General features: G+C 54.2%; 8 protein-coding genes and 1 non-coding gene across 21 annotated transcripts in view; 5 read left to right on the top strand and 4 right to left on the bottom strand.

Annotated features, from left to right (window-relative positions):
- The first annotated feature begins 7,759 nt into the window (after positions 1–7,759).
- Positions 7,760–32,933, top strand: GALNT9 (polypeptide N-acetylgalactosaminyltransferase 9). The gene is made up of 7 exons (XM_078595193.1): positions 7,760–7,922; positions 10,266–10,383; positions 14,544–14,729; positions 16,107–16,244; positions 18,446–18,541; positions 25,224–25,391; positions 25,871–32,933. Exons 1-7 carry the CDS (start codon positions 7,864–7,866, stop codon positions 25,991–25,993), a joined length of 888 nt encoding a protein of 295 aa, XP_078451319.1. The 5' UTR covers positions 7,760–7,863; the 3' UTR covers positions 25,994–32,933.
- A 2,556-nt stretch (positions 32,934–35,489) lies between these two features.
- On the top strand, positions 35,490–35,561 carry TRNAA-CGC (transfer RNA alanine (anticodon CGC)). Its single transcript has one exon. It is a non-coding gene; the product is annotated as a tRNA-Ala (tRNA).
- A 1,371-nt stretch (positions 35,562–36,932) lies between these two features.
- On the bottom strand, positions 36,933–45,532 carry PUS1 (pseudouridine synthase 1). 2 transcript variants are annotated; one of them, XM_078595192.1, is made up of 7 exons: positions 44,528–45,532; positions 41,592–41,729; positions 41,071–41,173; positions 40,551–40,675; positions 39,608–39,824; positions 38,388–38,758; positions 36,933–37,171 (listed from the first exon to the last, which is right to left on the bottom strand). In XM_078595192.1, the coding sequence occupies exons 1-7, from the start codon at positions 45,167–45,169 to the stop codon at positions 37,130–37,132; spliced, it is 1,638 nt and encodes a 545-aa protein (XP_078451318.1). In that variant the 5' UTR covers positions 45,170–45,532; the 3' UTR covers positions 36,933–37,129. The 2 variants fall into 2 exon arrangements, with proteins under 2 accessions (XP_078451318.1, XP_078451317.1); XM_078595191.1 differs by having other exon boundaries at positions 36,933–37,174; positions 44,528–45,529.
- A 919-nt stretch (positions 45,533–46,451) lies between these two features.
- MRPL18 (mitochondrial ribosomal protein L18) lies at positions 46,452–50,151 on the bottom strand. 2 transcript variants are annotated; one of them, XM_078595189.1, is made up of 4 exons: positions 49,879–50,151; positions 47,843–48,038; positions 47,048–47,279; positions 46,452–46,617 (listed from the first exon to the last, which is right to left on the bottom strand). In XM_078595189.1, exons 1-4 carry the CDS (start codon positions 49,973–49,975, stop codon positions 46,543–46,545), a joined length of 600 nt encoding a protein of 199 aa, XP_078451315.1. In that variant the 5' UTR covers positions 49,976–50,151; the 3' UTR covers positions 46,452–46,542. The 2 variants fall into 2 exon arrangements, with proteins under 2 accessions (XP_078451315.1, XP_078451314.1); XM_078595188.1 differs by lacking the exon at positions 49,879–50,151 and adding an exon at positions 49,310–49,648.
- A 1,488-nt stretch (positions 50,152–51,639) lies between these two features.
- On the bottom strand, positions 51,640–72,608 carry LOC144719331 (V-type proton ATPase 116 kDa subunit a 2-like). 6 transcript variants are annotated; one of them, XM_078595182.1, is made up of 23 exons: positions 71,491–72,608; positions 70,489–70,605; positions 69,855–70,053; positions 68,202–68,280; positions 67,375–67,472; positions 66,456–66,590; positions 65,427–65,533; positions 63,923–64,049; positions 63,538–63,620; positions 63,136–63,229; positions 62,621–62,779; positions 61,516–61,650; positions 60,618–60,768; positions 59,839–59,978; positions 59,141–59,298; positions 58,318–58,408; positions 57,268–57,386; positions 56,624–56,849; positions 56,010–56,141; positions 55,530–55,673; positions 54,722–54,839; positions 54,089–54,260; positions 51,640–53,709 (listed from the first exon to the last, which is right to left on the bottom strand). In XM_078595182.1, the coding sequence occupies exons 3-23, from the start codon at positions 69,969–69,971 to the stop codon at positions 53,616–53,618; spliced, it is 2,679 nt and encodes an 892-aa protein (XP_078451308.1). In that variant the 5' UTR covers positions 69,972–70,053; positions 70,489–70,605; positions 71,491–72,608; the 3' UTR covers positions 51,640–53,615. The 6 variants fall into 6 exon arrangements, with proteins under 6 accessions (XP_078451308.1, XP_078451311.1, XP_078451307.1 ...); XM_078595185.1 differs by having other exon boundaries at positions 71,888–72,608; XM_078595181.1 differs by lacking the exon at positions 70,489–70,605.
- Positions 70,827–78,812, top strand: LOC144719333 (coiled-coil-helix-coiled-coil-helix domain-containing protein 2-like). Its single transcript, XM_078595187.1, has 5 exons — positions 70,827–71,579; positions 73,932–74,157; positions 75,772–75,976; positions 76,779–76,926; positions 77,647–78,812. Exons 2-5 carry the CDS (start codon positions 73,952–73,954, stop codon positions 77,655–77,657), a joined length of 570 nt encoding a protein of 189 aa, XP_078451313.1. The 5' UTR covers positions 70,827–71,579; positions 73,932–73,951; the 3' UTR covers positions 77,658–78,812.
- Positions 78,813–81,064: 2,252 nt separating this feature from the next.
- Positions 81,065–90,267, top strand: SUMF2 (sulfatase modifying factor 2). The gene is made up of 9 exons (XM_078595180.1): positions 81,065–81,325; positions 82,665–82,890; positions 83,332–83,446; positions 84,254–84,298; positions 85,117–85,273; positions 86,044–86,099; positions 87,515–87,599; positions 89,019–89,172; positions 89,470–90,267. Exons 1-9 carry the CDS (start codon positions 81,265–81,267, stop codon positions 89,582–89,584), a joined length of 1,014 nt encoding a protein of 337 aa, XP_078451306.1. The 5' UTR covers positions 81,065–81,264; the 3' UTR covers positions 89,585–90,267.
- A 626-nt stretch (positions 90,268–90,893) lies between these two features.
- MDH2 (malate dehydrogenase 2) lies at positions 90,894–102,468 on the bottom strand. Of its 4 annotated transcripts, none has more exons than XM_078595177.1 (9): positions 102,026–102,464; positions 95,964–96,132; positions 95,418–95,500; positions 94,916–95,026; positions 94,666–94,791; positions 93,760–93,837; positions 93,271–93,370; positions 92,993–93,144; positions 91,854–92,104 (listed from the first exon to the last, which is right to left on the bottom strand). In XM_078595177.1, the coding sequence occupies exons 1-9, from the start codon at positions 102,104–102,106 to the stop codon at positions 91,973–91,975; spliced, it is 1,032 nt and encodes a 343-aa protein (XP_078451303.1). In that variant the 5' UTR covers positions 102,107–102,464; the 3' UTR covers positions 91,854–91,972. The 4 variants fall into 4 exon arrangements, with proteins under 4 accessions (XP_078451301.1, XP_078451303.1, XP_078451305.1 ...); XM_078595178.1 differs by lacking the exon at positions 91,854–92,104 and adding an exon at positions 92,156–92,257 and having other exon boundaries at positions 102,026–102,466; XM_078595175.1 differs by lacking the exon at positions 93,271–93,370 and having other exon boundaries at positions 90,894–92,104.
- A 13,283-nt stretch (positions 102,469–115,751) lies between these two features.
- The window catches only part of LOC144719327 (calcium release-activated calcium channel protein 1-like), a 15,172-nt gene continuing 1,937 nt past the window's right edge, over positions 115,752–128,986 (top strand). The window contains exons 1-2 of one of the 3 annotated variants that reach the window (XM_078595171.1): positions 115,752–116,094; positions 126,630–128,986. The exon at positions 126,630–128,986 is cut by the window's right edge and continues 1,937 nt beyond it. In XM_078595171.1, the coding sequence (XP_078451297.1) occupies positions 115,981–116,094; positions 126,630–127,343 (828 nt within the window). In that variant the 5' untranslated portion in view covers positions 115,752–115,980 and the 3' untranslated portion in view covers positions 127,344–128,986. The other 2 variants (XM_078595173.1, XM_078595172.1) reach the window with 2 other exon arrangements.

Genomic DNA, 128,986 nt, shown 5'->3' with positions numbered 1-128,986 from the left:
GAGGGGGGCGGGGGGCACGGGGGAGGGGGGGTGAGTTTATATGGGGGAGGTGGTGGGTGGAGGAGGGGGCGGGGGGCACGGGGGAGGGGGGGTGAGTTTATATGGGGGAGGTGGTGAGTGGAGGAGGGGGGCGGGGGGCACGGGGGAGGGGGTGAGTTTATATGGGGGAGGTGGTGGGTGGAGGAGGGGGGCGGGGGGCACGGGGGAGGGGGGTTGAGTTTATATGGGGGAGGTGGTGGGTGGAGGAGGGGGGCGGGGGGCACGGGGGAGGGGGGGTGAGTTTATATGGGGGAGGTGGTGGGTGGAGGAGGGGGGCGGGGGGCACGGGGGAGGGGGGGGTGAGTTTATATGGGGGAGGTGGTGGGTGGAGGAGGGGGGCGGGGGGCACGGGGGAGGGGGGGTGAGTTTATATGGGGGGTGAGTTTATATGGGGGAGGTGGTGAGTGGAGGAGGGGGGCGGGGGGCACGGGGGAGGGGTGAGTTTATATGGGGGACGTGGTGGGTGGAGGAGGGGGGGCGGGGGGCACGGGGGAGGGGGGGTGAGTTTATATGGGGGAGGTGGTGGGTGGAGGAGGGGGGCGGGGGGCACGGGGGAGGTGGGTGAGTTTATATGGGGGAGGTGGTGGGTGGAGGAGGGGGGCGGGGGGCACGGGGGAGGGGGGGTGAGTTTATATGGGGGAGGTGGTGGGTGGAGGAAGGGGGCGGGTGGGTGGGGGTGAGTTTATATAGGTGGCGGGCGGGCCGTGGGGGGGGGCGAGGTCACGTGGGGGAGGGGGGCTTGCATTAAGGAACGAGAGAAGGCGGAGAGCGGTAGTGCGGTGCGCTACGAACCTGGCTACCCGAGTTCGATTCCTACTCACGGTCAACACCGGTTACAGCTGTAGCTGTAGTTACAGCTGTAGCAAAAGCTGTGGAGGTCGGGTGGAGGGTAGAGGGGGAGAGTAGGGGTGGAGGGTAGGGGTGGAGGGTGGAGGGTAGAGAGGGGAGGGGTGGAGGGTAGGGGTGGAGGGTGGAGGGTAGAGAGGGGAGGGTAGGGGTGAAGGGTGGGGGTGGAGGTAGGGGTGGAGGGTAGGTTGAGGGCGATTTGCGTCACTGCCTCCCACCACGTGGTAGTGAATAAGTCAATTGTTTAATTATTGATGCTGATGATCGCGTCTGCCCACAGCATCATCGCTAACGCCGCCACGTTTCTGATTTGCATATTGCATTATAATGAGTGTGTGTGTGTCACTGTGTGTGTGTGTGTCGCTGTGTGTGTGTGTCACTGTGTGTGTGTCACTGTGTGTGTCACTGTGTGTGTGTGTCACTGTGTGTGTGTCGTGTACGTGAGTGTGGGGAGCGGTAGTGTAGCGGTTAGCGGGAATGGAACCCGGCGACCCGAGTTCGATTCCCGCTCACGGCCAACACCGGTGACGATGATCTGAACCGGTCCTGGGCCTCCCCTAGGTCGACTCAGCCTCAAATGGGTACCTGGTGCGATGTGTAAACATCGCCACTAGGGAGACAAAGGCGACCGGGCGTGGTGCTGGCCACCCACCCCCTCGTGTGCTGTGCCAGCTTTCATAGGTGCTCGCTAACAGCACTTGCCCCTACAGTCTGTTAGGGCTACACGTGGGTTCTTTGTCTTTGTGTGGGCAGTGGTTAGCGCACTGTCCCGAGTTCGATTCCCGCTCAGAAGCAAACACCGGTGACGAATACCTGAACCGGTCGTGGGCCTCCCCTAGGTCGACCCAGCCTTAAACCATCAGTCTCTTTGGGCGTGACAAAGGCAGCCAAGCGATGTTGCTGGCTGCAACACCTCAATAGAATAGGTGCTATTCGCCAACAGCACTTGCCCCAAGAGTCTGTCAAGTCTATACGGGTGGTCTTTGTCTTTGTGCACGGACGCGTGGTCGATTGGGGCGCCGCGTGATGAATCGCGTCCCGAGCGAAGCGCTGCAGACTGCAGGAGCGCCACGCGCACCAGAGACAAAGATCCCCCGTGTAGCCTTCACGCAATTTTGGGGCAAGTGCCGTGGGCGAGCATTTATCAATGCCGGAACGGCGCACCGGATGGTTGAGCGGGGGGGGGTGCCCAGCATCACGCCCAGTGATGTTTGCACATCGCAACAGGTACTCATTTAAGGCTGAGTAGACCTAGGAGTGACATAGGACCGGTTGAGATCATCGCCACTGGCGTTGGCCGTGAGTGAGATAGGAAGTCTTGGTCGCCGGGTTCGTAGCGCAGCGCTCACCACTGAACTACCGCTCCCCACACACCACACACACACAGACAAAGATCTCCCGTGTAGCCTTAACAGACTGTTGGGGCAAGTGCTGTTAGCGAGCACCTATGAAGGCCGGAACGGCACACGAGGAGGTGGGTGGCCAATACCTCGCCCGGCCGCCTTTGTCTCCCTAGTGGCGATGTAAACGCACCGTCGCAGGTACTCATTTGAGGCTGAGTCAACCTAGGGGGGGGGGGCAAGGACCGGTTTAGATCAACGTCACCGTGAGCGGGAATCAAACTCGGGAGGCCGGGTTCGTAGCGCAGCACGCTAACCGCTACACCACCGCTCCTCACACACCACAACACACACGCCACACACACACAGACAATGTCATAGTTTCCTTGTCAGCGGATACTCGTGTCGAGATTGAATGCGACTCACGAGGGCGAGGTGGGGGCCCGGGGGAGAGGAGGGGGCCGAAGGGGAGGGGGGTGCGCGGGGGATGAGGGGAGGGGGTGTGAATGGAGGGGAAGCCCTCATAGGACGCGAAGTGACCAGGTCACCTTGCATGACCGGGTGACTTCACGTGACCAGGTCACGTTATGTAACCGGGGGTCATTTCGCACGAGCGGATAATTTCGCGTTAGCAAGTGCGACGAAATGTGTGGCCAATGTTTGGCCTCGCAGCTGTGGTTGGCTTGCCTTGGGGTGGGAACATCGTCGCGCCAGGCGTCACCAATGCTGCAATGTCACACGCGGCTCGCACACGCCGCACGCGCCCGATGATTGCTAAAACACGTGCGCCGTGAACGTGGCGAGATGTTAACTCCCTCGCCTGCTACGCAGGAGGTCGTGGGTTCGATCCCGACCCTGACGCCTGTTGTATATTTGGAGTTTGCGTGTCTCTCTCTCTCTCCGTGGTCGCGTGGATTTTTCTCCGGGTCCTCCGGTTTCCCCCTCCACAATTCGAATCAACATCAGCGCGAGTTGAGAGTCTTTGTCTGCCGCTATACATGTCCACGTGATGAGCCAACTTCGTTGAGCTGTCATTCGTGATAGGCCAGGCCGTGGCCGAAAAATAGCTTCACAGCTCAGTGGGGGCTTACCTGGTAAAGTAAAATAAACATGTCTAGTTTATTAAGAGGCTGCAAAGACAAGAATGACCCCGTGTAGCATTGGACAGATTGTTGGGACACGTGAAGTGACCGAGCGAGCGCCTATGAAGACCGCCACGGCGTTTTACGCACCGCGAACTCGTTCGAGACGGAGTCGACCGAGCGGATGCCCAGGACCGGTCCAGATCATCGTGCACTGGTGGTGTTCGTTGGCCGTGAGTGGGCATCGAACTCGGACTGCCGGGGTTTGGGGCGAAGCGTGCTGAAGCGCTGCACACAGCAAGGCCTACGACCGCGGGGTAGATGGCGTGCATATGAACGCGCTCGTTAAAGAGCCACACACACGCGCGCGATCTCTATCGATGTAAAGGACAATATAAATTAGGCGGATGATAACCGACTTGTTCGTGTGGTTTCAAACAGCTGGGCGAGTCTAAGGGGCGGCGGGGGGGGGTGACTCTGTTAACCCCCCCTCCCCCTATCCCCATCCATTAAAGGCACGCTCGCTAATTGGCTGCTCGGTGATTCTGCGTGCGCGCGCGAATCGCCCGTCTGAGCTGCGCGCCTCTCTCCCTCCACCACTACCACCATCATCATCCCTCCCATCCACCGCCCTCCCTCCACATTCTATCCATCCTTTCATCATCTCTGCCTTTCTCCACACCAACCCCACCATCACGTCTCCGTCCTTGCCTCTCCCCATCTCTCTCTCTCTCTCCCTTCCTCTATCAACAATGCCCCCCCTCCCTTTCCCATCTCCCTTACGTCAATTCGATCCTCCCACCTTCAATCCAATTCCCCTCCAACCACCATTGTCAACATCGTTGTCCCTACGACCGTAAACTCCTCCCCCCCTCGCCCTGCCTACCTCACCTCCCTCTCCCACACCTCGACATCCCCCCCTCCCTCCCCTCCCTCCCTCCCCTCCCTCCCTCCCCTCCCCTCCCTCCCTCAATTCTCCCCCCCGCTCCGCTCGCCCCACCCCCTCGGCTCCCTTCCCTCCCCGTTCCCTTAATCCCTCCCACCCCCTGCGCCCTTCCAAAGACAAAGCGCCCCCCGTAGCCTTAACAGACTGTTGGGCCAAGTGCAATAAGCGAGTGGCACCTATGAAGGCCAGCACGGCACCACCGAGGGAGTGAGGGCCCAGCACAACGCCCGACCGCCTTTGTCTCCCCAGTGGCGATGTTTCACTACACACTGCACCAGGTACTCATTTGAGGCTAAGTCCATCTAAGGGAGGCCCAGAACCGGTTCAGATAATCGTCGTCGTCACTGCTGTTGGTGGTCGTGAAGGGCAACAGAACTCGGGTCGCCGGGTCCGTTAGCGCAGCGCGCTCCCTCCCTCCCCTCCCTCCCCCTCACACGTCTCTCGCTCCCCTCCCTCCCCTCCCTCCCTCCCCCTCACATGTCTCTCGCTCTCCTCCCTCCCTCCCCTCCCTCCCCCTCACATGTCTCTCGCTCCCCTCCCTCCCCTCCCTCCCTGCCTCCCCCTCACATGTCTCTCGCTCTCCTCCCTCCCTCCCCTCCCTCCCTCCCTCCCCCTCACACGTCTCTCGCTCCCCTCCCCTCCCTCCCTCCCCCTCACACGTCTCTCGCTCCCCTCCCTCCCCTCCCTCCCCCTCACATGTCTCTCGCTCCCCTCCCTCCCCTCCCTCCCCCTCACATGTCTCTCGCTCCCCTCCCTCCCCTCCCTCCCCCCCCTCACACGTCTCTCCCTCCCCTCCCTCCCCTCCCTCCCTCCCCCTCACACGTCTCTCGCTCCCCTCCCTCCCCTCCCTCCCTCCCCCTCACACGTCTCTCGCTCCCCTCCCTCCCCTCCCTCCCCCCCCTCACACGTCTCTCCCTCCCCTTCCTCCCTGCCTCCCCCTCACATGTCTCTCGCTCCCCTCCCTCCCTCCCCTCCCTCCCTCCCTCCCCCTCACACGTCTCTCGCTCCCCTCCCTCCCCTCCCTCCCTCCCCCTCACACGTCTCTCGCTGCCCTCCCTCCCCTCCCTCCCTCCCCCTCACACGTCTCTCGCTCCCCTCCCTCCCCTCCCTCACACGTCTCTCCCTCCCCTCCCTCCCTGCCTCCCCCTCACATGTCTCTCGCTCCCCTCCCTCCCCTCCCTCCCTGCCTCCCCCTCACACGTCTCTCGCTGCCCTCCCTCCCCTCCCTTCCTCCCCCTCACGCGTCTCTCGCTGCCCCCCCCTACCCCGGGCAGGTGTAAGGAGCTGCGCTACGCGGCCGACCTGCCGCAGGTCTCCGTGGTGTTCATCTTCGTGAACGAGGCCGCGTCCGTGATCGAGCGCTCCGCGCACAGCGCCGCGCGCCGCACCCCCGCGCATCTCCTGCGGGAAATCATCCTCGTGGACGACGCCAGCGACGACCGTGAGTGGCGGGGCTGGGATGGGAGAGACGGAGGGAGGCGCGTGGGGAATGGAGGGGTGGAAGGGAAGGAGGAGCGAGGGGTTGTCGGGAGGAAGAGACGGGGAGAGGGCGCTGTAGGGATGGTCGCGGGTTGTCGCGGATGGATGATGCCGGCGAAGATCGCGAGCGATTTTGGGAATATGGTGGGGGAGGGGTGGGAGGGGGGATGTGAGAGATGGGGGAGGGGGTGTCTCGTCCCAGGAGAGGCTGCTGAGGGTGAGTGAGGTCCACGCTGTGGGGGGGGGGGGGGGGTCACATCGCGGCATCTCTCTTGGGGGCTTGCTCCTGGATCGGCCAAACATCCCGGCACAGCGGGGGCACCTCTTGAATACGTGAATTGATCATGCCCTGACCGACGGAGGTTATTGAGAATTTGATGATCGGTTGATTTTTTAAATCAACAATCAGTAATGCTTGAATTAATTGACCGTTAACGATGATTGTAGACGAATGTTACTTATTGTAAAAGAAAAATCGACTCGTGATTAATATATGGCCTCGTGGACGATGATTAATTTCCCAGTCACCTTCGTAATGAGCAGGCCACTCACTCCACGTGACCAGCTCGAGTTGCGGGACCTGGTCTCCTTGCAGGATCGGGTTGTCTTGCATGGCGATGTTGGTGCTCATCATGACGATGTTGATGCTCATCATGACGATGTTGATGGTGATCATGACGATGTTGATGCAGATCAAGACGATGTTGATGCTGATCATGACGATGTTGATGTTGATTATGACGATGTTGATGGCGATCATGACGATGTTGATGGTGATCATGACGATGTTGATGCTCATCATGACGATGTTGATGCTGATCATGACGATGTTGATAGTGATCATGACGATGTTGATGCTGATCATGACGATGTTGATGGTGATCATGACGATGTTGATGGTGATCATGACGATGTTGATGCTGATCATGACGATGTTGATGGTGATCATGACAATGTTGATGCTGATCATGACGATGTTGATAGTGATCATGACGATGTTGATGCTGATCATGACGATGTTGATACTGATCATGACGATGTTGATGGCGATCATGACGATGTTGATGGTGATCATGACGATGTTGATGCCGATCGTGACGATGTTGATGCCGATCGTGACGATGTTGATGCTGATCATGACGATGTTGATGGCGATCATGACGATGTTGATGGTGATCATGACGATGTTGGTGCTGATCGTGACGATGTTGATGCCGATCGTGACGAGGAGGCGCTGTGCCCTCCCTTCTCCGCCCCTCCAGCCGACCTGAAGGCCCCCCTGGAGGGGCGTCTGAGGGGGTCGCTGGGCCCCCTCGTTCGCTTCGTGCGCAACTCCAAGAGGGAGGGCCTCATCCGCGCGCGCATTGCCGGGTGGCGCGAGGCCACGGCGCCCGTGGTGGCGTTCTTCGATGCGCACGTGGAGTTCGAGGAGGGGTGGTGAGACACGCGGGGGGGGGGGGGCACGCGGTGGCACCGCCAGGGACACGGTCGCAGGCAGCGTCAGCAGCAGCAACCGCCAATAGCCACTGTTGATGGTCACGGTGGTTGATGTTGTTGGTGGTGGTGTTGGTGGTGACGATCATGATATCAGTAGGGATAACGAAGTCGGTAGTGACGATGATGATGGTGATGATGAATTTGGTGATGATGTTGTTGATGATGACGATGATGTTGAAAACGATGCTGATTTAGATGATGACGAGGATGTTGATGATTACGATGAAGTTGTTGATGATGAAGTTGTTGATGATGATGACAACGATGAAGTTGATGATAATGTTGAGGATGATGTTGATGATAATGTTGATGATGTTGATGATGATAATGTTGATGATAATGTTGATGAAGTTGATGATGATAATGTTGATGATGTTGATGATAATGTTGATGATGATGTTGATGATAATGTCGATGATGTTGATGATGATAATGTTGATGATGTTGATGAAGACGACAATGACGACGATGACGTCTTGGTCCCGTCGTGAGCAGGGCCGAGCCGGCGCTGGCGCGGATCCGCGAGGACCGCTCCCGCGTGGTGCTCCCCGCCATCGACAACATCCGTCACGGCTCGTTCGAGGTGCAGCGCTACCACGACTCGGCCCACGGCTACAACTGGGAGCTCTGGTGCATGTACATCGCCCCGCCGCGCGCGTGGGTCCAGCGCGGCAACAAGACGGCACCCATCAGGTGTCCCCCCACTCCTCGTCATCGTCACCACCACCATCACCACCACCATCACCACCACCACTATAACCATCTTCATCTTCACCACCACCACTATCATCATCAACAACACCATCACCACCACCATAACCATCATCATCACCACCATCATCACCACCACCATCATCACCACCACCATTATCATCATCACCACCATCATCACTACCACCATTATTACCACCAGAACCACCATCATCACCACCACCATCATCACCACCATAATCATCATAATCACCACCATCATCATAATCACTACCGCCATCATCATCATATTCACCATCATCCTCAACACCATTATCGTAATCATCAGCACCACTATAACCACCATAATTATCATTATCATCACCACCACCATGATCACCACCATAATCATCATCATCACCACCACCACCACCAATGATTGGCGCACGGCGCTAATGATGATGCCGATGACGTGGTCGGTAGCCTTAGCAATGATGCCGATTCTGCCGATGCGGCAGTTTGACGGCGATGATCACGGCGACAGCAATGAGAGCGATGACAGCGATGAGAGCGATGACAGCGATGAGAGCGATGAGAGCGATGAGAGCGATGATGCTCAATGACGATGCCGATGCTGTCTTAGTTGTAGTGCCGATGACGCCATTGACGATGCCGCCGCCGCTGCTGCCGCCGCCGCCGCTAGCGCCGAGTCAGCGTGCCCTTGCGTGTGAATCGAAGCGCGAGGAGCGCCGAGTGCGAGGGGCCCCTTGGGAGTCCGCGCGTCTCCTCGCATCGCATCCACCTCCCAACGACGGTCACGTGACGCGCGCTGCTGCCTCCCCTCCCCCCATGAGGGTCACGTACAGAATGAACCCCTTTGGGGGGGTTGGGGGGGGTCGCAGGGTGGAACTGAATGATTTAACCCCCTTTGGGGAGTGGAGGGATGAATGATTAAATCTATTGCTGGGTAAGGGTGGATGTTTGATTGAACGACTCGAGCGGGTGGTGAGAATGAATGATGGAGTCTCCTATAAAGCTCCCAGGGGGGGCGGCGGTGGTGGGATGGGGGGGGGGGTGAATGATTGTGAGCGATTGAATCACGTGAATCGTTCAGCTGAAATGCTCCCGCACTGAAACCCAGCCACACTCTTGCTGATGAGGCGGCTCAGAGAAGTCAAAATTCGGTCAAAGCTTTGCTCGATTGGCAACACTCATTCACTAGGGGAGGGGGGGGGGGTAGCGCGCCATTGCCGTTTGTGGCATCGTGACGGAACAGACCCTGGGCTGTTTCACCACACACGACCATCTCTACCCTCCGGCAAAGCACGACCCCAAGTCTCCCGTGCGACCTTTCTGACATTTAGTTTTTGTTTTGTTTCCTATAAACACAACATTCGGGGCACAGGCTCAAAACGTCCAAGCGACCAGCAGACACGCGGCCACGTGAGAAGCTGCCGCGGACAAGATCCCACCTCGTCCCTCGTGAGGTCTCTTCGCCTCTTCGCTCAGATGCCGGCGATCCAACGGGGGGACTGCTGATGGATGCCGACATCTGCAAATCTTTAGACCAAAACACCTCCAAGGCAGGAAGCCGAATCGCGGAGCCGTCGGCCGTTAGATTCAACATCTGGATTCAGCGCCGATGCGCAGCCTCCACATTGATAGGCCACGAAACGCCCCCGCGTTGCAAAAACGGCGGTCAAAATAAAATAATACGTAGGTTGTACCCTTTTTGGCCATAATAAAACCGTTGTGTTAAGATGTTAAAACACCAAACTGAAACCTTTTGCAAGGAATCACGTCACTGCATTAACCACATCTACTTGTGGTGAGCATGCCCTGGTAGTGGTTGCATTGTCTTTGCCATTGTCAAAGACAATGCAAACACGAACAGAGAATGATTTTTGCTTGTAAAAGTTTTCATTTTGGTGTTTTAACATCTTAACGCAAATATTCCATTGCCAGAAAGGGTAAAACCTATTCTTATATTTTGATGCTGGCAAAGGGAGGTCCCATGATGAAACGGCAAATCAAGTTGAACGAGTTGTGTCCCGAAATACAGAAGCATGTCGGAAGGCTCCCGGATCTAAATGTCAGATGTGTTCAAGCTTTGTCTCGCATCCTCAACGTCTGAGATCGCCCGCAGGAACATTTACGCTCGCTCAGAATCTTTTTTCTCCTTCATGCCGGAGGAATCCGATGAGCTATGAAGATCTTTTTCAAAGAATGTCCACAAGGACATCCGTGACCGTCCTCCAACATTCATGAGCACATCAAGTCAAACTGGAGTTCTCCCCGTTTGCGCCCCCGTGTCCCCACGTCCCCCCCCCTCCCCTTCCCGCCCAGGACCCCCGCGATGATCGGCTGCTCGTTCGTCGTTCACCGCGAGTACTTTGGAGAGATTGGGCTCTTCGACCCGGGCATGGACGTCTACGGCGGAGAGAACGTGGAGCTGGGATTCAGGGTGAGTGCCAGCGCCGGCCCTCGGCTTGGGCCCCTGGCCGCGTTGGGGCCTCTGGCCGCGTTGGGGCCCAGCACTACCAAAGGTCCCCTTTGCTCTCCCCGCCCCCCCCAAGTTCACTCTGTTCCTTCGCGGCGAATCACTGTCACGATGCTCCCCACCGCACACAATGGCTCTGCTGCCCTCCCCCATCCAAGACGAGCCGGAGCACGCGACCTGACCGCACGGGTACCACTTCGGTTGTGCTCGGTGGTGCGGCCATCGAGTGTGGTGGTGCAGGCGGTCGACCGGTGCGGTGTGCAGACATCGCCACTGGGGAGACAAAGGCGGCCGGGTTGTGGTGCTGACCACCCAACCCCTCGTGTGTCGTGCCGGCCTTCATGGGTTCTCGCTAACAACACTTGCCCCAACTACAAGTACTTTATTGAGCCCTTTAGATAATCCACTGCTGGATGAGGGCCTCCATTACCGCGGCGGGAGCGAGGTTTGAGTTAAATGGTAGAGTGAGTGAGTGGGTAGGTGGGTGAGTGAGTGAGTGGGTAGGTGAGTGATTGAGTAGGTGGGTGAGTGAGTGGGTAGGTGGGTGAGTGAGTGAGTGGGTAGGTGAGTGAGTAGGTGGGCGAGTGAGTGCGTGGGTAGGTGGTGAGTGAGTGGGTAGGTGGGTGAGTGAGTGGGTAGGTGGGTGAGTGAGTGGGTAGGTGGGTGAGTGAGTGGGTAGGTGAGTGGTTGGGTAGGTGGGTGAATGAGTGAGTGAGTGAGTGGGTAGGTGGTTGAGTGAGTGGGTAGGTGGGTGAGTGAGTGGGTAGGTGGGTGAGTGAGTGAGTGGGTAGGTGGGTGAGTGAGTGGGTAGGTGGTTGAGTGAGTGGGTAGGTGGGTGAGTGAGTGGGTAGGTGGGTGAGTGAGTGGGTAGGTGAGTGGTTGGGTAGGTGGGTGAGTGAGTGAGCGGGTAGGTGGGTGAGTGAGTGGGTAGGTGGTTGAGTGAGTGGGTAGGTGGGTGAGTGAGTGGGTAGGTGGGTGAGTGAGTGGGTAGGTGAGTGGTTGGGTAGGTGGGTGAGTGAGTGAGTGGGTAGGTGGGTGAGTGAGTGGGTAGGTGGGTGAGTGAGTGGGTAGGTGGGTGAGTGAGTGGGTAGGTAGGTGAGTGAGTGAGTGGGTAGGTGGGTGAGTGAGTGGGTAGGTAGGTGAGTGAGTGGGTAGGTGGGTGAGTGAGTGGGTAGGTAGGTGAGTGAGTGAGTGGGTAGCTTTGTATTTGGTGGAGGCAACGCAACTGCGCCAGAGCCCACGGGGCCGAAGAGGCGCAGGCGCCAGGCGAGGAAGTGGAGGGCCAGGGGGGTGGTGACCGAGAAGGCGACACACTTAAAGGAAGTCGACCTAAGGGAGGCCCAGGACCGATTCAGATGAATCGTCACTGGTGTTGGCCGTGAGCTGGGGAATCGACTCGGGACAAACTCTGGTCGCCGGGTTCGTAGCGCAGTGCGCTAACCGCTGCGCCACAGCTCCCCACATATGCGCAAACACAGACATGCAGGGCTACACCTTGACATGCTTCTGTACAGATCGCATGCTACCAGTGCTGCTCTGTCCACGACCTTTCAGAAGGGCCCCGCAATGTGCTGTGGGAAGAAGCCGGAGAACCGGGAGAAAACTCATCACCAATAGCGGGGAACGCTCGGGTTCCAGAGCCCACTTGCTGTACTGCCCGCCTCCTGGCCACGTCACGGTCCAGCGCCGGGAGGGACTTCCACAAATCTCTTGGCGATCCAAACCAAACCAAACCCGTTCGCGCGATCCTCACGTGAAACTCCCCGCGACCGCGCTGTTAGATCGCGCGCGCGCAACAACAGCAGAAAACAACACGGACAATCATCATAAATACTGCGCTCAGAACAATCGATTCTCAAATCGATGTTCGACTGGAGCGACGCTGGCCGGGAGCGCAGTGGTTAACGGCGGAGGTGAGCCGCGCGCCCCGGAGGAGGAGTCGCGGAGCCGTGCGGACGCGCGCTCAATTACAAGCGGGCCGACCGACTTACTGCGGATGGAGAGACAGCGCCCCCCTCCCCCCATAGCCCCCCCTTCCCCCCATAGCCCCCCCTTCCCCCCATAGCCCCCCACCCCTTAGCCCCCTTCCCTCCATTGCCCCTCCCCCCCGTCATCCCCTCCCCTAGCACTCCAACCACCCATACTCCATCCTGCTCCAATCTCCTACCCTCCGGCACCCCCCTACCTCTCTCCTCCACCACCCCCCTCCTTCCCTACCGATCGCCTCCCCCCTCTCCTCCTCCACCACCTCCCTCCTTCCCCTGTACCCCCCCTCCCTCTCCCCAACTAGCCCCGGCCCCCACCCCGTCCACACGCACGCAGATTCTCTGGCCCAAACCAGAATTAATTATCTCCAAAATATTGATCGCACATTTGTTGGATCTTTTTTGTTGAATTTCTCAAAATCCTCCTCGTGCGGCGGAGGTGGAAATGAGCTTCCAGCGAGACCCCAAGACCACAGCCGCACACGCAGATTCTGCGTGCGTAGTAATCGTCGTCGTCGTCGTCACTTTATCACAGAATACGAAAAACTCACACTCGTCAATTAGCACTGCCCACACAGTTATAACACAGGCGGCGTTTCAGGCAATCACCCTTCTTCATGGCCATGTCGCTCTTACGAAGAAGGATCAGTGCGCGCGTACGCAACTACCACGTGACTTAAGGGGCCATTGCCCGAAACGTCGCGGATTATAACAACCCACCGCCATTCGCCACTAAGTGGCGGTGACGTCACCACGGCGCTTGTGCCAGGCCAATGTGCACCTTAAGGCCACACACACACTCACAGTGTTACTACTGACGAACACGTTGAGAGTTTGTTGTTGTTGTCTGTTGTTGTCGTCTGTGCTTGTGCACCACTGCCAACGCAGCAGCAGCATCAGCAGCATCAGCAGCATCACCAACATCACAAACCCGAGCGGCGCGAGTTCACCCCGTGGACCCTCGCCGCACAAATGTTGACGTTCTCCCTGCGGGTGGCGGCACAAACCACCACCCCCGACGAGACGTGGGTGGGGGGTGATGAGGCGAAGTGGCATCTAGAGTGACAGACAACGCGGATCGGTTATATTCCTTACAGCCTCTAACACTGTTGGGGCAAGTGCTGTGAGCGAGTAGCACCGATGCAGACCGGAGCCGCACACGAGTGGGTAGACGGCCAGCACCATGCCCGGCCGCCTTTGTCTCCCTTGCGGCGACGTTTAACACCGGCGCACCCAGGACCCGTTCAGATAATCGTCGCCAATTTAAGGCCGTGAGCGGGAATTGAACTCGGGGTCGGCTCGGGGTCGCAGCATAGTGCGCTAACCGCCGCGCCACCACTCCACCCACACGCGCGCACGTGTGGGTGAAACCGACAGCACCATCATCACGACCCCACCGCGACCCCACCGCGACCCCACCACGATCCCGAGAGGGACAAAGTCATGCCGCGTGCGTCCGACAACGCCGCCGCCGCAACCACCACCAACGCGGTGGGATTTCGCTCTCGTGAAACGGGGTGGGAGAATGATTTCCCATCCCAATTACCCAATTACAGCCCTCATTGGGTCGGAAACGCGGCGACCTTGTAAAGCCCGCTTTCCTCATGACACCACTGATTTGCCCGAGTCTTTAACGAGAGTTAAACGCACTCACGAAATCGCGGGACTGCCCCGGTATTGACTCAAAGGCGAACAACATTTTACACTTGCGCAGATTACCGTAGCCGATAATGATGATGGCGTGGGGAGCGGCGGCGCAGCGGTCAAAGCAAACCGTGGCGTGGACCCTCTGCCACCCGAGTTCGATTCCTGATTGCGAAGCGCGGGACACGTGGAGGTCGAGCAGGCCGGAGGGCGGCGGCTTTACCGAGACCGGCATTGGAGAGGCGGCCTCAGGGGTGGCCGGCAAGGGGAAGGCCTCTTAAGCCAGGACAAATGCAGGGCGCTTCAAAACAATGTTTGAACACTTCTGAGAATTTGCAACAATACGCCAAACGATTACTTTGTGTTGAAGCCAGAGGCGGGGGGGTGAAGACTGAGAGCGCATCTTGGAAATCTGATTAACTCGAGACTGCAAGAAGACGATGATGACGACGATGTCGCTGCGTGGTCCTCCCCCTGGGCGTGTGCGTGGCGCAGGTGTGGCAGTGCGGCGGCAGCATGGAGGTGCTGCCGTGCTCTCGCGTGGCGCACATCGAGAGGCGCAGCAAGCCGTACGTGCGCGACCTCGAGTTCTACATGAAGCGCAACGCGCTCCGAGCCGCCGAGGTGTGGATGGACGAGTTCAAGAGCCACGTGTACATGGCCTGGAACATCCCCATGAGCGTGAGTCGCTCAAACAGAGACCCGCAGGGGAGGGGCAACGTCAAATATCTCCGTTGGCTCTTCACGGGCCGTGGCGGCGGTGGTGGTGGTGGCGATGCTGCTGCTGCTGCTGCTGCTACACGTGGTCGACTGTAACCCAGCACTGGAGAGGCAGCGGCAGCAGCAGCAGCGGCGTGGGTTGGCGGATCACCACACTGATGTCGTCAAACTCCCTTCCCCCGCTCGAGGCGTGGGGCCTTCTCTGGGCGCTCCGGTTTCACCCCGCACTCATAATTAATGTGGCAGCATCCTCCTGCACAAGAGTCATACGACTCACCTGTGGCTTTCCTGGATAAATGAGTAATGAGCAACACAAATATATCACGATAAATTATAGCTCTTCGCAAGGGTGGCCTGGGCTACATCGAGTAATCTTCAAGTCACGATCGTAAGTGCAGTACAACATTGCATGCTCCGCTTCACATCGGTTTGTGGGGGTGCATGAGAGGACCGTCGGGGGCTGTAGATCGTGGTCTCTGCGTTTGTCTCGGGGTCAGTGTCTCTCTGTGTCTACACATGGTCTCTGCGTCTGTCTCGGGGTCAGCGTCTCTCCGTGTCGTCTCACCGGCCCCCAATACCCCCTCCACCACGCCCTTCCCCTCATTTGCATAGACCCCCCCCCCCCCCCCACGGTGAGCACGTCACGTGCGCCCCCCACCCCCTGACACGTGCCTCCATCACGCTCCGCCATGTGGCCGCCGTTGAGGGATTTTGTTGTTGTTGCCGCAGTCGCGTTTGGCTGCGAGCGTCTTCCCGCAACGATGAGGATAAAATAAACAAACACCAGCGGCGGCAGCAGCGGTGTGCGAGTGGGAGGCGCGGCACCGCCGTGACGTCACTGAACTCCTCGTCCTGCACGGCCTGTCCCGCTGTGCACATGCCCCCCACATGCCCCCCACATGCCCCCCACATGCATCCCTCTCCTGCGCCTTTCGCTCTCTCCGTCTCTTAACCCTTCCTGCTCCGCTCTCTCATCTGGCTCACTCCGTGCCTCCCTCTCTGGCGCTCTTCCTACCTTCCACCGTGCCACCCGCCCATCTCTTTCCCGGATTCTTGCCCTCCCCGACCTCCCTGTGACCCTCTCTGCCTCCCTCTCCTCCACCTATCAATTAGCCCGCTCACTGCCACCCTCTTCTCCTCTCGATCTCCCCAGCCGCTCTCCCACCCCATCTCTCTCGAAACATCCTCGCCTCTCTCACCCTCTCTCACCCGTGTGTTCCCCTCTCACGCTCTCCCGGCATCTCCCCCTGGCTCTCTCCAACCCTCTGTCCCACTCTCCTCCCTTCTCACCTGCCTCCCTGTGCCTCCCCCTCCTCCGCTTCCCCCCCCCCACATCAGAACCCCGGCATTGACATCGGCGACATCACGGAGCGAGTGGCCCTGCGCGAGCGGCTCCAGTGCAAGAGTTTCGAGTGGTACCTGGACAACGTGTACCCCGAGATGCGGCGCTACAACAACACGCTCGCCTACGGCGAGGTGCGTGCCCACCACCGCCCACCCATACCTCGCCTTCGATGGGCTACATTTTATAATACAGGGGTGCGCTTCAAAAAGAAATGTTGACACTTCTGAGAAATTGCAACAATACCACGAGAAGTGTTGTGCTTCCGGGCTCTGGAGACCACCTGGAGAAGATTTCGGGCGTCCGTTGACAATGATGGCGAAAGAGTGGAGACTCTGACTTTTTGAAGCTTATTAACATTACATTTGTTGTCATGTTACAGTGTATTCGTGATTTTTCCATTAAAAACGATAGTCCCATATAAGTGTTAACATTTTTTAAAGAGTTATCCCAATTGCGCTATCGCCCTCGTCGGCGTCGCCAGTCGCGGCTCAAATACAAGTCGAGCCGTTTTACTCGCCGCACGCGCCGGATGATCGCGACACGCGTCCCACGCGACGCAAAGAGCGCCGAATCAAATTGAGATGCAAAATAACAAAGACGACGTCGCGCCTACTACCACCTGCCCACACTTGTCTCTCCACGTAAAACAAAACTCAAATTACACATCTCATCGGCCACACGGCCTTCTGGGAGTGATTTGTATTTCAACAGCATTGCTTTAATAAAAGCAAACACCGGACCCGTTGCAACTTTCAGTGTCTCATCAGCAGAGTAATGATTATTTCGTGGTACAAATGAAGATGGAGGTCTTTGTGTGTTTGTGTGTGTGTGCACGCGGGTCCCAAGTCACGTAGAGGGCCGGTTAAAATTAAATGGATTGCAGTGGGAGTGTCACACGAGCGCCACGGGTGGGAACTGCTCAAAGTCAATTTAAACTCTTTTCTGATTAACAAACCTTCTCAAACCTGTGGGGGCATGGCAGCCCGGGACACGCCTCAGCGGATGCGTGCGTGGCCCTCAAGAGGAGAGCCGCTCGATTTCTGGATTGGAAGTGGCATGAGCATCATGGCCGAACGTCAAGAACGACGAAGGGAGTGGCGGTCAAGGAATGGGACGCGTCCGAGAGGACGCCCATCGCGGAGATGGAGCGAGAATAACAATTGAGACTTGTAGCGCGCCGCACAGGATTCGCTCGCTCTCGAAGCGGGGAATGCAGCAGCCACTCAGTGTGCTGGCATCAACTCCCCTCCCCCCCCCCAGCTCTGGAGTCCTCTATATATGAAGGTGTTTTCAGCCAATTAACAAGTAATTTTACCAGTGGGAGGAAACCGGAGTGCCCGGAGACAAATCTACGTGTGTGAAGGTCCAACGCTGTATCCCATACAGATGGAAACAGATGGAGATTAGTCCGCACTTTGCCGCACAGTCTTCTCTCGGCAAGCCAGGGTATGCACAGGAAGATTGTGGGGGTCACACGATGTTTGTGTGATCCACCAACTAACATTTAACAAATAACTTAATGTGCAGTGGCTAAGGTCGATTGTTACGTTGCAGGATTAGGGGAGATGGCAGCAGCTTGGATGAGGCCTTCATACCAGCAGTGGATTCGTTTTAAAAATCTTCACTGCCGCCATCGTTCAAAACTCCCACGTCAATGACCGCGTCCATCATCGTTCACAGGACGCTTCGCTCCGACGCGCGACAACCCCCGACATGGGGCCGGCTCGATATCCCACGCAGGACCAGGCACGCTCAAAACACGGGAGATCAGACGGAGCAATTTCCTCGTCAAATACCAGCAGGGAATTCATTCCATTTCATTGCCAAAGTAAAATCACAACTTCATTGATTGACTAATCGAGCCGCGACTAAAGTATAAAAAAAAAACTTGGCAGGATCCCTCCCGAAGTAAAAGTCTTGAGACTCGTGTTTTCCTGGTTAACGCGACTCAACCGTAAACGGCTGAAAACATCTTAATATGTAGAAGACTACAGAGCTTTGGGGCTGAGGGGGGTTTGGAGCCCCTTTATCATTGCCTGGCTGCTGCTGCTGCCTTCCATGCTCGTCTGTGGTTTTTCCTGACGCCTCCGAGTCGTCCATGGATCCCTACGCGGCGGCGCCCCGCTACAAGTCGACGAAGTAATTCTCAAACGAGCAAAAATAGATTTAGTGCAGTCACGGCGTGGCTTGTTAAACGTTGTACGTATGTATGTAGAACTTCTTTCGCACCATACGTAGCGAACCGTACTTTGGTATAGTATGTCAAACAATTTCGGTCTGGAATTCAGATTTTTTTTTTGGTTTTAAAAAGGGGTTGCCGTCCCGTGTGCAGATGAGGAACAGCAAAGCGAACAACTTCTGCCTGGACCAGGGACCCCCGGAGAACAACACGGCCATCGTGTACCCGTGCCACGGGTGGACGCCGCAGGTGGGGCAACCACGGCAGGCGACGAGTCGCCACGCTCGGCCTCGCCGTGACACCGCAGCACGACACGCCTCGCCACGCCTCACAGATGCCACGCAATGGCGCACCTGGGCAAGCCACACCGTGGCGCACGCCACGCCACACCAACACGACACACCGCAACCGCGCCAGGGTACACCGCACCACGGCATCACCGCACCACGGCATCACCGCACCATGGCATCACCGCACAAAGCCTCAATCTTTGGTCACGAGGGCTCGCGCATCCCCGCCGCCCATCATCAAGCAGGACGCGGGCAAGGTGGTGGCGGTGTGAGTGGTAGGCAGCACAGCCGGCAGTTGCAAAATATATGGGGGGGAGGGGGAGTCGGGGACACGAAAATGATTTCCAATGCCACTGTTTCGAGCAGAATTTCTCAACTCCACTCCATGCGACACCCCCCATGACGGTCCAACATTTCATGACTCCCAATCTCTTCTCACTCTCCTAACTCTCCCCTCTCATCTGACTCGACTCCCCTACCTCTCCCCTCTCATCTCACTCCACTCCCTTCCACGCACTTTCCTCCCTCTCCCCTCTCATCTCACTCTACTCCCCTCCAGGCACTCTCCTGCCTCTCCCCTCTCATCTCACCCGACCCACCTCCAACAGCCAAGGCAAATCTGTCGAGGCCCCCGGTCAACCTTCTCTCAGTGGGCGTCGCTCAACCTCCTCTGCCGCCCCCACGGTCGGGAACTCCCTTCCCCCAGCCACTCGTGCTGTCGACTCCCTGTCCCATGGTCCAACCCAGGCTCCGGAGTGGCCTCTTCTCCTCTGCCGAGTGACCGACTGCCTCTCTCTCTATAATCGCAAGCGCAGTTTCTGTACGGCACCTTGAGCTGCTGCCACATGCACGTTCTATCGTTGTGTTACTCCTCTAAGGATGCATTAGGCAGCGCGTGAGACCGGCACGCTTTGCCAAATAGGGACTCGTCAGTGAGTCGCGACCACACCACCAGCCGATAACGACGGATACGCGCAGTCCGGGCGCGTATACCGTAGCACGCAATGCACTCCGTGGTACTCAATGTGTACCGAGCGTAGACGTAATGCGCCCACATTTGCGCCAATTTGCATATCTAAATTGGGCGCACATTTGAGAAATGGGTCAGGTGATATTGCCTCTTAAGGCCGCATTCAATTAATGGGAAACTGTACGCCAAAGTAAGTTTTAATTGGCAATTATCCATAACTGGCGTGCACAAATTAGCCTGGCGGCCCAAGTTGAGGCGCAAGAACCGAGGCGGGCATGCTGCCGCATTCCGCGCGAATTGCCGACCGCGTCGATGTCCCAGCCATGCGAGCAGCGACATTGGCGAGAAATTCACGCACGCGCGCACGCACACGCGCGATAATAATAAGAATATTCTACAGCCCATTGCCATTCCATTTCTGTATGTATGTACGTTGAAATTATTTTGCTACCGTACGTAGCCAACCGTGCCTCCCCGTACAAAGACAAAGATCTGCCATATAGCCTTCACAGACGCTCGGGGCATGTGGTGTTAGCGAGCTCCTATGATGGCTGGAACAGCACGCAAGAGTGTGGTTGCCAGCACCACGCCCGCCTGGCTTTGTCTCCCCAGTGCCGATGTTTTCAAATCACACCAGGTACTAATAGGGGAGGCCCAGGACCGGTTCAGATAATCGTTACCGATGTCGGCCGTGAGCGGGAATCGAACCCGGTTCGCCGGGTTTGTAGCGCATTGCGCTAACCGCTACACTACCGCTCCCCATGCACATACACACATGTATGTACACACACGTCCAATGCTTTTGTCAATGCACTGCTGGATTAGGAGCTTCTCCACACCGTGTGGGTCGTGGGGGTCAATTGATCGCAATATTGGTCAGCGCGAGCTGGAGAAGGCGGGGAAGCAGAGACGTGCGAGCAGAGTACAGTACAACGATTGGTTTTAATGGATATTTCTTCATTGCCCTCAGCTATAACCGATAACGACCAATCTTATGCACGCTCATGCAATTCCCAGGAGGTGGAATTGAGCCTAATCAACTGCAAAACCAATCTCAATATGCCAAGGCCCTTCCTTAGAGTGAGCGGCGACCGCTACACTTGAAACACCCGGTTTGAGCGCAGGTGGCTTGTAACCTGGATCCGAAGCGAGGTTCTCCAGCTGTACCAACTCAGCGCTGCCGAGCGCGAGAGTCTGGCTCCTGCCGCTGCCCAGTGACAGTCCCGTTACCGCACCTGCCACGCGTCCCGTTTGAACGCGGCCATCCATTGGCACGGCCAGCGTCACTGGGCAGGTGAGTTAGCCCGACACGTTGACGGGTGACACGGGCCAGCGACGGTGCCAGGGATACCGTCGCTGCGTTGTCTACCAGAGCGACCGAGACGTTAGCCAGTCAGGGCTGAGGAACTTCTTCACCTGACTCCGAGGTCGGATCGGACTTTCGACCACCTTCGGCGGGCAACCATTACATGGACACGAGAGGCCCTTGCAGTGACAAGAGGTGGCCGATCACGAGAGTGTCGTTGTCTCGCGAAAGATGGTCCCCTCTGAAATCCATTGAGTGCAGCTAAGATGCTTGGGAGAACAGATAAAACATCGTTTGCGGGCCGCGTCGAAGTGGTTAAGCCTCACGCCCCCGCCCCACCCCGTGCCCGCGTAGAATGAGGTCGAGGGCTGTACCTGGCCCGTGGGCCTCGCGTGCCTCGCGCCCGGCCTAGACACACCAGAGGCCCCAGGCTCGACGCCGTAGCCCACAGGCCCAGCCGCTTGGCACGGGGGAACCTGTGGCACGGAGGCCGCACATCCCAAATGGAGACCGCACAGCGAGCGGACCACGGCAATGTGCGGTGCATCCCGACAGCTGTGGCAGAGGCGCCCGAGTGGCACAGATGCGGAGCGGTAGCAATGTCGCTAACAATGTTCACGACAATGCCGGGGGGGGGGGGGGTGGGGGGGCAGAAGCAAGCAACGGCGCAGCCCTCGGCCCACGCGGACGAAGCTCCCTCCGCGTGAGCGGAGCGCAGCCTGGCCGCGTCCCGCGAGCAGAGGTCGCGGTGAGAGCGTGGTGTGCCTGCGTTCAGCGGTGAACGAGCGCGTGTGCGACCTCAAGAGCAAGGGCGATGAGAATGTCGGCTGCGTGCGGTGCGAAAGAAGTTCAACATACGTAAATACGAGAGTGCTTGCAGAGCGTGAATGAGAGCGAGTGCGAGTGTGGTGTGAGTGACAGAGTGGTGCATACAGAGTGGTGTGCGTGTGAGAGCGAACGCGAGCATGCCAGCCATTGTAGGGAGTGGTAGTGTAGTAGCGTTTAGCGCTACACTGCGCTATGAACCCAGCGTCCCCAGTTCGATTCCCGCTCGCGACCAACACCAGTGCCGAATGTCTGAACCAGTCTTGGGCCTCCCCTAGGTCGACTCGGCCTCAAATGAGTACCTGGTGCGATGTGTTCCGCTAGGGAGACAAATGCGGCCGGGCGTGATGCTGGCCACCCACCCCATCGTGTTTCATCCCAGCCTTCATAGGTGCTCGCTATAAGCGGTTGCCGCAACAGTCTATTACGCCTATACGGGGGATCTTTGTCTTTGAGCTATTGTCAGAGAGTGGGTTGCATGTGGAACGTGAGACGGCAAGTGTGAGAGTGTGAGAGTGAGCGAGCCCCATCTGGATCTGGAGCGTTGAGCGCTGCGACATTGCCACTCGCTCGTGACGTCACCGTCGTCGCCTCCGTGATTAAGGCAATTGCCACTCGTCAAGCGCAAATTGACTTTAGGCAATTAGAGCGATGATACATTCACAGAACCTGGAACGCGCGTCCCGACAATCGCGTCCCATTACCCCCGCTAATGGGGCCTGCGCAACAACGGAGCGCCGATTTTATTAGGAACCAGAGATTTCGCCTCCTCCTTCCTCCTCTTCCACCTTCCAAGTACTCCCAGCGATCCCAAGTCTCGACACATTCTCACAATTGTCAAGCCTATTGCGGAGAGAGAGAAAAAATAGCAAAGCTCGCAAATGTGCGTTCTCCTTTGCCTACTGGTGTAGCTGTCGGGCGTGCCATCATTGGACCTCCGATGAGCACGGCTGGCTACGTACGGTGTGAAAGAAGTTCAACGTACGTACGTGCAGGCATTGCAACTGCACCGGTGGCCGCGGGCCGGATTGGCCCAGCTGCTGAGGGTGGGGGTCATTTAATTCCTTAAATCACGGTCCATGCCAACGACGGACGTCACTGACAACCACCACCTCCCCCACCACGACCGCGACGAAGTGAGAGCCGCCTCCCCGCGCCCCCCTGGGGGCTGACGAGCGCCCGGGCGACGGCGCTCGTCGTCGCGAGGCCGCGGGCGCCGTGCTCCCTGGCTCGGGCTGCAGGCTGCGCGCTCCGCTGAGCCTGCAGCCCGGCCCGCTCCTTGTGATGGAGCAGAAACAGGGATGACGCGATTCGGAGTTAGGGATTTGGGGGCGGGTGTACTCCGAAATAGGATTAGGATTCCCTAAACCGCGTTTGGGGAAGGGCATTGTCAATATCACCACCACCACCAACCACCACCACCACCAACCACCGCCACCCATCAACCACCGCCACTGTCACCAACCATCACCATCACCCAGCACTACGCCAGAGTCGGATTGGAATCTTGGCAGACGTGCGACCGCGACTAACGGTGCAGACCATTCAAGCCCAGAGGCACAGGGGCCAAACAGCATCGAGGCCCCTGGTTATATACAACACACAACACCCACGATTTAAGGAATAATGATGTAAATTTCACACCATAGGCTTTCGGGACCAATATTCGTATTGAAGGGTTTTTTGGGTTAGACCGCGTAAATGTGTCGCTAACCCACCACCACCCGACACGGCCAATTAGTGAGGTTTGTCACGTGAACAAGGAAATTGCACCTGGTAGGCCCACAGTGATGACGTTACCGTACTCTGTTTAAGACCAGGAAACAGGAAGACTTCTTCACAATTATGGCAAAATCGCCTGATGAAGCTGGTTGTAAAAACGTCGCATTCTAATTGTACACGTTGTGCGTTTATTCTTCGACACACCGGTGTGCTCAAGTAGTAACTAATTTCACGTTTTGTTTACGTTATAGCCCTTACTAATTGGCCGCGTCGGGTGGGTTAACGACACATTTATATTTACTTCATCTAACACAATTTTTTTTATTTATTATAAATAATAATGTCACCAAAATATGAACCATGGACTTTGACAAAGTAAACGGAATAAAAGATCACGAGCGGGCAGCCAAGCGTGGAGGGGTGGAGGCATGGGGAGAGACCCGCGGGCCAGAGGGAGCGACGACACCGCAGGTTAGAGACGACGTCCCGTGACCGGTAAGCACATTCGGCGGGCTCGGGGCAGGACACGCCGCACGGAGGAACGATGGGCGAAGCTACGGAGAAGAGATGTCAACTGCCTCGCCTGGTATGCAGGAGGTCGTGGGTTCTATCCCGACCCTGCCGCCTGGTTCCTCAGGTTTTTCCCTCCACATTTAGAATCAATGTGCGTTTAGAGGATTTGTCTGCTATAAATGCCCACGTGATAAGCCACTTCGTTGAGCTATCATTTGGGGCCTTACCTGGCAAAATAAAACAAACATTGTACGGTTGAGTTTTAAGGACACAATGCCGAGAGGATGTCCCACCACACGGCATTACATCAGATCGCGGGCAGGCGGTTCGTTTGCAGAGAAGGCGACGGCTCGACAAGGCATTCATCCAGCAGCGGATAGAAGGTGACCGATGATACATTTGAACAACAACAGCAACAAACAACCGTTGCGGCACGCAGTGTTCGGGTCGCGTGCGTGGAGTCTCGGGGTTCTCGGAGGGGTTTGTCTCTTTGTGCCGATTAATCCGCGAATGCGCCGCCGAGTGAGAGTGGCTCAGCCGGATTTTTCTCTCCGTGGCACAAGACGGCGTCTCGACCTCAGCAGATTAAGAAGTGCGCGGTGGCGAGGAGGGGATGGGAGGGGGGTGGGCGAGAGGGGGGTGGGGGTGGAGGAGGATTGGAGTTGGGGGAAAGTGCTGGAGCCGAGTGCGGAGTTGGGCCTCAGCCAATTCAGTCACTGGCCCCGTCCAGCCAGCCACCGTCGCCACCGTTAATGTGAAAATCGCCAACAAATACAACCAACCTTCCATCACCATTACTGCAAACATCATCATGCACTATTCACCCACTACCACCACCACCACCACCACAGTAAACATCACCACCAACTCGCCCATACCAACCGCACACCGTTTAAACACTTTTACCGCATCGCGAATTTCAACGCTAAATCATGTCACTTCACCAACAGTGGCGGGAAAGCAAAATGGACGCAATTCATGCTTCGACAATGAATTCAATAACCGGCAGCGTGCCGCGGGACTTAGACGGAGACCCGAGAGAACACGTCGACTTTGATAGCTACAGACTTACACAGCGGCATCGCGATCGCGTGTGTGCAGGAGGTGCACCTGCATCAAGGCTGTTGAACTTCTTTCGCACCGTGCTAATTAGAGGTGTGACTGAAGTGGCCCAGACCCCCAGGGCTCTGAAGAAATGGGGGAGGGGGCAATTGGAAAGGGGGCCCCTTTTTATCCCCTGCACCGGGGGCCCCACGCCGACCACGCGTGCGTGCGTGCGTGCGTTGCCTTCGACCTGCGCCGCAGCTGGTGCGCTTCACGGCGGATGGGCGGCTCCAGGTGGGGGCGACGGGCTCCACCACGCAGGTGCCCGACACGCGCTGCCTGCAGGACGACGGGTCCACGCGCCGCCCGCGCCTGCTGCCCTGCCGGGGGCCCGGGCCCGACACGCGCGACAACTGGGAGTTCACGCAGGTGCGTGTGTGTGTGCGTGTGTGCGCGCGCGTCTTTGTAATGTATGTGGGGAGCGCTGGTGTCGTGGTCAGCGCGCTGCGCTTCGAACCCAACGACGCGAATTCGATTCCCGTTCATGGCCAACACCAGCGATGATTTTTTTTTAAACAATCCTGGGCATCTCCTAGGTCGACTCAGCCTCTACTGGACATCTGTGAAAAAGACTTTCATATCTCATCGGATTCCTCCAGCATAAATATTCTGATTCTGAAATTAGTACACGGTGAGGTGTGTAAACATTAGCACTGGGGAGACAAAGGCGGTCGGGCGTGGTTTTGGCCACCCACCCCCTTGCGTGCCATGCCGGCATTCACACATCCACTCCAACACCCACGTGACAAACTACAACTACCCCGAGCCTGGCTCGTTTTCAGATCACGTCCTTCCAGGTGACATCAATTCTGACATTGAAAACACTGTAACAACATCTGCCCCTACAGAACGGACCCGTGGTAAACCGCAAGACCCGGCGCTGTCTCGAGGTGGAGTCCACGCCCAGCGGCCTAGAGCTCGTCATGCACGTGTGCTCGGGCCAACAGTGGAACATTCGCAACCTTCTGTGAGTGCGGATCACGGGACTGGGGACTCCTGTGAGCGAGCGTCGTAAGATTCAATCACCCGGAAAGCGAGCGCCGGACAGTGAAACGGCCTCCTTGTGGTTGAGAGGGTTGTGGAAACGTTCAAAGCGGTGGGCAACGCATGGCAGATTATCAGCATTCTGCAAGAGAGAGAGAGAGAGCTTTAGAAAGTCAAGAGGAGAGAGCGAGGATTTCAGAGCCGCAACCACCTGAGAGAGAGGAGAGTCACGGGAAGGGTCACTGTGGTGGACAGAGCGAGGGGGAGCGCTCCGTCCCCCCTCCCTCGGGAGGGAGCGACCAAGCCGCGGTGAGCTCACGGTGAGAGTGGAATTCCGAGAATTGACCCTCTGAGAGAGTGCGAGGGGACGGCTCACGGAAGAGGAACGACGCCCGACGCTGTGCCCCCCCTCCCCCCCCCCCCCCGCAAGAATCCTCGCTCGCAAAAGTCCGCCCCAACTTTTGCGCGCACAGTATATCTTTTTTGCCAAATGTAACTTTGGAAACGCCTTAAAAGTCGACTCAGAAAAACCAAGTGCATGAACGACAATACTTGTACAGGTAGGTGTTTAAATTAATGTACGTGTACGTCCGTCTTCGGCGTTTGACTTATAGCGGCCATCTCGGTGTTTTTAATTTCTAACGGCAGCTCCTCGTGCCCGACGTCGAACCAGCTGTACGGCGCTGCCAATGTAACCCAGCCGAGGAAGAGGCTCGTGATTTTGTTTTGTAGGAGACAGCGTGTGGGGGGCGGGGGGGTTAGAGTTACGTGTCTCATCACAGCTGTTTCGTGGTCACTTTCGGGAAAGACAATCCGTCCCGTAGGAATGGGCAGCGCACTTTTGCCACAAGTACCCGAGCCCCACTGCAACTCCTGCCCCCCCTACCCCCACCACCACATTCACATCACCACCTCTGAATGATCAACATCAGAACAACAACAACAACAACAATTCCACCCACCACCACAGTTAAGATGTAATTCACATCGCACCCCTCGCGATGAAGTGTTTCACGAGCCCCCGAGTGCTGCGTAATGTGTTCAAGGAAGGAAGAAAAAAAGGTTAATGATGAACCTAAAAATTGCCTAGGCCAGTTTACGAGATCCATTTTGTAAAACATTAGCGGAAATCTCAAGAGTCGCTTGCCGAGGGAGCGAGAGTTAACGTCACCACATTTAAATAATTAATATATTTATAAAATGATTCATCCCCACGAGGGGCTGAAAAGGGCTGCCAGACACACCGATACGATGCGTGCAAAGTGTCACATGCAGCAGCATTGTGTGGTATACAATGCATGACCCTCTTGTCACGTTGGTGTGTGGGTGTTAATACAAGGGTGTGTTTCACCAACAACAAATTAAAATAACTCACAAGTCGATCGCACTAATTGGCCTTCCAGACAAACATTTCCCAGCAGCGGTTGACAATTATTTTCCAGCAGCAGTCAAATTCTGGACTGGCTTCGACTTCCCGATCCTCGTCCCATTTTAAACAATTCGCCGCCGTTATCGGCAAAAAGCTCCTCGCTGAAGCCCACGGGGATGTGTGCAGCGCGGTTACAATTCCACGTCCTTGACACTGCTGATGAACTCTGGGAACTGCGGCCCCCTAAGGGGGGCTGCAGCCCCTCGCGCCTGACCTCAGGGGGGTCTCGTGCTCATCAACTCCGGAATCCCGACCTTGGGTCGTTAAGAGGCCTCCTGATGGATCAGCAGCCCGGCTGCCTCTCACAGCTCCCACACAGACACACACAGAGACGGAGCCAACCCCAGCCAGAGCTGCCAGACACTCGACAACCACCGTGAGACATAACATCGCCACTCGCTCGCTCGCTCGCCCAGTCACACTTCGCTCACAGGCTGCCACGTGGCGGATGATGCCCCCTCCGCTTCACCGTGAGCGCAGCAGCTTCCTCACCTATTCGTCTAATCTCTTCCCCGCAAGTACAATGTAATCATCTGAACCGTGTCGTTTCTTTACCGATTACGCTTCAGTATAATTTCTTCACCGAGCATAGTCTGATTGTTTCACGGCAGTATCGCTTCATCTCTTCAGTTTAAGTACAGTCTTACCTTGTAAGTTCAGCATCATCTATTCACCAAGTAGGGAATTCTTAACAAAGTACACGACCATAACACTAATTAACAACGGAATGTCTTCATTGCAAGTGCTGTGTAATTCATTCACGAATTACAGTTATATTATTCGCATGCACGGTATCGTTACACTGCAAGTAGTACAGCATCATGTCTTCACTATGCTTGTGTGACGGCACCCACACGAACACGACTACAGCATCATCATCATCATGGTGTTGTTAGAGGTTTTTGTTTCAATTCCACAGCAGCAAATTGGGTTGAGAGCGATGGAGATGGGACGTGGGAAGTGTTCTGTTTTATTCATATCGAGAGGTTATCCCTCTCCTTGAAACAGAATCCTCGACGGGAATTACACACGCACAAAAAACACCCCCCCCCCCCATAGCCTTCAACACACACGCTTGGGAGGCCATGCGCTGTGAGCGGGCAGCACCTAGGAAGGCCGGCACAGCACACGAGAAGAGAGAGGGGTGGGGGGGGGGGCCAGCACCACCGTCCGGACAGCTCTGGACCCACGAGTGTTGTCGTTTACACACCGCACCAGGTACTCATTGTAAGACTGCAGATAATTGCCACTGTTATTGGTCGTGAGCGAGAATTGAACTCGGCGGGTTCGTAGCGCCGTGCGCCAAACCACTGCGCCACCGCTCCCCACTTACAAACACACGGACGGACAACAAGCATTGAGACTGAAACAGATAAGCCATAAGCCATGATTATTAAATAAATGTAGTGTAACCAATTAAAGTCGAAATATTGATGAGGTTGTTTTGGGTTAGATCGCGTAAATGTGTGTGCCGTTAAACCCGCCACCACCCGCCACTTAGTGAGGGTTGTCACGGCAACAGAACATGGCCAATTCGTCACGATTCCAGCACACCGCTGTGTTGGAGAGTAAACCCACAGCATTTACAGTCCGAGCACGACATTTCGCCAAATATCCATATGCGAACCTCGTGTACAAACCACGAGGATGCATCAACCACAAAAATCATTCACATCTTCCATGGCCCATTATGACGTCGCGTCACTGATCCACGCAGTTGGTCATGGGACACTGTTTGGCCATACTTCACCACGCTGGTCAATGCGAGTTCGGGAAGGGGGGGGGGTCAGCCTGGACAGGTTTGGATACAGCTCGACACTTAACCATAGATCCACACCCCCCGTGGCGTAGCAACGACGTTATCAGCTCGGGGGGTGCGGCAATCGGTCAGTTGGGGCCCCCCAATATTTTATGTCTTGCACGGTCGCACCGAGGGTGTCGTCGTCATTATTATTATACATCGCGGCTCCTCTTTCCTAGGACCTTCCCCCAATTCGCTCCGGAAGCAGGGCTCTGCTCCTCTTCACTGGATACGCGATGACAACAACAACAACGACCCGCTATGCCAACAACAACAACAACGACCCGCTATGCCAACAACAACAACAGAGGCAAGCGTGCGGTGCGCAATTTGCGGCAGCCAAACGTTCCTCCCCTCATTAAGTTAAAATAAAACGTGGGACGCAGATGAAAGCATTTTCATAAAAAAACAAGTCTATTTGAACCGCGTTTTAAATAAGTTTCTTGTTTGACACGGTTGTTGAAAACAGATCTCGGGGGGCCCCAACTCGTGGTTTTGGCCAGCAGTGGTGGTGGGTGGGGGGCAAGGCACCCCCACGCTCGTGACACTGCTACCAACCCCGTATGGCCACCATCGTCAGACGTGCTCTACCCACTGCTAGCTGAAGGCCTCCCTCCTCAAAGCCGTCGCCATCTCTCACGGCCAATGCGATGTAAACAATGTAAACGATCCATATAGCGAGCACGCACACGAGCCGATTACATCGCTCCATCTCTGCAGGAGACGTCCCCCACTTTTCTTCACGGTAAAAATGTATATCTCTAACCCGCGTATATTCTCTAATCCACGTGTTCGTCTTCCTGCATGAGTGCAATTCCGAGCATGAACCTCTCCCCATGTTTTATCATCATCATGATCTACCCACTGCTAGATGAAGATGAATACGAGGTCTCTATCCTAAGCATTGTGCTCCAACCCCACGCGTTCCTCCATCTGTCTGATGGTGTAATCCTGGACTTGGCAAACACAACTCAATACCCCCCCCCCCCACCACGAACCGTGGGGGTCACGCGGGCCCCCCAAACTCAAGCCCATAAAAAATGCACCCCAAGACCGACATCCCCACCCGGTGGAGATTGCACTGCCACTTCACACTGCGGTTAGCATTGCGGTACGCGAGATGTAATGATTACAGATGAATAATATATAGACCTAATGTATTATACATGAATGACGTGTTCGATCATTTAAAATTAGGTTGGTTGGGGAGAGGGGTGGTGAATGCGTGTGTATGTTTGCGTTTATGTATGTATGTTATGGGGTGGAACCATGCATCAATTGCCATGTCCTACCGGATTGTACGACGCTCCGGAAAGTAAGACGCACCCCATAACTCGTGCCCGATGTCCATTTGAAGTTATAGTAAACAAATCACACACACACGCACTACCGACTTGTAAGACGCACTCGCAACTTAAGCTTTAAAATGCAGGGGGAAATGGTGCTTCTTACACTCTGAATATTGCCGTAAATTTTTAATCTTCAACTTAATCGAATCGCGTGCATTGTGTTAACGAGGCGCTACAATACACCATACAGAGACTACTCTACTTACGAACACCCGACTTACGAATTTTCAAGAGATACAAACAAACCTGGTCCGTATGTCCAGTTACCTGTTCAGATCGAGAGTCGCAAGTTCAACCACCGCGCAATAGATGGCGGTGGTGGCACCTACATCTGTAGAACGTGAAGAACCAGTGGCATCTACAGAACATGAAGAACCAGTGGCATCTACAGAACATGAAGAACCAGTGGCATCTACATCTGCAGAACATGAAGAACCAGTGGCATCTACAGAACACGAAGAACCAGTGGCATCTACAGAACATGAAGAACCAGTGGCATCTACATCTGCAGAACATGAAGAACCAGTGGCATCTACAGAACACGAAGAACCAGTGGCATCTACATCTGCAGAACGTGAAGAACCAGTGGCACCTACATCTACAGGAGATTATACAAATGGAACCTAACTCGTTCGTAAGTAGAGGAGTCTCTGTAATGTAACTAAATTCTAGTATTTAATTGTATCTCGAACATGGTACTGCTGTAATCATATATAAATATAAACAAAAACTCACACTCGGCAATGACAGCATGGACCTAAAATGAAAAGAATATAAAATCGGCGACGTTTCAGACAACTGCCCTTCATAGCGCAGGGTCATTTCCCGAAACGTCGCCTATTATATGCTTATATTTTAAGGCAGTGTTATTGACGAATGTGGCAATAAAAGGAAAACAAATATAACGGGCAACGTGTCGGGCAATGACCCTGTGCTGTGAATTAGGTCCATTGCCTAAAACGTCTTTATATTTTGTTTCCGTTTAAGGCCGATGGTGTTATTGACAAATGTCGAGTTTTTGTTGTTATCTGTGCACCATATGCCAACGCACCAGCAAATGTCTACAATTCCATAGTTCCACCCCTAAGTGTGCGTTTGTGTAAATATCAAAGACACATCAGCAATTTAACATAATCAGGAGAGTATATATATACACAAACATATATGGCATTGTGTGTGTAAAGCGTGCGACTTGAGTGTGGCTCTGGGAGTCGATCTGAACACGTGCGTCTCTCTCCACGTGCGTCTCTCTCCACGTGCGTCTCTCTCCACGTGCGTCTCTCTCCACGTGCGTCTCTCTCCACGTGCGTCTCTCTCCACGTGCGTCTCTCTCCACGTGCGTCTCTCTCCACGTGCGTCTCTCTCCACGTGCGTCTCTCTCCACGTGCGTCTCTCTCCACGTGCGTCTCTCTCCACGTGCGTCTCTCTCCACGTGCGTGCGCTGAACAAGAGGCCCGCACAGCTAACCCGCTCGTACATTGTTCCATTTTAAGAGGGCTCACACAACTCACAACATACGGATGCATTTCGACATGTATATTTTGTGATATTACCTAAACATTGCTATGCTATACGCTCATGTTGCAGCCCCAAACCATCGGTCATTAAATCACGGCCATCATCATCAACAACAACAACAATCATCATCATACTTTCTGGTTCTTTCCGTAAAGTCACGTAGATAAAAAAAAACGTTTCGGTCGCAACACAAGCGTCCGTCTTCAGGTGTGAAAATCATCATATTCTACTCGGGTCGATAAAATAAATACCTATTTGTGGGAATTCCACAAAGGTTGCCCGCACGGAGACACGTGGCCGACGCCAAGTACATGTGCATGCACTCTATAGCCCCCTTTTGTCATGAATCTACCCACTGGATGAGGGTCGTAGGTTGTTGTTTTTTGTCCCACACTTAACCGCCACGCTCGCTAGTGCCGGTTGGTGAATGTGGGCAGCAGACGACACAGTTCAGCAAAATACTAATTTGCTGAACCGCGCCACTACGTAGCCCCGCAGTAGCCTCCTATAACATCGTGTTATGCGTGGTGGTGGTGGTGGTTGTGGTGGTTGTGGGTGGTGGTGGTGGTGGTGGTTGTGGGTGGTGGTGGCCCATCCAAGCACTGCGGCAGGCTCACGACTTGCTGAGCCTGCTCGTTCGGCTTCATCGACTTTTCGAAGTGAATCGACAAATAAAATTGTCACACGGATCTGCCTCTGGCGAGGAGGCTATTTCCCTTGGTGTTCTATCAGCAATATCAGCAGCAGCATCAGCAGCAGCATCAGCGTCACGATGTTTGTTTAACCGTGCATCATTCCCTTCGGTAAAATAAATGAAATGCAACTAACAACTCTGCCAAGTCTGAATGATTGAGTCTGAATGATTGAAACGTGCACGCACAAAACACGTGCACCCGGCCCCGAAATCCACTGCTGGACGTCATGCTCGTCGTGGCAGGGGATCGAACTCAGGCTGCCACTCCCCGTGAGGACATGGGCTGTTGTCGTGTTGACAGCGAGCACCCATTCATCCCGGAGGAGAGCGGCGTGACCGCAGCCCGGCTTGGCTGCCTTTGTCTTCCGGGACACGTACACACACTCACATGCGCGCACGGCGTGCTGACGATGTTACCACTCACGACGTTTGCAGGAGTTTGGGGAAGCACGCGGGCACGGAGCTGCACCACGTGATCATCTCACTCGCTCTTGTGGCCACGTGGTCAACACTCACGTTTTACTTCACCACCACTACTACTACTACACTATTATTAATACTATACCACTACCTGTACTTTACACGGTACAGGGACTCCTCTATTTACGAACACTCGACTTACGAACTTTCAGAGATACGAACAAACCTGGTCCCGTATGTTATAGTTGCCTGTTCGGACCGAGAGTCGTTGGTTCAACCGCCATAAAATAGATGGCGTTGTTGGCATCTACATCTGGCAGAACGCGAAAAACCAGTGGCATCTACATTTGCAGAACATGAAGAACCAGTTGCATCTACATCTGCAGAACGTGAAGAACCAGTGGCATCTACATCTGTAGAACCTGAAGAACCAGTGGCATCTACATCTGCAGAACGTAAAGAACCAGTGGCATCTACATCTGCAGAACGCGAAAAACCAGTGGCATCTACATCTGCAGAACACGAAGAACCAGTGGCATCTACATCTGCAGAACGTGAAGAACCAGTGGCATCTCCATCTGCAGAACGTGAAGAACCAGTGGCATCTACATCTACAGAACGTGAAAAACCAGTGGCATCTACATCTGAAGAACATGAAGAAGTAGTGGCATCTACAGAACGTGAAGAACCAGTGGCATCTACATCTACAGAACAAGAACCAGTGGCATCTACAATATACAGCACTGCATGATATACAACAAAGAAAAAGACCTCCCTATAAAGGCCGGCATGGCACACGAGGGGGTGGATGGCCAACATCTACGCCCGGCCGCCTTTGTCTCCCCGGTGTCGATGTTCACACATCGACCCTAGGGGAGGCGGCCCAGGACCGGTTCAGATAATCGTCGCCGGTGCCGGCCGTGAGCGGGAATGGAACCCCGGGCCGCGCTGACCGCTGCACCACCGCTCCCCACTCCGGCACGTGGCCCAAAAGCGGCCACGTGGCCCTCCACTGCTGGATGGAGGCGGCGAGCAGAGTGCGGCAGGCCTCGCACGCGGCGCCGTGCCGCCCTGTTGAGCTGACGCGGCTCGTTTGATGAATTATCGTAATTAGCCCGGTAATAATCATAATAATCACTGACAAGTTAAATTAAATTATAATTAACGAATCTATTAGGTTGATGGCCTCGGCGCGCGGAGCCCGGGAGGCAGGAGGCCCCCTCGTGGCCTACACGGTAATTGTCTGTAAACAGGCGGCTGCTGATATTGCTATTTCGATTTAAAGCTTTCGTGACTGCAGGGATTCATCTTCTTGGTTCTTTCGGTAAAGTCACGTAGAAGGGAAGTAATAAAATAATAAAAATAAAACATAATAGAATGAAATAATTCTCACGACGTTTCGGCTACAACGCAAGCAGCCGTCCTCAGGTGCTGCTTGCGTTGTAGCCGAAACGTGAGAATTATTTCATTCTATTATGTTTTATTTTTATTATTTTATTACTTCCCTTCTACGTGACTTTACCGAAAGAACCAAGAAGATATTGCTATTGTGATTAATATTGTCACTGTTTCGATTTAAAGCTTTTGTGACTGCAGGGATTCATCTTCTTGGTTCTTTCGGTAAAGTCACGTAGAAGGGAAATAATAAAAATAAAGCATAATGAAATATTATTATTTTATTATGTTTTATTTTTATAAAGCATAATGAAATATTATATTTTTTTGTTTTATTTTTATTATTTTATTATTTCCCTTCTACGTGACTTTACCGAAAGAACCAAGAAGATTGTCACTGTTGTTGATGATTACATGTCTAAAACATTGTTTTGTGGGATCGTTAATGTTAATGGGCGGGATTATGCCGCGATTTAAAGCGGGAGCGAGAATTTTTGAGGGGGTATGGGGTTTTGTATGTTTTATAAATCGTGACTACAATGCTAAGATACTGTTAGTGACGTTAAAACCGTTGTCTTTGTGTTTATTTATAATTTGTCTACAACTGCGCTAATAATACAGTGCAAGTGCGTTTGACGTTTTTTAAATGTAGGACATTGAAGGACTGCTATTTTACCCTCACGGCCGCTATTTATATTATATTTTCATTTATTAAACACTACACTGCTGCTGCGATCCCCGCCGACGTTATAACTGTAGTTGTTTTATTTATAAAAATGCGTACTAAGATTACGACAAAATGATTATGAAACGATTTTGGCGGAAACCGTGGCAGTTGTGGTTCTTAACGCGTCTGGGAGGCCTTGTCCACGTGGCAGGGGATGTAGCTCAGTGGTAGAGCGCACGCTTCGCATGTGTGAGGCCCCGGGTTCAATCCCCGGCATCTCCACACTTTTTTCTTGGCGCTCGTAAACCTTTAAACTCGCGGCAAACGGGCACTTTACTTGCAATTGTTATACACAAATTGTAAAGTTCATACATTTTTTTAAAACATGGACAATTTCCCTATTTGCCTACTACGCACGCCCCGTTCTCACCCGTATAAAATGAATCGATGATTGGGACTTGGTAATGTTTGATGCGCATTCAACCAAAATCAATTCACCGAAGAAGCCAATCGCCTTTCACACAGCTGTGTAAGAAGGCTAATGTGGCGAGATAGGTCCGGCTGGGCCCTCGGAACTGGCAGTCATGATTTGGCTGAAGATTCAAATCCGTTTCAGCGCAGTCATGCCAAGTTCTCTCTCGTCAGGTGCGGTTCCTCACCGCCCCCTAGCGGGGGATTCGAACCCGGGCAGGCATTGGTGTGTGAAGGACGGTCATTGCACTGTGCGACTGCATGTTGAACCTCTTTCGCGCCGTACGTAGCCAACCGTGCTACTTGGAGGTGCGGTCAAGGGGTGACAACTCGCCCGGACACAGATGGTCCTTGCCTACAAACGTGTGGCATTTCACCATTACGAGCTCAAGCAAACCGAACTGCTGATGAGACACTCAATGTTGAAACCGGTCCGGAGTTTGGCTTGTGTTGAGAACCAGTGTTGCTGAAGCCATGCACTCCCAGAAGGCCGTGTGGCAAATGGAAAATAAAAAAAAAACGTGTTATGTTGTGGACGGATATGTGGAGGCGTTCTGTCTTGTTGTTGTTTCTCGACAGATGACCTTTGAGACCAGGCGAGGTGGCCACCCATGACCAAATAGCCAGGACTGTATTTATTTCGTCCGATCGCAACGCTCGGAAGCCGAGCATCGTCTTTGTCTCTTCTCAACACGTGGACATACCATCCAAGTCCTACCTCGATTACATGTCCAAGGATATGAGTAACCCTGCTTAGGATCGACCTTCGCTCTGCCTCCTTTCCCTTGCAGTATTCCTTAATTTGGGTGATTCTGAAGGGCCAATAGGCTCGAGTTAATGTGGACATTTTAATCTTCACTGGGGGTATCGTACTTCAAACGTTGTGCTTTCTCCGTTGGCACTACATATTTAAAATTTCAGTGGCACATTAAGTATTTACGCTAATGGTTCACAAACCCAAAGCACTCGCACACACAAAGACAGCAACTATAATTACAGCAAACAAAAATGTTGGGTGTTTTTTTTTTATGAATAAGTGCATTTCATATTAACCCTGGAGGATAAAAAACAAATGCAACCGGAATTTCAACAACAAAAAATAACAAAAACGCCGCTCCGGACAAATGCGGCAGCACGCAGCGCAAACGCAAATTTACAAAAATAATAACACAGGGGCAGAGGTGTTTTTACAAACGCTCTGAGCATTTAATCCTTTGAGAAACTGTCACGGCGACACTCCGCTCCCCACTCAGCTGTGAAAAATTAAAAAGGGAGCGCGGTGCCGGCGCTGATGACTCCAGGTCTCGTCAGTGAGATCGGAACGTCCACAATGGGATGTCTTTTTGAAATCTTCCAGCCTCGTCCAGGCGAACACAACTTCACTCCGATTCGCTGTTGCCGTCCGAATCTTCTCTTTTCACCTGCTGGAAACGGTTCACAACAACTATTTCAATATTTATGTAATGCTTAAATGCAACCGCATCTCATTAGTGAGGCACAAAGTCAGGGAAGATGCATGCATGGGAAGTGGAGTTGGGTCAAGTAGGGGACACACGGGAAAGGGGAGAGACCGGAACACTGAGGCAAGGCCCAGGGCGGGCCATGTTTTAAAGGTAATTGAAGAAACATTTTTAATCCCCCGATAGATGACAGCCTCCCCCCCATGCCGTGTAAGCCATGGAGGTTGTTTGACCTTGCTTCCCCACCCCCGGTCGGTGTGGCTTTGTGAAATCAGGCTGCGGGGAGGCTTGTACACTGGTTCTGATATTACACACAAACCGATGGTAGCCGTGAGTGGAAAATTAATTCAGGTCACCGAGTTCGGAGCACAGCGACCTAACCACGGCGTCACCCCCCCCCCCCGCTCCCTCATGTTTTACAATGATTTAAGTTATTTTCTTGGGCATGCGATGCATGGGCAATTTTGAAGATGGACAAACGGACAGATGCATACATCAAGTGAGGGAGCCATTATCTTATTTTTGCAGGCTGCTGGATTTTTGCCGATTCAGCATCTACATGTATAGTTTATAGGTTAAAGAATGCTGCGCCTACCAGGAAACAGTGATTGAGAGTTACGGCTGGCTGTGAAACGCTAAAGCAGGGCGATATTCGGCATAATGGCCAGTTTATAACAAGCACACCCATATACGTTACCGTTAAAGTCCACCATGCCAGCCGAGTTACCGCATTATATTGTTTTAAATGCACCCTATCAATAATTACTCTTAAAAACCATATCAATTCACTGCTGTATAAAGGCCTCCCCCACACTGCCTACGTAAGCTGTGCACCACGTGTTGTCTTTGTGTGTACATGTGGAGGGGAGGCGCACTGCGCCACGAAGCCTGCGCAGCCCCGCCCCCCATCGCCATTCCTGCTCACTGTCAACATCGGTGACGAATATCTGAACTGGTACTGGACCTCCCCTAGGGATACTCAGCCTAAAACGGGTAACCTAATGCGGTATTTAAACGTCCCCACTGGGGAGACAATGGCAGCTGGGTTCGACGCTGGCCACACCACCCCCCTTGTGCGTAGTGGCCTTAACTGGTGCTCAAAAACTCGATATTCCCCAACAGCGAGTTGTAAGCTACACGGAGGATCTTCGCGAGTGTGCGCGTGTGTGAGACTTGCGCTGTGTACGGCGCGCGCGAGGCTGCTCGTGAAGTCGTGCTTGTCCAGCGTGCCGAGCCAGCGCCGCATGCTGCCCTCCTCGCGCTCCGCCGCCACGATCCCCGCGTGCACGTGCCGCTCGGCGAACTCGGCCAGCGCCGGCGCCAGCTCGGGCCACGCGAGCGCCGCGTGCACGCCGTCGCCCGCGTAGCGCGAATCGTAGCGGTCGTAGTGCACGCGCTCGAGCACCAGCCCGAGCCCCGGCGCTTTCGGTACGTCGAGCTTGTCGTTGGCGAAGGCGTCCTGCATGCGCTGGTCGCCGGCGTGGCCCCGCGCCACCGCCACCACCAGCCCCACCATCTTGCGGATCTGGTGCAGCATGAAGCTCTGGCCTGAGACGGTGGTGGCATTGACAAAGGGGGGGAAGACGATCGTTCAAAATTGGATGTTAGTTTACTGGGTTGCTTCGGTATCCGAGACGGTGTTACACTCCCATTTGTCTTCCTATAGGTGAAATAAAATACAATCTGCAGATCGCCGCAGGGCAACTGAAAAGGTAGCATGCTGGAACAAATGTTTAAAAAATGTATTTTAAAAGATTTGATTGTGCCACCAGCATTCTTGATATTACTTGGAGTTCCAGAGGCAGGGAACATAAGATTCAAGGCCTCTCCTTATGTTCGATAAAAATGTATGCACATGCAAGCCCATTTTTGTCAATCCACTGCTGAATGAGGGGTTCACCACACCGTGTGGGTCACGGGGATAATTTTCCCATAATTCACCACTCATCATGACAGATTGAAGGTGGGGAGGATAGACCCAGAAGCACAGCACGGAATAGCTTTTGCTCGTCTGCCCTCTGCTGCCCAGGACATGGCAAAGCTCCACGGCCACCTTTAACGCGTGCTATATGCATTGTGGTCACCCATTCACGCAATGAGCCAAACTCAACCCACGCTTATGTTTGAGATATCACGAGGTCGGGCACAATTTCGGGTGATTAGTTCTAAGGCGTATGTAGATCAGCACTCGGATAAAGAAAACCGTGCAATCTGCCGCAGTGAGTAACGCTACGTAAACATGGAAAATCACGCTGCAGGTGTCCTCAAGAGCATTTAGTGCCGTTCCCCGACAGCCACGGAAGATCCCTCCCCTCGGCTTCCTGGGCAGCTGGAGAATCATGACAGCAAAACAGAGTGAAGCAGCGGAGGCTGGGTGGCAGAGAGGGTGGCGAGGACCTCTGATTCGGATGAGCGCAAACTCGATCCCATGTTGCAGCGACGGCGGCTGGCAGTACGCTTCTGTCACGTAGCGCCGTGCGCTCGCCTCCTGGGCGCCCTTGCCCGACGTGAAGTTGTGGAAGTTGTGAGTTCCCACGTAGCGCCGCAGCAGCGCGTTCACGTGCGACAGCGTCTCCTCCGGCAGCCGGAAGCTCTCCTCCCACGCCGTGTCCCGCTAGCGCACAAGGCGGACGTCACGTGACAGGCAGAAGATGAAGATAACCCACGTAGCCTACGCAGACTGCCGGGGCAAGCGCCGTTGGCAAGCTGCTGTGTTAAGGCCAGCCACCCATCCTAGTCTCCTCAATGCGAATGTTAACACACCGCACGCCGGGTTCTCGTTTAAGGCTGAGTCAACTTGGAACGGTTTTGTATGTATGTTGAAGTTCTTTCGCACTGTACGTAACCAACCTTGCTAATCGGAGGTGCGGAGTTCATATATTAGCCACTGATGTTAGCCATGGTTGGGGAATGAATTCAGGTTCGTAGCACAATGCACAAACCACTGTGCCACCACTCCACCCCGATCACCATCAAACCTATTTGCAGTGATTTTAGCAAGATTAGTGGATCTTTTGTTTTTTGCTCTGGTTAATTTGCACATTCCCACCCTGCAACGTCCCATAACTGCCACCACTGCCACCACTACTGACGACGGCCTTTGGCTGTGATCTTCCTTGTAAAAGATCTGCTTAGCTCAATGGGCCTCACCAGGACAAATAACGTCCAATTCTGAGAGGGAGTTAAACAAAACATTACTTTGGAATTTTGGAAATACGTCAATCGCACGGACGACGATGACGACGAACGTCTGCCCCGAATTTGATCGCGTGAGCAGCCGAGACCCCGCCTGCGTTGATAACGGCGGCCTCCGGATGCACGCGGCCAGGAAGTCTCTCACCTCCCCCTCCCCGTCCCACTCGCCCTGTCCCTTGGGCCCAAACGTGAAGCTGGGCAGGAGGTAGATGTAGGTGCGCGCGTCGCAAAGCTGCTTCGAGTTGAATCCGTTCGTAACCCTCTGCATGCCTAACCCAGTGACAGCAGGACGAGAGAAAACAACGCACCAATTACCAACAACGCGACTGTATGGACAGATATGATATTAAACATTGGTTAAAGCCATTCGATTAGAGTAAACTCTCTCAAAAATCTGGGATAATCGTGGGGGGAGGAGGCATGGACCAGATAAAACATAAACACAGAAAATGGACTTGGGCAGGAGACTAAGTGCCGAGCGGCAGCTAAAGGAAGAAAAGCGCACAAGAGGCCGTGCCGCAGGAATGGAGCCACGAGGTCGGCTCGTGCGGAGGTGCTGGGGTTGATTGTTGCACCGCTGTATCGTCAAGGACGGTGGCGACGTTTAGCCATGGAACGACGAGAGGCGACGATGAGGGGTCGGTGAAGGTCAAGTTTGTCCTCACCCATGATGCGGATCTGCTGGGGCAAGTGGGCGTTGATCTTGTTCACAACATCGTCGATGAGCCACATTTTGAGGGACACCACCTGCCCAATGGCTGAAACACCCTAGCAGACGCGTACACAACAAGAGACCCCATTAGCACAACAACTATATATAGATAGCAAGTCATAATAATGACATACAAACCTTTGTAAATCCAATGGTGGATGAAGAGCATCCCCACATTGTTTTAGTCATGGGGCCTGTCTGACCATACTTCACCACAGTGGACAGTCAGTGAAATGGTTCATAAAGCACTCGCCGCTGATATTAGCCACGGCCGTGAATTTAACGTGGATCGCCAGGTTCGTAGGGCAGCGCGCTTACCGCCGATGGGGTCTCTCTCGCACGACAAAAACAACAACCTGGTCACCCGTGCAAATGAGACTGTGTACGTATGTACGTTCAACTGCTTTCGCACCGTATGTAGCCAACCGTGCCAATCGGAGGTGCGGAATAATGTGTGCGTGCGCTCTCGCTGACCTTGTCCGTGCGCGCACAGCGCTGGAAGGACATCTTGCGCATGTCGGCGGCGTGGTTGTCGGGGATGCACCCGGCCCGCACCAGCGCCTCCACCAGCTCGTCCTCGATGGTGCGGTACGCCGCGTTCCCTGCGTTTCGCTGACGGCCACATCCATCCGGAGAGAAGCGGTAGAGGAGCAGCCCCGCGATCGCTCGCGCCACTCCTCGCGGGAGGCCCCCCCCCCCCCCCAACTAGAGGGAGCTCAAAAGAGTCCCCTTTTAGAGGGTATTTCCTTTTGGCTGCTCTTCTACGTTGACGTATGGCAAAGATGTGCGAGTTCTAGATTTGAAGTTTTCGTGACTGCAAGGATTCATACTCTTTGGTTTTTTCGAAAAAGTCACGTAGGTAAATTTTTAAAATAAATTAACTGACGCTGTAGCATACGCTACAGCAATTTTACTGGAGCAGTTACACTTGATGACGGAGGCTTGTGTTGCTTCCGAAACGTTGTGAGATGTGTGAGTACCCACAGCACCACCACACGGGACCTGCAGATCGATGAACTGTGGTGTTGCCCATTTATACTGCTAGGTGGACAGAGGCAGAGCGACTTAGGAAACTTGCCCCACCGTTTCAAGTGCCACGACGGGAGATCAAACCAACGACCAGTGCGGCATCTGATGGGGAAAATCGGAGGAGGAAAATGGAAGAATCTACCCCGGTGATGAATCAAGGACCCAGTCGGCATATGGACGGATGCAGTCGCACACCCAGGTAAACATGATGTAGGGAGGCAAATTTTATACTCATATCTGGAAAGAAATGGATTGCGTTGTATAATGCGAGATAGAGGTATGGAATCGGCTCGTGTGCACACGCTAGGTGGAATTGAGGCCTTCGTCCAGCAGTGCATTGACCATGGCTGATGATGCTGAATATTAAATGCATCTAAAATGAAATATACATCGGGAATTATTATTTTATTATTTGCACTTTCACACTCATTAGCAAATCAAAAGAACGCTTTCTGACATCGTGCCAACAGCTTTACGAGACGTCACGGGGGACGCGGGCTACCCCGTGTCCCCCTCTGTGTGGCACCCCGAGATTGATGACCGCGTGGTAAGCGTTCGGAGACCCGGCAAAGGTTTGGACCCCGCGGTAAAATCAATTTGACCCCCATTACGAGAGGGGGGCAGCTCTCAGGCAGGGGTCGATGGGAAGCACCCTCCACCACAACTCCACTGTGGGCTCAAGAGCAGTTACACACCAGCAGGGTTAGTTACCACGGGAGATTTGTGGCTTAAATTGTCGCCACACAGTTTGTTCTCCCTCACTGGTTCCTACCAAGTGGCCCCCCCAACTCACTCAGCTCCTTGGGCTATCAGCAGCAGCAGCATCACACGTGGACATGGGAATTATCATGAGTTGCTGCTACACGGGAGCAAAGTGCCTATGGCCATTGCCTCACATCATCCCCTTCAGAATCAAGAGTCTGTATTTAGACTGCTGGAGGTGGAATCCGATGAGCTATAAGGCTCTTGTTCGCAGATGTCCCGTAGGGGCGGGTCAGCAAGTTGCAACAGCAAACACTACTACAACAACAACAAACGATATGAATGTATAACAGAGAAGAAGTTAAACGAGTCGCTAAATATAAAACTTTTTTTAAATGCTTCCCCTTAATTGATTTTCATCGCAAGCCGAGAGCAAATCCAGGAGTGTACAATGTAAGTAATGTCTCAGAATCGGTTGCCGATTGCACAACATAGTCAAGAGGTTTTTGTTGGGTTAGATCGCGTAAATATATAAATGTGTCGTTAAACCCGCCACCACCCGACACAGCCAGCTAGTGAGGGTTGTCACGTCAACAGAACGTGGCCAATTCGTTCCTGTAACAGCCACACCGGTGTGCTGTACTATTACATTACACTATACACTACACTACTTTACACTTCACTACTTTACACTACTATACACTACACTACTATACACTACACTACTATACACTACACTACTATACACTACACTACTATACACTACACTACTATACACTACTATACACTACACCACTATACATTACACTACTATACACTACACTACTATACACTACACTACTATACACTACTATACACTACACTATACACTAGTGCTGTACTAGTGACGAATTGCCACGTTCCATTTACGTGACAACCCTCACTAGTTGGCTGTGTCGGGTGGTGGCGGGTTTGACGACACAACATTATTATATTTACGCGATCTAACCCAACAAAAACCTCGATTATGGATATTGTTCGCGAAAGCCTAATACGTGTTAAACTGCATAGCATACCTCAACAGCGCTACACGATATAAACAGACGATAAAACACAGTCCTGCGTGTATATAAACACACACACACCAATCGCACACCGATGCTCAGACATTGGCGACACCGTCTCAAGAATCCACCCGCCGTTTGTTTGACCAAACTGCAGCCAGGGCCAGGGGGGAGTTTAACAACAACAACCACAACAAGCACAGAGTACCCACGAGGTTAACAACACCAACAACCAGCACAGAGTACCCACGAGGTTAACAACAACCACAACCAGCACAGAGTACCCACGAGGTTAACAACACCAACAACCACAACAACCAGCACAGAGTACCCACGAGGTTAACAACAACCACAACAACCAGCACAGAGTACCCACGAGGTTAACAACACCAACAACCACAACCAGCACAGTGTACCCACGAGGTTAACAACAACCACAACAACCAGCACAGAGTACCCACGAGGTTAACAACAACCACAACAACAAGCACAGAGTACCCACGAGGTTAACAACAACCACAACAACCAGCACAGAGTACCTACGAGGTTAACAACACCAACAACAACCAGCACAGAGTACCCACGAGGTTAACAACACCAACAACAACCAGCACAGAGTACCCACGGGGCCCGCACCTGCATGCCGTGGTAGCCCTTGCCCGAGTAGGCCACGAGCAGCGCCACCTTCTTCTTGGGGAACTTCTTCCTCGCTGCCTCGGGGCCCCCCTCGACTCCTTCAGGGCCCCCCTCGAGCCGGGCCCTCTTGGCCACAGGCGACCCCTCGGAGTCCACTGAACCCCCCCCTTCCTTCTGCTGCTGCACCCCCTGGCTGCTGTCCCCGTTCTCCGCGGGGCCCGGCGCCTCCCCGTTAGTTTCGGGGCCCCTTCGACTCTGTGCCTCCTCCTCCTGCAGGAGGAGGAGGGGGGCCGGGCCCCTGCCGTGCCCGTTGCCGTGAAGACCCCTCGAGTCCCCCTTTTCCTGGGGGCCCTGGGAGCCCTGGGGGCCCTGGCTGTCCCCTTTCCCGTCGGGGCCGCGTGCTTCGCCGTTCTTCTCCATAGCGACCGCGTCCCGGCCACAGTCAGGAGCGAGAGGCGGGCTGGCAGTGTGGGGACGAGGAGGGGAAGGGGCGAGAGTTGCGGAGCACGGCGATGCCATGCGGACCGCCGCGTGTCCTCGCAGCAGCAGCAGCAACAACGACGGCGGCGGTGGTGGTGGTGGACGGAGGAATGTGCCGAGGTGCAGACACCAGCGCAGCGACACCAGCGACGCCTGCCGCATCCAGGGCGCAGCCAAGACGCATGAGCCACGGGGGGGGGGAGACGAGGCGAGGCTGCGGGGGGGGGTGCTCTGGACTAGGGATTCAACTCCTCATTTCTCCTCCTCCACGTCGCCGTCGTCTTCTCCTCCAGCGGGGCTCTGCTCCAGCCGCTGCCGCTGCCCCCGCCGGCGTGGACGGGAAGGCCGCCCGCCCGCCTCCTCGTGCGAGGCAATGGGGCGGCCACGTTGGGTCAGGGTACCGTGAGCCGCGTGTGCGAGCACAAGCTGCAGCAACACGCTCGTCAATCACACTGCCTTACTAGTGGAGGGGGATGTATAAAGCGACGTTTCGGGCAAGGTTCCTTCTTATTCGAAGCACGTGCGAGACGGGGGGGGGGGGGGTGACGTTTCGATGACGTGACCCCGGGGAGGGGGGCCGCGTCGACTGCGGGCGCGTGGCGCCCCCTGAGTAAGATGGCGGCGCGCGCCCACGTGGGCCCCGCCGCGCGGAGCCGGCGAGGCGCACGTGGGCAGCACGTGGCGCGCGGTGGGGGGGGGCGGTCCCTGCAGCCACCGCGATTAAACTTGCAAGGGCTCATTGTGACACTTTGATTACAATAATAATTCATGGCAATAATAATATCATCACCACGATGCACGGGAAAGTGGCCCGTAGATGTCCACTGCACATCTTGTAATTTGTTTCCAACTTCCTCTTGTCTGGTGCCAAGATGCTCCAGTCCAGTAGTGCCACATCCCTCTGGTAATAATGTACAAAGGCATTGCATCTGGCAGGAGGGTACAACGCGTGGTGGGCTTTAGCCGCCTTTATCCATGACTTCTTGAGCTCGATTATATTTGTCTCAGTCCACTGCTGGATAAAGGCATCCCTTCCCGCTATCCACCACGAGGGTTGTTGTGTGTTGAAGGTGGTTGCTCAGATATAATTCTCCATGAATGTTAGTCGTGGACGGGAATTTAATTCAGCGGCCGTCTGGGAGTGTGCTCACGTACCCAGATAATATAGTTACGTATACAGCAGTGTGAACATTACAGCACTATGGATATACCGCATTTCAAGATGCCGTGTTTTAGAGATAAAATACTGGAATGGACTACATAAAATACAAAAGTTTCGACTTAGTTTGCAATCTAATATAAACAGCGAAACATTTACAATGTCCAACTGGCCACTGGGTCCAAGCATAAATCAAGATGTCACTGTGATGAATTGTCTGTAATGTACACAGCGACGCCTCATCTTTCATATCCAGCTGCACTTAAAAAAAGACGGAAGACAAAATAGAGTTAACCTTTTTTTTTATAAAAGAAAAGAGTTACGTTACAGCAACAGAATACGTGAGAGAGTGCAGGGGGGTTTAATGCGTTGACGTTTATTTTACAAAGATGCGTCGCGGTTCACTCAGCACCAGGCCTCCCTCCTTGCATGCTTTCTTGAAGCTCTGCACCTGCAACGGCAACAGTTCGTCTCGGTCTGTCTTCCACAATTATGCACGCGCCACGACCAGACACTGCACAATCGTGCCAGTGTTGAGAAGAAGAGTGATGTCATGAATAAAACATACAAGCAAAATACAAACGTTATATAAAAAACACATGGCACATTTAAAGAGGGCAGTATAATGTGTTTTAATGTATGCGTTTCTAATTGAAAACAATTGTGGTCGCCCAAGTGTTATTATAGGCTGCTGTGGGGCTACATGGTAGGTAGCAGAAAGCAGTGCAGCTAAATCTATTGTTGTACTGTATCATGCTGTGACCCACCGCCTTCACCAACCTGCAGCGACCAGTTGACAGCACGGAATGCAGGCAAAGGAAGGGCATCTGAGACTATGGGGGCGGCAGAGGAGAAGGAGCGAGAGACACGCACGCACGTACCGCCGCGCTCTTGTAGGACCAGGGAATGTGGCGGAACACGGCGTAGCTGATCCCGCTCTCCAGGCAGCGCTGCGCCAGGACGCGGCCCACGTTCTCGGCGGCCGCCACGTCGCTGGTGCTGTGGAGGTGGCGCTTGATGGCCCACTCGTGGGTGCTGACAGAGACGACCACGTGGCGGCTGCAGTGCTCCACCCAGGCCGACACGTGTTGCTGCGTGCGATCCAGACACAGCCTGCAGGGGTGGGCCGTGAGCGGTGCGTCGTTCATTTTTCTGCCGGTTTATATTTCATGTCTAAAGCGGCAACCATGGCCACTCTCCATCCCCGCGTGCCCCTGGCGTGTTTGTCTGCCTCTGCAGCGTGTGAACTCTCTTTGTTTGTTAGCCATGGTGGTGAGTTTCGTTGGTCCATAATGAGCGCAAGTGATGGACCGAGTCTCTCCCAACAAAAAGTGACAAAACTATCAGGAAATTATTGACCATTGGCCATAATCCTATCTGCTTAAACCCACTTTATTTCCTTAATATTAAAACAGATTATTTGGTGGTACTGAGTTAGCAGCAGTGCTTTAAACACCGCTTTGACATGCAGTGTTATTGCCTTTTAAGGTAAAAACACTGCCTCTTTTGGCATTGTTATTTGTTGAGAATCCGTTAATTTTCTTAATAGTCTGACATCATTAGCCTGCTTATTTTCTCTAATCCATGTCATCTAGTCACGGGCTATTCGTGGACTATCATGGTTTTTTTCACAACACCACTCAGACCTTTAATTCTGGTCCATGGAAGTCTCTCACCGGTGCCAGTAGCAGCGGTTGGGCCACACGGTGTCCCAGCCGCGGTCCTTGAGTGCGAGCGCCATGCGCTCCAGGTTCCTGGGGTTGCGGTTCACGAAGTCGGGCCGCACCGCCTCGTTCTGCGCCGTGCCGACCTCTTCGTGCTGCTGCTGGGCGAAGGAATGGGTGGAGGACCCGGAGGACGACCTCGCTCCTCCTTTGCCAGGTAAAGGACAGCGGCAGTTGAATCAGACCAGCGGGACACACATTCGCAAAGGCATTGGGTGTGAATATTTTTACAGAGCGTGCGTTGTTGCTCTGGGGACCGGGAGATCAATAATCGGATGTCCGGTCGCCGCATTGACGCCATTCATCGCGATTTCTCACTTAACAGAGTGGGCCCCGTGAAGGCTGCCATCTGAAATTGCAGTTGTTGCTCTGCATCTACATCAGCCATACGAAAGAGAAGATGTACAGAGCCGTGTCAAACGGTGAAGGCTTGCCCACGCTGTGAAAGCCATGGGGGTGATATGACCATACTTCACCACGCTGGTCAGAGTGGATTGGTGAAGCTGGGAAGCACAGTACAGCACAAACATGGATTTTGTTGCACTGCCCTCTGCTGGACACAAAGTGTAGTCCCACCGACGCGTTTCACACCCTTCCATACATAGTGGCCGCCCATCCACCCAATCACCTCTGTAAGCCACCACTGTGGAGGAAGTAGCATGGGTTGGTGGATCACCGCAAAAATGTTGCGAAATTTCCTTCCTGTGGGCGTCGAGGAGGTTGCCGTACCCTGGCTCGTCACGAGATTGAAGTACAGCGCGGATCGAGTGTTTCCCCCTTGCACGTGAAGGGGTTTTTTTCCACCCGGGGGCTCCGGTTTCCTCCTCCCACGTGTATAATAAACACTCGTCATTAATTTGCTGAAAATGTCTTCCAATAAAAACCTGCTGTAGCAGGACCCTCCTGAGAAACAGTCCTACGACTGAGTTGTGACTTTCCTACTCGTGTAAGTAAATTATTATCGACCCTGTTTTGCGTCCTAGATTTGACGAGACGAGCGCATTCTTCTTACTGACAGTCAAGTCACCCGCGATTGTTATTTCAAGTTAACTCTGCAGTATTTCCCTTAATTAGCCCACGCGATGCACAATAACACAACATGAAGCGGACAACAAGAAGTGCCGATTAAACGGCGAAATGAAATTTTGTATTTGACGTTTTGTAACGATACAGGGGGCTCTCGTATTCACTTTACAGAGCTGTCAATAACATGTCCCCTCGTGCATCACCGGGGTCCCCGTAAACCCCACGGGTAATCCGTGCTGGTCCCATGGGGTTCGGGAAGCCAGGTCTCCAACCCTAACCCATGGTGTATTCGAGCCCCGTGAGTCTCCAGGAATCGTGATTCTCGTGGCCTCCGTAACACCCAATCCCTGTGTGTCCCGAGGGTCGCGTCGGTGACTAGGAGATGTCAACTACCTCGCCTGGTACGCAAGAGGTCGTGGGTTCGATCCCAACCCTGACGCCTGCTGCTGCTGTTTTTTTGGACTTTGCGTGTCTCTCTCTCCCCGTGGTCGCGTGGATTTTTCTCCGGGTCCTCCGGTTTCCCCCTCCACATTTAAAATCAACATCACCACCACGCGTTTAAAGTATGTGTCTGTTTACATTTACACGCGACAAGCCACTTCGTGGACCTATCTTCTGTGGCCAGGTCGCTTGTGAAAAAGTGCGATATAGCTCAGTGGGCCTTACGTGGTAAAATAAATGAAAGTTTCGTCGCCGAGATTCCGGTGGATCCCGTGTGCCCTCGTGGACCCCCACCCCATCCCCCTGGACCCCCTCGATGCCCCCAAGTCCCCCCCCCCCCCCCCCCCCGATACTCGCGAATTCGCGCGCGTTCCGTTGTGCCCCTGTGGGGTCCCCATAGACCCCCTCCCCTCTCTCATTTCCCGATGTTCCCCCGCGTACCCCTGCGAGTCCCCTCGCTCCCCGTGGACCCCCTCACGATCCCCGTGGACCCCCAGGACCCCCAGGACCTCACGACTTGCCTGCCAGGCCCCTACCAGCCGCCGCGTCCTTCCCTCCGCCGCCCAGAGTCGCCCCGATGCGCCTCGCCAGGCCGCGGCACACCCCGGCAAAACGCATTTCAAGGATGTCCCGGAGTCTCGCGGGGTTCCAGGGGTTGTCACGGGGTCACCGGGGGTCTCACGGGGTCACCGGGTCCCCTCGGAGTCCCCTCGGAGTGTCTCTGGGTCCGGAGGCTCGGGGTCAAACCTAAGGCGCACGCCGTGACCTCTCACCCCTGGCGGCTACGGCGGCTCCGCGGTGCCCACAAGTTTCGCGTTTTCATCCACAACCATGATTATTTTATTAAATATTCTAAGTCTATTTTTATGGTTGAATAGACACGAGACTCACTAACGTAACGATACACTTAATCTATTAATTATTGGTAAATATATTTTTTTTATATTTTTTGTTATTTCATGTATGTAATCCTCTTGCTTAATAAACATGACATTGGTTAAGGGGCCGTCCATAAATGACGTCACGCGATTTTGGACGATTTTTGACCCCCCCTCTCGTCACACGGCGTCACAAAGTCAGACCCCCCCTCAAATATGACGTCACAAAGCTCTGCCCCGCCCCCCCCAAATAAAACATGCTTCAAATCGCTTTAAACTATTGTCATTGTAGTGCGTGTTTAATGTGCCGCTGCACTCTGATGTTATAGGAGAAAACATTTATTAAAAAGTCTATTTAATTAAGTAGAACGTGTTGTCAATCTTTATTTAAAGTTGCGCATTTTGATGTGACGTCACATTTCTCATCCACCCCCCTCGTCACACATCGTCACAAATGTCTGACCCCCCCCCCCCCCCAGGTGCGTGACGTCATTTAAGGACGGCCCCTAAGCCATTAAAGCTTTTTTTTTTGGCAATAAACACGGATTTACGTTCCTAAGGAGGGCTCACGAACATGTGCACGCGTCATTGTTACGCGTCTATGAAACAAACGCCGCTACAGTCCCTAATGCAGGAGCGGCTCGCTCGGTGTCAACATCGTGTAGGTGAAGGCGCAGCCCCTGAAAGCGCTCGCCCGCGGCACTGCTGCGGGAAGAGCCTCCACAGGAGGCATCTCGAGACGGGCTTCCCTCGAGACGGTGTTATAGCGGAAGAACCTAGAGCCCACGGGATTATTGTGTCCGTCCGTCCGTCGTGCATCCAACAATGGGAGGGGTGGGGTTGGGTGAAGAGGGGAGGGTGGGGAGGGGCTGGGTAGGGAGGGGCTGAGTGGGGCTGGGAGGGGTGGGGCTGGGTGGGGAGGGGCTGGTCACCCCGCGGTGCCCTTATAAAACTCAACGTTTAACCGACTCACGCCGGCTTGTGCCCGCCCTCACAGTCGGCCATATTTGCGGAATACACCACGCCACCGTTGACCCTGGCCATTGACCGAGCAACCCAACGTTCCTACCAGCTCCCTCCGCAGGAATGTATTTTTGAGCTAGCGGTCTGGATCAGGCTGAGGGATGATGCATATGCAATACACATTTGCGTATTTGCTAATACGACAAGTTTACCCCCGCTGTCGTTATTTGGTAGGTTTGGCATGCGATAGGTGCGTGTGTGAATTGCGACTTAAAGGTTCCGTGACCCAGAACCGGTTCTGATCGCACGATCCACTGTGGTCACTCATGGCCCGGAATATAACCTCGTAGCCGGATAGCAACATCGCGGTTATCGAAGCACCGCACCACCACCACCACCACCGCTCCAATCCCCGAATGAAATTCACCCATCGCAAAACACTTCATTACCGAAGCCGGTAAATGTTTTAGCATTTATTAATTCGCTTCAACGACGACACGAAATCAAACCATTCCGTGAAGTCGGTCTCACCTCCGACGTTAAAGCAAGACCCAGGGATGTGGATTACGTGGTCAGGTCCCATGAATGCAAGTGCAATAGTAACCGTTTGGATAATACAAATTATGATCTCCCCCCACCCACCAACCTCATTATCAAAGGGAACATTTCCTGTAAGATTATTTAATTTACGTCAATGGAAACAGGGTCTCACCACCGCTCGGCAACCCTTCCAAAAGTCGCGTGTGGCTTCAAAACCTTGCCGCAATGTCCATCACACAACGTTGCCGAGTGCGTCGACTGCGCAGTCATGCCGATGTGTGCTCCTGAGGGAGCTCTCAGCACGTGGAGCGAAACGTCGGACGTCGCAGCGCACGACACGCGGTACGACGCGAGAGTGCGTCGGACAGGTGACATTTTAAAACTTTTAGTTTTCAGTTAATTTGTGTAAATTTCCCAAGTCTTGATTTTGGCCCTTCCAAAGTTTACGAAAACAAGACGGGTATGAAGTTAGTATTCGTAGAGACCATTTTGTTGTGCTGCAGAAAACCCTGCAAGTCATTATTCTGTTTCATGCAACTGGTCACAAGCTTCCAAAAATCCACGACGGGTTTTTGGAGATCGGTCTCGGTACTCGGGGGGTATTTTTACAAAACGTCATAAGGCAAGTCGACAATTTGTGAACACCCAGGAATGAGCGAACAAGTTTACCACGTCGACCCAACACGGGTCAGTCACCGCATACTCTTCAGGGTACATTCACTTGTATTGCTAAAAACAATATGGATTTCTGTTAGCAAGGCTGATGCAATTGGTGTCACGGCCTCAGCAGAGAATCTTAAGATACTCTACACATGCAAACAAAAGCAAATTCATATGTAGCCCGTTCTACAGAATCCCCATATTTTTGTAAGGGTCCCCATGGACCGTGTATTCTTCATGCCCTGGCAAAAGACAAACACTCGGTGTTTATCGACACAATGCAATACAGAAGAGAAAACGTGGCAAGTTCAAGTGTTCAGAATGGAGCACCTCCATTACAATACATTTTTCCATCGAGTTAAATCACGCCAGGTGGCCCATCGCCACGTCGCGATTGGTGGGGTTAGCGTGGCTACTCCCACCTTTCAAGATGTCTGGATACCTCCTAGAGGGGCTCTACAGGTCCTTCCGCTAGCAGTGGCGTGAACGTTATACGTGCAGGGCTGCACCTTTACCTTGTATGCCAGGCGTGTATTAAGCACAATGCAGAAGTGGCTGAACACCTGAGCAGCGCTTGCCACATGCCACTTGTGTGCAATGTGTGCATGCAAACGTGGTATTACGTATACATTCCGTGTAACGATCTTCATGTGGACATTGCAAATTTTCTTTGTCAATAGAGCAAGATTCAATATTGTCTGAATGGTACACCTCGCACCTCGTCTTCACAGCTTCAGGAAGCCAAGAAAATGCACTTCCAAAAATAAGAGGAAATTAAATAATCTTGTTAAAAACAAATCACCTGTATGCATATATATTTCGTTATTCTAAAACTCAAGACACTATAGTTTACACGTATTTAATATATATTTTTAATCATGCCTGCCTAGTTTGTTATTATCCCATTCCCGAAAAAAATAACTTTTGGCACAAAGAATATTTTTGGGCTACGTTTTTCAACATCCACCATCGACTTTACTGCAAAAACAGCGCAAGGGGCGCTCTCCGCAGCACTGCGCCGGAGCCCTTTCACTTTGCACGTCTGAACGATCATAAATACGGCGGTCAACGAATGGAAGTGTCAATCAACGACACTCGACAATTAACGACCTCGGGTAAGCAACGCTAAAAATGTTGCGATATTTGAATTTGTGGAAAAGGGAAGGTGCCCGTTTAACGGGTGGTGCTATGACGATGCCGGAGAGAGCGAGGAGTCATCACGCGTGTCTGCTTCTCAGCAGTATCGTTGCGAAGGAGAAAGGAGCGAACTTGTACCCCATGCCAGAGTAGAACTTGTTCTGGAACTCCACCCTGCAGTCGCACGCGCACACACACAAAACACACGTGCTCCAAGTACACAGCTACAACCGTCATACACAAACAGGTGGTGGTAGTAGTGGTGATATCGCCACCTCATTACCAAATCACCCGTGATGCGTCCGATCTCAACAGATCTCGGAAACTAAAGCAGGGCTGCGCTTGGTTGGTGCTCGAGGGGGTGACCACCAAGTAATGAACTGGCGTTGTAGGCCGACGCAGGGCTACGCTGCGGGTGGCAGCTGACACGCAGAAAGGCACCCGAGTCGGGAATCGAACCCGGGCTCTTCCTGCAGCGAGGCACGAGCGTTACCACTGCGCCAACCTGCTGCCCCAAGGCTTGTGGGGACGCAGGGAAGTGAGCGGGACTCACCAGTGGAGGCGCAGGGCGTGCAGGAACGCGGAGAGACCCTCCATGAAAAGCAGGATCACCACGGTGAGGGAACCGAAAAACCCAAACACCGGCACCAGCAGGGGCCCGCCTGCCGAGCTGGGCAGCTTCAGTCCGGTGCGCATCACCATGTTCCACAGCACCTCCGACAGCTCTGCATGGACGCAACGTAGGGTGCAACTGTGAGGTGGTTGTTATTTAATAATACTTCACCACGCCGGTTAGTGCGGATTGTTGAAGGCGGGGGAGCATGGAGTACAATGGCTTTTACTTCAACTACCCCTGTATGTATGTATGTATGTTGAACTTCTTCCGCACCATACATAGCCAACCGCGCTAATCGGGAGGTACCCCTCTGCTGGCCACCACGGTAGACCCGTAGCGACCTCTTTAATAAGCTAACAACGGCGATGAAAACACAAAATGGAAGTTTATTAAATAAGCGAGCGAAACAACAGAGAGGTCCGAACAAATACGGGCCGGGGGGGGGGGGTGCGCGGGGCAGTAGGCGGGGGGCAGGGGAAGGGGAGGTGGGGGTGGGGGGATGACACGGTGGGAGGATGACACGGGGCGAGACGACACGGGGCGAGACAACGCGGGAAAACCTCACGGCACCTGCGTGGGCGAGGCTCAGGGCCCACAGGCGCAGGTAGGAGGCCGTGTTGGAGATGCAGCCCAGGCAGTACTCGATGGTGTGGATCGCCTGGTGCATGAACGTGTCGCCGGTGTCAAACTACAGGAACACGGACAGAGTGGGGACGAGTCTCAGGGCAGGGCTTCTCCAACTGCACTTTTTGGCGGTGCCACGCAAGTGCTGTGGTGACATCGAGAGCCGCGTGGGATCAAGCGTGGCGGTGTCGTGACCTCATACCGTCGACACGCGTGACCGCTAACCTCTATCGCTCGTCTCCATGCCACTCTGTACTCGTTTTTATCACTTTAATCCTACTGACCGTTATGTACGGATGTTGAACTTCTTTCGCGCCGTACGTAACCAACCGTCTCTTGCCTACAGCTCTGCCGTCTCGCTGATCTATCTCTTGTCTAAGGCTCTGCGATCTCTTCCTTCGAAGGCCGCGTCTGGCCCCCTGGCCAGCGGGTCATGAAATCTGTCTTCAGATCAATGCGGAAAGACGCAGCCTGTTTGGTTTTCCTTTCCAAAGATTCGTGGACAAAAAATTCGGAGAGTGATCATCCGTCTACCTTTACGAAGCGACTGCACAATCCTTACCATGTTCAAAATGACAAAGCCTTTAAAATAAAAGTGGCCCCTTTGCTCCGACGCGTTCACACCTCCTGCGACAGCAGTCGGCGTGCACCGCGACACACACGTCCTCCGCGTGTCCCAACGCTCGTGTCCGCGCGGCATTACGTCGCGCGTCGTGCCACAGTTGTACAAACGCGGCACGCGCGGTGACTTCACCTTCTCGGCGCCGGTGTCGGCGCCGGCGTCCGCACCGGGTTCGGTGTCCTCCTCCGGCATCAACATGGAAACGGTCACATCATCCGTCTCGTTGATGAGCGGAATGTACTCTTCCTCTTGGTACCTGCGTATGCGCTGCGAGCTCTGGCACACAAGCAAATGGCAAACGCAACCTTGCATTATCATTGGATACACTTCACGTATGCACACGTACAGCCCTTTGTCAATGCCACTGCTGGATGAGGGCCTCCACATGCCGTGGGGGTAGTCAAGGTTTGCTTGCTGTGTGGCCAGGTGGTTCGGTGGACGTGTGGCCCGGTGGACGTGTGCTCGTGTGGCCGGGTGGCCGTGTGGCTCGGTGGACGTGTGCTCGTGTGGCCGGGTGGCCATGTGGTTCGGTGGCCGGGTGGCCGTGGGCCGTCTGGCCGTCTGGCGAGAGCCACGGTCGCCGCTGTGTTTGGCGTTGTGGAGTTGGCGCACCCCGTCTCGACGCGAGTTGGCGCCGTGGCGAGCCTGCACCATGTGCTTGCGATAGAGCACGTAGGGCTTCCCCAGCAGCAGCAGAGGAACCATCAGCAAGGCCACCATCATCAGGAAGTATTGCAGCCCCTCCTGAGGATGCACACACCAACATAGATTACAAACAAAATTTAAAATCCCTACGTAGCCTCAACAGGCTGTGAAAACAAGCAGTGTTCACCTATAATGGCCGAGACGGCGTACGGGGAGGTGGTGTGGCCAGAAACACGCCCCACCAACCATATCTCTCTCATTCTGATGTTCATACACCACCGAAGGTACTGTACATTTGGTGGTTGATTGGTCCAGATATTCATCACTAATTGTGGCCTGTTGTAAGAATCAAACTCAGGTTGCCAGGTTTGAGCACTGTGCACTACCACACTACTGCTCCCCCAGGGGGAAGGGGGAGTGGTTACAAAGACAAAGATCCCCCGTATAGCCTTAATAGACTGTTGGGGCAAGCGCTGATTGTGAGCGCCTATGATAACCCGCACGGCGCATGAGGGAAGTGGTGTGTGGTCACAGCAGCACGCTCGCCCGGCCGGTCGGCCGCGTCTGACGGTGCGACGTGCCTGTCCCGCAAAGAGCAGGCCCGGGCCGCCCTTTTCCCGGGACGAGGGGCGGAAGAGGAACATGTTGATGAAGATGATGAGGATGCTGGGAGCGGTCTGCGCGTCGTCCACACCCCACGCGCACCACTTGTAGAGCACCATCAGCACGAGGTATCCGAAGAGGAAGAGCATGAACACCATCTCTGGTATGAACACGAGCCAGATATCCAGAGGGCGACGGAAAAACCTGCCACAGTGCCGTGCCGGTCGCGCAACCACGTGGTTAGCCAAGCGTGGTAGTGGTGGCTGCGATATACAACTGCGGTATACGACTGCGGTGTACAGCTGCGGTGTACGGCTGTGGTGTACGACTGCGGTGTACGACTGCGGTGGTTTATGGCTGTAACCACAGTGTTGCTGTGGGCGGTGGTGAACTATGAATTGAGGGGTGTCCTGAAAACACATCATCACCACGACCACCATGCCTTTCGGTCATAATGGTTGTTTGGTCATACTTTACTACGCTAGTCGGCGCTGGTTGGTGATGACAGTGTGCCTCAGAATCAAACTCGGGTTAACCAGGTTCAAAGTACAGCGCGCGAGCCACCACGCCACCGCTCCTCCCCACTTCCCTGGTGTGTACGTGTGTGAACGAGCGACCGTACCGGTGGTTGAAGACACTCAGGATGACTCCAAAGGTCATGTGCACCATGCCCAGAATGATGGACATCTTCATCTTGTAGGAGTTGAGGAACGTGAGGCGATTGGCGGCCAGGTTCCAGATCTGCAAACGCACGAGACCTAAGTCACATAACCTGTGCATTGCCTTTCAATAGGATAGCAACCCCTTAAAATGCAACGAGTACCCCAATTAAAACACAATTCGACGTCATTTGAATTAAAAAAACTGGATGTTTGAAACATGTTGGTAATAATAATCATCACTATTATACTTTACAAGCCTTTGTGAATCCACTGTTGGATGACGGCATTTCCCCATGCCGTGTCGGTCATCGGTGTTGTTTGACCATACTTCACCGAGCTCGTCAATGAAGTGCTGGTGGAGGGCTAGCTCAGGTATCACTTGCCGAGAATCCAACTCGGCGAACTGGGATCATAGCTCAGTATGTCAACCGCTGCACCGCCGCTCCCCACCAGACTCATTTATGGGCACCGCGGTGGCGAGATGTTAACTCCCTCGCCTGGTAGGCAGGAGGCTGTGGGTTTAATCCCAAACCTGATGCCCGTACATATGGAGTTTGCATCTTCTCGTTGTGGTTACGTGGATTTTTCTCCGGGTCCTCCGGTTTTTCCCTCCACATTAGAAATATGCCCTTATGGTATTTGGCTGCTATATATTTCCACGTGATAAGCCACTTCATTGGGCTACCATTTGTGGCCAGGTCGCTTCTGAAAGAGAGCTACATAGCTTAGTGGGCCTTACCTGGTAAAATAAAAATTGTTTAGTTTACATATGACACAAACTAATCGAATCTAGATATGGTATGTGCACACTTTAGAGATACAAATCGTATTATACTTAAAAGTATATATGTTTAACTTCACTGTATTGCAGGGGTGACATCCCCTGCGATGGATCAAATCTTTATTTGCGTTCATTCACTGAACCAACAGACTTGGGCCAATTCCACAGGACACGCTATTGCACAACACTGGGCAACACGAGGCAGTGACACGAAGCGGCGGTGACTCACGGGGTCAATGCCGAAGGGGTAGGGTCCACTAAATACCCCCTCCACCTTGGGGTCCAGGCTCAGCAGCTTGTTCGTCCTCACGACCTCCGTTCTGTGACAAAAAGCAGATTTTAACACCTTCCTCCCTCCCTCCCTCCACTTCTGTCCACCCGGCAAGACAAACGGCTACACGAGGGTCAAGTCTCGCGGCAGGCCGCGTGTTGGTGCAGTAAAGGTGTGGGTACTCCCACCTTTTCCACGACGTGTGGCTAGGGTGGAAAAGTAGGCCAAATACCATCCGCAGGGGCTCCGTGGAGCTGCCTCGCGTGGAGGCCCCTTCCGCCAACAGTGGCGTCAGAAAGGAATGGCAGTGGCACTTTTACCGTGATACTTTGATATGAAGCTGAGACTGAAATGCTTATGTGCGTGTGTGCGAGTGTGCCTGTGTGTGTCTGCTTGTATATTCGTGCGTGTGCATGTGTGTATGCATGTGTGTGTGGGGAGCGGTAGTGTAGTGGTTGGCGCACTGCGCTACGAACCCAGCGACACGAGTTTGATTCTCGCTCTCGGTCATCAACAGCGACGATTATCTGAATCGGTCCTGAATGGGCCTCCCCTATGTCGCCTCAAATGACTACCCGGTACAGTGTGCAAACAAAGGCGGCTGGGCGCGGTGCTGGCCACCCACCCCTCGTGTGCAGTGCTGTCCTTCATAGGTGCTCGCTAACAGCACTTGCCCCAACAGTCTGTCCAGGCTATAACGGGGGATCTTTGTCTTTGTGCGTGTGTGCTTCTAGGCAGTGTGAGTGTGTGCACGTGCGCGTGTGTGCATATGTCCACGTACGTCCAGGGCCCGGATGAGTACATGGCCGTCACGTTCCAGGACGAGGAGAAGAGGTCGATCGACTTGGAGAAGCAGTCGTTGTAGATGAGCCCCGTGTAGATGGAGAAGAGCCCCATCAGCAGCACGATGTAGCGACCCTGGAAGAATATGCCGAAGATCTGGACGCACACACGCACACACAGACATCGTCGTCATCATTTACTACTCGCCTGGTGTACAGGAGGTTGTCGGTTTGTTCCCGACCCTGACGCCTGTATTTTTGGAGTTTGCATGTCTCTCTTCCTGTGCTCATGTTGATTTTTCTCTGCGTCCTCCGCTTCCTCCCTCCACATTCAGAAATGTGCGTTTAGAGTATTTGGTTGCGAGAAAATGTCCACGTGATAAGCCACTTCGTTGAGCTATCATATGTGGCCTGGTTACTTCTGAAAAAGAGGTACGTATCTCAGTAGGCCTTACTTTGGTAAAACAAAAATAGACTTTAGATTTTGGAAGAGAAGACCTGGGTAAAAATGTTGCTTAACAGTGTTGCCGTTCATTTCACCGTAGGTTACCTCCCAAGGTACGTCCCACTGACCTCAACCTCCCCGTATGCACCCCCCCCCCCACTCCTCTTCTGCTGATTAGACCGTTCCCAAGCTGACACCCCCCACCCACCTCTCCCCAGCCACCCCCATCGTCACTCGCGGTTAGGCCAGTACCTCGCTCTCAGCGGCCTTGGGTGCTAGACGCTTCTCCATGATGACCATGGCCAGCGCAAAGAGCAGCATGAGAATCCCGTGGCCAAAATCTCCGAACATGACGGCGAACAGGAACGGGAAGGTGATGATGGTGTACGGCGCTGGGAGACAACACACACACACACACATGTCAAACATACTAATGACTATTTAAGCTATACATTTTTTTTTTACCAGGTAAGGCTCACCGAGCTATATAGCTGTGTTGCAGAAGCGACTTGGCCGCAAATGATAGCTCAACGAAGTGGCTTATCATCATGTGGAAATTTATAGCTGTCAAATACTGTAAATAGATAAGCCTGTGGAAAGCACAAGGAGTTTTGTGCAAGGTCCAAAAGACTAAAATAACAAGACATGATACAGGCATGCATACACTTGGATTCAGTTACACTTTACAATGAGCGTTTGTTTTGGGATGGATTGAATTTAGTGATACGGAAGCAGATTGGGGAGCTGACGGGGCAAAACAAGTATGCATATTTGTAAATCGTCATTTTTGCTCTGGTTTGTGTCTCTCCAAGTTTTGTGAAATCCTTTGATAAATGTGTCCGGTTTGCAAAGTCCCTCATAGCAACACAACTTTGCACTAAAGTTTGTTTCATTTTGGATCAACTTTACAATAGGTACCCACCCACCACCACCCACCTCCGTTACGGACGGACTGACAGAGCTAACAAATTAACGATGATTTCAACTCTAGTCTGACAGCGTCGATATAACAGCGACGTGTCCTGGCGCACCTGGGTTGACCTCGCGGTAGCTGCCGACCCCGTAAGCGTCCACGATGCCCTGGAAGCCGCCCGTCAGCTTGTTGGTGCGCAACAGCGTGGGCGGAGACTCGCGCGTGGGAATGCGCGTCAGGAATGATGGCAGCGACGCGCCGCCCTGGATCTGTGCCCGGTCAGCGGACACACACAGCAACGTTACAGACAAGTGGCGTTGCAAGCGAGTGGCGTTACACGTACAGCGGCATTACGAAAGGCACAGTGGGCAGGTAGTTAGTTATTAACTCAATTCAACAATCGTGCCTTTTTATATTCATATCCCACTTCACCACTTTCTATGACTGATAGATAAATCCTCTGAACTCTAAACATTTGGCTCTGAATATAATTATTTTGTGTTTCGTTTGTTGTCCTTCCCCCGCGCCTCCGATTAGCATGGTTGGCTATGTACGGTACGACAGAAGTTCAACATATGTACATACAACATAAATCTGCACCAGTAGATTGTGCAGCAAAACAGATATCATAACGTTTGACACGGAGACTGAATGAACGCAGCATGGGTCATTTAGGATCAGGGGGTGTTTCGACGATGGGGGTCACAAAAAGAATAATGTGGAGGTGCCGAGAGAGAAAGGCTGCAAACAAGAAAGGTGGCCATATTCAGGACATAACATAAAGAGTGTCATCACAGCTGGAGGACATGGCAAACACGATTCTGCAGGGGAAATGAAAGGGAAGAGAAGATTGAATCGGATCGGTTGGCGAAAGGACGTGTCCGGCTGGATGGTACCGTTCGTGAGAGACGCAGAAGATCGGAAAGCACCCGTCACGCTTGCTCAGTGACGAAGTGAGACACTAGAAAGATGGTGGGGCAGGGATGCGCGCACACGTGCTCGTTCGTGATGCTCACGGAGACTTGTCGCAGCACGTCCTGCAGGCTGCCCAGGTCCGCCGTGGGACACCACACCTCCGCGATGAGGCAGCGGTTCGTGACGTCGTAGCGGCACAGGTTGAGCGCGTGGTAGATCGCCTTTGTCTTGCGCACCTGTGCAGCCCCGCGGGCAGAGGCAGACAGGCGACGAGACGGATTGATGTAATAAGGGTGACACTGAGAGACAAAAGGATGCAATAATGTCCGAAGCAACAAAGCTGGTAGAAGACAAAGACGGAGGGAGTTTATTCGGCGAATTGTTTACGCGGCTCTTGAGCCGACGGGAGAGGAAGAAGATGGGATCATATTCATGTTGCGCACCTGCGCAGCCCCGCTCACGCACAGCGCATGCAGGCACGGTTGTATTACAAAAATGAAAATTGTTTTGGAATTTTCGTCAATGTACGGGTAGAGCGGTGGGTGCAGTGGTTAACACACTGCGCTTGTGAACCTGGCGACCCGAGTTCGATCCCGAGCCACGGCTAACATCAGTGGCGACTGATGGCTGCACCAGACCTGGACCTGCTACTCGTCCCCCTTTGCAAACCCACCAGTGGACCAATGCATGGAGGTTTTGCGGAGAGAAAAAAATCGTGAGATACCATCAGGGAAGATTTCTTGGATCTGGACCTCACATCACCAGAAAAAGCCAGACCCTGCCAGAACTAGCAACGGTTGGAGATTTGCCGCGAATGGGGTGTTGCGGTGGCGAGATGTTATCTCCTCGCCTGGTGAGCAGGAGGTCGTGGGTTCGGTCCCGACCCCGACAGCTGTATATTTGGAGTTTGTGTGTTCTCTCCGTGATCGCGTGGATTTGTCTCTGGGTCCTCTGGTTTTTCCCTGCACATGTATAATCAACGTTCGGTTACAGTATTTGGCTGCTATCAATTTCCACGCGATAGGCCACTTTGTTAAGATATCATTTGTGGCCAGGTCACTTCTGAAAAAGAGCTATATACCTCAGTTGGCCTACCTGGTAAAATAAAAAAAAGTTTAGTTTAGAGTGCACTTTCAGCATGTGCCGAATTGTCAGTGTCATCAAGGCATCAAGTCACATCTTGAGCTGCCAACGCGCTCGGCTCACCTGGAGCTGCCAGGTGCTGATGTTGTCCACCGCCTTGAGCAGCATCTGGCGCAGGTAATCGTCTGTGCGCAGCAGCACCTGCCACGAGGGTGAGTTAGTGGGTTGTTGGATCAGGGAATTAACTGCTGATGCTGTCTGCTCGGTGTGAAATGTTCCAATCTGAAATAAGAAATTATAACTATTTGTTAAAATTTCCCCCCCCGTTTGTAGTTTTGTTCACTCTGTTAGCCTAAATTTTACATTTAACGTATAATTTGCATGAATCGAAAATAATCTAATCTCATAAAGACAAATAGATGCACGCATCATGGGCGTAATAATAGATTGTCATCAGTCTACGCAAACACACACAAAACCATCCACACATTGACACAAACTCATCCAGTGGCACAAAACCCATTCAGACAGTGGCACAAACTCATTCACACGGTGACACAAAATCCATCCACACGGTGACACAAAGCCTTCCTCAGTTGCGAACAGCTGATACTCTCCGAGGTGTACCAGAAACGCACCACTTTTATGTCCTCGATGCGCGTGAAGAGCCCCATGAGCAAGTCTCGCCTCTCCTTCTGCGTGTCTGGGTACGGGTAGAGGTGGCAGTGGTAGCTGGGAGGGAGCGGGAAGGGAACGGTTACTCGACACATATCCTCCGTTTCACGAGTCGCTAGGAAGTCGCGATTGAGCGACGGTCGACAACGATGACGGAGCGGCGGCCAAGGGGATGGAATGCGACGGGAGCGATGAAATAATCTCGCGTGTAGGTGCTGGGTGGATTATTGGATCGAGAGAATCGTTAAGAGATGGCAACGGCTCGGGGAGGTCTTCATCCGGCAGCGGATTGCTCGTGGCCGATGATGATGATGACCAGAGAAGGGGGAGGAGAGCAATATGCATCGGAAAGGGTGAGAGCTCACCATTCGCAGATCATCCGGACCTTATTGCCGATCTGCTCACCCCAGTACGACACCAGGATGACGCACCAGTTCACATTCTCGCCCTGTTCCACACACCACGCATGTCAGGCCATGATCAATATGAACATAATAACCTTTGTGTATATGAATATATGAATACACAAGGTCAACTCAGCCTCAAATGAGTACCCGGTGCAGTGTGTAAACTTCACCACTGGGGGGGGCGGGGAGGCCAAGGTGGTTAAACGTGGCATTGGCAACCCACCCTACTGTGTGCCGTGCCCGCCTTAATAGGTGCTCGCTAACAGCACTTGCCCCAACAGTCTATTAAGGCTACACGGGGGATCTTTGTCTTTGTGAGACATTGAGAGTTGGCGAGTCAGACCGAGTCGGGGTCCTCCAGAGGCTCCGGGATCTGCATCTGGTGGAACACCATGTAGCCACGGCAGGCCCTCCACAGCATCCGCTCCAACGCCGCCACCTTGCCGGGGTGCACCACGCCCGCAATGAAGCTGCGCGCGCACAAACACGCACACACGCATACATACGCACGCACACACACGCGCACACACACGCGGAAGCACGCACACACCGATGAAGAGAACAGCTGTCATCTCAGGGCCAGCGCTAGCGGGCTGCTGGGGTGGGCCCTGCACCACAAAGTGTCCCCCCCCTTTGGCACCACCGAGGGTGTCACTCTCCCCCTTAGTGGTGAATCACTCTGACGGTTGTTTGCCCCCCACACCACAGTTCTACTGCCCCCCCATCGACCTGGTCCATTAGAGAGGAGCTGGAGCCACGTCATCTACATACCGTTTCCCTGCAATGGGCAGGGGATGTGAAGCAGAATTAAAACAATAAATTCTGCTGGACTATTTTAATAATAAACCTTCATACTTCATGGGGGGTGGAGAGGTGGCGCAGTGTTTATAACATGTCAAAGTACCAGAGGTGGGACAAAGTCATTGTTATGCAAGTCACAAGTAAGTCTCAAGTCTTTGCTCTCGAGTCCCGAGTCAAGTCGAGTCAAAGATGAGGCAAGTCCAAGTCGAGTCTGAAGTCATCAAAATCATGACTCGAGTCTGACTCGAGTCCAAGTCGCATGACTCGAGTCCACACCTCTGCAAAGTACAGCGTTATAGTTATAACGATAAAATCTTCATGGCAGGGCATATAGGCTCATGATGATGTACCATGTAATAAACTTCTGCAATTCTGTTTTTGTTTATGCGTTTGACTGCAGTGTGATGTTCATTACATCATGTAGGCTGTGTAAGTTATAGATTTAATATGTTTGTATACGTGTCCTTGTGTGTTTGCTACGTCACTTGACACCCTGGACAACCCGACAAAATGACATTTTCTATCTCAAGGAATTATGCAGGTAAAAAAATGGTATCAAGTAAAATATTTCGGAGGGAAGACATTCAGTCGAATCATGAGACCTCCTTTGCCAGTATTAAATGATGATAATAGGGTTATGCCCTTTCTGGAAATATTGCCAGAAAGAGAAAAACCCTATTATCATTCAGTAGAATGTTGCAGATGCGTGCAACCAGCATGCACTGGCTTAACTGCACGTGAATAGCAAGTGGATCGGCAGTAGAGCTAGCGGCTAGCAATCAGAAAGGTTGCAAGTTCTAATCCCGGTTGGGGGGGTTGACTCATTCCTCTAGGATGGATAAGATGAGTACAACTTTGCTGGGAAAGTCATCAGCGGTTTTCTTAAGGAGAGGCTCGCTCCTGTCTCAGGTCCGCATAATTTCCACCGCTGGCTCTGCAGGGTCATCAACTGGAGGGGAGTGCCAATGCCTTAATGGTAATTCGAGCAGAGCAGGAAACTGCTCTGCGACTTGGACCGCGACGGGAGAGCGAGCTCGCGGCCATACCTTAGTCGGGCTCCCAGGCGCTGCACAAGCCCAGAGTTCACCAGCGGCTCCTTTTCCACCGACGGAAATTCCTCGTACTCGCTGGATGTCTGCTCGATAATTTTCTCCTGCACGGTAGGAAGAGAGAACACGATGGAGAGGCCACGGACCAGCTGATCCAGCGGGTGGCATTTCACGTTGACAGGCAACTCCCACCAATTTCTATTTTATTGAATAAGTCACATTCCGATTTAAAGCTTTCGTGACTGCAGGGATTCATCTTCTTGGTTCTTTCGGTAAAGTCACGTAGAAGGGAAATAATAAAATAATAAAAATAAAACAATAAAATACGGTCTGTCTTTCCGACAGACCTGTTCTTCACCTGAGGATGGCTGCTTGCGTTGTGGCCGAAACGTCGTGAGAATTTTTATTATTTTATTATTTCCCTTCTACGTGACTTTACCGAAAGAACCAAGAAATAAGTCAAATTCGTATCATTTTTATCATATTGAACTCTGCATTTATAGAGCGTAAATGTCTGAGCAACTCAAAGTGCCTTCTATCGCATCTCATCTCAAACATTCCAAGGGGACCCCCATTGGCAGCTGTCCCTTTTTGGCACGAGTTGACTGGGCACCGGGCTGCAAGTGGGCATGAGCCTGTGAGTAGAGGGCAATGGTTTGACAGTCGTAAGTTAATTGTGTGGGCATATACCGCCCTTTTGTCAATCCACTGCTGGATTGACAAAAGGGTTATTTCACCATACTTCACCACGCTGGTTATTTGCATATCCATTTGTTTTATCAGTTTCAGCCTTGACGAGCTCATATGCCTGTGTGCATGCAAATCAAAACTTTCAACCCATCACAATTCTTTTTGACGATTTCCATCAATCACATTTGCCCATAAATTTCATGTGAAATGACGCCGGGTGAGATGCGGCGTGCGGGTGGGGAGTGGAGCAGAAGGTGGGGACGGGGGGGGGGATAAGGCGGGAGGGATGGGGTGGGGGTGGAGGTGGAGAGCCGTGTGGAGCATGGGTGATGGCACCTCGGACTGGTCCCGGAAAGCCTCGGAGATGCGCAGCACGTGCGAGTACTCCTCCAGCTCGAGGCGGTTGTGCCGCAGCGTGTCCTGGTTGCGGCTCACCTCGCGCAGGTCCCCCTCGAGCTTCTCCGACTCCGTCTGAGCCACACGCGCGCAGCGGTGCGCGCACGCGTAAACACGACGACAAATAATCCTCCGTCTAGTCTGTACCTCCCTCTAATCTATGATTTGTTAATCCCAGCAGCAAAGCCATCCTGAGTCTTACGATTCTTTTTTCAGAAGGGTCCTGCAAAGTTTGTTTGCGGTAAGGGGGCGACGTTGCTACGTGTAATCCCAAATAGCAACACGGCCCCCGATTGTGAAAACTAGATAACCCTTCTGAAAAAAATTGTAATCCCAGTTCACAGGTAATAAATACACTTCACCACGCTGGTTATTTGCATTTCCATATGTTTGATCAGTTTCAGCCTTGACGAGCTCATATGGGATGTCTGGCCAATACCAGTTACATTGTATGGGATTTTTTTTGAGCTATAGGAGTAAACCGAATAACCCCGAGGAAACCCAGAGAGCAGCGGAGAACATAAAGCTCCATACAGAAAGGCACCCGAGTCACGAATCGAACTCAGGAGCTTCTTGGTGTGAGACACAAGCGTTGCCACAACCACGGTCACTGTTCCCATCAGTTTCACTCACCGATGTTGGGACTGACCATTAATCTCTCGTGTTCAACCCGTGCTCATTACTTCTCCCTCTACTCCAGCCTCCTCACGACCATCTACTCAATGCGATCATTTACACATAGCTGCATAAGAATTAGCAGTCTGCCTCCTGCAGCGGATCGATAATGGATGATGAGGATGACAATGATTCGAGAGTATCAACAGACCGGACAGCCCTGGCTGACACAGCGAAGACGGACCTGTATCTGCAGCAAGTCACGGGCCAGAGGAGCGCGGGGATTCCCACTCGTCAGAGGCAGTGCGACGCCGGCCTTCGTGATCTCCTTCTCGATGTAGTCTGGGCGATGGCCGACAGGGGCAGGCGGAGACACGGGCAAATAAAGCATGCCGTTACCGTTTGTCATCACGTTGAGAGACACCAACGCAAGGGATCAGAAAAACAAGTGAGAGACATCGGATTGACCGTTGAGAAAAGTAACAGGAAACGGTCATTAGCGGCGGTGTGGAGAAGAGAAGTAAAAACACAAATTTTGTGCCCTCCTCCCACATCTTTCTCTGCGCATAAAGTAAAGTATTTATTTTAACACGTGCCGTCGGTCGAACTGCCCTTCTGGTAGTGCATTTTTTCAGCAGCAATTCATTTAAAAACAAAAGTGTATTGTTTATGTGGGAAAACAGACGTGTGCTTCTTAATGAATAAAAGCGGGTTTTTGGGCAGGCATGATGGTCGATAACAACACGGCATCCACTCTGGATATGGAGTGAGGAAATCAGTTTGTGTGCAGGTGTCAGGTGGATTGCTTCATCGCAAAAATTTGAGATATGGATGATGACTTGGGGAGACCACCCAGCAGTGGAGTGATCATGGCTGATGATGATCACGTCTTATGTTCTCAATAAACCTGAATATAATGCAAGTTAAAACCAAGCCATGAATGCAAACATCACAATTGAGCCAAGACAGTTGCAAGAAATATAAATGTTTGGCAAGTATATGAAGTATTCCATCCTGTGAAGCTAGGAAAACATAAACCACAAGTCCCTAATTTTCCACAATTACACTCACTGAGAATTTTCTCCATGTCCTCGCACCTCCTGATGTCCGCCACGTGCTTCCGCTGAAAGGCGCTCACTTGTGCGTTCAACTGAAGACCAAGCACATGACACACAAGAGGCAAATGACAAAGCTCTCGTTATAGCCGTAAAAATTGCTGGGGCACGTGCTGTGAGCAACAATCCACTATGACCGGCATGACGCACAAGCCGGTGGTGTGGGCAGAACCATGCTCGGCCGCCTTCGTCTTCGCCAGTGGCGATGCTTACACGCAACTCTGGGTACTCATTTAAGGCTGGGTTGAGCTGGTGGAAGGCCCAGGACCGGTTACAAAAACCCCTCGCCACTGACATTAGCCATGGCCCGGAAGAGAACTCAAGTCGCCAGGTTGGTAGCACAGTGCGCTAACCACTGCGCCATCGCCCCCCCACTCCAAACGCACACACTCACCACTGGTCCGCAAGGCACAAGCAGATACAAATCACTTTTGACATAAGCCTCCGATGCTCAAATAACAACTTTAATTTTTCACATTCACAACATACCCGCTGGGCTTTTGTGGGAAAACCAGGGTGCAATATTTTTTACAATGCCCAAAAGTGATTTTATATCCCACAGCACAATGAGACCGCCTCAAGCGAGCACAGTTTGTAGTGAATGTCTATGAACAATATATCATCAGAATCCTAGCAACGGAATTACTTTTGTCCTTGTGGATGTGAGGGGAAAGGGAAGATTTTGACAGAAAAGCCTTCGGGACCATTCAACATAATAATAATAATAATTTACAGATCTTTGTCAATTAAATGTTGGTTGAAGACCTTTGTAAACTGTCAGTCAAGGAAGTTATTTTACCATACTTCACCATGCTGGTCAGTGTGGCTTGGTGAAGGGGAAGCCCAGGTTCTGATATCAATCACCACTCATGAGCCGTGATCAGGAATCAAACTTAGGTCATAGGGCGCATAGTGCAGTGCGTGAGCTATTGCACCACCGTTCAACCCCATTGAACATTATCAGCATTTATAAACAGTTTAGAATCCATGCATCAGAAGGTCAAGATGTCACCATTGCCAATAACGCTGATGCCTGTACAATATCACAATCGCCAAAGCCTGTGGTTTTATTTTTACTAAGTCAACACCTAATCACCAAGTTCCACTCGCGCAGTTTGCTACCGTGTGGATTCTTGTTTCCCCTTTGGTTTCTGCCCTCATTGGGCAAAAGTTCAAGCCGAGCTGGGCATCGTGGCTCAAGAGCACGTGCACCGCAGAGATGGAGTGATATTCCCTGCACCGTCCTCCTCCTCCTCCCCCCTAGGATTCTCCCGTGCACTCAAAACAAAAAGCGAGTGACTGTCCCCACAGATGCAGGGAAGAAAACAGAGATTAAAGCTTAACCATCTCTGAAGATACTCACCCAATCATAGCCCATATTTTTGTCCAATCACAGACCTGCCTTGGGCTGTCCTTCCCCATTAGCAGCCCTTTCTAATTCCTATTTGAATTAACTTTCTATTACCCACACGATCTAACCCAGAAGAGAAATTGCGAATCGTGACATTGGTCAACAGAAATGAATGCCTTGCAGTCGGCAAAGAGGTTTGAGATGCGGTCGCATTGGTAACGCACTTGAGAGACCGTTTTAGACTGGAGCTGTACATACATCTCTGAACTCCACCAGACCCATCTCTCCCAGCTCGCTCATGCAGCTGTAGGCGGTGCCGTCCTGCAGGAACAGCTGGGCCAAGCACATCTCCTCGCTGCGGAATATGGAGCCCATCTCTGCTACTGGTGGCCACCACCACCACCTCCTTCACCTCCTCCTCCTCCTAGCTGGTGGTGCTCCAGCCGAGGCTGGATTCCTGTGGCACGCGTGCAGCGTTAACGAGATAGCACAGCAAGTGGGTTAGTTAAAACCACCTGTGAACGCGTGGCAAGACAGCGTGCGTCTTGGATGAAAAGTAAAATCTGGCGATGGGGAAAATGTAAAATGCTACTGTACATGTGTGCAGTGTGGCATGGAATCACTTGTATATGGAGAGGAAATATGTTTAGGCACAACAATGAAGAATGATGGGAGACTACGAAAATTGGAGTTGAGAAAAACCGAGTTACACTTGTGACGAGTGAAGAAGTGGTTAGCTGAAAACCCGGCTGCCCGAGTTTGATTCCTAGCCACGGCTAACACGAGTGGTGAGTGATATCCGAAACGAACATCCTACGTGGCAAAGCTTGGAGAGGCCTTCATCCAGCAGTGGATCAACCAAAGTGTATTAATCGAGGCTAACGACACGCACCGTTACAGAAGTTGCCGACTCGCATATCACCGAATGTGTTTCGGGTATCGCTGGCAGTCAGGAGTAGGTGGCGCGTGACTCGTCGCCACAGCCAGACTGAGATGTCCTCTTGACGTTCTACCAGGCGCGCAAATATTTCACAGAGCCGGTTGAACTGCTTGATGAGGCTCAATGATGTGGGCTCTCACGTCGTTCTAGAGACGTGTGTCTAAGTGTGGCTCCCCTCCCCAGAGCCACGTAGAGCGGCGATTATTGCCGGTGGATACAGCATCGCCGGGGTCACGGTTCGACTACAGCGGCCGCCCTGATTAATACTACGATGTGGGGAGCGGTGGGGTATGAACCATAAATAAAGATACCACGCGCAGTACGCTTCGCAGTCGAGGGTCCTGTGAAGTCAGGGTTCAAATGTGAAAACAGAGTACACCCGATAATTCTCGACTGGGATGACACAGCAACAACAATCAGAATCAGTATTTATACTGGAGGAATCCGATGAGCTATAAGGGGCTGGGTCAGAACGTTAAGAGTTGAGGCCTTGCCGGGCAGTGAAGCCGTCAATTCAAAAACTCTGAACCGCGGCGACGGACGCCAATGTACTGTACTCGAGTACAGTGCGCAGAGTACAGTACTCGAGTACAGTGCGCAGAGTACAGTGCGATGCAGTCCACGCACGCAAAGAAGAAGATAACACATGTACAGTGCGTACAGTATGGTTTCGTGATTGCGTGTAGTACAGATGTCTAGCAGCGCACGTGTTTACAGTACGAGCAGCGTGCCGTCTGGCGTGTTCTGTGCAACATCGCTGTTGTGCTGCCGGTCACAGCGCGTGCTGTATTGTAGTGTACTGCAGGTGTACTGTACAGTGGGTGACGATGTACTGTAGGTAGGTGTACTGTATAGTGGGCGACGGTGTACAGTAGCTAGGTGTACAGTAGCTCGTGTGTCAGTGTCGTTGTTTTGGCGATGGTTGAGCGAGGCCGATTGCGCGCAGCGACCAACTTGAGTGGCGAGTCGCGCGCAACGTCGCTGCAGTCGCGGGCAGTGGAGGCGTAAAGTGACGAGGATTCCGTGAGCACGACAGTAACGAGGTGTGTGTGTGTGTCACGAGGTGTGTGTGTCACGAGGTGTGTGTGTAACGAGGTGGTGTGTGTAACGAGGTGGCGTGTGTGTAAAGAGGTGTGTGTGTGTCACGAGGTGTGTGTAACGAGGTGTGTGTCACGAGGTTGTGTGTGTGTAACGAGGTGTGTGTAACGAGGTGTGGTGTGTAACGAGGTGTGGTGTGTAACGAGGTGTGTGTCACGAGGTTGTGTGTGTGTAACAAGGTAACGAGGTGTGTGTAACGAGGTGTGTGTCACGAGGTGGTGAGTGTAACGAGGAGGCAGGGCGCCGTCGTGACCTGTCAATGGGCACTCGCCGTGATGGTGACTGGCGAGGTAGTGGAGGTTGTCAGCGCGTGTTATCTTGTTGTAACCGGTGAAGAATATTTCGTAGTAAGGAGGTGAGTAGCAATTAGATGTCGTGTGGAGTAGCTTGTGGTGACGAGGTGAGTAGTGAGTGGTAGCTTGTGGTGAGGGGTGGTGATGAGGTGAGTGGTGAGTAGTGGTGGTGACGAGGTGAGTAGTAGTGTGGAGTAGCTTGTGGTGATGAGGTGAGTGGTGAGGGGTAGCTTGTGGTGAGGGGTGGTGATGAGGTGAGTGGTGAGGGGTGGTGACGAGGTGAGTAGCTTGTGACGAGGTGAGTAGTGAGGGGTAGCTTGTGGTGATGAGTTGAGTAGCTTGTGGTGAGTAGTGGTGAGGGGTAGCTTGTAGTGACGAGGTGAGTAGTGGTGGTGAGTAGTGAGGGGTAGCTTGTAGTGACGAGGTGAGTGGTGAGGGGTAGCTTGTGGTGACGAGTTGAGTAGCTTGTGGTGACGAGGTGAGTGGTGAGGGGTAGCTTGTAGTGACGAGGTGAGTAGTGGTGGTGACGAGGTGAGTGGTGAGGGGTAGCTTGTGGTGACGAGGTGAGGGGTAGCTTGTGGTGAGTAGTGGTGAGGGGTGCGAGTGAGATGAGAGCGAACGAGGTGACTCCTGTCGTGACGCGGCAGCAGGGAGGGGGTGAGGGGGAGGAGGTGAAGGGGGCGGGGCTCCACCCCGCATCGCTTCCGCCTCGCGCTGCTATCGCGAGACGCCTTCCTCTCGCGAGGTTTCCTTTCTCTGAGCCATCGCCTCTGTCTCACAACAAAGGCGCGCAGAGGCGTGTGTTTTCAATCGTGGTGGTAGGTGGGGGGGGCAACACAATCAACACCGTCCACCGCCACATCATCATCACCACCAACTCCACAACCACCGCAATCACCACCACAACCACCAACTCCATCACAACCACCACAATCACCAACTCCACCACCACAATCATCGATTCCACCACCACAATCACCAACTCCACCACTACAATCACCAACTACACCATCACAGCCACCACAACCACTGACTCCACCACCACTACAATCACCGACTCCACCACCACCATAATAATCACCAACTCCACCACGGTTACCACCATCACCGACACCACTGCCATTTACTGCATTGAACCCAGATTGCCGATTTCACAGCCCAGCAGTGTGCTAAACACTGCGTGCACGCAAGACACATTCGACGACGATCCGTGTTCACGGTCAAAGATGAACAACCGCGAAGATGGGGTTGAGTTGAGCTTGTGTGACGAGGCGTTGCCGCTTGTGAGCTGCGTACATGATCGGGGGCCTTGCAGCTTTCACAGGAAAACTTCTAACAGAAAAGGGACGGTCTGGGAAAATCAGGGACAGGTGGCAACTCTACTCTAAACACACGTTTGGAGCTAGATGTAGTAACTAATTACCGGTAATCGAACTCCCAACACAAGTTCGACGTTAACTAATCTATACTCGGGAAAAAAAACCGAGTCTCATGACTCATTTTCAGGAGGGCCCTGCCTGCCAAGTTGTCGCTGTTGATGGAATGTTTGGAGGCTCCAGCACACGGCTTCACACAGACGAGGCATATGAACCATGCACGAGCACAGCCGAAAGCTGTGACCAAATCCCCCAGAATATGCGCCTGATCCCATTATATCTTGCAAGCCATTAGCATTCATAACAGGTGTTATAGGCTGCGTGGTTGTCAGCAGAGGACAATGCAGACAATGCGATTGTTACATCGTATGTACCTGCATGTTCCCGAGTCTTTGCTGCCCACCCCCCCAATTTCACACCCGTGTTGACCAGCTTGGTGAAGTATGGTCAAATAACCCCCACTAACCGCATCTGCTAGTGGAATGACAAGGGTGGAAGCACGTGTGCACGCACGTGAACACACAGGAGCAGACTGAGAGCCTTCTCGATTATTGGCTAAGCCGCACGGGGCAGATCATTAGTGACACTGCCCTCCTGCATGTGCCCTTGATGTCCCCTTGATGTCCAGCTAATCGGATTTTGGAGGAAATGACCAACAGATGCGTCGTCTCGCCGACGCGGGAGCAGTCTGAGACGGACAGCTCCATCGCTACAGACGGCACACTCCGTGGCATCAGCCAACCGGCCAGCAGCCGGTACCAAACTGGAAAAGGGGGCATCTTGAGCAACGAAGCCATTATGTTTCGTGGGAGCAGAACTCGCCAGTCCAGAGGGGATCCGCCAGGGGCTGTCAGGTATGTCGTCGTCGTCATCATCATCATCGTCGTCGTTCCTGCTGTTTGTTTTTGGCCGCACGGGGGGTCTTTACACATAGATTGCCATTTGATATCTGCCGTTATGACGACCAAATCATCCAACACGGCCTTCCTTTGGCTATGAAAGTTTACGCTTGCAATGTCGGGCTGAGCGTGCACGTAATCTATTGAGTGTCAGAGCTGAGCTTTCTTAACACCAGATGATGCTGGCTGTATTCTCCAGCGAAACGTGGAATAAAATTGTCAAAATATGACTTGATACATCATAGACTGGATGGTAATATGTAGCGCAGTGGTTCGCACACTGCGCTACAAACGCAGAGACCTGAGCTTAATTCCCAGCAACGGCTAACATCAGTAGTGAAGGATGAACAAACAGCCACTTGAACTGACAAAGGGCCTTACATATTATATGGTAATTATATTGTCTATTTTATGTAAACGCTTAGATGATTAGGAGCTGAAGAGAGCCTTCGTGTTTTACATCTACTAGGCGCTTTTATAAAGCATATTTAATGCAGCTTGTGGTTACGCCTGGAGGACATGTATAGCACCTTTGTCATCCCATTGCCGAATAAGGACCTCCCCATGCTGAGGGGGTTATTTGACCATACTTCACCATGCTGGTCAATTGTGGGTTGGTGAAGATGGGGAGAATACACATCGGAGTACAATGGAATTTGCTGTGCCATTCTCTGTTGGCCGCAATGTAACCTTGCAGCTTATATCAACGTGTTTGTGCAGGGCGGTCACCCATCCAAGCACTATTCAGGTGCACCCCAGCTTAGCTTTAGAAATCTGATGAGAGACCATTCACTGGTTTCTGAAATGTAGTTAATGAGCAGCTGTGAGGGTCTTTATCCCTAGAGACTGTGATCCGAAATGAACTCCACTCGACCTCAGGATAATGAGCTCTGGGGGGCCCTTCATGTATCATGCCATCTAATTTTAGTGCCCTGGGAATTAGCTGCGCCACACATTTCACGCTCGGATGCAGCATGTCACCTGCACATACGCGATTGCAGTAATCAAAAGACAAAGGGGAACAAAAGTTATCCCCGGTTGAAAATGTTCGGCCTGGTTTTGATGAGTTGATACATTTGAATGGAGCGATGGCAGAGTGGTTCGCACGCTGCACTGTGAACCCGGCCACCTAAGTTTGATTTCAGGCCACGGCTAACATGGGTGGCGAGTGATATTTAACATGTCCTGGGTCTCCCCCTTCACCAACCTTCGCCCAGATAAGACCCCATTCAGACACCAACACTCAATGTAAGGGTCACCTATGTGTTGGGTATCCGTCATTGAAAATGATTGACAGTGTGGGAGGACCTTCATTCAGCAGTAGATTGACAACTCGCTGTAATTGCTCTTATTTCATTTTAATAGCAATGAGGTGAGCACAATTAGAACTCACAACTTTCCAATTGTGATTCCGGTGCTTTACCAATAGTCACCCGGCATGCATTTTCTCTAAAATGCACGCCCTATGTGTGCAAGTACTGTATACGCTGACCCATGCGCCTAGCTGCTAATCAATGGACGTAAACCTACGTGTTTGTGTGAACCACTCTCGCTCTCTCTACCTCTCAGCCCCTACCCTCACCCGCCTCTCCAGCCTCTCCCGCCACCGCCCGCCGCCCCCCAGCAGCCGAGCCTTCTGGCTCAGATGGCGAGCACCGCGGCCGGGGTGGCCATCGGGTCCAGCGTGGGGCACGTGGTGGGGAACGTCCTCACGGGGGCCCTGAAGGGAGGCTCAGAGGCCACCGAGGCCCAGCACTCCGAAGCACTTCCCCAGGTGCCGCGGCTTGATGGGGAATCTGTGGGTCGGTCGGGATCACGTTGTTGCGAATGTCGAGATTAAATTTGGCAAATCCGCCCCTTTGAAAACATTGGGTTCTCAAGCGTAGCAAGTCACCAGTGAATTAACAAGACATTTATAATATAAAAGTTGATATCCATAATAGAGGGTTTTTTGTGTTAGATCGCGTAAATATATGTGTCGTTAAACCCGCCACCAAAAACAAATCAATTTTATTTGGTTTTGCACTTTGGCTAAATTGCTGCTTTTGGAATTACAAATATTGGCTAGATTGTGTGGTGACAATATTATATCTCTGTGGCAAAGTGGGCAAGTGCTGCCCCCTACTTGTGTGGACCAGAGGTCACTTAAAGTAACCTTAGAGGTAGGTCTGTGATATCTCATTCTGTGGGCCGTTCTCTAACACGGATGGCACAATCAGGGAAACAATCAGAGGAAAAGATAGGAAATTATAAATTACTTTCTACTTTAACACAGACCGGCTGCCCTTTAAAGGGCTGCTCTTAGTGAGGGATTGGAAATGGGTGTGCCGAGTGAACGACACGACGGGTGGACATCCCGTGCACAGGGCTTCATTTCAGCTGGGTCCGTCGGGGTCAGCGCCTTCGAAAATATTTACACACCCGGGACACCACATCCAGTTTTCATCCCACTTTGGCTGCGATTAATAGTCAAGTACTTAGCTCAGCCTAGCCACGACCAGAAAAAGTATCGAGCGTGAAATCAAGCGCTGCTCGTGCTAGATCATGAATAGTTTCTCCCCCCCCCCCCACCGCAGGCAGGGGGAGACGGAGGAAGGGACACGCCGGCCGAGGGGCAGTGCCTATGGGAGCTGCGGCAGTTCATGGAGTGCGCGCAGGGACAGAGGGACCCGGCCCTGTGCGCCTCCCTCGGCGAGGCTCTGCGCCACTGCAAGCTCGGGCATGGTGGGTGAATCCTGCAAGTGTCCGCTTCTAGGCACCAGGTTTCAAGCTCCCTGGTGCATAGCTCCACAGGCTTCAGGCTCCAAACTCTGGCATCTGAGCTCCAGGTTCCTGTGTGCTACGGTGGCGAGATGTTAGCTCCCTCAACTGATATACAGGAAGTTGTGGGTTCGATGCCGACCCTGGCGCCTGTATATTTGGAGTTTGCGTGTTATCCCCGTGGTCGTGTGGATTTTTCTCCGGCTGCTTTGGGTTTTCCTTCCACATTTATAAGCATGTGTTTTGAATATTTGGCTGCTATAAATCCACTTTGTTGAGCTATAATTTGTGACCAGGTCACTTCTGAATAAGAGCTATATAGCTCAGTGGGCCTTACCTGGAAAAATAAAATAAAAGTTTAGTTTAGTTTTAGTTTGGTTCTGAGCTTCAGCTTCTGAGATCTAGGCTCCAGGCTCTAGATTCTCAGATCTGAGCTCTAGATTCCTAGTTCTGAGTGCCAGACTCCAGACTCTGGGGCTGAGACTATCAACCAACTACACTCAGTTTAAGCACAGGCAGCTGTCTGGATTCAAACACAGGATCTCAGCAGTGCCAGCTCAGCACTCTGGCTTCTGAGCCACCCAGCCTCGTGTTGCACTGTTTTTAGTATGCCAACAGAGAAGAATATGAATTTGAAAAAGATAACAAAATTCGACGATAAATGAATTGTCTTTGCCTTGACAGGTCTCATTTAGGAAGGTGACACATCACCCTGGGACCTGAGTACAGAGGAGCGGGGATCTCACACCAACGATCATCGCCATTGGGACCCCTCACATCACACATATGTCACGGGCATGAGAATGTGTACATGTTTATACAGCCACCACAGCGCTGCACGCCACCCTAACACCCACGAGCCAACACACCACCACCGCCGGCCTCACACCAACACAAGCCAATCACCGAGCCAATCTCCGTCAAACACACGCATGACCCACCTCCCGACTTCGAGAGGTCTGTGCTGAGAACACCAAAAATGAAAAGTGAACAAAAAGTGAAAAGGGGCCTTGTGAAGGACCAGAGTTGGGGTTAGGGGCAAAGAATTAGGGTCAGTGGGAGCACCTCCGATTAGCACAGTGCGAACATATAATAGTGGCGGTAGTTCGGTGGATAGTTGGTTCGGGATAGTGGGAGGGCTAGTACTAGTGGCTGGGTGGGTAGTTGGTGAGGGTAAGTGGGACGGCTAGTACTAATGGTTGAGTGAGTAGTTATGGCTAGTGGAAGGGCTAGTACTGGTGGCTGGATGTCAAACTGGTTTGAGTAATGAGAAGGTTAGCGTTTGTTTAGCTAGTCTCTTCCTCCTCCCCATGGCCGGCTATTTAAGTGGCCACTTCTCAGTTCTGGTGTTACCGGACATTTGTTGATGGTGTATTGTGCCCATAATATCAATGCAATATTGACAATATTATTACCAATAATTTACAGCGCCATTTGAATCTACTGCTGGACAAATGCCGTTTTAATGATGTGCTAGTTCTCGGGGGTCGTTTAACCATACTTTACTACGCTGATGATGGTTGGTTCTAATCGTGAGGTGGGTGGGGGTGAACGGTCCGGGACCAGTTCGGATATCACTCGTCGTCCACTCCTCTTAGTCCTGGCCGGGAGTCGAACTCAGCTCGTCGAGACCCTAGCACAGTGTGTGAACCAAGTGCATCTCCGATCCATCTCAAACCATCGGCAAGTCTCCCTCATGAAACGAATGCACGAATCGAGTGAAGACTCATCTACTGCTGGCAGTCATTGAGATTCACGCTCTGTGTAATTACATTTGCATTGGTAAATCGATGATGGACGTTGTGATGGCATGCCTGGAGTTAGTCATAATAAACTCAAGCTGCAGCATCCCCTGTGGTGTATATGAGTGTGGTTTCTTCACGATCTGACCGTATTTTCCCATTCGCGACTCGCATCGCCAACTACAGACTGCAGTTCTCACAAACAAACATCAACTGCAGTGCGTGTGAGCACATTTACGGCCAAAAAGATAAGAGATGTAGTCGGGTAAAGAAAGCGTAGACCAACAGAAACGTCTTGTGTGAGGTGAGAGAAGAGATGCACACGGATCGGGTTGCCACCGGCCTGGGAATTGGAATCTGTGTTTGCGTGGTTATTGTGTAATGACGACATAAACGCACTTGTCTTGACATGGTTTCTTTATGAAGGAGCCACGTTCACTCGAACGGGCGAAGACCCCACTGCAACAGCCCCAAGTCTCCTGTGCATCTCCCTTATATACGGTCTGAGGCCACGCCCCCATTCCCGCACCTTCTCTTCGTCACCTGGCCACGCTCATATTCTCGATCATTCCCGTAGTCACCAGTCCATTCGCACTGCAGGCTGACTCCCCTGTCATTACCTCCCATGGCCACCAGTCCATTCGTGCTGCAGGCTGACTCCCCTGTCATTACCTCCCATGGCCACTAGTCCATTCGTACTGCAAGCTGACTCCTCTGCCATTACCTCCCATGGCCACTAGTCCATTCGCACTGCAGGCTGACTCCCCTGTCATTACCTCCCATGGCCACTAGTCCATTCGCACTGCAGGCTGACTCCCCTGTCATTACCTCCCATGGCCACTAGTCCATTCGTACTGCAGGCTGACTCCCCTGTCATTACCTCCCATGGCCACTAGTCCATTCGCACTGCAGGCTGACTCCTCTGCCATTACCTCCCGTGGCCACTAGTCCATTCACACCGTAGGTTGACTCCCCTGTCATTACAATTGTGCTGAACGTTATTAAAGTTTATTGGACTACTTTGATAGACCTAGAGGCTTAGGACTACGTCCAGATTTGGTTCTACAGTGGTGAAAGTGGCAAGCCTTGTGTGCAGGGCAAGATACGGATGAGCGGGATTCATTGTCTTATCTTAACTTAGCTTGGCTTATGTTTGAGGCGATCGAATTATCTATGCAGGCCAATCCTTTTTTCTCGGAACCGAGCAGATGGTTCGCTCTGGGCGCCCCAGCTTCCTGCCGCTTGTATAATGATCCATGCCGTATCAACCCATACGGGTTACCCATGTTATTGTTGTTGTACTGGGGAATTCAGTTTTCAGGTCCATTCGGCGTACAGCCGTTTTAATACTGTACGGACAACTTTTTTTAAAATTTGTGTTTCTTCCTCGTGATGGGACTTTCTGGGATGAACGTTGAGATTTATAAGGGGCACGGGGTGACCAACCAGGTCTGTTCTGTAATAAGGTCGGCAGCACTGACCAGGGGTTGACAGGTTTGATCAGCGCTCGCCGTTAGATTGGCTGAAACCACCTGAGATGAGAACCCCAATGAGGCAGGCCCCCCCCTCGCTCCCCGTAGCCCCCCCCTCGCTCCCTGTAGCCCCCCCCCCTCGCGCGCCCCGTAGCCCCCCCTCGCTCCCCGTAGCCCCCCCCTCGCTCCCCGTAGCCCTCCCCCTCGCTCCCCGTAGCCCCCCCCTCGCTCCCCGTAGCCCTCCCCCTCGCTCCCCGTAGCCCCCCCCCCCTCGCGCGCCCCGTAGCCCCCCCCCTCGCGCGCCCCGTAGCCCTCCCCCTCGCTCCCCGTAGCCCCCCCCCCCTCGCGCGCCCCGTAGCCCCCCCCCTCGCGCGCCCCGTAGCCCCCCCTCGCTCCCCGTAGCCCCCCCCTCGCTCCCCGTAGCCCTCCCCCTCGCTCCCCGTAGCCCCCCCTCGCGCTCCCCGTAGCCCCCCCCCCCCTCGCGCGCCCCGTAGCCCCCCCCCTCGCGCGCCCCGTAGCCCTCCCCCTCGCTCCCCGTAGCCCCCCCCCCTCGCGCGCCCCGTAGCCCCCCCCCCTCGCGCGCCCCGTAGCCCCCCCTCGCTCCCCGTAGCCCCCCCCTCGCTCCCCGTAGCCCTCCCCCTCGCTCCCCGTAGCCCCCCCTCTCGCTCCCCGTAGCCCCCCCCCCCTCGCGCGCCCCGTAGCCCCCCCCCTCGCGCGCCCCGTAGCCCCCCCCTCGCTCCCCGTACCCCCCCCCCCTCGCGCCCCGTACCCCCCCCTCGCTCCCCGTAGCCCCCCCCCCTCACGCGCCCCGTACCCCCTCGCGGCCACGGGGGGGCGCTGTGTGGACGAGGAGGGGTCCCCCCCACCCCCCACCACCACCACCGCTCCTCGCCACAGCGCCGCCTCCATCTCACCCGCGGGTCCACGGCGGTTCGCACCGAGGGGCTTCTTGGGGGGTAGCTCAGGGGAGGTCCCAGTGACACTCAGCCCCCCGAACAGACCCCCCCCCCATCCATCATCCTGTCATCAATCCATCACTCTCGCACCAGCTCGCCACCGCCATCACCATCGCCGCCGCCGCCCTCGCGATGGCTGGGAATGTCGCGGTCGTCGCCTTTACAATGGCGCTGATGTTCTCCGTCTGCCTGGGTCAGTGTCTGTCTGTGTCCAGGGGTCAGTGTCTGTGTCCTGGGTCTGTGTCCTGGGTCAGTGTCTGTCTGTGTCTGTCTGTGTCGTGGGTCAGTGTGTGTCTGTCTGTGTCCTGGGTCTGTGTCCTGGGTCAGTGTGTGTCTGTCTGTGTCCTGGGTCTGTGTCCTGGGTCAGTGTGTGTCTGCGTCCTGGGTCGGTGTCCAGGTGTCTGTGTCCTGGGTGAGTCCTCTCTATCTGGGTCCATCCTATCTGCCTGGTACAGTCCAGTCCTGTCTCCTGGGCCACTCCGGGCTGCCCGTCTCAGTCCTGTACCACCGAGTCTCTCTTGTCTGTGTCTCTGTACGATCAGTTCTGTCTCTATGGGATCAGTTCTGTCTCTGTGGGATCAGTTCTGTCTCTGTGGGTTCATCTCCCTGCCTCGTCGAACGTCTCTGGGGCCATGTCTACACGTGGCTCCTGACGACACGGATCGCTTCTGCTCTCTCAGCACTCTATCATTCTGATTTAATTAGAGTCGCAAGACAAGAATTGTTATTGATTGTAATCATTGATTTATTTCAGCCCGAGTCGCCCACCCCCCGGGGTTGGGGTCGAACTTTAATCCCTTGCCCGAGTCCGTACGGGTTAATGCTCATGTCCACGCGGGTTCACGATGGAGCGCAGGTCAACGTGGACTCGGCTAATTGTAATGAATGCCCCTCTCCTCCACCACTCCCCTACCCCAAACAAATTGAATTGTGGGTTGTTTTTTTTACGGTGCATTGCCTTCAAGTAAATTTTAAGAAAAATAAAAGTTTAGTTTTATTTGTACAGATTTTTGTTACAAGTGATTTGTTTACCTTTCCTATGCTTGTTTGTTGCCGTAACGTTCGGACCCGTCCCTACTGGACATCTGTGAAAAAGAGCTTTAGAGCTCATCAGATTCCTCTTGCAGTATAAATACTGATTCTGATTCTGTGTCCCAAAAGACTCGCGAGCCTTGTAGTGCCGAGTCTCTCGGTTGGATGGGTCCACCCGTGACAGTCGGGTACTCAGCGAGACAACGTGTGCTCCACTCACCAACTCGCACTGACCAGCGTGGTGAAGTATGGCCAAACAAACCGCTTCCCCCCGGTCACCAACGCACCGAGGTCACAGCCACCGCTCCAGCGATGGCAAAAAAAACGGCATTGCAGAACCACGAGAGGAGGCGATGTCTTGGGGTCGCCTTCCCCTGTCCAGCAGTGGATTGATCATGGCCGATGATGCGGGCAGCGAGGACTGGCGTGTGAGACGCGCGGCTTAATCCCGTGCCGCACGCACGCACGCACGGTGCACCCACCACACGTCCACCTGGCAGGTGACGCCACCGCCACGCAGGCGGAGGCGGAGGACGGGGTCGTGGAGGACGACGTGGCGGACGACGACGACGCGGTGGAGTCGCACGGCATGGTCGAGATTCCCGGCGGCGTGTTCCGGATGGGCACCGACGCGGAGGACGCGCGCGACGGGGAAGGCCCCTCCAGGCCCGTAGCGGTGGCCTCCTTTCGGCTGGACCGCCGCCCCGTCACCAACGAGCGCTTCAGGTAGGGACCCGCAGCCGGGATGGTCAGACAGGCCCCACGACCCGCACGGCGTGGGGAGGGAGGCCCTTATCCCGCAGTGGATTCTACACGTACGTGGTATTGCATTTGGTTTGTATTACCCAGGAAAGCCTCAAGAATTTCAAGACTTTTTTTGATGATCCTGCTGGTTCTCGTAGGATGGGGGCGACGGTTGCTATGCGTTTCCCAGATAATAAAAATGCTGGCACATGTGGCCTACTTTATTTGAATATCGTCACTGGATACCCTGCTACGTCCGCTGTGACTGCTTGGGCTATGTCACAACACTTGAAATTTAATAACAAATTAGATCAAAAGGTTATCGTAACTGACGTAATTGAGCCCAGGTCTGTGGTGGACTGAGCTCCCCCCTGCCCCCACCCTCCCACCCCCCCACCCCCAACTGCGCTCCGCGCTCCACAGGGAATTTGTGCGGAGTCGGAAGTACCGCACGGAGGCTGAGGGCTTCGGCTGGAGCTTCGTGTTCCAGGACTTCGTGCCGGAGGAGCTCAAGAGTAAAGTGACGCAGAAGATCGAGGCACGTCTGGGATAGACCCACGTCTGGGATAGACCCACGTCTGGGAGAGACCCACGTCTGGGAGAGACCCACGTCTGGGAGAGACCCACACCTCGGATAGACCCACGTCTGGGAGAGACCCACGTCTGGGAGAGACCCACACCTCGGATAGACCCACGTCTGGGAGAGACCCACGTCTGGGAGAGACCCACACCTCGGATAGACCCACGTCTGGGAGAGACCCACACCTCGTATAGACCCACGTCTGGGAGAGACCCACGTCTGGGAGAGACCCACGTCGCGCCGCACCGCGTGGCCCACGCCGGTTTTCGTGACCCCCCCCCTGCCCCCGCCCCACGTTCGTTAGCCATTTTTGTGTCCAGCTGTGTTGCCATGAAGGACTTCGTCATCACCTTCCATCAGTCTTCATCCATGAGCTCTTATTTCCAGATGCAAAACTTTGTTCGTGCTCAGTCACGGTGCAAACTGACGTGGCGTTGGAGTTCAGCACAAACACGCGGCGGAGCAAGGGTGGTTTTGTGTGTCATTGGAAGCGGTGGCGTAGCGGTTAGTGCACTGTGAACCCAGCGACCCGAGGTCGATTCCCGCTCACGACCAATATCGGAGTTGAACATCTGAACTGGTCCTTGGCCTCCCCGAGGTCATCTTAAATGACTACCTGGCGGCCGGGCGTGGCGCTGGCCACCGACCCCCTGGTATGCCGTGGCTGCCTTCATAGATGCTACTCCCTAATAGCACTTGCCCCAACAGTCTGTTGAAACGAAAGTGGGGGAGCAATGTTTGTGACGCGTGTCTTGTGTGCGTTAGAGTGCGCCCTGGTGGATACCTGTGGAGAGAGCCTACTGGCGGCAGGTGAGACGCGGAGGCTGCGAACCCCTCTCTTACCCACCGAGCCCGCTCGTGCTGTGTCGTCACCACTCCACCGTCCTCCTCCTCCTCCGATGAGGAAGTAAATGAATAGAGGTCTCCGTGTCAAGGTCGGGCAGAGCACTGGCACGACAGTGCACCCCCCCACGCTGTGACCAGAAGAGACGCGGCTAACATCGGCGGCGAGCGATATCTGAACCGGTCCTGGTCTCACCGCCCTTCGTCAGTCCGCACGAAGGTGTTCATCCAGCAGTGAATTGCCAGAGAGCTGTAAATTTGTAATATATGCAATGTACATTTATTATATAACATCCTGACTGGGATTTTAACTCGTGACCTTCCGATGGCCCACGAACCGCTGCGTCGCCACGTGGACTTATCAGCTTCGTAAATTACATTTCTACCCATGTTGTTGTGAGGCACTCAATGATAATTCTTGGGTGCCACGGTGGCGATATGTTAACTACCTCGCCTGGTATGCAGGAGGTCGTGGGTTCGATCTCGACCCTGATGCCTGCTGCTGGATATTTGGAGTTTGCGTGGTCTCCCCGGTTTTTTCCTCCACATTTGGAATCGACATCACGCATTTTGAGTATTTGGCTGCTATAAATTCCACACGATGATAAGCCACTTCGTTAAGCTGTCATTTGTGATAGCCAGGTTGCTTCTGAAAAAAGAGCTCCATTTCGCTCAGTTGGCCTCACCTGGTAAAATAAAATTAACTGTTTTAAATAGTTTATTTACGATTCCACTTGCGATGCTCCTGCGCGGTGCCGACATTCCGCGCTGCGTCTCCCCGCCAGCCGTTCGGCCCGGGATCAGGGATCCGCGACCGCCTCGACCACCCGGTGGTGCACGTGAGCCTGCGCGACGCCGCCGCCTACTGCTCCTGGGCCGGCAAGCGTCTGCCCAGCGAGGAGGAGTGGGAGCGCGCCGCGCGGGGACACCGGCTCGTCACCGGTAACCTCCTCCTCCTCTTCCGCCACAACGACAAAAACAAAGATCCCCCCCACCCCCCCATAGCCTGAACAGACTATTGGGGCAAGTGCTGTTAGCGAGTAGCACCATTGAAGGCCGGCACGGCGAACGAGAGGGTGGGTGGCCGGCCAACACCACGCCCGAATGCCTTTGTCTCCGCAGTTCCGATGTTTACAACCGGACCAGGTACTCATTTGAGGCTGAGTCGACCTTAAAGAGACCCAGCCCCGGTTCAAATAATCGTCACTGTTGTTGGCTGTGAGCGGGAATCTAATTCGGATCGCCGGGTTCTTAGCGCAGCGCGCTGACCGCTGCACCACCGCTCCTCCGCCACACACACACCCGACCACAGCGTGCAGCGCACCACCTCGTGTCGTACAATGGCCCCGGGGAAAGGAGACATCTTGGAGCTACTGCCGAGTTGGTTACGCAGCGATTCAACCGCACCCACAAGCGATCGAGAAATTGTCACAATTTTGGGTTCGATTCAAGAATCAACATTTTTTCCGTCTCGTTTCTACTGCTTTGCTTGCTCCGTTCACCCGAATGTTACATTAGAATAGCATTTGCATATAGTTCCATAAATATCTAATCATCGATTATAATCGATGATTAGATGTGTTATAATTATCACACATGCCCACGATTAAATACGAACATCGTGAGCTGAATAATCTGTGCGTCTTTTGACATCTGCTGCTCGTCAAGCACCCACCACCGTGTGCGCACGTGTGTCGTGTTGTCTCCGTCAGCAAGCGAGTACCCGTGGGGACAGAACTTTGAGACTGGACGCGCCAACCTCTGGCAGGTGATGGCCCACACAACACCCAGGGGTCACGACTAATCGGAGGGTCAGAGACCGACCTCTCGACCACAGTGGCTTTAATCAGACCCAAACCGCGAGGCTATATCCTGCACGATGAGGATCTTTATTTTGTTGTAAACGGATTCCTTCAACACAGCTGTGCAGTCGTAGCATCAGGGTTGGCCGGATGTCTCAGAGGTCAGAGGGCCAGACCCCGGTTCAAATTCAGGTTTCTGCCGCAGCCCGCGATGAAACCGGGTTCTCCAGCATAACGAGTCGACGCTCTCAGCCCGGTCACCAATGACTGCATTAAAAAAACCCATCACATTCAATTTGGTTCTGCACTTAATTCTGCTGTGAGAATAAATGTTATTAAAATCAATTCTCCTGCCACGGTCTTGGAGTGGCGGCGTGCTCAGGGTAGGGTCACCTGACAGCGTTTCAGCCAGGGTCAAACTGATGATGATGATGAAGAACAATAATTTAACTTCTTAATTTTGCCATCACGTGCTTTATCGTAAATGAAGACGCTCGACCTGGCCCGGGATGCACCGAGAATACATTACAATACGCAATATTTTTTCAATTGAACTTCCTCTTTATCTAGTTCGTAGAGAACATACAATACCGTGTCAGAGAGATACGAAAAATAGCAGCTACCATCCCGTTCACTTAAAGCACCCATCACATTTCCGAGCTAGAGGCCGGTGAATTTGAAACCACGACGGGAAGTTCCTCGTGCCACTCGATGACACCAAGGGGGCGACGCCGAACCAACAAGCGGCTCCAACCGGCTCTCCTCTTGCAGCCGCACACCTCGGGAGGCCCGACGCGACTTCCTTACCGAGACGTCGCAAGAGACTTTGGAGTGACCTGCAGGCGGCAGGCAGTGGGCTCCAGCAACCCTGAAATCGTAGTCGGGTTACGCTGCCATGGCAATGCAAGGGACGTCACCGGGGGGGGGCATCGCTCCTAGACGTCCCGTGCGCTGTGCCAGCACCTGTGATAGCGGACTTTGGGGTTTATTTTTTTTCTTCTTCTTCAACTTAACGAAGCTTCGGAGTTTGTGCCGCACAGCACCGACGACCTCGGTGTGCCGCTAGCCCCAGCTGTTTGTCTGGACGAGGTCTTCCTCTCAAATCGGGACACGGGGTAAAAATCCGCCCACATGGGTGACAACAACCGGCCACGGCGTGACCCACGAGGCATGTAACAATTCGTCAAACTGTACTTCTATGCTCCCCGACCCTAGTAATCTGTGACACCCGCAAGGGCCGTGCACGTCACACGCACGATCGCTGCGTCGTTACGCGCCCACCGATCGCCAGGTTTACATTCCGTGCGTCATCCCCCCCCCCACCCTCCCCCCACCCACCCCCCTCACTCCCCCCTCACTCCTTTCACCCCCCCCCCCCCAGGGCGCTTTTCCCGATGCAGACGCCGCGGCGGACGGATTCCACGGCACCAGCCCCGTGGACGCGTTCCCGGCACAAACCGACTTCGGTGAATTTCACCGCACGGCGACACCGTCACCGGAATCCAAACAAACCACGACACCGCGGTGCCGTAAGGCTTCGCGGTCGTTCCGCTGCGTAGCTCTCCGATGTCGTACCGCACGACGTCCGACGTTTCGCTACATGCACTGGGGGACCCCCTCTTCAGAAAACTGACAATGAACTCAAAACTTTCAAGTCACTCTCAGGAACATCGTATCGCTCCAGTGATGTCACCGTGACATCACTTCATGACATCGTTCCTGGAGAAGCCAAGACAGGAGAACCACAATGCACTTCTTTAGGAACTGCCGATGGTTTGTGCATAATGCACAGTGGCTGTGTGCTTTTTCTTTCCCACGTTTTGTGGGAAAGCTGAAGCAGCTCCCCAGCAGCACGTGGAGCGAAACGTCGGACATCGAACACGCAGCAGATCCCGCAAACGCATCGTCGGGAGAGCAAAAAAACAACGTACGTAAGTCGCACACAAAAGTAGAACTGTACGACGCAAATAACCGAGCGCGAACGAGCCGGAGAAGCTATCGACGGAGCCGTTCCGCTCCACAAGGCGGGTCGACCCGTCACGCTCGACGGGCGGTGGGGTGCCGTGACCTCTTAATCCCCACTTAAGAACCGCAATCCTCATTGTCGAATCAAATCGCTGCCCACTATAGAGGGGGCGGAGCGTCGGCGTAGGTCACAGACAGCGACCGACCGCCTGAGGGGACACGCGTTCCGTTGTCATCTCCACGTTGGGCACAGAAGAAGTGTGGCAGCAGCAGAGTTGCCGTCTGGACGTGGCCGAGTCTGCAGACTTCCCCCCCCTCCACCCCCCGAGGCTATGTGGGAGAACCACGGGGCCGCGTGCTTGCGTGCGTGTGTGCAACGGACGCATCTGCACATCACACTATAACAATACCATGTGGATTTATATAGCTCACAAGACGGTGAATAGACTCTGAGCATATGAGAGAGGCAGTCAGTCGCAGCGACTCAACACTTAGAAAGACTCAGAAATTTGTAGACTTACATCGAGACCCGGACACTTACACAGATCACCACTGACTAGTAGAGAAACCAAAGGACTTACACAGAGGCCCATAGACTCACATAGACCGAGTTGTGACGAAACCAGAAGCTCAAGTGAAGTGGGTTGATGGTCTCAGTGCGTGAACGAACGAGCTATAACTAGAAGCAAAGCGTTGCCAGCTCAAACAGTCTCCCTCTCGTACCCAGTTAGTGCGGCTAAGATGCCTGCGGCGGCGATGGACAAATATCGTTCGTGAGGTAGGCCTCATTTTGCCATGGGCCAGATGAACTGAAATTGCGGGCCACACGTTTGGCCCATGGATCGTAGGTTCCACGCCCCCCCCCCCCCGTGCCCCCCACCCCCCCCGGGTATGAGAGGTGTTTCATGTTGCCCGCCCAGGCCTACGCGACATGGTGGGCAACGTGTGGGAGTGGACCGACTCGGAGTTCGCCAACCCCGGCGCTCGCTCCCAGCCGATGAGCGTGCTCCGCGGGGCGTCCTGGATCGACACGGCCGACGGCTCGGCCAATCACAGGGCGCGTGTCACCACGAGGTAAACGAGCCGCCGGCCGAGAGACGCCTGCAAACACAAACGCGATGCGGCGATGTCGAGTCCCCGCGCGTGGACTCGTCTCTCACCGGATACTATCCGGTTGAGCTGGCACACTCTGGAGTAGGTGGCACGTGACGACTGGTAGCCGCAGCCATAGCGAGATGTGTTACTTCACGTGGTGTGGCCGGGTGTGGGAACATTTTCCGGGTCACCGAGCCGGACAGACCCGGCTAGAATTGAGGCCTGCTCTCACCTCACCTGCCCCCCCCTCACTCCCCCAACCCCCACCACGCCCAGGATGGGGAACACCCCCGACTCCGCCTCCGACAACCTCGGCTTCCGCTGCGCCCGATCTCTCGACGACGGCCGGGCCACGGAACCGCGGCCACGCGGCCGGCCCGACGAGCTGTGAGCCGCCGCCGCCGTCGCCGGGCCATCGGCGTGCCACCGGAGCCAGCGTCGCCGCCCTCCGAGGGGGGAGGACGGATCCCCGTCGCGGCACGCCGATCGCGCTTTGGGCGCGCCGATCGCGCTTTGGGCGCGCCGATCGCCGCGGTCACGCCTCGGCCATTGTTGGCGAGGACACGAGAAACCGATTAAAGCGTCCGACTCGCACCAACCGGACTTTTCACATTGCTGCTTCCCGGGAGCCTGCAAACACGAACGCAACGTCCACACACGCGACTTTTGACGGCAGCAGCGGAAGGAGCACGCCAAGCCGAACAGGCGGACGCTTGCAGTCGAGCCACGGGAAACCGTCGAGGCAAGTTGCGGAGCGTCGTTGGCATGGGGCCCTGGTTGCAGGCCCGGCACCTGGGCCCATCCGGCCTGTGGGCCCCAGCGAAGTTGCACCGCCCGCACGCTTGATCGCTACGCCAACAGTTAACGCGAAGCACTGGGGGGAGTGATGGTTGTCACACGGGGTACATGGGTCCCTTACTGGGTTTACAATTAGTAGTCCCGCATTTGTGCTGGAATAGGTGGCGTTAATGTCTCGCCCAGGACCAACGGTAATATTTCACCATCACGATTACGGCTGTCGTCTGTTCCGCTGCCGTCGTCATCAACATTATTAAATAAAAGAGGTGAAACGGAGGAGGACGCGGAGGCGCTTCTGGGAAACTCGATTCGGTGACGAAGAGCGGCGTGCGAATGAACGTTGCCGGCGGTGGAGTCGACGTTCGTGTTTATACCGAGCAGAAATATTTACACGAGCTTAATGCATTTTTTTACGTAAATGCAATTGGGATTCAGTGAACAAGGAGAAATATTTAGCAGCTCTTCCGACGGGTAACCCAGCGTGCGCGACTCCGGGGGGCGATAGCGGCGCGCGGTGATCGTCGGTGCAGATCGAGCTGATGGCGTGGGGCACATGCAGTGAAGTTCCCTCCACCCCCCCATACCCCCCCCCCCCCCAATATACCCCCCCCCCAATATACCCCCCCCCCAAATATAGCCGCCCCATACCCCTCCCCTAATATACCCCCCCCTCTACCCCTCACACCCACCCCCCGCACCCCCTCCCACCCCCCTCCACATCTAAGTATGGCACTTTAAATTATTGCCAGATGGCTTCACATTAATAATTGGGCAGTTCCACAAAGTAGGCAACCACAGTGTCAAACATCCAGATTGATCCGCATTATAACACGTGGGGCATCATTTTCAAGTCATTATTATTCCGCTTGTTTTATCCAGGAAAGCCTCGCTGAGTCTCTTGATTTTTGTTAAGTTGATCCTGTTAAGTTTTTACAGTCGGGGGACAATGTTGCTACTGCTGCTGTGTGGGATCCCAGCGAGTGATTTGCAGTGCACATTTAATTTTTTTTACCATTGGGGATGTTTAGCCAAAAACCACTTACATTGTATGGGGTTGTTTTTTTACTCTGGGCAGGAAACGAAGAATCGAGAGAAACACCCCACGTAGGACAGGGGCAGAACATACAAACTCCAGAGAGAAAGGTGCCCGTGTCACGAACCGAACCCAGGTCCTTCTTGCTGCCAGTTGGCACGCGAGCGTCACCCCCTGCACTGCTGCCAGCCACCCTGTGGCCCGTGTTCGTGCCCGCGGGCCGCGTGGCTTGTTTACGGGGAGAATCGTCGATGGTCTGACGCATCAACAAAACTGCAGGCACCACCACCAGCACCACCGCCGTTCCCAGCGTGGGATGAGAAAGGTCGTCCCGAGTACGCCCGGGCCCTGCCGTATGTCGTGAGAATTAGTTCCTACCGTCCCCTAATTGGCTGGCATGTTACGCCCCATGTAAAAAAGGCCACTTCATGATTGTACTAAGGATTGCCCCTAAGCGAAATTAGTCTGAAACGTACGTCCAGAATTGTGGAACTGCCCAAAGGGTCACCAATCACAGCAAACGACGGAACAACAGCGCCTGCACCCCCCCTCTGCTTCCCATGGTTCATTAGAATTAACGAGAGCCATGGGCTTTGAAACCAAAACGCGTAAACATCTTTGTTACCGTTGAACGGATATAATCGCTACCGATCCAAACTCTCTCACGGGCTGCTGCTGCTCTGTTTGTAAAGTGAATATTGGCACTTCCTTGGATTTCTACGGCCACCCGGCTTTCGGCCGTCGTCCGAAGGAGAGGAGCGATGGTGCCGCTGGAGCGACGATGCGGCTGACTGGAGCGATGACGCCGCTGGAGCGACGATGAGGTTGGAGTGATGATGCCGCTGGAGCGACGATGCGGCTGACTGGAGCGATGATGCGGCCGGAGCGACGATGAGGCCGGAGAGACGTCGTTTGCCGTGACGACACGCCGCGGTCATTGTGGCGACGCTACTTGAAGTTGCGCGCGAACTCCTCGCCGTCGCGTATCGCCGCCTTGAGCTCGGGCACGGCGGCGAGCAGCAGCTTCTCCTCGTAGCTCGACAGCGGCCCCAGGCCCATGCTCCTCTCGACGCCGTGCTTCTGCAACACGCAACGCCGCGACCTTCGTCAATCCACTGCTGGATGGCGGCCTCCCAACGTACGTCGCCACGCCGGTCGGCGCGGGACCGCTTCAGATATTGCTCTCACCACCACGCGTGACTTTGCACCTCCACTGCGTCTCCACTAAACGGACTTCACTTGGCGCGTGCAAAGCAAAACAAACACAAAACAATCGTTGCCTCCCGATCCTCAGCGGCGCGCAGCGCAAGCCGATTCATCATCGTCGCCATCATCGTCGCCGCTAATTGGCATCGACGGCAGTTCCACGCCTGCTTTGTGACCCAGAGTCAATATTTCCGTAGGTCCCAGTCCTGTTGCTTCTACTGAGATTTGTTTAACGCCGTCCAGTGGCGGCACTGGCGGAAGCCGCAGGTAAAACATCGGCCTCCGGTTGCCACGGAGACGCACGCACACACGTACGCATAAAGCCAGCGATCCCCCCCCACCCCCCCCCCCCCGACAAGCTGTTGGGGGAAAGTGCTGTTCGCGAGCACCTCTGAAGACCGGCACGGCGCACCTATGAAAAGGTGGTCCAGTCAGGAACCACTCCAGCCGCTTTTTATCGTCTCCACCAATGCTGAAGTTTTCACACACCGCACCCAGGTACTCACTTAAGGCCGAGTCGACCTAGGGGAAGCCCAGGACCGCTTCAAATATTCACCACTATTATTGGTCGTGAGCGGGAATCGAACTCGGGTCCCCGGGTTCGTAGAGTAGTGGGCGTACCACTATACTACCGCTCCCCGAACGCGTGTGCCCGCGGGCGCGCGTGTACGTGTGTACGCGTGTACGCGTGTACGCGTGTACGCGTGTACGCGTGTACGCGTGTACGTGTGTACGTGTGTACATGTGTACGCGTGTACGCACCCCGAGCAGGAGCGGCGTGGAGAGGTACGCCGCCTCCGTCTCCTCGGAGCGCACGAAGGCGCACTCCACGAGGCCCTTGCGCCCGTCACTCGCCTCCAGCAGCGACGACACAAAGCGGGCGCCCGCGTGCGCCATGGACAGCGTCGCCGAGCCTGGCGCACGCGGAGGCACAACGATTACCATTGTCGCTTGGACTAAACGTCGTCGCGAGGAAAACCCAAGGAGTCGCGAGAGATCTCGCGACGCAATCGCCGAGCCGGCGGCAACGCCTCGCTCACCTTCCCCGACCTTGGCCTTCACGACCTCCGTTCCGGCCTCCTGCAGGCGCGAGGTCAGCATCTCGATCTGATCCTGGCCGAGATCCACCTTGGGCAAGCTCTGGGGGCCACCGCACCGCCACGTTACTGGCGTGTGTGCGTGTGTGCGTGTGTGCATGGTGGGCGGGCGGCGCTATCACAAGGTGCGTGCGACGATGCTGAGAAACGGAGACTTTGCTGTGGTGTGGGCGGCACAAACCGGAAAGGACTCGACCACAAAACCGGCCACACCACACCACGCCACACCACGTTACCACACCACCCCACACAATCCAGCCACATCACACTACTAACCACACTCCCCCAAATTAACAACCGCAAAACACAACCAGCCACACCACACTATCAACCACACCACAGCAACAGCCACATCACACCGTGAACCACGCCGCACTACCAACCAGGCCACACCACACCCGTGTGCAGGCCGCCACCAGCCGTTGTCGTCACCTGGGACAGGAGGGGGATGATTGTCTTTCCTGCGTGACCTCCGACCACGGGGACCTCCACCGCCGATCGGTCCAGCCCCTGTGTGTGCGGAGGCGGCACACAGAGATGACACACAGAGATGGCACACAGACACAGGGATGTTGAGACACCAGGAAGGCAGCACGCAGTGACCACGTAACACGCGTCGCTACTAAACGAGCTGGCTCAGAGGTTGGAGACGCTGAGAGCCTGGGTTCAGATCCGGGTTTCAACTGCCTGTGACTGAACCGGGTTCGAACGAGTTGATGGTCTCAGCCCGATCACCAATGACTCGCACAGGGACCCATAGACCCGCACAGGGACCCATAGACCCACACAGGGACCCATAGACTTGTATAGGAACGCAGTTATTGATTGAGTGCAGTGAGTCGATATCAGCTTGATCGCCAACCAGTGGCTCGATAACAAAATGTCACATTCAAGGTTCTGCGCTTAATGTAAATTAATTCCCACTTAGAATTAAAATATCACGCAACAAACATCATCTGTAGCAGGTAAAAGTGCAGCCCTGCAAGTGTCTGCTCACGCCGCTGCTGGTGGACGGGGCCTGCACGAGAGGGAGCTCTAGAGAGCCCCTCTAGGGAGCATTCAGTCGACTTCCTGGCCAGACGTGCTGGAGGAGGCGGGAGGACCCACACTTCACCCCACCGCACACGCGAGACTGGCCGATCGGCTACAATGCGGCAGGAAGGCGAGAAGCTGCTGCGCACACAGCCCGCCCATCCCGCTGGGCGTCACTCGAAAGGGATCTCGGTGGGGAATATGTTCTGTGGAATCCGCTTCCGTGGATCGCTCTGGAACACGGAAGGGCTGGCGGCGGCGTGTGCGAGAGGCGTCCCGGGAGCCGATGGGCCACGCCGCACCGACCTTGAGATCGGCCAAGAACACGCTGGCCCGGACCACGTCCAGGGTGGTGACCCCGAAGATCCGCTTGGGGTCGTAGACTCCGTGCTTCTTGAAGATCTCCGATGCGATGGGCACCATGGAGTTCACCTGGCCGGGGCGGAACGGCGTGCGGAGGTGAAAGGATTCGTCATCCCAAGATCACGGCTGATGGCGACGATGATGAAGAGGAGATGATTGATAATTAAGATGAGAAGTGATCCCGGCTGCTCACCAGGTTGGAGATGATGCAGAGCAGCGCTTGGGGGCACGTGATGGCGCACGCCTCCGCCAGCTCGGCCACGATGTGAGCGTTCATGGTGAAGAGGTCCTCACGCGTCATCCCTTCCGGCGGCAAAGGAGATGGGGTGGGGGATGTGGGAGATGTGGGGGGTCATGGCGGCACGGCACCGAGAGCAACGCCGAGACTGAGAAACGTGCCCGTCGTGCGGTATGCCACGTGCGGTGCCCGTCGTGCGGTGTGTGGTGTGCCGCGTGCGGTGTGCCGCGTGCAGTGTGTGGTGGGCCGCGTGCGATGTGTGGTATGCCGCGTGCGGTGCCCGTCGTGCGGTGTGGTATGCCGCGTGCGGTGTGCCGCATGCGGTGCCCGTCGTGCGTTGTGCCGCGTGCGGTGCCCGTCGTGCGGTGTGTGGTATGCCGCGTGCGGTGTGCCGCGTGCGGTGCCCGTCATGCGGTGTGCCGCGTGCGGTGCCCGTCGTGCCGTGTCGTCGTTACCCCGGTTTCCGGGGCACCCCCGCAGGGACCACAACGAGGTGGCTCCCGTCCAGCGCCTCGCTCAGCTGACTAGCGCCCTGGTGCGCTGCGGAGCATCACAACCGTCACCATCATCTTGGTCTTCATCATCGTCATTCACTTTACCATCATCATCATCATCGTTAACGTCGCCTCCACCGTCATTATTACACTAGCATTGTTAATAATCAAAACTGCCGCCACAACCTCCACCGCCAACATTACTCCCAACAATCATCGCCACCATCACCACCAGCATCACCATTCTCGTTATCGGTGGTGGAGCTGGTGGCGGTAAACGTGGTAGTGATGGCGGTGGTAATTGTGGTAGAGATGGTAGTGATCACAGTGTTGGTGATGACAGCAGTGATGGTGGTGGTGGTGATAGAGGTGGTGGCAGTGATAATTGTAGTCGAGGTGGTGGTGGTAGCCGTGCTGGCAGTGTCTGCGGTGTTGGTGGTACTGGTATCGGTGGCGGCAATGGTGGTCGTGGTTTTGGCGTTGGTGTCGATGTGGGCGTACGTCCGCACCGGAGATGGAGGCGTGTGAGTTGATGTGGCCCAGGTCGACGGCGACGCCGTGCGCACGAGCGATGTCGTAGAGCGCCAGGCGCGACACGCGCTCGTTCATCTTGAGCAGCAGCGACAGCGGCTGCCCGATGCCCCCCGCCGCCCCCAGCACCGCCACCTTCATCCCGTGCTGCGCCCCCCGCCACAAAGACAAAGATTCCCCGTGTAGCCTTAAACAGACCGTCGGGGCAAGTGCCGCCAGCGACCGCCTGTTAAAGCCGGCGCCGCCTATGGACGAGGCCGACCCCACACGCACGCCGGCAAGCGTCCTCAAAAGGCGGTCGAACAACCCCCAAGACCGACCCCGAGCGTGGAGGCCTTCATCCACCAGTGGATTTAAAACAATCATCCCAGGCCAGATCCCTCTGGGAGACCAAAAAAAAAACCCTGGACAAACACTGGAGCCTTGTGGGTAAAATAACTGTGGCGGCTACGTTTATATTTAAACCGCACCCACGCACAAACTCATCAGCCAAGCTCGACCGAGCGCGTCAATCATTCATTCGGGCTGTATCTGTCGCAGTGTGGGGGGGGGGGAGAGGGGATCACGTTCTTGAGATTGCGCCGACTCAGCGCTTTCCTACCCTGCACGTACGCATGGTCACCTTGGCACGGCCGGGATCGCCCTTCACACTCTCGTCACACCATCGACGGGGAAGCCTTTACCACGGAGGTGGGACGGGGGGCAAAGGTGCCCCCGGTTGACACCCATGGGGCCCACGATCAATCCACCGCTGGATGAACAGGCCTCCCAATCTCTGACAATCTCGCCCCGCAACAGCCCATCTGGCTCGCACACGGCACGCGTATAGAGCAAGCGGCCACGTGTGCATTGTACGAATATAAACCATCGGCGTTTCCCGAAGAGGCGCACCGTGGTCGCCACTCGTCCTAGGTCACCGTCAACATTTATTTGAGCAAATGTGACCGACTGAGGACAAGAGGTCCAACAATGCACTCTTTCAGGAACTGCTGATGATTTGTTGCATAATGCACAGAGGCTGTGCGGTATATTTGTGTTTACGCAAACACTTGCCTCTGTGGCATCTGCACTCGCACTGTTACGCGAGTGGGGGTTGTTGTTTTTTTCTGCTACAGCACAGCCACCACACAGACAAAAAAAACCACGGTGACAAGGACGCACGCACGGAGGTTAGGGGGCCAGTGGAGTTGCGTGGAGTCGTTAATCGATACCCAGCGAGGCACGATCACCCACCACTGCTGGAGCCTGGACGGGGGAGGGGAGTGCCACGCTGGCTAGGAGATGTTAACTTTCTCGCCTGGTGTGCAGGAGGTCGTGGGTTCGATCCCGACCCTGACGCTTGCTGCTGTATATTTAGAGTTTGTGTGTGTCTCTCTCTCCCCGTGGTCGCGTGGATTTATCTCTGGGTCCTCCGGGTTTTCCCTCCACATTTAGAATGAGCATCACGCGTATTTATCCGCTATAAATGTCCACATGACGATGAGCCACTTCGTCGAGCTATCGCTCGTGTTGGCCAGGTCGCTTCTGAAAAAAAGAGCGAACATAGCTCAGTGGGCCCTTACCTGGTAAAATATAAAAACAAAAACAGTTTCAGTTTTCGACAGCTGGGGGAAGGCAGTTGCGGAGCGCGCGGGCAGCAGATTAGAACGAGCGACACCGATCGCGATGTCGCCACGACCCCAAAGGACCCCTTCACCCCCCCACCTCCGCTGCCCCCGAATGCATCACGCGACGGACAAAACTCGCCCAGCGGAATCGCGTTGCACAACGCACCGTGCGCGATCGCTGAGGGGGCCGATTGGCACAGAGTGTAAAAGACGAACCCAGTTCGCCAGGGAGACGAGGGCACAGCCCCCCCCCCCCTCGGGCGGATTCCCCGTGGATTCGCGCACGGCGGTTTACTGCCGTTCCCGAGGAGCCGGCGTGGGTTAGACGTTCACAGAGACAACTATGTGACTCGTCCAGTTTTCCCAGGTCCTCACGGAGTTGTGCCTAAGGTGGCAAAACTTGAGGAGCTGCTGCCACCACGGTCCGCCCACTGCTGGATGAAGGCCTCCCCCGGTCCGCAACCATCTCGCGTCACCGTCTCGAGATGCGACGATTCGTCCTGGTTCCTGCGCGCGAGCCGATTTCATCGCTCCGTCTCCGCGATGAAACCCAAACGGAATCGTGGAGAATTAGTGAGCGGACACGGCCTTGCCTCGCACCAAACCTCCGCGCCACCGCTCCCTCAGAAGGCCAGCAGCGGGCCTTGTGGAATGCAGATTCGCGATTAAAAATAATTGCAGCCCTCGCCTTACCTCTAACCCCAAACCCAACCCCGCACCACGGTCGCCCTTCCGGGTTAATTAACTCCGTCCCTGTGACCTCGCCGCTCCCACCCCGAGTGACTTCGGAATTTGTGGAATATAGCGTCTCATGGAGATCCCAGCGCCGCACTCGCCCACATGGCCTGTAGAGCGGGAGCGAGATGGGTGAAAGGCTACGGGGAGGGAGCAAAAGAGACCGAAAGGGATGAAGGGACAAAGGAAGGGAGGCATGATAGAGGGATGATAGAGGGAGGGAGATGAAAGGCTTTGGAGGTGGAGAGGCATGCGGGTCAGCTGTGGGCTGCATCACGCACGTGTACCTGCACAGCGAGCTCACCAGCATGGGTCAGCCCAGGTGAGGCTGCTGATCACAGGTGACAAACTAAACTTTGATTTTTGTTTTTTTTTAACCAGGTAAACTGCGCCAAGCTATGTAGCTCAGCTTTTTCGGAAGCGACCTGGCCACAAATGAAAGCTCACCCAAGTGGCTTGTCAACGTCACGTGTAAATTCATAGCAGTAGCCAAATGCTCTAGACCCCCCCCCCACACCCCCCGAGAAGCCAGTGACAGCGGCGGTGGCACCGTGAGACCCCAGAGATGTCACCGCACCACAGGAGCAGTCGGGCTCCCGCAGGACTTCGGCGTTTAGCCGCCGAGCCCACGTGGTCCGTGCCCCGTACCAAGGCCGCCGTTCAGTGCAGCAACACCCGTGGTTGTATTGTACTTCTACGCTCCCGCGTCGAACGCTGCGCGCGCCTTCACCGACCCAACAGCGCGAAGGCCGAGTCGAGCCCACGACCCGCGCGGCGTGAGAAGGCCGTCATCATCCAGCAGTGGAGTGACTAAGTGATGTATTCGTGTTGTTAGTTTAACCAAAGCCATTTATGGAGGAGTGGGGGCGCAATAGATCACGATTTTAAATCTAGATTGAAGACTCATTTCTTGAGAACTGCTTTTTGTGTTTAGTTTGTCCTTCCCCCGCACCTCCTATTAGGGCGGTTGGCTACGTACGGTGCCAAAGAAGTTCAACGTACACACACGTACACACACACACGTGTGCGTGTACGCGTGTGTGTGTGTGTACGCGTGTGTGTGTGTGTGTACAGGGAGTGTAGGGATTAGCGCTACGCTGCGTGACGAACCCGGCCATCCGGGTTCGATTCCCACTCACGGCCAACACCAGTGACGATTATCTGAACCGGTCCTGGGCCTCCCCTAGGTCGACTCAGCCTCAAATGGGTACCTGGTGCGGTGTGTAAAAACATCGCCACTGGAGAGACAAAGGCGGCCGTGCTACTCGCTTACAGCACTTGTCCCAACAGTCTGTGCAGGCTACATGGGGGATCTTTGTCTTTGTGGTGATCAAATAACAGAGATAAGCGAACACAATACGTCTCATTCACCATCCTCAGGATCTCGACAAACAAACAAACACTCCAAGTATAATCATTACACAGACAATCAGCCCCCCCCCGACCCCGTGCCGCCTGCCTTCTGGGAGTGCAAATCATTGCAGAGAGCAAACGATTCAAGAAGTCCCGAGCCAAACTCTGCGCCGGTTTCGACTCCCGGTGCCTCATCAGCAGTGCCAGGCTCGCCGGTATTCGCTGCTTGCGAATGTCCAGAAAGGGGACTCCGCCTCCATCGCTCGAAGATAATGGGTTCTAATTAGCAGCGAATGCATGTAACACGCGACACATGCTCGTGGGGCAATAGAAGTTACACAACAGACAAGCACATGTCTACAAATACACTACAGTATATATACACACACGTGTACCTTATCCGCTCAACAACTATACAAGTATTTGTTTTGTCTTTTACATCTGGCGGCGGTGATGGCAGAGAAGGCGAACCGAGAATTGATTTTCCTCGGCTCGGGTTTGATGCGCGGGCGCACAGAGGTCGAGAGGTCACGGAGTGACCGCGGTCAGAGACGGAATCCCCCACGGGCCCCCCCCCCCCAACTCGCACGAACGCAGCAGCAGCAGGGGGTGTCTGTGCCGAGATGAGAGACTTGGCATGCGTACAACGCGTGTACACACAGGGTGACGTGCACAGGGTCACACGTGGACAGGGTCACGTGCACACAAGGGTCACACGTGGACAGGGTCACACGTGGACAGGGTCACGCGTCGCACGCGTACGATTACTGCGGTAAATGCACCCACGTGTACACACCGTGACCCAGTGTACACACACACGTGTACACACCGTGACCCAGTGTACACACACACACGTGTACACACCGTGACCCAGTGTACACACACACACGTGTACACACCGTGACCCAGTACACACACACGTGTACACACCGTGACCCAGGACACACACCCACGTGTACACACCGTGACCCAGTGTACACACACGTGTACACACCGTGACCCAGGATACACACACACACGTGTACACACCGTGACCCAGTGTACACACACACCCACGTGTACACACCGTGACCCAGTGTACACACACGTGTACACACCGTGACCCAGGATACACACACACACGTGTACACACCGTGACCCAGTGTACACACACACACACGTGTACACACCGTGACCCAGGACACACACACACGTGTACACACCGTGACCCAGGATACACACACACACGTGTACACACCGTGACCCAGTGTACACACACACGTGTACACACCGTGACCCAGGATACACACACACGTGTACACACCGTGACCCAGTGTACACACACGTGTACACACCATGACCCAGTGTACACACACACACGTGTACACCACGTGACCCAGGATACACACACACACACGTGTACACACCGTGACCCAGGACACACACACACGTGTACACACCGTGACCGAGTATATACACATCAACGTTTACACAACAACGTGTACACACCCATCCATGCATACAATCGCCACTGTGTATACATCGCCAGTGGACTCGTAATAGCCATACCCTCACATGCCCAACAACCGGTGCATGTATACACAACACAACTGTACACACACACTCACACTCGTGTACCACTGTACACACCCACGTACACACACACCGACAAAGATCCCCCGTGTAGCCTTAACAGACTGTTGGGGCAAGTGCTGTGAGCGAGCAGCACCTATGAAGGCCCGCACACACACACACACGTGTAACACGGCCCATGACCAAGTGTACACACACGCACGCGTTACACAACACTACACACTACACATACTGCACAGCAAAGTCACGTCCACAAACAACAACAATCGCCATTCGCCACTAAGTAGCGGTGACGTGACCACAACGCTTGTGCCAGGCTAGGTGCACGTTGAGGCTACCACGTGAAGTGTCGAACGCCCGCGGGCAGGAGGAGGTCACGGGGCAGACCCAGCAGGTGCTACAGGTCGCCTGACTGAGATGAGTGGCCGATGCACCACCTGTGTCCCCCTACTGTGCCAACTTGCTGTGCTTTAGCCACCCGGCGCTGCGCTCGTTGTTGTGAGCGTCTCTCCTCTGCCCTCTGTTGTTGTTGGGAGGGCGACTGCCTCCAACTGCCCAGTAGCAGCGTCCTTCACGAGCCTCCTCCACAGCACACACACACACGTGCACACACACATTTCCTCGTGTGCACACACACACACACGTGCCCACACACACACGCGTGTCTTCGTGTGCACACACACACGCGTGTCTTCGTGTGCACACACACACGTGTGCCCTCGTGTGCACACACACACAGACACACACACGTGTCGCCCTGTCCCGTTCCGTACCTGGGCCGCTGCGCTCATTCCTCGTCTGGGCACAGCCCCCGTCAGGCGTCGACCCACCACGCGGAGCGCCACTCGCGACATGTCCCCGTGCCTCAAGGGGGTCCCCGGCTCGAGGGGTACGGCCCAGGGGGCTCAGGGGGAGAGCTGAGAGGGAGGGAGCTGAGAGGGCTGAGAGCTCTGAGACGCGTGCCCACCGCGGCAGAGTCGTGGCACTGGCTCAGCCTGCAGGGTGCACACGGACCGCACACACGACACTACACACACGACACTACACACACACATGCCTTTCCGCTGGCATCACGTGTCAGGCCACACCCCCACTCACACACAGCCACTCACACACAGCCACTCACACACTACTACACATACACACACTACTACACATACACACACTACTACACATACACACACTACTACACACACACTACTATACACACACAGCCACTCACACACAGCCACTCACACACTACTACACATACACACACTACTACACATACACACACTACTACACACACACTACTATACACACACAGCCACTCACACACAGCCACTCACACACTACTACACATACACACACTACTACACATACACACACTACTACACATACACACACTACTACACACACACTACTATACACACACAGCCACTCACACACACACTACTACACATACACACACTACTACACATACACACACTACTACACACACACTACTATACACACACAGCCACTCACACACACACTACTACACATACACACACTACTACACACACACTACTATACACACACAGCCACTCACACACACACTACTACACATACACACACTACTACACATACACACACTACTACACACACACTACTATACACACACAGCCACTCACACACACACTACTACAAATACAACTACACACACACACAGCCAATCACACACACAACCACTCACACACACACTACTACACATACACACAACCACACACACAACTACACACAACCACACGCACACTACTACACATACACACAACCACACACACAACTACACACACACTTACACAACCACACACACACACCACTCACACACCCCCACTCACACACACAGCCACTCACACACACAACTACACACACACAACCACTCACTCACATAATCACTCACGTACTTACACCCACACACACAACCACTCACACACACTCACGCACACACACACCCACTCACGTACACCCCCACTCACACACTATCGGACAATCACTCCCTTCCATACACACACTCATCCAATCACACACACAACCATTCACACTCCCCCACTCACACCCCCACTCACACACGATTGGACAATCACTCCCTTCCATACACACACTCATCCAATCACACACACAACCATTCACACTCCCCCACTCACACCCCCACTCACACACTATCGGACAATCACTCCCTTCCATACACACACTCATCCAATCACACACACAACCATTCACACGCCCCCACTCACACCCCCACTCACACACGATTGGACAATCACTCCCCTCCACACACAAAACAAAAGATAAAGATCCCCCGTGTAGTCATAACAGACTGTTGGGGCAAGTGTTGTTAGCGAGCACCTATGAAGACCCGCACTGCACACGAGGGGGTGGGTGGCCAGCACCACGCCCGGCCGCCTTTGTCTCCCTAGTGGCGATGTTTACACGCCTAGTACTCATTTGGGGCTGAGTCGACCTAGGGGAGGCCCAGGACCGGTTCAGATCACCGTCACTGGTGTTGGTGGCGACACTGCTGACATCGTCATGCACACGATCGGCACGTGTCGACACTTCTTATTGCTGCACGGTGCTTCATTTGTTGTGCTTTTGCAACGTTGATGGCCCAAGGTTACGCTTGAAGAAGAGCCTCAATCCTGGTCGATCGAGTTCTACACCTGGTGGACAATCATACGATTTCACATCTCCCACATTCAACGACAATAAAAACACATCATCCAATCTCCCGGAACGCGCCCCATCTCGTCACATCTTGGCAGGCGAGAGCCGAGCAAGTGCTCGGATGGACGACCCACAGTGCACACAACACGAGCTGCAGGCGCACAGCAGCAGGATACGTCAGTTATACTGCACTTGCTATGCTCTCTATGCTCCCGTGTGCTCCACCAACGCGCACTGGTGAGCTTGGGGTGCCAGGACCCGCAAGGCACGCACGGCGCCGGGTACATCCAGCAGTGGAGAAGGGGTCGTGCACACGTGACTCGTCACGCGCACGCTGCTCCCCTTCCCCTGGTCACCCACTTCTCGCTTTAGCCCCCCGTGACCCCCTCACCGCCCCCACCCCCTATCCCCCACCCCAGCAGCCCCCACCACTCGTCCGTGCGTAAATTCCGCCACGTAAGAGTCATGACGACCTCTCACTGCCCAAGCGGCGCTTTTACATCGTGCACCCAATAACATGGGTACAGCATGCTTGTGACATGTGTGCAGCATGCTAGTAACATGTGTGCAACATGGTCGTCTCGCACAGCCACGCCTCCTGCTCTCGCTCCTCCGGCTTCTTGTCCGCGTGTTCTGGTCACCGCGGCTCGGGCGAGGTGCCAGGTGTGCCTCATGGCTGTGAGACATTTAAAGGCGACACTCATTAATACAGAACGTCCCCCACCAATAGCCGCCTGTCACCACCAAGTGGCTAGGTGCACTTTGAGTGTGAGAGGCTAGCTGCTGGCAGTAGGTCAGAGGACGGACCCAGGTGTTTGGGTCAACTGGCTGTGGGATAAGTGGTAGATCACACACACACACGCTCTAACATACACATGCAAATACACACAGATTCCCCGGCGTATCCTTTCTACAGACTGCTGCTGATCATTAATGAGCGCTTATTCAGGCCCCAACTCGGGGGTGGTGAGATGAACGAATTCGCTTGGCCGCCTTTATCTCCCCAGTACCGGTGTTTATGCACTGTACCAGGTACTCGTTTAAGGCTGAGTCGACCTAGGGGAGGCACAGGGCAGAATATAATATCACTCGCTGCTGACGTCAGTTTTGGCTGGCAATTGGATTCAGGTCGCCGGGTTCGTCGAGCAGTGTGCCAGCCCCCGTATCACACAAAGACAAAGGTCCCCCGTGTAGTCTCAGCAGACTGTTGGGGTAAGTGCTGTTAGCGAGCCCCTACGAAAGCCGGCACGACGCAGGAGGCAGCACCATCCCTGCCGCCTTCGTCTCCCTGGTGCTGATGTTTACACGCCACACGAGGTACTCATTCACACTCGCATACACACCACACACACACACCACACACACCACACACACCACATACATCACACACACCACACACACACACCACACACACCACATACATCACACACACACCACACACACACACCACACACACACCACACACACACACCACACACACCACACACACCACATACATCACACACACCACACACACACACCACACACACCACATACATCACACACACCACACACACACCACACACACACCACACACACCACACACACCACATACATCACACACACCACACACACACACCACACACACCACATACATCACACACACACACACACCACACACACACCACACACACACCACACACACCACATACATCACACACACACCACACACACATACCACACACACCACATACATCACACACACACACCACACACACACACCACACACACCACACACACACACACCACACACACTCACACACCACACACACACACACACCACACACACCACATACATCACACACACACACCACACACACACACCACACACACACCACACACACACACCACACACACCACACACACACCACACACATACACACACCACACACACTCACACACACACCACACACACTCACACCACACACCACACACACCAAACACACACCACACACACCACACACACACCACACACACACACACCACACACGCCACACACACTCACACACCCCACACACAATCAGTCGGTACTGCACTTTAAATACCGTTCTCGTGACAAAAAACAAATCAAAATAATAACAGATAAATGTAAACATTTTAAACTCCTATTTTGCCCGTCCAAGCACGGGTGCATTGCAGTCAATCTGAAACCTGCAAGCGAAATTCAGAGCGCGACGTGAGATATTCATCGCATCAATTCGTGTGCAATTAGTAAGGGCGCGGTGACACGGACCTATTGCATTTAAAGGTTATATAATCCCTTGTTCATCATGACGTCCTTTTTACTTCGATGTCTCAACAGCGTGACGGAGATCACGTGACGTGAGGGAGAAGCCTTTGTAGTGAGGGTTGTAAGTTGACGCCGAGGAGGGGGGAGGAGGCGCCTCGCCCCTCCCCCCTGTGGAGTGACGTCACCCGCTTATTTTACTACAAAGTTTCAAGTATTTTTTTATAGTTATAATTACTTTTAATATTTTATAATCATAAGATAATTCAATATAATATAGTATTCTGAACATCTGCAGTTTTAGTTAGACGTTGAATATTTTCAAATTAATTTTATGCTCAATTTTAGCTTTCCAACGCCTTATTTTTAATACGTGTTTTCTCCTACAACATCAGAGTGCAGCGCCTCATTAAATACGCACTACAATGACAATAGTTTAAAGTGATCTGAAGCATGTTTTATTTTCAAAATGGAAATATGGGTTTGTGACGTCATATTTTTGTGACGTCATATTTGAGGGGGGGTCTGACTTTTTGTGACGCCGTGTGACGAGGGGTGGAGGGGGGGTCACAAATCGGCCAAAATCGCGTGACGTCATTTATGGACGGCCCCTAAGAACGTTACAACAACAAACTGTACAAAAACACGATAGGAGTGCAAAGTCCAAGAAAGGTAAACAAATGACCCAAACACAAACAAATACGACACTAAACCATCCCCATCCTACCAGGAAAATCCCACCGAGGTGTGAACTTCTTTCTCAGAAGCGACCTGCCCACAAATCGTAGCTCAGCAAAGTGGCTCATCATTTGGACATTTATGGCACCGAAAACAATCAAAATAAGCTCAATGCACGTTTGTAATTGTGGAGGGAAAAACCCGGAGGACCCGGCTTGTGGAGGCCTTCATCCAGCAGTGGATCGATCATGGCTCACGACGAGAACAACCGCATGGGCTCGCAGCCAATTAGACCCCCGTGTTGCCAGTGCAGAGCAGGAACGGACTGGATTCACCGTTGGGACTCATCAGCGAACCGTGCCCTGTTGCAAAATTGCCAAGCAGAGGCATTCGTGAATGTTTACATTGCAAACAAACACGTCTTTGTTGTTGTTGTTGAGTCAATAACAACGTTTCGGTTCACTGACCTTGAGGAAGATGTATCGTGTTAATAAGTTAACTGCTGAGAGGGACGACCGATATCCACAGCCATCACCCGTGGCGTGATATCCGAATCGGTTCTGGACCTCCCGTAGGTCGACTCAGCCTCAAATGATTACCTGGCGCAGCGTGTAAATATCGGCACCTGGGGGGGGGGTGGTACAAAGGTGTCCGTGCGGGCGTGGTTCTGGCTACATGGCGCTCGCTAACAGTGGGCAGGCTGCAGGGGTGATATGTAATATGTGTCTTTGTGTTCAGACGTCGCAGGTCGCGACTCGCTGCGACTTGCGGGTTATTTGCTGGCGGGGTTGTTCACCAGACTCTGCCCAAACCACACACAAGTGTCACGCAAAGATAAAGATCCCCCGTGTAGCCTTGACAGACTGTTGGGGCAAGTGCGGTTAGCGAGCACCGATGAAGGCCGTAACGCCGCACGAGGGGGTGGGTGGCCAGCACCACGCCCGACCGCCTTTGTCTCCCGAGTGGCGATGCTTGCACATCGCACAGAGTACTCATTTGAGGCCGAGTCGACCGAAGGGGAGGCCCAGGACCGGTTTAGATTATAATCGTCACTGGTGTTGGAAGTCGTCAATTGATGTTGGACTCCAACTCGGGTCGCCGGGTTCGTAGCGCGCTGCGCTAACCACTACGCCACCGCTCCCCATGATCACACACACACGCGAGCAGACACGCACAGGACATCCATTAGCCTTGCAAGGGGAGACCGTCACATTCCAGTGAGCCGCTAACGACGCGCTGTTTACACGCGATGTTTACACAGGCAGCCCTTGCCAATCCACTGCTGGATAAGTGCTCGAGAATGCTTCACGGCCACACGCCGGTCAGCGCAGAGACCCTGCAGACTCGATCCATGGGCTTACAGCCCAGTGGGTATCCACTGCTCAAGTCGTGCCACATCTTCCTGGCACCACTCTCTCATGTCGTCGTCAAGCCGCGAGGTCCGTGTACTCTGTGTACACGGACTCATAATCCCACTGAGTCCCAAGTGTTCACCCATAGACTCACAAAAAGGCCCACAGGTTCACAAAGAGACCCGGAGACCCACAGAAAGAGCCAAAACAGCCGTGCATTGGCAATATCGTCACGCCTTGTCTCCATTGTGTCCCAACGATGCAGCAGTCCCAGCCTGCACGCGCGACCAGGCGAGACTGGAAACCCCGAGGCAGACTTTGTAGCCTCATCAACCTGGAGACTCGAAACGCCACTAATTGCGGCCCCATATCACCCTCTCAACGGGGGCGGGTTGTGACAATTGGTTAATGAGACGGCATTCTTTTACAATTAACGCGTCGACTCCACGTGTGTGTGTGTGTGTGTGCACGTGTCCAACGTGACGCAGAGAGCGTGTCACGTGGGGTTCGTTTAGCAATCATCAGACACGTGCGGCGCGTAACGAGATCATTTGTATTTGGCTGCTATACATTGCCACACGATGAGCCACTTTGTTGAGCTGTCAGTTGTGGCCGCGTCGCTTCTGAAAAACAAACTCATAGCTCAGTGGGCCTCGCCTGGTAGAATAAACAAAAATAAGTTTAAATTTCGATTTAAAGCTTTCGTGACTGCAGGGATTCATCTTCTTGGTTCTTTCGGTAAAGTCACGTAGAAGGGAAATAATAAAATAATAACAAGAAAACATAATAAAATACAATTCTCACGACGTTTCGGCCACAACGCAAGCAGCCATCCTCAGGTGAAGAACAGGGCTGTCGGAAAGACAGCGTCTGAATGAACACCACAAAGCTTGGCAGCGTATATTTAAGCTGGGTTAGAGGAGGAGGGCGCCTTGACCTTGTTTCCCTTCTACGTGACTTTACCGAAAGAACCAAGAAGAAAAACAAGTTGAATTTCTTTGTGGCGAGGTGGCGCGCCGGGGTCGCTCGCGAGGACTCGAGTGGGGGACACGTTGACCATACCTCTCCACCCCTGGGCAGGGCGGCTTGGCGGAGGGACACATCTCATCTCGCTATCACCCAGCAGCTGACTGGTATAGATAGAGGGCAAGTGTCAGGTCTGTAAGTACATTAATACTGGTAGGAACCTCCTGGTTACACCAGCCCACAGGGGATTATTGTGTCCGTCCGTCCGTCGTGCAGGGAGGGGCTGGGTGGGGAGGGAGGGGCTGGGTGGGGAGGGTGGGGCTGGGTAGGGAGGGGCTGGGTAGGGAGGGGCTGGGTTGGGAGTGGCTGGGTGGGGCTGGGTGGGGGGTGGGAGGGGTGGGGCTGGCTGGGGAGGGGCTGGTCACCCCGTGGTGCCCTTATGAAACTCAACGTTTAAACTACTCACGCCGGCTTGTGCCCGCCCTCACAGTCGGCCATATTTGGGGAATACACCACGCCGCCGTTGACCGAGCAACCCAACGTTCCTACCAGCTCCCTCCGCACGAATGTGTTTTGTTTACCAATTGTTTCCGAGAACAGAAAGCTCTAACATATTCGAAACTCGCACCCAGGGAGTCGCGCATCACCACCAGTGCGAGAACATTGTTCGCGGAAGGATATCTCACGGAACTCGCTCTGAGAGAGAGCCCTTGAAGTGAAACCCTGACCGTGATGTTGAATGAAACTGAAGGGTTTTTTCTTCTGCGTTCCTCTTTTCGGCCAACAGGGGGAGCCGTCTCCTCGCGAAATGGAGCTGCGGCCACGTGGAGTGGCAGCCAGACCAAGTGCGGTCACGTGTCTGTGTTGTCTGCGTGTGTGTGGAGCGGTAGTGTAGCGGTTAGCGCCACGCGGCGCTATGAACCCAGCTACCAGAGTTCGATTCCCGCTCACGTCCAACAACCTGTGACGATTATCTCGACCGGTCCTAGGCCTCCCCTAGGTCGACTCAGCCTCAAATGAGTACTTGGTGCGGTGTGTAAGCATCGCCACTGGGGAGACAAAGGCGACCGAGCGTGGTGTTTGGCCACCCACCCTCTCGTGCGCCGTGTCGGCCTTCATAGGTGCTCGCGAACAGCACTTGTCCCACCAGTCTGTTACAGGCTATACGGGGGATCTTTGTGTTTGTGTCAGTGGGCAAGGGTAGTGTAGTGGTTAGCGCGCTGCGCTACGAACCCGGGCACCTACGTTCGATTCCCAGCCAGGGCTAACATCCGTGGAAGTTAATGATCTGAACCGCTTCCGGGCCTCCCATAGGTGAACTCGGCCTTTAAACAATAATGGTTTGCACCTGGTGTGGTGGATAAACATTAGCGTTGGGTGGTGGTAGCCACACCCACCCCCTCGTGCGCCTTCATGCCTAAGTAGGCGCTAGCTGACAACACAACAGTCGATACGAGGCTATGGTGGCATCCTTGTGTGTCATCGTCACAAGGTCACGCCACACCGCCTGTATATCCGGCCACTGCTTACGACCGAGAGATGGTACGGCCTCCTGCATACCTCGCCGGTTATGCAGGAGGTCGTGGGTTCAATGCCGACACTAAATCCTGCTGTATATTTGGAGTTTGCGTGTCTCTCTCCCCCCCGTGGTCGCGTGGACTTTTCTCTGGGTCCTCCAATTTGTCCCTCCACATTTCGAACCAACATCACGCCGTGAATTTCCACGTGATAAGCCACTTCGTTGAGCAATCATTTGTGGCCAGGTCGCTTCTGAAAAAGAGCTAAATAGATCAGTGTAAAATTTTTGTTTTGTTTTAGTTGGGCCAGAATTAGAATGTTAATCGTGCGTGGCGAACTGCTGATAGCACGGTCAGAAAACGGGACATGTACACGAGTGTGTTCGTGGATCACCGCACAGATGTTGTGAAACTCCCTTATCCCCACGTGGAAGTCCACCTAAGGGACGGGGTGTTTCCCCTGTTGCAAATACGCGTGCAGTTCCTCTCTCTCTACGTGCTCCAGTGTGCTGCCCCGCGTACACACTCATTCGTTAGCCGATAACACCTCAATATAGAGAGGGCCGCAGAGCTTTGGCACTTGATGGCTTGTATTTGGTTCCTCCGAATCATCTGTCTCTCTGTGTGTGTCTACGAGAGAGAGCGATTCGCATGCGGTGGTGCACGCAGTGTCCCACGAGTCGAGATGATGGCTCCTGGTGTACACGCACTGCGTGCCCTTTTAATCAGAGCCCGCGGAATGCTGCCACTGGAGGTGGAGAAGTGGGGGGGGGGTTACAACACTGGCACAAGAGAACATTGAAATCCTTCAGCAAAGCAGCACTTTTCGCAACACTGCAAGCGACTGTTCGGTACCGGCATCCCTCACGACATGGACTCACCGGGGGGTTCAGCTTCACCCAGACGCTCTGCAGTTAAATTCCTGAGATTACTCCCAGATGCTTTGCCCCCCCCACACCCCCCCCCCCAAGTGGTCCAAGATATACGCGTTGGAGCCCCCTTGACAACCACCATGGGCGTCACGGTGGTGAGATGTCATCTCCCTCGCCTGGTATGCAGGAGGTCGTGGTGGCTTTGGAGTTTGCATGTTCTTCCCGTGGTCGTGTGGATTTTTCTCCGGGCCCTCCGGTTTTTTCCCTCCATATTTAGAAACATGCGGTAAGAGTATTTGGCTGCTCTAAATGTCCCCACGATGTCAAGCCACTTCGTTGAGCGATCATTTGTGGGCAGGTCGCTTCTGAAAAAAGCTATACAGCTAAGTGGGCCTTCCCTGGTAAAATACAAAAATATATATTTAAATGTTATCAACAGTATTGGGGCCGCACCTGCCATATTGCAGCACCCCCTGAGCTGATAATGTCGTTACTACGCCACTGATTCCTGCTCTCTGCTTGGTATTGGCCAATCATCCCAATTGCTGAGAAATGTACCCGCAAATGACTCCGTTGGGATGACACACACACATAGCGGCGGCAACATCGCTACGCAGTCTCATCCTCCTTACTACTACAACTCGGCAGGGTCATCCTGAGACTCAGCGAGGCCTTCCTGGGGTACACAAAAGCGGAGTGATAATAACTCTAATAATAAATAAATTAATAAGGCATGTGCCCACATCCTGTTTGCGTGTGGTAGCCTTTCTCGTGTTAACGCTGGGCTCTGTTGTGGCACAAACACAAAGATCCCCCGTGTAGCCTTAACAGACTGTTGGGGAAAGTGCTGTTAGCGAGCACCTATGAAGGCCGGCACGACATACGAGGGGGTGGGTGGCCAGCACCACGCCCGACCGCATTTGTCTCCCCAGTGGCGATGTTTAGACACCACACCAGTTACTCATGTGAGTCTGAGTGGACCTAGGGGAGGCCCAGAACCGGTTCAGATATTCGTCACTGGTGTTGGCCATGAGTGGGAATCGAACCCAGGTAGCCAGCTTCGTAGTGCAGCGCGCTAACCGCTACACAATCGCTACCCCCCACACAGACAAAGGTCCCCCTTATAGCCTTAACAGACTTTTGGGGCAAGTGCCGAGTTGTTCACGCACCGCTCAGGGGAAGAGTGAACTTTGGGGGGGAGAGGGGCGGGGAGAGTGGCGGTGTGGTGCCGGGCCAAGCCAGGGCCGCCCGTTTTTTTGTAGCCTCTGGGCCTTCTTATCAGTGCCACACCCAGCGAGAACATTTAGGAATGGGACAACATCTTTTAATTATTAACAACAATATGAATGATTTACAGTTATGAAAAGTCTAAAAATGTATCTATAAGCGAGCCTGACTGCTGATGAGACACTATCAGGGCGGTGGTGGCGGCCATGCACGCGGCCTGTAATCCTGGACCGGTTTCGACACAGATTTTATTTTATTTAACTTATTTTTCCAGGATAGCCACACTGAGTTGTAGAACTCGTTTTCACGATGGGTCCTGCTGCCACGTTGGGCTGTTATGTATTTAATTATTTTCAATCTTGACTTGAAGCTTTCGTGACTGCAGGAATCCATATTCTTTGGTTCCTCCGGTAACGTCACGAACTCAGCCAATTAATGGCGAGTTGGTGCACGTGGGAGGAAACCGGAGAACCCAGAGACCCCCCAGGCGCGCGAGGAGGCAACAACACTCGGATAAGCCCCTCCATGCCTTGCGCGAGGGGGCTACACTCGATCTCCGTACAGATGGAAACAGATGGCGATTAGTCCACACTTTGCTGTACTGCCCTCTCCTGGCGAGCCAGTGTATGGCACCTCTTCGACAACGACCACGGGAAAGGAGTTTCACAACATTAAATTTTAACAACAATCTCGATCGAAAACTCGTTTCTTTCCAACTGCTTTTTGTGTGTTAGTTTGTTGTCCTTCCCCGCACCTCCGATTAGCACGGTCGGCTACGTACTGTGCGAAAGAAGTTCAACATACTGTACATGTATCTTGGTGGTGATCCACCAATCCCTCGCTGCTGCCTCCGCAGCGCTCGATCACAGCCACTTGGAGCAGCGCGGCCACCACGGCTCGACTCCCACCACCACCACGACCACCACCACCACGACCACCACCACCACGACCACCACCACCACGACCACCACCACCACGACCACCACCACCAAGACCACCACGACCACCACCACCACGACCACCACCACCACGACCACCACCACCACCACGACCACCACCACCACCACCACCACCACGAGGACCGGCTCCTGACTTTCGTAACCTGGAATCGATCCGTTTAACGCCAATGAATCCTCGATGTGTAAGATACTACTGGAGCTGCATTGCCAGCAGAGGCCGGTGGAGCAAGACGCGACGTTGTACTGTACTTCGCTATGCTCCAGGGAAGCAAGGAGAGGACAGCCAGCGACGAGACTGAGCGATGCACTCCGCGTCGTGCGGCTCCTCGTGCTGTTTGTCACATCGCAGGTGACGAGAGATGGCGACTGCTGGGAACTTCATTCGGCAGTTGATTCACCCACCACTATGGCTGCTGCTGCTGCTGATGATGTTGCTGATGATGATGACGACTCTGGTCCCTGCGTTCACCGATCCACCAGTGCGGTGAAGTATGGTCAAACAACCCCCAAACAACGGCGGCACGGAGAGGGGGCCGTCACGCATGTACTCAACCTGTCGCCACCGTCTCCTTCGTGAATTCCTCCTCGCGACTTTACAATAATTCTTTTTTGAGAAATTCTAAATGAAACAGAAGTTCAAAGTCGCTTCATTTTCGGCTCCGATTTCTCGTCGCGTCCCTGCGGTCGACGCCGCCGTGTCCCTCGTTAGTCCTGGGGGACCGGATCGTCGCCGAACTGGCGACCGGGAGGCCCTCATCCAGCAGTGGACTGATCAAGGGCTGTACGTGCACAGACATGGCATTGGTGGGGAGGGATGGCATTGGGGCGGGGAGGGGGTGTAAGGTTGGTATTGGGACTAAGGTTGGAATAGAGTTTAGGGTTGGCATTGGGATTGGGGTTGTCATTGGGTTAGGGCTAACATTGGGGTTGTGGGTGTAGTGGGGGTAGGGCTAGCAAGGGGGTTGTGGGTGTAGTGGGGGTATGGCTAACATTGGGGTTGTGGGTGTAGTGGGGGTAGGGCTGGCAAGGGGGTTGTGGGTGTAGTGGGGGTAGGGCTAGCAAGGGGGTTGTGGGTGTAGTGGGGGTAGGGCTGGCAAGGGGGTTGTGGGTGTAGTGGGGGTAGGGCTGGCAAGGGGGTTGTGGGTGTAGTGGGGGTAGGGCTGGCAAGGGGGTTGTGGTTGTAGTGGGGATAGGGCTGGCAAGGGGGATGTGGTTGTAGTGGGGGTAGGGCTGGCAAGGGGGTTGTGGTTGTAATGGGGGTAGGGCTGGCAAGGGGGTTGTGGGTGTAGTGGGGGTAGGGCTGGCAAGGGGGATGTGGGTGTAGTGGGGGTAGGGCTGGCAAGGGGGTTGTGGTTGTAATGGGGGTAGGGCTGGCAAGGGGGTTGTGGGTGTAGTGGGGGTAGGGCTGGCAAGGGGGTTGTGGGTGTAGTGGGGGTAGGGCTGGCAAGGGGGATGTGGTTGTAGTGGGGGTAGGGCTGGCAAGGGGGTTGTGGTTGTAGTGGGGGTAGGGCTGGCAAGGGGGATGTGGTTGTAGTGGGGGTAGGGCTGGCAAGGGGGTTGTGGTTGTAATGGGGGTAGGGCTGGCAAGGGGGTTGTGGTTGTAGTGGGGGTAGGGCTGGCAAGGGGGATGTGGTTGTAGTGGGGGTAGGGCTGGCAAGGGGGATGTGGTTGTAGTGGGGGTAGGGCTGGCAAGGGGGTTGTGGTTGTAATGGGGGTAGGGCTGGCAAGGGGGTTGTGGTTGTAGTGGGGGTAGGGCTGGCAAGGGGGATGTGGGTGTAGTGGGGGTAGGGCTGGCAAGGGGGTAGGGGCTGATATTGGGTATCCGGTGGCATGGGCAGTGGGAGGCTCGGGGCTGAGGAGGCGTGCGCCCCGCGCGAGACCAACGCGGATGTGGCGCAGGAGTCTTCTTCGGCTGTGTTGGATTACCGCTCCCACAGCCACCTCCTCTCGCCCCCCCATCACCCCCCCCCCCATCATCTCACCCCCCAACCCCCTCCCCCACGGAGCCTCCAACTGCAGCAGGCACCGCCTCGACAGCGCTCGCCGAGACCTGGGAGAGGAACCAGCGGAGGCGCTCACTGCGCGCGCGTGATTCCTCTTGCACGCGGAGTACGGCAGTGGGCGAACGAGGTCGTTCGCTTCGCTGTGAGCCGTACCCCCGGGATCGGGGGGGTACCCCCTTGCCGGCGACGAGGCGTGGGGGGCCATGCACCCTGACGCGGCCATGTACCGCGCCCTGGAGCTGCGCAAGCTGCAGCTGAGTAAAGCGAAGCTCAAAGCGTCCAGCGGCACTTCCGCGCTCCTCTCCGGCTTCGCCATGGTGAGTGTGGAGGGGGCGAGGTGGGGGGCCCTTTAACTCTTAGGACCCCCCTCCCCCCAGATGTTAGCCCCCCCCTCCTCCCCCTCCCAGATGTGCGCTGCTAGGAACCATTCACAGCTGGTTGATTCTTGTCCGAATCATCAACTTTGAGAATCTCATTCCCCTCTTTCCCGCGTCTGTTCGTGCACGCTCGCCGCTATCATTGCCCGCAATTACCTGGAGTTTGGACATTCTTGGCAGCTGTTTGGAGAGTAATTGGAGGGGTCTTAATTAAACTGCCCCCCCCCACTGCTCGTGCCGGCCCCCACCCCCTCCCGAGTTTCGTGCGAAGCCCTCGAGGCAATCAGTGGAACGGGTCACGTTGTTTCCGTGTGGGGCTGTCACGGGGAAGCGAACCAAGTGGGGAGAGCTCGCGAGTGTAGGGGCCGTCTCGCGCGTCGCAGTGACTGCAGCGGGCACGGCTGGGTGCCCGGTGGGCTCTCTCTGTGTGTGTGTGTACACGTGTCACTGTGTGTGTGTGCACCTGCCACTGTGTGTGTGTGTACACGTGTCACTGTGTGTGTGTGTGTACACGTGTCACTGTGTGTGTGTGTGTACACGTGTCACTGTGTGTGTGTGTACACGTGTCACTGTGTGTGTGTGTGCACCTGCCACTGTGTGTGTGTGTACACGTGTCACTGTGTGTGTGTGTACACGTGTCACTGTGTGTGTGTGTGTACACGTGTCACTGTGTGTGTGTGTGTACACGTGGCAGTGTGTGTGTGTGTACACGTGGCAGTGTGTGTGTGTGTACACGTGTCACTGTGTGTGTGTGTACACGTGTCACTGTGTGTGTGTGTACACGTGTCACTGTGTGTGTGTGTACACGTGTCACTGTGTGTGTGTGTACACGTGTCACTGTGTGTGTGTGTACACGTGTCACTGTGTGTGTGTACGCGTGTCACTGTGTGTGTGTACGCGTGTCACTGTGTGTGTGTACGCGTGTCACTGTGTGTGTGTGTACACGTGTCGCTGTGTGTGTACACGTGTCACTGTGTGTGTGTGTACACGTGTCGCTGTGTGTGTGTGTACACGTGTCCCTGTGTGTGTCTACACGTGTCGCTGTGTGTGTGTACGCGTGTCACTGTGTGTGTGTACGCGTGTCACTGTGTGTGTGTGTACGCGTGTCACTGTGTGTGTGTGTACGCGTGTCACTGTGTGTGTGTGTACGCGTGTCACTGTGTGTGTGTGTACACGTGTCACTGTGTGTGTGTGTACACGTGTCGCTGTGTGTGTGTGTACGCGTGTCACTGTGTGTGTGTGTACACGTGTCGCTGTGTGTGTGTGTCTACACGTGTCGCTGTGTGTGTGTGTCTACACGTGTCGCTGTGTGTGTGTGTCTACACGTGTCGCTGTGTGTGTCTACACGTGTCGCTGTGTGTGTCACTGTGTGTGTCACTGTGTGTGTGTACACGTGTCACTGTGTGTGTGTGTGTACACGTGTCGCTGTGTGTGTACACGTGTCGCTGTGTGTGTGTGTACACGTGTCACTAAAGCACAGCAAGTAGGCACAGTAGGGGGCATAGGTGGTGCATCAGCCAGTCATCTCAGTCGGTCGACCCAGTGGCACCTGGGTCTGCCCCGTGACCTCCTGCCAGCGGGCGTTCGACACTTCACGTGGCCTCAAGGTGCACCTAGCCTGGCACAAGCGCCGTCACGCAGTGGCGAATGACGGCTGTGTTGGTGTACGCGTGTGTGGGGAGCGGTAGTGTAGCGGTCAGCGCGCTGCGCTACAAACCCGGCGACCCGAGTTCGATTCCCGCTCACGGCCAACACCATTTGACGTTTTAATTGAACCGGTCCTGGGCCTCCTCTCGCTCGACTCGTCCTCAACTGAGTACACGGCGCGTTGTGCAATTATCCCCATTGGGGAGACAAAGGCGGCCGGGCATGGTGATAGCCACCCACCCCTCGTGTGCCGTTCCGGCCATCACAGGTCTTCGCAAACAGCACTTGTCCCAAAAAGTCTGCTAGAGGTGTGGTGTGTGTGCACATGTGTGTGTGTACACACGTGTGTGTGTACACGGGTGTGTGTGTACACGTGTGTGTACACGTGTGTGTGTGTGTACACGTGTGTACACACACGCACACGTGTCGCCGTGTGTGTACATTGTGTACTGTGTGTCGAACTTCTTTCGCACCGCACGTAGCCAACCGTGCGAATTAAACCGCCCGCGATGGAACTGGGTTCTCAAGTCCAGCCAGTTGAAGTTCAGGTCTCGCCAAATAACTACACAAACAATCTCACGTGGAATTCATCACTCAAGAACGGGTTATTCCTGCTCAGATTGATTAGTTTAGAAACGTTGTCTCGAATTGATTGCCCTAGCGGATAACAGCTCAGTGGGTTGCACGATGGCTTTGGAAGTGACACCACCCACCGCGTGATTGGTGTGGGTGAGAGGCGTTTGAAGGGGGACCTCGTGAAGTGGTGAAGCGATATCATCTTCCGCACCACCCCCCCTCTCCTCCAGCACGGGCTCAATGGGGCTGCGCTGATGTTCGGGACAGTTGCCAACCAATCATTTCAGAATTGAGATACATATTTAAAACATCATCGTAGAGCGATGATTATCGGTTTATAGCAAGACACCATCGCTCGATGGGTTCTCCACTGCTGGATGGAGGCTTCGCTGTCATGGGCCGCATGCTATCCACTGCTGGATGAAGGCCTCCCCCATGCCACTTGCGGTGCTGCCACTGCCATCGTCATTTGAGCCCCAAGGTGACTCCGTTCGGAACGCACCGTGGTGCATGCTGGGCGTGCTCACTGCCCCACGAATGACGCCACCGAACGCAGCTGCCGCTGCTGCGCTACCGACCGCATTCGCCGACGGGGGATGCGTTCCGCAAGCCCCTTCCCTGCCGCGCGCAACAGGCAATTGGCACGTGGAAAGGTTCTCTCGGTCCCGTTCCCCTTCTTCTAAATCAGTGGGGTGCGAGACATGGCCAGATTTTGTGTTCGAAGGTAAACCATCGAAAACACAACTTACTTTGTTTCATCAAACCCTCTGTACTTATAAAGATTGAACGTTGTTTTAAACGCTTGAGTAGTATAGGTTATAGACCGCTGCTCTAAATTAAGCGAAGTTATTGGGCGATGCTGCTGCTGCGATGGCAGTGTCGCACAGACAACACAACACCGCGCGCGTGTCGTGGGGAGCGGTGGTGCAGCGGTCAGCACTACGCTGCACTACGAACCCGGCGACCCGAGTTCGTATTCCCACTCACGGCCAACCGGTCCTCGGCTTCCCCTAGGTCGACTCGGCCTTTAATGAGTACCTGGTGCGGGGAGACAAAGGCGGTCGGGCGTGTTGCTGGCCACCCACCCCCTTCGTGTGCCGTGCCGGCCTTCACAGGTGCTACTCGCTAACAGCACTTGGCCCAACAATATGCTAAGGCTATACGGGGGATCTTTGTCTTTGTGGCATTAAAAGGACAATATATAATAGGCGACGTTTCAAGCAGTGGCCCTTCTTCTCGAGCACACGTTTAGAGAGGCCAGAGAGACAGAGTGGATAATGAGAGTCGGAAAATGTACTTGATAAGAATAACCATGGTCGTCTGGATCATTTACCTCTGCGTCTTTCCACTTGGAGCATCCACATGGCCCCCTCCCCCCTCCATCCATCCTGCTTCGTTCGACTTTCGTGTCGCGTTGCCAAGTGCGGGATCCTATTCCGGGCTCATTCCCGTCGAGGAGTTTCGATGCGAAGCGCCGTGGCGTAGTGTGCAGGGCGATGTCGATCAGATGCCGCGTCCACGGTAACCAGCCGACCGACATGTCTCCGACTGGAGGGGGCCTTGGCTGAGCCGGCTTTGACGTCTACGACGTCGTTAATGACACATTTATATTTATAGTTACGCGATGTTACCCAACAAAACCTTCCGGTGTGGGTCATATTTGTCGCGAAAGCCTACGCGTTAAACAAATGACCTTCCTTAAAGTTTTTAGTTTGTTTACACATTTGCGAGTGAAATTTAGCGTGGTGCCGCCGTAGATCGTGCGTGACCCCGTCAGCTGACGAAGGTTGCCGTATCGCACCTCGCTCTGGCACTTCGGCTCGGATCATCGCTGCGTCTCTGCCAGCCGCCATCCCCCCTCTGTGCACGCCCGCTCTTCTGTTAAGTCTTGTCCGTGTCCTCCTCCTCCTCCTCCCTGCCCGTGGAGTCGAATTGCGTGCATTGACTTCCGTGGCTAACTTTAGCCGACGATTTAATAGGAACGTCAGCACGAGCTGTTGTCTATCCGCCGCTGGACGAAGGCCAACATCTCTCGCAAGCCCGACAGCCCAGCAGCTAGCTGCATGCACCTGTGAATATCATCACTCGCTCCAAACGAGCCGACAGAAAAACAGTTCACATGGTAAAGATGGAGCTCAAAGCGTGCGGCTCAAGTCTCATCGACGAATGTTCCTCTTCTTTTCCGTTCGATCTTCGGTGAAAATGCGGCGATGAATTTCCATACTGCATTCAAAACTTTCACCGTCAACTGTTGAAGCTCCCACTCCTATTCCTCCTCCTCCACGCGAAATCATCATCATCGCAACCGCCCGACGGTGACGAGGTGGTGGGGGGGGGAGATTGCCAAGGGAGATGAGAGCGCCAGGTGGGCGGACTTTGAGCCGGTGGCTCGAGACTTGGGATATATCGATCGGCTCCATCGCTCCCGCATCAATGGGGCGGGGGGCAGGGGGGCGGGGAGGCCAGGGGGGGGGTGGCTGGGGAGAAAAGAAGTCTCGACAGCTTCAGGATGGGACAGCGGCGATGAGAGGAAAGGGGGGATGACGAGATGCGGTGTCGGAGAGCGGAGGTATTGGCAAAAATTGGGATCGGAGACGATTGTGGTCAAAGGAAAGAAGGGTGTGAAGAGAAAATTGGGTAATACGATGGGGGATCAGAGGGCGATGGGAGGATTCGATAAATGGGCTCCGAGGCAAAGGGATTCGGGGAGAGGCAGTCGGAGGAAGGGTGTCCGTAATATCAATTAAAATGTAGCACACACAGGTACACACAAGACAAAGATCCCCCGTATAGCCTGAACAGACTGTTGGGGCAAGCGAGCACCTCTGAAGGTCGGCACAACACGAGGGGGGTGGGTGGCCAGCACCGCACCCGGCCGCCTTTGTCTCCCTCGTGGAAATGTTTACACACCAGGTACTCATTTGAGGCGGAGTCAACCTAGGTACACACACAGCTATACACACATGTAGACCCCCATGCACAAACAACAATGAATCTGCGTATACACACCTCTCGCAGAGCGTGCGTGCACGGCACGTGCTCTTGGCGAGCATTTGTCACACCCACACACGGACACGCGTGTCGCACACGCGTGGAATGCCTGCAGGCCGCGTGCTTTTTTTAACGAGTTGCGCGTGGGTTGTTGTTTGTGCCCCGTCCGGGATGTCCACGCGACCCGACATGGCCCCCGAATAGGTGGCAAGGCCCACCGGCAGCGCGGCGTTCGCTGTCGTTCTCGACAATTGGCGGCCTTCGTTTGGCACACGCTTCGGCCCGTGTCACGCGTGACCTCCACAACGCCGTACGCCAACTTCACGGCCGCATGTTGCTCGCGCACTCGGCACGGAGCGGCGCATCAACATCAATTGTTGGACTGTACTTCTACGCTCCCGCGTCAGTGCTCTCCCCCCCCCGACCTTTGCCGACCCGCTCCGAGCACCCGTGCTGAGTTGGGGTCACATAACCGCCACCGCCCCCGCACGGCGTGGGGAGGCCCTCATCCAGCAGTGGATTGGCAAAACAAGGAGCACGCATGCAGTGGCGAGCGCGCTGCACTACAAACCCGGCAACCCGTGTTCGGTTGTCTGAACCGGTCCTCGGCCTCCCCTAGGTCGACTCAGCCTCAAATGAGTACCATGTGTGATGTGTAAACATCGCCACTGGGGAGACAAAGGCGGCCGAGCGTGGTGGTGACCACCCCCATCGAGTGCCGTGCCGGCCTTCATAGGTGCTGCTCGCTAACAGCACTTGCCAGAACAGTCTGTTGAAGGTTATACGGGGGATCTTTGTCTTTGTACACCGTGCAACAGACTGGTATCGCCACAGGAATGTGCGGTGCCACCGTGCGGGTGTGCCGCTGATGATGCGCTTTCGGGGGTTGTTGCCGCCCGTTGTTTGGCGCGATGTCCGACGTTTCTGTCCAAGTACTTGTTGGGAGCTCCTCGTTTAGAATCCGAGCCGTCTTCAGGGCCCTCGTGCCCAACGGCGCGCGGTACGACCGACAACGCGCCGCAGGGGAATGTGGAAATTTCCACAACTGGATCGGGGATCTCAACCGAGACGAGCGATGATGGGGGGTGCGTTGTGCGTCTGCCAGATCCCCCGGAGGATTGGCAGACAGCGAGGCCGCTCCGCGTACTTCACCACGCCGGAGGATTTCGAGCAGAGCCGCCTATAGGGGTACGGCGAATCATCAGGGCGACCGCCTCGGGCCCCGCACTTTGGGGGGGAGGGGCCTGGCGCTTCGACGTCACGGTGTCCGATGCAATACTTCCGGTTTAGTTTGAAGGCGTGCAAGAGGGCCACGTGGTGGGATTTGCCCCGTGCTCCGTGCTCCCCCACCTTGTGTGTACGTATGTTAAACTTCTTTCGTACCGTACGTAGCCAACCGTGCTAATCGGAGGCGCCTTCCTCGTAATAATCAGGGCGGTCCCTGGTTATTACGAGGAAGGCGAAATGAGGACAGCGTGTTCACACGTTGGGGCCTGTGACCCGCCAGCCAACATTCCCCAAGATCTCCTCTCGACGTTCCGTCTGACGTTTGGTGGCGATGCCTTTCTCTCTCCATCATCGCCGACAACGGGGGCGGTGGGGGCGGTGGTGGCGGCGGCGGTGGTGGCGGTGGCGCGCCCAGGTGACGCGCCGGGGTCTGCGTCTCGACTTGCACGCTGGGCGGACCTAACCCTCACCCCCAATGGTGGGGATAAATACGCGTGAACTGGATTGTCAGTTTCCTATCGATCCGTAGATGAAGACACCCGTGAACTGGAGATAGGTGTTGGGGTAGTGATAGGGGTTGGGGAGTGATAGGGGCTAGGGTTGGTCTGGTCTTAGCTGGGGGCAGGAGTAGCAGCAGCAGCAGGATGTGCTGGGCGTTGTTTCAAGGGAGGAAGGGAAGCAGGTCGGTGAAGATGAGTGCTTGATGTGCTTCAGTGGGAGTTGGCTACGTGTAGGGGAGCAAGAAGGGAAGAGGAACGAAAGCGGGAGGGGGGTGCAGGGCGCAGGAGGCGCTTGAAGGAGTGGACTCCATGTAGAGCTCCATGTAGAGCTCCACCTCGTGGAGGCCCTTCCACTCGCAGTGGCGTGAGCAGAACATTGCAGGGCTGTGCCTTTGCGTTCACCTTCCGCAGGATTTGAGTTGGTGCCCTGCACTGGCCCCCGTACACGTGGCGTCAGGCGCCGTGATTGATGCCCCGCGGTTTCGTATTCTTGTTTGCGTAGCCTCTGGCTCACAGCCATCGCACGACTTAAGTGCAGTCGTGTCCAAACGTGGGGAACACGGCACCTAGAGACCGAGAGAGTGTAAAACAGAGCGAGAGAGCGAGTTGCAGAGAGACAGACACAGTGAGAAGTATGGAGAGAGAGACAGACACAGTGAGAAGTATGGAGAGAGAGAGAGACAGACACAGTGAGAAGTATGGAGAGAGAGAGACAGACACAGTGAGAAGTATGGAGAGAGAGAGAGACAGACACAGTGAGAAGTATGGAGAGAGAGAGAGACAGACACAGTGAGAAGTATGGAGAGAGAGAGAGACAGACACAGTGAGAAGTATGGAGAGAGAGAGAGACGGACACAGTGAGAAGTATGGAGAGAGAGAGACAGACACAGTGAGAAGTATGGAGAGTGAGAGAGAGACAGACACAGTGAGAAGTATGGAGAGAGACAGACACAGTGAGAAGTATGGAGAGAGAGAGACAGACACAGTGAGAAGTATGGAGAGAGACAGACACAGTGAGAAGTATGGAGAGAGAGAGAGAGACAGTGAGAAGTATGGAGAGAGAGAGACAGACACAGTGAGAAGTATGGAGAGTGAGAGAGAGACAGACACAGTGAGAAGTATGGAGAGAGAGAGACAGACACAGTGAGAAGTATGGAGAGTGAGAGAGAGACAGACACAGTGAGAAGTATGGAGAGAGACAGACACAGTGAGAAGTATGGAGAGAGACAGACACAGTGAGAAGTATGGAGAGAGAGAGAGAGACGCAGGGAGATGCACAGATGCGTAACAGACCCACGCACAGAGGCCTGGAGAGATATTCAGACAGAGAGAGAATTAAATAAACGGAGAGATGAAGAGATCGAGAGGCGGACAGAAAGGCACGGGGAGAGAGACTTGAAGATGATTACAGTAATAGAAAAGCAGAGAAACGCACGGAGAAGGGTGACACGCAGTGAGATTAAAAGGAGAGAAACTGGGCGGTGGTGGCTGTGCACGCGGCCTGTAGTCCAGCACTGAGCGGTTGGTGGATCACCGCACCAACGTTGTTAAAACTCCCTCTCACGTGGGTGTTGAGCGTTTTCCGGTTGCTCCGCTTTCCTCTCACATGTAAACAATTATTAATTGACCGATAACAATTTACTATTGCAGAGCCACTTCTGAGGGCTCCTCCAATCCCCTCTTGTCCCACACCATACGGTGACAGCGGCGGTGTCTCCTTCTCACAGGCCCCACTCCGAGAGCTGTTTGACGCGTGACAACCGACTTAAATGTTTCGTGAGCCTCTCGGACCAGAAGTTGGCCGGATTAAGCGACTGAGCAAATCTAACGTGCGGCTTTCGTTTGCGCAGTCATTCGGTGAAGCGGGCTCAGACGGTCAACACGGTACACTTGCTCACCTGGATTCAAACCCAGGGGCTCGATCGTCCGTGGTGGCTCGGTGCTCTGTCACGATATTGACACCCCAAGCCACCCGGCTACATTTGTAAACTCTGACAAAACTGTGTTTGTTGAGTTCCCAGACCAGTTTTGTTTGTTTTAATACTCTTCATTTAATCAATGCAGTGTGCAAGCAAATTGAATCAACATCGATGACATTTAAGTTCCATCTTAATTGGGGTGAATGGGACACGCTATTTATTAAATTATGCAGCCAGCTGGATAATTAGACAGGAATAGGGGCAGGATACGGGGAATTAACGGAACGGAGGACGCAAAACACATTTTAAACTTCATATTTTATTTGTTTTGGGCTCGTGTCTAATTGCTGAACTGTAGCTGTGACATTTGTTCACCGGTGAGCAAATGTCACACGATATCAACTCGGCACGTTGTTAAACGCTCGTGCGCACCACAATTAAATTGTGTTTGGCCTTGTCGGGTTCAGGGTCGCTGTACCCGATTGTCACCGTAAGCACACTGCCTAGGGTCTACGAAAACTAAAGGGCCTACGAGAAAAATGTGGCCATGTTTTTTGTTTGTATGTATGAAAAAAAATGTAACCAAGATATCTTCTTGAATTACTAATATAATGAGCCAAGAATGTCTGTTTGTTTGTAACGCGCGTGACGTCACTCCATGTCGACCAGCCCCCCTCATTAATAATCATGAACGGGTGACGTCACTCCTCATGGATCACCCCCCACCCCTCTCTTTAATAATCATGCGCAGGGGACGCCACTCCACATCGAACAGCCCCCTCATTAATAATCATAACCAGGTGACGTCCTCCAAATGGACCCCCCGCTCATTAATAATCATGAGTGGGTGACGTCACTCCACATGGGGGGGGGCGAGGCGCCTCCACCCTCCTCAGCGTCAACTTATAACTCCCACTTCAAAGGCCGAACCCTCACGTCACGTGATCTCCGTAACGCTATTGAGACATACAAGTAGGAAGGACGTCATGATGAACAAGCGATTATACATTTTTTATGAAATAAGTATGCGTCACCGCGGCCTTACAAATTGCACACGAGTGGATGCAATAAATATGACATCGCGGTCTGCTTTTCGCTTGAATGTTTCAGATTTACTGCAATACACCCGTCCTTGGATGGGCTATAGACTAGTACATATCTATAACAAGGAGAGGCACAGTGTGTATGTATACATAGAGGCAAGAGTCGTGGCAATGTCAATCGTTTTTTTTTATCATAAGGTGAGGGAGAAATTAACACCGGAAGATGTTATTGCAAAATTACCAATAACATCTTCCAATGGTGTTTTTCGCACAATCTCATTCTCAATAAAAACAATTAGTGCAAGGGAAGGCGTTGTTGTCCTATGTTTGAAACAAGCAAGTGACGGCGGCGGTCGTAACATGGGCAGCAGTAGCAACTGTATAAAGTTATCCTTGAAGGCCTACGAAAAGGAAGTGCCTAGGGCCTACAAGAACCCCAATCCGGCCCTGGTCGGTTTGCTGGAGGGTCTTGATGATGCAAATGCAGCCAGATCCATTACTCGGTGGCCTGACACCGGCGAGGAAAATCCGGCACACTTTTTAAGGATCACGTCTCCGCCCCCCGCGCGCAGGTGGCCATGGTGGAAATCGACATAAAGGACAAGAAGGAGGGCTCGAGTGAAGACGCCATCCCGCCGGGCCTGCTCGTGGCCTTCAGCATGTGCACGACGCTGCTGGTGGCCGTGCACCTGCTGGCGCTGCTGCTCAGCACGTGCCTCCTGCCGCACGTGGAGGCCGCCTGCAACGCATACCTCGCCGAGCAGAGCCTGCCGGGGACGAACGGCGGCGCGTCCCCGTGGGACGAGTCCCCCGCGGGCGTCGGAGCGGCGCCGGCGGGGCACAAGGCCGCCCAGGCGTTCCACCGCGACGCGTCGCTGCAGTCGCTGCAGGCGGCGGCGACGGCGGCCGACATGCCGGCGAGACCGGACAGGCCGCACCACTCGGCCGGCCTGCCGCTGCCGCGCCTGCACCGCTACGTGGAGGTGGCCTGGCTGCTCTCCACGGCCGTGGGCACGGTGCTCTTTCTGCTGGAGCTCGGCCTCATCTGCTGGGTCAAGTTCCTGCCGCTGAACAACGCGGGCGGCATTATGGCCGCGTCGGCCGCCATGTGCGTGACGCTGCTCGCGCTCTGCGCCTTCGTGTTCGTGGCCGTGCGCTTCTACCTGACGCTCGTGGGCCACACGGCCGAGCGGCACTTGCGGGACATCAAGGCGCTAGACAGGATGCACGAGGAGCTGTCGTGCGACCCGGCCATGATGGGCCTGCAGGGCCAAATGAACGTGTGACCCCCGACCCCTCCCCCCGCGCTGCAGCGCGCGTGCCCTTTGTTGGCGGTTTGTGTTACCGTCACCTTCCATTGTGCCCGGACCATCTTCTCGGTCAAATGTGAAAGCGGTCCAGGGCTGAGTGTGGAGGTCGTTCATGGTGATGTCATTTCGCACAAAACGTGAGCCTCACGGCCACATTTCCTTTTGCTCGGCTCCGAAACGTGGCCACAGGATTTAGCTCGCCGACCGTACGCGCAGTCGTGAAGACGTGTTAATTGAAACTAGTGTGTTCACTAACTTATCGCCATAATAATCCCTCCGACACCACTAAGTTTAAGGCAGGATCGGAGTTTGCGATGAACACTGAGTGGCCATGATCCTAGTTTATCTGACATCTTTCTTTCCTGACCCTCTGGAAGTAACTTGACCCCTACTTGAAATACATTATCCCTGGCTGTAACCTGGCCTCTGCATACATCTAACTTGACCCTTGGCTGTAACTTGACCCCTGCAGCTCTGTATAACATTGCATTTCACAGCACATCACATCCCTGTTACAATCCACCAACCCCGTGCCGGTCTCCCCAGCACCGCATGCCGCCCACACTCGGGTGCCGAACGCTGCCGTGGCTGTGCGAACCCCATGCCCACGTCTCGTGGCACTGGGAACCGCATGCCTATGTCTCAGTGCAATCCGCTTCGATGAGAAAAGTGGAACTCGGAACTCCGTTTCCTTCCCACTTTTTCGGAGTTCGCAGAAATTGCGCATTTCCGCAGTCACGCCTCCAACCGTTTTGCAAACGCCTTGTTTTGCTTTATTTTGTTATATTCAGCCTCGTCCACCCACGGTGTTGAGACCGCAGAGCTTTTCAACGCTCGCACACAAGAGAGCCTTTCACGATAGCTACATTCACGTGCGGGGCGGTATGGGGTGGGGGGGCATTCGCCAACCTTAAAATATTTTGGTATAAGATGGCCAATGCAGTACAAGTTTACATGTTTTAGATGAAACCGCATCTCGAGATGCTGCACAAATTGGAGCCATGTACATCGAGTGAACATTGGCTCAAACCATATCAATATATACAGGACTGCAGAGCTTGGAGGATTGCGTTTGGCGCTGGCTCACCGCCTGGCCGGCTTCCATCTTGTCTGTGGTTCTTTTGTCGATTGTGAGATGCAACAAGGGGGTTTCGTGCAGGAATCGAACTTGGGTCCCTGTCTTCATGGCGCAGTGCACTCACCCTTGCACCACCGCTCCGCCCGCCAATTCACGTGTTCAGTCTTTTTGTCAATCTGCTGCTGAATCAGGGCCTTCGAACACCATGGAATCTGCACGTGCTGAGTGTAATTGAGTGGCTGGGTGAACTGGGAGGGTTGGGGGGGGCATCACTGCTGATCATTGTGAATATACACGTGCTGTACATGTAGATGTGTCACCTCCCATGCTAAAGCCATAATAATTTGATTACACAATGACCAATATATTTTTATATCTAAATATGTAAATATCATGAAATTACAGCTTCAGCGAACACACACACAAACACACCTACACAGTACTGTAATTGCCAGTGCCAATTTTGCCAAAAGATGTGTAATACAATATTCCTTTAAAAAATGTCCGTCAGGTGCTTTGAAGATTTCTACACCGTGAGATG

This window comes from Lampetra planeri, chromosome 6 (assembly GCF_965212315.1).
Source record: "Lampetra planeri chromosome 6, kcLamPlan1.2.h2, whole genome shotgun sequence".
NCBI lineage: Eukaryota > Metazoa > Chordata > Hyperoartia > Petromyzontiformes > Petromyzontidae > Lampetra > Lampetra planeri.
The sequence above is the reverse complement of the archived record's forward strand: the minus strand, read 5'-3'. Positions and strand labels throughout refer to the sequence as shown.

Coding starts and splice junctions, on each gene's coding strand:
- GALNT9 (XM_078595193.1), top strand. CDS start 7,864: ATGTACATCGCCCCGCCGCGCGCGTGGGTCCAGCGCGGCAACAAGACG. Junction 16,245..18,445: donor ACACGCTCGCCTACGGCGAG/GTGCGTGCCCAC, acceptor TCCCGTGTGCAG/ATGAGGAACAGCAAAGCGAA. Junction 25,392..25,870: donor ACAACTGGGAGTTCACGCAG/GTGCGTGTGTGT, acceptor CTGCCCCTACAG/AACGGACCCGTGGTAAACCG.
- PUS1 (XM_078595191.1), bottom strand. CDS start 45,169: ATGCGGCAGGCGTCGCTGGTGTCGCTGCGCTGGTGTCTGCACCTCGGC. Junction 41,174..41,591: donor GCTGTGCGCGCACGGACAAG/GTCAGCGAGAGC, acceptor CGCGTCTGCTAG/GGTGTTTCAGCCATTGGGCA. Junction 40,676..41,070: donor CCAGCAGATCCGCATCATGG/GTGAGGACAAAC, acceptor TCACTGGGTTAG/GCATGCAGAGGGTTACGAAC.
- MRPL18 (XM_078595188.1), bottom strand. CDS start 49,448: ATGTGGAGGGGGAAACCGGAGGACCCGGAGAAAAATCCACGCGACCAC. Junction 48,039..49,309: donor CCTCTTGCGTACCAGGCGAG/GTAGTTGACATC, acceptor TACCTGGCAAAG/GAGGAGCGAGGTCGTCCTCC. Junction 47,280..47,842: donor AACCGCTGCTACTGGCACCG/GTGAGAGACTTC, acceptor CCACCCCTGCAG/GCTGTGTCTGGATCGCACGC.
- LOC144719331 (XM_078595182.1), bottom strand. CDS start 69,971: ATGGGCTCCATATTCCGCAGCGAGGAGATGTGCTTGGCCCAGCTGTTC. Junction 58,409..59,140: donor TACTCATCCGGGCCCTGGAC/GTACGTGGACAT, acceptor TTTTTGTCACAG/AACGGAGGTCGTGAGGACGA. Junction 57,387..58,317: donor ACCCCTTCGGCATTGACCCC/GTGAGTCACCGC, acceptor GTGCGTTTGCAG/ATCTGGAACCTGGCCGCCAA.
- LOC144719333 (XM_078595187.1), top strand. CDS start 73,952: ATGACCAACAGATGCGTCGTCTCGCCGACGCGGGAGCAGTCTGAGACG. Junction 74,158..75,771: donor GATCCGCCAGGGGCTGTCAG/GTATGTCGTCGT, acceptor TCTACCTCTCAG/CCCCTACCCTCACCCGCCTC. Junction 75,977..76,778: donor ACTCCGAAGCACTTCCCCAG/GTGCCGCGGCTT, acceptor CCCCCACCGCAG/GCAGGGGGAGACGGAGGAAG.
- SUMF2 (XM_078595180.1), top strand. CDS start 81,265: ATGGCTGGGAATGTCGCGGTCGTCGCCTTTACAATGGCGCTGATGTTC. Junction 81,326..82,664: donor GATGTTCTCCGTCTGCCTGG/GTCAGTGTCTGT, acceptor TCCACCTGGCAG/GTGACGCCACCGCCACGCAG. Junction 85,274..86,043: donor GGGACACCGGCTCGTCACCG/GTAACCTCCTCC, acceptor TGTCTCCGTCAG/CAAGCGAGTACCCGTGGGGA.
- MDH2 (XM_078595175.1), bottom strand. CDS start 102,106: ATGTCGCGAGTGGCGCTCCGCGTGGTGGGTCGACGCCTGACGGGGGCT. Junction 96,133..102,025: donor GAATGAGCGCAGCGGCCCAG/GTACGGAACGGG, acceptor CGGGGGGCGCAG/CACGGGATGAAGGTGGCGGT. Junction 93,145..93,759: donor TCATCCCCCTCCTGTCCCAG/GTGACGACAACG, acceptor CGCGTGCGCCAG/GCTCGGCGACGCTGTCCATG.